Source organism: Lathyrus oleraceus, chromosome 6 (assembly GCF_024323335.1).
Source record: "Lathyrus oleraceus cultivar Zhongwan6 chromosome 6, CAAS_Psat_ZW6_1.0, whole genome shotgun sequence".
Classification (NCBI taxonomy): Eukaryota; Viridiplantae; Streptophyta; class Magnoliopsida; order Fabales; family Fabaceae; genus Lathyrus; species Lathyrus oleraceus.
The window spans coordinates 197557155-197701333 of NC_066584.1; the positions used below are offsets into that span (position 1 = coordinate 197557155).

A 144179-nucleotide genomic window follows, 5' to 3' on the forward strand; every position below is an offset into this window, starting at 1 on the left:
CCCTATTCAATCAACTGGAGACCCGAAAAGAAGATAGCAGCGGCTTTCGCACTTTCGAGGTATCAAGGGATTGAATACAATAAAAGCCCGAAAATTTGCACTGAAGTGAAGTGAAGTAACAATGCCTGTCAGAATCGGCAAAGAGGTGGTCTTGAAAGAAGAATCTGTCTGGTACGGTGAGAGTCAGTCTGAATACCGAAAAAGAATGTTAACCTGGATACCAAAATAAATGATAACACAAAAGTAACCATGGCCTGAATGCCGCTCATCAGTCTGAATACTGGAAATGACTTCGATCTGAACATCGGAATATATGAGATTATTAATATCGGTCTGAACACCGGGAGGCTGGCCTGAATGCCACAAGTTGCGTCGACCTGAATGTCGGAAACTTCTTCGATCTGAACATCGGAAAACTGGCCTGAACGCCACTTCGATCTGAATACCGGAAGCTGGCCTGAATGCCACTTCGGTCTGAATACCGGAAACTGGCCTGAATGCCACAAGTTGCATCGACCTGAATGTCAGAAACTTCTTCGATCTGAACATCGAAAAACTGACCTGAATGCCGCAAGTTGCATCGACTTGAACGTCGGAAACTTCTTCGATCTGAACATTGGAAAACTGGCCTGAACGCCACTTCGATTTGAATACTGGAAACTGGCCTGAATGCCACTTCGGTCTGAATACCGGAAACTGGCCTGAATGCCGCAAGTTGCATCGACCTGAACGTCGGAAACTTCTTCGATCTGAACATCGGAAAATTGGCCTGAATGCCACTTCGGTTTGAATACCAGAAAAACTTCATGCCTGTCAGCATCGGCAGAAATAGGGAAAGATAATAGAGGCGGCGCATGGGCCAATGACACTTGCTGGGGATAATAAAGGTAAGTCATGAACAATCTTCAGTCTGAGTACTGGAAATAACTTTTGGCTTATCACTTGGGATACCGAGAATGTTTTATGCTTACATGCGTATGTTTGAATTTTTCAATGGCGTAATGCTCCATGAAAATGAAAATGCTACGCGATTTGGGAGGATGCAATGCAATATGATTCTACATGCAGGGATGCGAAATGCTGGGTAGAATGCCAAGCCGAGGCAAGGGAATCTGCTGGGGAAATGATCACCATCTTCTGGACCCTGGCAAGGCTGTTGGAGATGCACAGCGTAAAGAACTCTGTGGGGAAATGACCCGCCACGCGGTGTTCTAGCAATGATAAAAAACGGAGACTCTGACTGGGGGGAGAACGACACTGAAAACCTGCTGTTGGGGAAAGCGATAGTGATTCTAGCAACCATAATCTGCGAGAGAGACGACTTAGCAGCCTTCAACAGCACTGTTCATCTTAGGGCGGTAAGGGGAAGAATTGTGATGCTGAATGTTAAAGTTCTGGCATAACTCCTTCATCATTTTGTTGTTGAGATTAGAACCATTATCAGTAATGATTCTTTCGGGAATCCCATAGTGACAAATGATTTCTTTCTTGATGAAACGGGCAACCACATGTCTGGTGACATTCGCGAATGATGCTGCTTCAACCCACTTGGTGAAATAGTCGATGGCAACAAGGATGAAGCGATGCCCATTGGAGGCGGTTGGCTCAATCTTTCCAATCATATCGATGCCCCACATAGCAAAAGGCCACGGCGAAGACATCACATTCAAAGGATTTGGTGGCACATGTACCTTATCAGCATAAATCTAGCATTTATGACACTTCTGAGCATATTTGAAACAATCAGATTCCATGGTCATCTAGTAATATCCCGCTCTCAACAATTTCTTAGCCATTGCATGTCCGCCGGCATGAGTACCGAAGGAGGCTTCATGAACTTCCTGCATTAACATGTCTGCTTCGTGTCTATCCACGCATCTGAGCAAAACCATGTCGAAGTTCCTCTTATACAACACATCGTCTTTGTTCAAGAAGAAACTGCCTGCCAATCTTCTCAAAGTCTTTCTATCATTGTTGGATGCCCCTGCAGGGTACTCTTGATTCTTCAGAAAGCGCTTGATGTCGTGATACCAGGGCTTGTCGTCAACTACCAGTTCAGCAACAAACACATACGCGGCCCTGTCGAGGCGCATCACATCGATCCTGGGAGCGTGGTTCCACCGAATCACGTTGATCATGGAGGATAGAGTGGCAAGAGCATCTGCCATCTGGTTCTCATCACGAGGTATGTGATACAGCTTTACTGTTGTGAAGAAAGTCAATAGTCTTCTCGTGTAATCTCTGTAAGGGACCAAATTGGGCTGGAGGGTGTTCCAATCACCATTCACTTGATTGATCACTAGGGCTGAATCTCCGAAGATGTCCAGAGTCTTGATTCTCAAATCAATGGCTTGCTCAATACCCAAGATACAGGCTTCATACTCAGCTTCATTATTTGTGCACTCAAAAGTCAGACGAGCGGTGAAAGGCATGTGGGCACCTTTCAGAGTAGTAATGACAGCGCTGTAACACCTCAAAATTTGCCTTCCTCTCTTGGGACTGGTTTAACATATTGCATTTCATATTTAGGGAACTAGGCATTTGCATATTGCATATCATGTGAAAATAAACAAGTCATCCTCTAAGGTCTTGTCAGAGATGGAGAAGTTGTATAGTTCAAGCCTGAGGGTCTTTTTGAATTGATCACCAACCATCTGAGGGTTTGTGCTTCAATTAGGGTTTTCTTGGTTCTTCAAGGAGGTTGAGCATTATCTTGTTTGCAAGGATACATCATCATCATCATGGTTATGTCATTCTCAAGGGGTTCATTGTTCATCATCCAGTTCCTTAGGATTAGGGTTTTGACCTCTGGTCAACCCTAATCAGTGCCATTCTTTCAACCAGGGATTTTCAAGAAGAAGAAGTATTCTATTGAGATGGAGATCCTATGGTTATGCGGAGAGCTTATTGGAGCTAGGGTTTCATTTTTTGAGCCAATTCCTCAGGTGGTGGAGGCTCAAAGTCCACAGTGCATTTTCAAGTCATCTAGGGCCCATAAAAGTCAACAGAAAGTCAACTGAGGGCTAGGAGGGGGAGAAATGAGTTTCAACATCTCATTCATGTCCCAAAGAGGTTCATTCATCATGTCAAACACATACCTTGAAGAATTTGAGGTCAGATCAAAAGTTTCCAAAAAAGGAAAGTGACCTGTAATTGAAAGTTTCCAAAAATAGCAAGTTTTTGGACCATCTTCAACTTGACTTTCCAACATCAAAGAAGCTTCAAATGAATTTTTGTCCAACATGAAAGTTGAATATCTTTCTCTCCCATTTCCAAAAAGTCCTAGATCATGAATTTATGATGAATGGTTGAGGAGATATGAGCAAATGATCCCCAAGTGTGCATGGAACTTCCAAGAGCCATAACTTTTGATCTAAAACTCCAAATTGAGTGCCTCTTTTTGCATTATGCTCCTCATGACATATATTTTCCAAATCATTCATTACATGGCATGAAATTTCATCATATGATAATTTGGCAATGCATGTGATTTTTGGTGGGAAAATCATGAATTCAAAATTGGTGCATCATATGAACAAAATACCATTGCCAACATGTGCATGAGATGATTTTGAGTGAATTTGAGCCTCCATTTGGTACTGTTCACGTGTACATTTGCATGGCACCTCCAATTTTCCAATTTTGGTCATACACCCCATTTTCACTAATCATAATTAAACCATGCTTAATTTTAATTTGGATGTGATTAGTAGAGCATATATAAACCAAATCATAACAGAATTTCAGTCTTCTTCATCAATTCTAGATCTAAATTTCTCTTCACTCCAAAATTTCTCCAAATTGAAACTGCAATTTTCTTCACATAAGCCTGTGATTTTATTGCATATTGTTGTTCTCTGAGCATCATTAGGTATAGATCAAGCTCTTGATTGAAACATTTGGCCAGGATTCGTGTTGTGCAAGCTCAAGAACAATGAACATGGAAGCTTCCATCTGAGCTAGATCCAAGCCTCAATTATTACATCAAGCTTCAAGTCATCATCTCAGGATTGGATCTGGATCAATTGAAGCTTTGAATCGCTCGTTTTCTCATACTGCTCTTCAAGAGGTAGGTTTTTCGAAGCTCTTAATTCTCTATTCTTTTGCCATGTTTATGTAGAGCTTCTCACGCTGAGCATGCTGATGTAAATTTCATGTGATTTGGTTGAGTATTGGCTGAGTTATGTGGATTTAAAATTTGCATGTTAGAAAATGACCTCCTTCGATTCTCATGATTTATGATGTTTTAGGCCAAAATAATGATGGATCTATGTTCCTCGTGTTATAACCTTTCCAATGGTGTAGTTTTTATAAAATTCTGCAAAAAATATTGATGAAGGTAATGTAGCTTGGCCGGTCTTCACGAGGAAAACGGTGGAAACCACCGTCAACCTCCGCGCATGAACAGTACCTAGGGTTACTGGTTCATCGCTTTGTTGGTACTGGTTCAATGCTTCGTTGGCACTGTTTGGACGCCCATAACCACGCGGTCCCGTGTTCGAATCTTGCCGTGCTGCTTTATTTTTCATTTGTTTTCTCGTTGCCAAACCAAAACGACGTCGTTTTGGCCAGCGCCCCTCCTCACTTCGATCCTCCGCTCCAACATTTTTCCAATTCTTCTCCAAATTCCATTTTCTCATGTGATTTCTTCATTTATTTCAAATATTTTCTCCAACTTCCAAAATTCATAACAATTTGAAGACTAATCCAATTAATTCCCAATTTTTTTCTACATGATCCTTGAGATGTCTAGTATTTTTGTGATGTGATTTCATGATTTTACCATTTCTGGATTTTGAATTGTGGACAGTTATTTGAGTATGATGTAAAATGTGACATGCTTCATTCATTCTATTGTGAAATGCTCATACATTGGCCAATTGACTTGAAATTTGGTACACTAATTCTTAACATGTTGATTGATTTTTGAGGCTTGGTTGTGAATTTTTATTATTTTTCATTTCTGTTTTAGGTACCTGATTGTATGGTGTGACAATGTGTGTCACACAATTTGATGTCATACTTGTGCATTTTCATTTCTAGGTCAATTGAGTTCTGTTGGTTCTGATTTTTGGCATGATGATTATATTTGACATGTTGTATGCACATAAAAATTTCCAGAATTGTTTGATTCATTTCTGTTTTAATTTGGAGTTTTGATTCTTCATGTCCAATTGTGATCACCTTGTGTACCTTTTGCCTTATCTTGTGCAATTAATGACTTTGCTTGATGCTTTTGATTTGGTCCTTTTTAGGACATGTTCTTGCTTGATTAAACATGCTTCATGTGAAATTTTGGTTGTTGTTTTAACTTTTTACTTTGCCTTTGACCCTAGCCTTGGTGCTAGTGGTTTGTACTCACATTTGAGCTTTGAATTTCAGGTTCAAGCATTCATCTCCATGATTGATGTTGCCTCATCATTTGAGCTTGGCTATTTGCTATGTTTGCTAACCTTTGGTTCTTTTGTAGGTCCTTTGGTGAATCACTTGAGTGTTTGCCTCTTATGGCTTACATGTTGTACATATTGGGATTGTCTGTCTGTTGTTATCTATTAACTATTGGTTATTTGTCTGAATAGAATACTGATGATTTAGCTTTTCTTACAGGTACTTTAGTAGCTTTAACTCATTATTTGAGTTGCTTTGCTTTGCTTGTGGTTGGCATACCACTTAGGTAATCTCTTGAACTCCATGTAGTCTGGAAGACCTGCTATCTTTGGCAGGCACCTGTCTGAAGCCCTCCTTAAGAGGTCATGTTCTTGATTGTTTATATTTGTGCCATGTACTTCAAAGACCTCCTAAGTGAAGAGGCATTGACAGATAGAAGGGATGTGCAATCCATTCCCTGCTATTCAGTTGAGTCTTTCATCTTGCTCGCACTACGTGCTGATGCATTTTGAATAAACACCCAAGATCTTGTATATAGAGTCAGTCATTGTGGAATAGAGTTCCTCATTTTGGACTCCCACACCTTCTTTGGTTCAAGCTCACCCAGGCCGGGTTAAGAGCTGTGAGATCTAACCCTCATCTCCCATTTCATCTGCTCACCCTGACGGTCAATGTCAGTGGTTAAGAGCCTCAGACACCCTTTCCAGTGTTGGCTTGTTTGTCGAGGTTGACATGACCCCTTGACTAAAGCCCAGCCTTGTATGAGCCGCTTGTTTGTATATAACGTGTGACGATTGCTTTTGATGTTTATTTGCTTTTGCTTCTCATCTCCTTTCTGTAGGAGTCGTATGATCAACTTTCGAGGAAGTTGAATGTACGTAGAGATAGACTTGAGTTGACTCACTGCCTGTGTGAGTCAAACTCTTGTTAGAGACCTCAACCTAGGGTTATAATTTGCATGATGACTATTAGGCTCGAGTCAGTCTCCCTTTTAGTCCGTTATTCCCTTGGTCTCTGGTTAGGAGAAAATTTCTCCCCTGTTAAGGGGAACTACGTCGCCCTGATCCTCATACCAGATGAGGTACGTAGGCAAGAGATCGTGTGAGATCTCTCTGGGCGCCCTTTTTCTTTTTTGTGTGTGTTTTGCTTGACAGCTATTAGGTCCGAGTTCCCGACTCCCTTTTAGTTTGTGTGTTCAACTTCTTTGTTTCTTCTGACGTCTCAGCGTATTCTTGGTGTTTGTGTGACAGTTATTAGGCTCGAGTTCCAGACTCCCTATTAATTTGTCTGTTTGATAACCTTTTTGTGTGTGTTAGGAGATGGATGTAAGACCAGCGATTGGCATTCCGTTTCTTTGTTTGTGTTTGTTGTTCGGAGTCGGACGTAAAACCAACCATTGGCAGTCTGTTTCCGTTTGCGTTTTCTTTTTGACGTCTCAGCGTCTTGGTGTTGTGTTTTGTTTCGGCGTGCGTTAGTTGAACTACGACAACTCTGATTCTCATTCCAGATGAGATACGTAGGCATAGGATGCGATATCCTAGCGAGCCCGTTTCCCAGTTCCCCGAACTACGTTGACTCTGATGTTTGTTTCTGACAAGCTACGTAGGCCCAGGATGCGATATCCTGCCGAGTCCGCTTCTTCCGTCTTCTCCCATCTGTGTTTTATTCCAGTGTGTGTGCATTCTTTTGAGCAGTTATTTAGCAACCTTATTCTATTCTCTTGAGCGTGGATCCCGTCGAGTACGACGGACGTGAGGGGTGCTAATACCTTCCCCTTGCGTAACCGACTCCCGTACCTTGAAATCTCCGGTCGTAAGACCATTTCTTTCCAGGTTTACTTCGAGCGTTTCCTTTCCCTCCTTTGGGATAAATAACGCACGGTGGCGGCTCTGTTTGTTTTGTCTTTTTCCGCCGGTTGTTTTTCGCGTTGCGACAGCTGGCGACTCTGCTGGGGACTACAAGAAGTTGACCTTCTGCTGGTCCATCTTCCCTAAGCGAGTCAATCCTAGCGCTCTCTAGGATAGTTTTGGTTGCTTTTACTACTTTATTTATTGCATTTATGATTATTATGCTGTGATTGTATATATTTGCATATATGTTTGCATGCATCATTATCATTGTGCTGGACTCTGTACAGGTTGGTTCCTCTGATTTGGGGTGGGTGTTCTGAGTGAGGCCCAATACCCAGGCCGAGTATACACCTAGGATTAGCGTGGTCTCACGTCTCTTCACATGTTGTACGACATGATGCGGAGATGTGACATACCACAACCGGACGAGGTTCAGTTGAGAGAATCCTTCCGTTTGGAGTATTCCACTCAGGTTGGATTATCTCTTTTGAGCTGTTGACTTCGGTGACCGTTCTTTCCCGGATCTTTGGTTTAGATGATCTTATGAGAGCTGCAACGGTACACCTGAAAGGGAAAACCCGTTGAGTATCTTGCCCGATTGTCGAGACCATTATCCGCCTTAGGATGACCTTGTTAGAATTCACCTGTGAGGGGAGGGTTTGATTCCTACAGATGCATGTTCTGATGGTGATGCTTTGATGGTGACTAATGGTTCAGTTCTTGATCTGGGTCTTATTTATAAGTCAGATTTATGGATTTATTTTTGAGACGCCGGAGTTCTGTCCGCGGTATTTATCAGTGGGGATCCGTTTATTTCAGGATTCCCTGGGTTGATTTAGATGATTTTGTTGTTATCAGATTGGTGATTTTCTGGTGATGATGGTGATATATCCTTCCGTTCCGTTTATTTCGGAACCCTAAGTCGGATTTATGGTTACTCAGTACCTCAGATGATTGTGATCAGTTCAGAGACCGGGGCTTCCGTACAGTTGATGATCGGATGACTTGGAGGATGGCCCAGTGCATTGCATTCATGCATCAGCATCATTCCCATTTTGCATTCATCTGCATCTAACCCATGTTTATCCATACTCAGGGTACATTCTCGATTGAGATTCTGGTTGAGAGACATCCTGATGTCAGAATGTTATTGTCGAATTTTTTATCCGTCTCGATGAAACCAGGATCGAAGGACAGAGTGTTCCTCATACGGATAGACATTGCATTCATGCGGGAGTCATAATAACCTGCCTTCTATTTTGCAGGTGTCAGTTTCTAACGTGTTTGAGTTTACTCAGGAATCGTTGCTCGCTCACGTAGAATCATTCCTTGCACGCACAGATACCCTACCAGACGCAACAAACCCAGACTGATGGATTCGTCCAACGCTGACATTCTCGAGCTGAAGGAGAAGATGGGTGAGTTGTTCAACATCATGCAAGGGTTCGCCTTGGAGCAGAAAGCAATTGCCGAAAAGGTGGGGAGGATTGAAAGCTGGCTGAAGAAGGGGAAAATACAAGGAAATGCTTCGTCGTCTGGATTGAAGAAACCCTTTGGTAATGGTCAGCGTAAGAAGGAGGATGATGCGAGTGCCGTGTATACCCAAAGGGGACACGGTGGGGATTGTTACTACCAGCATACTGCTGCGGTAACGACTCCTGCTGGTAATCAATCTGTACCAAGGCAACATCAATCCCCTCAACAGAGAACACAGAGAGCGGGGTACCAAGTGGGAGGAAGGATGGCAAATCGTCAGTTTGATAAGCCACCCATGACATATGCTCTTCTGTTGAAGAAGTTGAAAGATCTCGGGATGGTACAGTTGAGGACGTTAGCTCCGTTGAGACCAGATCAGAGGCCCGTAAACTATGATGAGAATGCCAAGTGTGAGTTCCATTCTGGTGCTCCTGGGCATAATGTGGAGGGTTGTAAAGCTTTTAAGCATGCCGTCCAAGACTTGGTGGATTCCAAAGCCCTCAATTTTACACTGTCACTGAATGTTGATGCTAATCCCATGCCGGCGCATGGTCAGGTGATGGTGGGTGTAATTGCTGAAGATTCAGATCACGTCTGTGCGGTGGGTGAAGAGACTGACAATGACTGCGAGCTCGATGGTTGGATAAAGCCGTGCGTACCAGGGATGGAGATCCAAAACTGGAAGGCCTAAAAGATCATCACTGTCAATTTACGTGAAGAGTAATATTTCTGTTTTTAATTCTGTATGCATGAAAGCCATACGTTTTGCCCGAAACGTAATGGTTCATTGTAAGGGCCACCTCATGTGCATCATTGTGCAACATTTTGTATCATTAATAAATGGATGTTTTTCACATTAAAAGTGGTGTTCCCTGTTTTTCATTTATTTTTGCAGTTTAAAACACAAATAAAAATGGCAATGTTTATTTTCGGTTTTCCTTCCTTTTGATTGGCTTCGTTTCGACTTTCGTATTCTCCGGATCTCATTGATAACAATCCTGTTACACCCTCATATGACCTCGACAATCCGATCTATCATGCCGAAGAAGAAGGCGAAGAAGATTGTGAACTGCCGGATGAATTAGCCAGGTTGTTGAAACAAGAGGAGAAGGTGATTCGACCGCATGAGGAATGAGTTGAGCTTGTTAGCCTGTGTACCGAGGAGGTCAAAAAGGAAGTTAAGGTTGGGGCCGCCTTGGAGGCGAGTGTCAAGAGCAGAGGTGATGCGATTCGGTCTCAAGAATGTCGGTGCAACCTATCAGAGGGCTATGATGACTTTGTTTCATGATATGATTCATCATGAAATTGAATGCTATGTTGATGACATGATAGCAAAGTCCCAAACTGAAGAGGGGCATCTGGAAGATCTGGCCAAGTTGTTTGACCGGTTGAGACAGTTCAAACGGAGGTTGAATTCAGATAAGTGCACTTTCAGGGTGCGGTCCGGTAAGTTGTTGGGGCTTATTGTGAGCGAAAGAGGAATCGAGGTTGATCCTACTAAAAAAAAAGAGAAGAAAAAAAAAAGGAGAAAGAGTAATACAAGAAATGCCTGAGCCGAGAACAGAAAAGGAGGTTCGTGGTTTCTTAGTGTAGCACCTCAAATTTGCACCCTCCTTGTGTACATACATTTTCATGATTAGGTCATTAACATAACATAGTTCATTGCATAACATTGCATAGCCATTTGCCCAAGTGCAGGCTCAACTGACAAATTAGGTCAAACTGGTTAGGAGAATCAGTCAAACAAGCAAGCATGTGCTATTTTCATTGGAACAAAGCCCTATGGTTGATTTATCAAGTGCATGTGGTCTAAGGATCATTGTGAAATGATTTGGCCAAAGATTGGATGCTCAGAAGTCATCAGTCAAGCTGAATTTCAGCTGGAACCATAGAAAGTCAACTGTGGTCAACTGTGCCTGATTTTATGGATTGGAAGGTGTGAGATGGTTTGAAAGGCCTCATTCATGTCCATATAAGTCTCATTTGACATACCAAAGACCAAGGTTGAAGAATTGGAGGTCAGACAAGAAGTTTCCTAAAATGGCAGGTGACCTGTAATTTCAGCTGCCCAAAATGGAAAGTTTTTCTCCCCAAAATTACTTCATCATACAAGCTTCAAATGAAATTTTGTCCAACATGAAAGTTGAATATCTTGATCTCACCATTCCAAAAAGTCCAAGAACTTGAAATTCCCATGTGTGGTTGGCAAGATATGGTCCATTCATTTTCCAAAAATGCCCAAAATCAAAGTGGCATAACTTTCACATGGAATGGCCAAATTGGATGGTTTTTCTTTGAGAAAACCAAATTTGATGTGTACTTTCATAATCCATCATCACATTTTGCCAAAAGCCTTCACATAAAAAGGTCAATTTTCAAGTGCAACAATTAAAAACCAAGGGCAAAATGGTCCAACTTTCAAATTACAAGGAATTTTGACATGGGACTTTTTTCAACACATCACATATGCCATTTAGAACTTGTGTGAACTGGTTTTTGCTGTTATAGTGGCTTAATTTGAAAAAGGGCATATTGGACCTAACACTTGAAAATGCACTTAACATTAATTCACTCCATTTTGCTAATCATGATTAATTTTGGATTAAGGCATTGGTATATATTGCTAATTATAACTGTTTTGCAAAACCACTAATCATTTTTTCAGATCAAAGCCAAAAATCTCACAAAATTCTCCAAATTTTCCACACTTTTCACATTCATTTTCTTCCAATTTCTCAAGAATCTTTGATTTTTGATGCCATTTCTTCATTGAATCTTCACTTGCTGGTGATGGTGGATTACTGTTTATAGGAATTGAAGCAAGAAACCGCGCCATTTCCAACTGTTGCATAGCTCACTCTCCAATGGCAGCTGCGAATTCTTCCATGATCGTGCGCCTTTGAGCTGGATTTCCACCATTAATTACCTTCATAATCAATCTACTTCTTCTGTTTTCGCGAATTGGATCAAAAGGAGCAAAGATTCATCAACTGCCATCGAACAAGGTTGGAATTCGAATCTAACCGTTTGCCAAATTGAGATAGGGCATTTGTAGATCTTTCATTGTGGAGTACTGAGATGCTTGTAGTTTTGATTTTAATCAATTATTGAGAGAGAAATCTAGGATTAAAGATTGTATGTCAAAACTTCCTTCAACCGATTCTTGCTGTATATGAACTTCTGGACAATTTCGTTTGCATATTTGAGACGTACGCATTCATACGGTTCCAACGGTATATCGCTTGTGCATTTTCGTGAAGAAAAGTTCGTCGCCGTTTCTGGTGTTGATGATGAACGATGAATGCTGAAGAACGTGACAAATTCTGGAAAGAAATCGCGTTTCAATCCGCTTCAAGGCATGGCGCATTCGAAATTGTGTTTCCCTCCAATATCGTCGAATCATGACGTGCCAGCACATTAATGCTGCGCTGCGTTTTAGGCCGGGCGTAGGAGAATTACGAAGTTGCCATCCAGACTTAATTCATTTAATAATTCACTTTAAATAATTATTTCACTATTTAACAAACTTTAAAAATCATATAAAATCCATTTTTAGTCCAAATTTAGTGGGAGTTTTTTTGTTAGATTCATAATTTTCTCTAGTTTTTTATAGGTATGATAACTCAAGTTGTGCTTGGAGAATTTTTGACTTTGCCTATGGATCTTTGACTTGTGTGCATTTTGTATATGTTTCACCATTTCTAACATGAAATACTCATACCTTATCCAAATTGAATGAAATTTCACATGATGATTTTTGACTCATTGCTGGTTATTTTGATGTATAGTTTGTGAATTTTGGATCTCTGGTTTGGTAGATATGATGTGTGCAAGTTGAGTGTGACAATTTGTGTCACACTAGGTTAGGTCAATTTCATGATTTTATTTGACATGCCTAGGCTTTTCCAATTGATCTCAAATTTTGCATGCTGTGTCTTGTATATGTCTAGTTTCACTATGAATTTTTGTATGAATTGTTGATTCATTTTCCATTTAATTGAGATTTTTGATTTGCTGTTTAGACATCTGAGGGTTTTGCTTGAGTGATTTACTTCCATGTCTTGTGAAATGCTCATACCATATCATATGAATGTGAAATTTGATGGAGTGATTCATAACATGTTCATTGTTAATTTGGCTTTGGTCCCATTCATTTCTTAATTGTTCTCACTGTTTTATGATTGATGAATGTTGATGCTCATTTTGCTACCATGTGTTGACTTGTTTGGATTGCTGCTGACTTTATGATTTTCATTGACCTACTTCCTGTTGTCCAAATGGCATGAAAATTGATATGTAGCTCATTGAATGTGTCCTGTTTAGGCTGGAATTTTTATGGAATTTATTGAGCTGTTTAGGGGTTTGTTTGAATGTGATCTTTCTGTTTGCTCCTATATGGTTCATAATTGCCTAGCTTGATCTAATTTGTGCATAAAATTAATTTGGTGCATAGTTTAGACATGAGACCAATTGGATTCTCTTTGTATTTGATTAATGTTGATTTTGATCATGTTTCACTTGCTGTTTTGACTTTTTTCCTTCCTTTTGACCCTAGGCTTGTCCTAGTGGTCTTGTATCTCATGTTTGAATGTGATTTTCAGGTTAAGAGGCAAAATACCTTAAGGAAGTGGATTCACTTGTGATTGAGATATCATTTGACATTGAACACTAACTTGTTTTGTTTTGTAGGATGTTTGAGCTTTAATGGTTTGCACTTTGGTGCATTGGCTTGTGTTTGTCTGTTTATAGCTAATTGTGAACCATTTGCTGTTTAATTCTGTGATTGGTATACTGATGATATTTGATTGATTTCAGGTACACTAGTTGCTAATATTGCTTTGCTTTGCTTGATAAGCAATTTGCACTGAGGTATAACATTCTTGTCTCCATGTAGTCTGGAAGACCTGGCCTGTTACTTGGCCAGGCACCTGTCTGAAGTCCTCCTTAAGAGGCAATGTTTGTGATTGTTTACTTTTGTCCCCAAGCAGGTAAAGACCTCAATGAGGCAATTGGTGGATCAAAGAGATATGCAATCTATCTCCCACTATTCTGTTGAGTCGTCCCTCTGCTCACACCACTGTGTTGATGCATTGGGACACAAACCCAAGATCTTGTACAATGTACAGTTGTGTCAGAGTCTTGAGTGTAGAAGGGTTCCTCCATTCTGAACCCACGCTCCTTTGTCTTAAGCTCTCCCTGACCAGGGATAAGAGCTGTGAAGTCTCATCTTCACTCTCCTTTCATCAGCTTCACCTTAGCCCCTCAATGGCAAGGTTAAGAGCTAACACCACCTCTGTACAGATGACTTGCTCTTGCAGTCTTACCCTTTGATTGAGCCCCATTGGTGTGCATATAGTGTGTGCTACTTGTGAATGCTTGATTTGCTGTTTACTTGTGTTGAATAGAATAGGCTTGCTTCCTGTGCAAGTTAGCTAGAAACCTTGACTTAGGGACAACTTTGCATGATAACAGCTAGGCTCGAGTTAGTCTCCCTAGTTGTGTTTCCCTCTGTCATCTGGTTAGGCTAGTCCTGTGTCCCTCCGTAGGGGAACTACGTCGCCCTGATCCTCATACCAGATGAGGTACGTAGGCAGGAGATGAGCAGATCTCTCCGGGCGCCTGTGTCTTTGTTTTGTGTTGTTGTGTGCTTGGAAGCTGATGTAAGTCCATCGAGTGGCATTCGGGTTCCAGTGTGCGTGTGTTTTGGTTTGGATGCTGATGTAAGTCCAGTGATTGGCATTCAGGCTCCACGTTTGCCTCCTTGTGTGTGTTTTTGGTTCGGATGCTGATGTAAGTCCAGTGATTGGCATTCAGGCTCCACGTTTGCCTTCTTGTGTGTGTTTTGGTTCGGATGCTGATGTAAGCCCAGTGATTGGCATTCAGGCTCCATGTTTGCCTTCGCCTGTGTTTGTTTGTGTGCGTGTTAGCCGAGCTACGAATGCTCTGATTCTTCTTCGTCCAAGAAGATACGTATGCATAGGATGCGACATCCTAGCGAGCATGTTTCCCCAGTCCGAACTACTTTGACTCTGATGTCTATGCTTGATAGACTAAGTAGGCCCAGGATGCGATATCCTGCCGAGTCAGTCTTGTTTGTTTTCTTTTGTCTCCTTCAGCCTGTATAGATGTTTATTTGAGCAGTGTTTTAGCAATCATTTTCCTTCCTATTATGCGTGGATCCCATCGAGTACGACGGATGCGTAGGGGTGCTAATACCTTCCCTTCGCATAACCGACTCCCGATCCCATTCTCTTTGGTCGCGAGACCATGCTTTTTCCAGGTTTACTCTGAGCGTTTCCTTTCCCTCTTTTGGGATAAATAACGCACGGTGGCGGCTCTGTTGTTCTTGTTTCCCGCCGGTTTTTCGCGTAATGCGACAACTGGCGACTCTGCTGGGGACATAAGAGAAGTTGACCTTCTGCTGGTCCATCTTCCCTAAGCGAGTCTCTCCTAGCGCTCTCTAGGTTAGGGCTTTGGTTGCTATCTGCTGTTGTTTATTGCATTCATTTCATTTACTGTTTGCATTTAATGTGTGCATTGATGTTTGCATTCATTCATTTCATTTGCTGTGCTGGCTGTGTTCTCTCTGATTGGGGGTGGGAGTTACTCGAGGTAAAAGGCCCAATACCCAGGCTATGAGTGCAATCTAGGAAACCTAGGAATAGAGTGATTCATGGGAAGCGGGTGGTGTACGCCACTTAGCGGAACATTGACATCACGAGCAGTTCAGACCCTGGTAGGATATCATCGTTACATACTTCAGGTGTGTATATGATGGTATTCTGCGAAAGGTTATTTATGCTGCGTTTCCTTCGACCTTACCCCGGCCTAGATGACACCCGTGAGTGGGGATGGAATGATCATTACAGGTACAGTTGCTGACTGGTTGGTGACTTGTTGGTGACTCTTGGTACTGATGGTGACTATGGATTATGGACATTTATTTCTGGGACGCCAGAGTTTTGTCCGTGGTTTATCAGCGGGTTCCGTTTATTTCGGATCCCCGGGTTGAATTTGAGAGTACCTGTTCAGAGGATCTGGCTATCATCCGTTCAGTGGATGTTCCTGTGATGATAGTGATGTAATCTCCGGTTCCGTTTATTTCGGAACTCCTCAAGTCAGATTTATGGTGACTCAGTTAACTGTGACTGGTTCAGAGAATGTGTCTTCAGATGACTTGGTGGCCCAGTGACCTGCATTCATGCATTTGCATCGGTCTCATTTCGCATTCATCTGCATTCAACTCATGTCCATCCGTACTCAGGGTCCATTATTTTTAACAGAGACTCAGGTTGAGAGACACCAGATGTCAGAATGTTGTTGATAAAATTTTATCTGTCTCGATGAAACCAGAATCAAAGGACAGAATATTCCTAGTACGGACAGACATTGCATGTGTGAGTCATACTAACCTGTTTACTGTTTTGTAGGTTTCAGTATTCAACCGGTGCACATAGCTCGTCTGCTCAGGCATCCTGCTAGGGGCAACAAATCCGAACTGATGGATCTTCCCAACGCCGACATCCTCGAACTGAAAGAGATGGTGAGAGATTTGTTCAGTGTTGTGCAAGGGCTTGCCTTGGGGCAGAAAGCCATGGCCGAGAGATTGGAAAGGATTGAGGGCTGGATGATCAAGGAGAAAGTTCAGGGAAAAGCTCCATCATCCGAAGTGACAAATCCCTCTGACTCTGAAGCAAAGAAAATCTCTGGTAGTGGTCCGCTCAAAAAAGAGGTTGACTCAAGTGGTGTGCCAGCAAAGAAAGAACGCAGTAAGGATCGTTATCATCCTTATGCTGCTGCTGTAACCGCTCCTGTTGGTAATCCACTTGTACCACCGCAACGACTACCACCTCAACAGAAGGCACCGAGAGCTAGGAGCCAGGTGAAGAAGAAAAAGGAGGAGCGTTAATTCGAGGAACCACCTGTGACCTATACCCTTTTGTTCAGGAGATTGAGGGATTTGGGGTTAGTCCGACCAAGGATTTTGATTCTCGTAGCACAACAGAAGAGGCCTGCACACTATGATGAGAATGCCAGGTGCGAGTTCCATTCTGAGGCACCCGGACACAGTGTCGAGGGTTGTAGGGCTTTCAAGCATGACGTCCAGGACATGGTAGACTCCAAGATCATCAGCTTGGCACAGATCATGGATGAGGATGTCAACCCTGCACCCAGGAAGGGTCCTGTAAAGATGAAGATGGTGAAAAAGGTCAAGAGAGGAATGGGGGTGACTGAGGAAGATCAGTTAAAGGTTCCAATGGTCGTGGTCCCAAAACCGTTGGTACAGGATGGAGCTTTCCCTGTTGTTGATGATTGTTGTGCTGCCGTCGCCACCGAGGGGTATGTATTGATGGGAGATCCGACCCAGAGGATGAAGGAAGTAGAAATGGACATTGGGAAAGTTGAAACACTCAGTCAAGCAATCGAAACCGTCAAGGTGGAGAAGGCTGTTGTTACTGAGAAAGAGAAGAAGCTGTCCATTTCTTCTTATAAACAAGCTCTAGAAGTGGTTAAAAACAAAGAGGCTCGAGGCTAGGGCAGGATCATTGACATAGTGGTAAAGGCAGACATGTTCGGGATTGGCTATCCAGATCAAGAGTCGTCTAGACCAGACAGAGGACATCGTCCGCCGTACATCTTCGTCAGTGCAGGAATGCTGAATTCTGATCATGCTTGTTCAGTGGGTGAAGAGACCGACCGTGACCGCGAGCTCGAGTTGTGGATAAAGTCGTGCGTACCAGAGAATTGGAAAGCCTCCGAAATCACCACTGTCACTCATCCGGAAGTGTAGGATTTCTGGTTTTATTTTGTTTGCATGAAAGCCATACGTTTTGCCCGAAACGTAATGGTCCATTGTAAGGGCCATCTCATGTGTTTCATTGTGCAACATTTTGCATCAGTAATAAATGGATGTTTTGTGATTAAAGCGGTGTTCCCTGTTTTTCACTTTTTTGCAGTTTTAAAAAATAAAAATAAAAATGGCAATGTTTTTATTCTCTTTCCTTTTGATTCATTTGGTTCCGACCACAAAAGTGATTATTCTCCTGATCTCATCGATAACAATTTGGTTACACCTCTATATGACTTCGACAAACCAAGCTATCATGCCGAAGAAGAAGGCGAAGAAGATTGTGATCCGCTGGAATTAGCCAGGTTGTTGAAACAAGAGGAGAAAATGATTCAACTGCATGAGGAACGAGTCAAAATGGTAATCCCCGCCGAGGTCAGAAGGGAAATGAAAATTGAGGCCGCTTCAGAGGCAAGTCAAGAACAGAATGGTAGCCCTGTTGAAAGAGCAGGTTGATATCTTCCCCTGGTTGCATCAAGATACACCAGGGTGGAATACCCATGTTGTGGGGCACGAGCTACCATCGAGAGGAGACTATTCTCTAGTGAAGAAGAAGGCCGGTGCCGCGGATCAAAGGGCTACAGTGACTTTGTTTCATGATATGACTCATCATGAAAGCAAATGCCATGTTGATGACATGATGGCAAAGTCCCAAGCAGAAGAGGGGCACCTGGTGGACTTGATCAAGTTGTTTGACCGGTTTGAGATAACTCATACTGTTGAGTTCGAATCAGTGCACTTATGGAGTGTTGTCCAGCAAGCTGCCGAGGCATGTTGTGAATGAAAGAGGAATCGAGGTTTTTCCTGCAAAAAAAAAAAAAAAAAAAACAGTGCAAGAAACGCCTGAACCAAAAACAAACAAAAAAGGGAAAGAAACCAAATGGTCAGGTGGAATGGTGACTGCCAAGGGGCATGGAAAGGAAAATGAGTGACAGGAACCTCTGATTCTGATACCTTCCTTGGAAGAAACAAATGTTGATTTGGTACTTGACAGCCCTCAAGGGGTCTAGGAGGTGTGTGGTGGGTCAGCATGACTAGTCTTGTCGAAAAGAGCATGCAATTTACCTAAGCAAAAAGTTTATCGACCGTGAAACAATACACTCACTGCTCGAGAAAACTTGATGTACTTTGGCATAGGCTGCTCGCCGACTGAGACAGTATGATGGTTCATACCACTTTGTGGATGTCCAAAATGGATCTGATCAAGTATGTGCTTGAGAAGTCAGCATGGACCGGACGAGTTGCGAGAGGGCAAATGGCGTCAACTGAATCCGATATTCAGTACATCTCCCAGAAAGCAATCAAGAGAGGAGTACTGTAGGATTATCCCAACAACCCATCGATGATTCTCAACCAAGGAAGTTTGAAGTCCCTGATGAAGACATCTCGAGGTACTCAAATCGAAAGATTGAGAGTGACCGATCCCGGAGGAGGGGCCTGACCCTGAATCCGAACGGATTCTGATGTCTGATGGGGAGAGTTTAAAGTGAATGAGCTAGTGCTTCCCCGATAACAGTTGAAAGCACCAACGATGGTGGCTGAGTACGAAGTTGGTATCCTGAGTGTCGTACTTCGATACGTGCATCTACTGGGGCAACACCTTCCTCATTCAGTACGGGATGGAAATGATATTGCCTGCTGGAGGCTAGATCTCATTGTGGAGAGTCCAGATGGATGAGAAGTTAGAAAAGGGCAGTGGATGAGGACTCGGTATGACGCGTTGAGCCTGATTGAGAAAAGAGTTCGACAGTTACTTGTCATGAGGCAGTTGTACCCAATAAATGAAGCGTGTTGTTAACCGAGAAGTGGGACCTCGTGGGTAGCATGGAAGAGATGTGGTGTTGAAAAGGATCCTTCCTCCTCAAGACGATCGTGGGGCAAGTGGATAAACAGTTATGAATGTCCATTCGGGGTCGAAAAGGTCTCCTCTGACAGAGCCTTGTGATCGATGACCACGAATGATGAAGATTTTCCATTCCCTGTGAATGCAGACGCAGTTGAAAGATACTTCGTGAAAAATTGACCCGCTGGACAAAAAAGAAAAGAGTTCAGGCAAAAAAGGGCATCCCGGCGAACCAAGGAAAAAAGAGAAAAGGTTCGGGCAAAAGTTAGGGATAATAAAAGAATTGTACACCCGGCAAGTCGAAAACCCCACAAGGGCGACTTGGGCAAAAAAGGGTATCCCGGTGGACTGAAACCCGAAAGGGAGGTCCAGGCAAAAGAGGGATTGAAACGAACAACTGCGTCCAGCATGATCGTTTGTGCTCGAGATGTGACTTGGATAATCTCCGACAGAGATCGATCGGAAGCGTCTGGTTCAGAAAGCCGAAAGTGCGGAAAGTCTTGAGGACATGTGAGGTGTAACCGAGTTGGAACCCGATGAGATCATGGTTTCACATTGCCATTAGGGTAGATTTTTCACTTTTATGCACAATCACCTCTTTCCAGGGTTTGCCTCCTGTGTATTGCTCAGTTTTGAGCCACCTTTTCTGTTTTAGTCAATAAATGCATTCAGTCAAATAGTTTTGTTTTTGTTTTCATTACCGCTTTGATTACGAAAACATCCGTTCATTTTTGATAAGAATATATGCATTTTGAAACATAGAGGTCCCTTCCGATGCATGCTTATAAGATTGAAATCTGGAAATCTTATTCGGAGGTTTGAGTGACCCAGATGTTGAAGTGTTGGCACGCCTGGGGCACGCTTTTATCTAACAATCTCTTGTGCAGGTGCTGTTAGATATCTTCATTCGCTGGCAAGTAGTGATATGAAGCCTTTTGACAAAAGATCCCCACAGAGCCCAACCAGGGGCAAGGGATATACGAACAATGAAAAGACGGCGAAAGAAGGACGACGATCCTGGAAGGAAAGTTAATCAAGAAGACTTTTCAAAGTCTAAGGACTGGAAAGTTTGTATGAATCCCAGGAATTCGATCTTCGTGGGATGAATCAGAAAAGTCCAGACGAGTCTGGGAGTTCTCAAAAGTGGAAAGTCAACACTGTGGTGGGATGGTGAACACCAGTGTTCGACGAATCGAAGGGCGGCCCGTGTCCGATAGGCCGTATTTCTCCAATGGGTTTGAGAGTGTCATCTCCCTAGCAGATTCGAGATCGGTGCCTCCTCAGCAAGCCTGAAGGTTACCATATCCCCAGCGGAGTTGTGATTCTGAAGCTGTCTTCCCAGCAGAGTTTGTGTTGATGGTTCTCCCCCAGCAAGGTCCCCAAGCGGACCGAGTCCGGTGGAATCATCCCCAGTAGAGGTAAGGATTGGTTGCCTCCCCTAGCAGGGTAATCGCCAAGCAGTATGGGTTCGATGGAGGTCATCCCCAGCAAGGTTTGTCTTTCCCCAGCGGGGTGGAAATTGACGTGGTAATAAGATCCTCAGCACAGCTCCTGGAGTTCCCCGGTGTTGTCTCTGGAAGGGGCGTGTGTTTATGCATCCATCATTTAGATAAGCATAGCATAGTGCATCATTAGTGCATAGCATTTCCATGATCATGGGGCATTGTGTAAAACAAAAAAAAACTCATGCATCAACATTGCAAACATGTCCATTAGCCCTAGGCCGTGGTGACCAGCCGAGATTGGGTTGTTGGAAGGAGTTTAGCATCGCGCCATTGAATCGGCTTCAGAGTTGGGTTCCCCAGCATGGTTGAGAGGTTGGTGTTTTCTCAGCAAGTGACTCCTTAGTTGAGTGGGTATCCCCAGCAGTGTTACTCCCCGAAGATGGCAGCATTTTGCAAGCTTGGGTCAATTCCCCTAGCAGATGTGGGTGTGTCTGATCTCTCCATGTAGAGTCTACCCCTTAAGCAGAAAGTGTCTACCATTTCCTTCTGCGCTCCCTACTGAGTTATACCCTCGTGGATGACGGTTGTTTCCGTTCCCCCCCTCACGGGACGGGTTTCCCTATTGAGTTCTTTCCTCATTAGGATGAGTCTTGTTTCAGTCTGCCTTTTGGGATTGATCCTAAATTGGCTCCCCGTTGACTGTTTGTTGGCCTCTACCTACAAACCGGTAGCTGTAAGTCCTATCGTCGTGGTTTTCTACCTACAAGCCGGTAGTTGTAAAATCCCACTTTCATCCCCTAGCAGAGGTAGCCTTTATGGTTCATTCTGTTTGTTGAGTTCTACCTACAAACCGGTAGCTGTAAGTCCTATCGTCGTGGTTTTCTACCTACAACCCGATAGTTGTAAAATCCCACGTTCTCCCCTTGGTGGAGTTAACCCTCTGTGCTCATCCTGATTGATGACGGTTACTTTTTCTGTGGTTTTCTACCTACTAACCGGTGGATGTAATCCCCTCTTTGTGGTTATCATTATCCAGTTTCGGTATTGATATTCTCATCCTTTCGGATAGTTGCTTTGAGTATTTTTACCCCCTTTTTTGATTGGTCATCTTTGCATACCTAGTCCTGGTACCCCGATGCCTTTCTTTTCGGTCGATTTATCCATTTAACAACCTCAACCCGGTTATGGATAATCTTCCATGCGAGTGTGTTATCTACGTTTTGACGGCTATAGATAATATGTCTCATGCGCTCTTGGGTCGAAGTTTTGTCCTCCCCAGCTGAGTAAGATTCGTATTCCCTATGGAATCGAATGTCCATCCTTTAACAAGGCTGCTTTTCTAGCCCTCTTCAGGATGTTGAGTGTTTTGGAACACAAACCAATTCACGTTTGGTCGGTCACCCGTTTCATACCTACAACCCGGTATCCTTGGTGTTCCTTCCTGTTTGCTCGCTGTAGTGACCTCAGTCCCCAGTGAGACCCCCTGCAAGTGTTTTGCCCTGTCATCTTGTAGATGTCAGTATCCCGTTAGCACCCGCGTGTGTTACTTCTTTGGTGTCGGTAAACACCATCTTTCGGTGATTTCCCAGTCATGCGTAAGTGTCTGGTCTTCTTTGGTGTCGGTAAACACCATCTTTCGGTGCTTTCCCAGTCATGCGTAGTGTCTGGTTTTCTTTGGTGTCTGTAAACATCATCTTTCGATGTTCGTAACGTCGTCCCTTCCCTAGTGAAGTTTACTCCTCTCTGTTGGTGTCGATAAACGTCGAGTTTTTCCCGATCATCTGTTGATGATTTGGTTGTGTTCACCCTCCCTAGAGTTTCCTCCTCTCCGTTGGTGTCGATAAACGTCGAGTTTTTCCTATGCGTCCGTTGGCGTATATTTGATATCTTTCCCCACAGGGTCGTCCTCCGAGTTTCCTCCTCTCCGTTGGTGTCGATAAACGTCGAGTTTTTCCCGATCATCCGTTGATGATTTGGTTGTGTTTGTTATCCCCAGTACTCCTCTCCGTTGGTGTCGATAAACGTCGAGTTTTTCCTATGCGTCCGATGACGTATGGTTGCTTATTCCCCGCAGATCATTCATTAATGACTGTTGATTCCCCTCAGAGTTGATCCTCCTCTCCGTTGGTGTCGATAAACGTCGAGTTTTTCCTAGTCATCCTATGATGTCTAGTTGTACCTTTCCCCATGCGGATTTACCTCCCCGTTGGTTTCGATAAACGTTGAGTTTTTCTCATTCGTCCGATGACGTCTGATTGTGTACCCTATTCCCAGTCATTCATTAATGTCTGGTTGATTTCCCAGCCAGAATCCCCAGTAGACGTCCTATTTGGTGTCCGGTTGTCGTCTCCCTTTCGTTCGATGACGTCTGGTTGAGTTTTCTCCTTCTCCGTTGGTGTCGATAAACGTCGAGCTTCTCCCTTTTGTCCTATGACGTCTGGTCGAGTCTTCCCATTCATCCGATGATGTCCGGTCTCCTTCTCCGTTGGTGTCGATAAACGTCGAGCGTCTCCCTTTCGTCCGATGACGTCTGGTTGAGTTTTCTCCTTCTCCGTTGGTGTCGATAAACGTCGAGCATCTCCCTTTCGTCCGATGACGTCTGGTTGAGTTTTCTCCTTCTCCGTTGGTGTCGATAAACGTTGAGTCTCCCTTTCGTCCTATGACGTCTGGTTGAGTTTCCTCCTTCTCCGTTGGTGTCGATAAACGTCGAGCGTCTCCCTTTCGTCCGATGACGTCTGGTCGAGTCTTCCCATTCATCCGATGATGTCTGGCTACCTCTCCGTTGGTCTTGGTAAACGTCGAGTTTTTCCTGGTCGTCCCAGCTGATTCACCTCTCCGTTGGTTTCGGTAAACGTCGAGTTTTTCCCATTACGTCCGCTGACGTATGGTTGTATCCTTTCCTGGTTATCCCCAGTAGAGTTGATTTACCTCTCTGTTGGTCTTGGTAAACGTTGAGTTTTTCCTAGTTGTCCGCTGGCATCTAGTTGAGATTTCTGTTCCCATTCATCGTGTGTTGATGTCTGGATGTGGTTGTGCTTTTGAAAGAAGAAAGACAGAAAAAAGAAAATTCCCAGCAGTGTGCAAATTCTACGGTTTCTTGGTATTCAATCCCTGTTTACCCTGAAAGTCTGACAGCCGTTGCTCTCATCCATTCGGGTTCCCAGTTGATTGAATAGGGGCAGCTGTAGAACCTCAAATTTGCACCCTCCTTGTGTACATACATTTTCATGATTAGGTCATTAACATAACATAGTTCATTGCATAACATTGCATAGCCATTTGCCCAAGTGCAGGCTCAACTGACAAATTAGGTCAAACTGGTTAGGAGAATCAGTCAAACAAGCAAGCATGTGCTATTTTCATTGGAACAAAGCCCTATGGTTGATTTATCAAGTGCATGTGGTCTAAGGATCATTGTGAAATGATTTGGCCAAAGATTGGATGCTCAGAAAAGTCATCAGTCAAGCTGAATTTCAGCTGGAACCATAGAAAGTCAACTGTGGTCAACTGTGCCTGATTTTATGGATTGGAAGGTGTGAGATGGTTTGAAAGGCCTCATTCATGTCCATATAAGTCTCATTTGACATACCAAAGACCAAGGTTGAAGAATTGGAGGTCAGACAAGAAGTTTCCTAAAATGGCAGGTGACCTGTAATTTCAGCTGCCCAAAATGGAAAGTTTTTCTCCCCAAAATTACTTCATCATACAAGCTTCAAATGAAATTTTGTCCAACATGAAAGTTGAATATCTTGATCTCACCATTCCAAAAAGTCCAAGAACTTGAAATTCCCATGTGTGGTTGGCAAGATATGGTCCATTCATTTTCCAAAAATGCCCAAAATCAAAGTGGCATAACTTTCACATGGAATGGCCAAATTGGATGGTTTTTCTTTGAGAAAACCAAATTTGATGTGTACTTTCATAATCCATCATCACATTTTGCCAAAAGCCTTCACATAAAAAGGTCAATTTTCAAGTGCAACAATTAAAAACCAAGGGCAAAATGGTCCAACTTTCAAATTACAAGGAATTTTGACATGAGACTTTTTTCAACACATCACATATGCCATTTAGAACTTGTGTGAACTGGTTTTTGCTATTATAGTGGCTTAATTTGAAAAAGGGCATATTGGACCTAACACTTGAAAATGCACTTAACATTAATTCACTCCATTTTGCTAATCATGATTAATTTTGGATTAAGGCATTGGTATATATTGCTAATTATAACTGTTTTGCAAAACCACTAATCATTTTTTCAGATCAAAGCCAAAAATCTCACAAAATTCTCCAAATTTTCCACACTTTTCACATTCATTTTCTTCCAATTTCTCAAGAATCTTTGATTTTTGATGCCATTTCTTCATTGAATCTTCACTTGCAGGTGATGGTGGATTACTGTTTATAGGAATTGAAGCAAGAAACCGCGCCATTTCCAACTGTTTCATAGCTCACTCTCCAATGGCAGCTGCGAATTCTTCCATGATCGTGCGCCTTTGAGCTGGATTTCCACCATTAATTACCTTCATAATCAATCTACTTCTTCTGTTTTCGCGAATTGGATCAAAAGGAGCAAAGATTCATCAACTGCCATCGAACAAGGTTGGAATTCGAATCTAACCGTTTGCCAAATTGAGATAGGGCATTTGTAGATCTTTCATTGTGGAGTACTGAGATGCTTGTAGTTTTGATTTTAATCAATTATTGAGAGAGAAATCTAGGATTAAAGATTGTATGTCAAAACTTCCTTCAACCGATTCTTGCTGTATATGAACTTCTGGACAATTTCGTTTGCATATTTGAGACGTACGCATTCATACGGTTCCAACGGTATATCGCTTGTGCATTTTCGTGAAGAAAAGTTCGTCGCCGTTTCTGGTGTTGATGATGAACGATGAATGCTGAAGAACGTGACAAATTCTGGAAAGAAATCGCGTTTCAATCCGCTTCAAGGCATGGCGCATTCGAAATTGTGTTTCCCTCACATATCGTCGAATCATGACGCGCCAGCACATTAATGTTGCGCTGCGTTTTAGGCCGGGCATAGGAGAATTACGAAGTTGCCATCCAGACTTAATTCATTTAATAATTCACTTTAAATAATTATTTCACTATTTAACAAACTTTAAAAATCATATAAAATCCATTTTTAGTCCAAATTTAGTGGGAGTTTTTTTGTTAGATTCATAATTTTCTCTAGTTTTTTATAGGTATGATAACTCAAGTTGTGCTTGGAGAATTTTTGACTTTGCCTATGGATCTTTGACTTGTGTGCATTTTGTATATGTTTCACCATTTCTAACATGAAATACTCATACCTTATCCAAATTGAATGAAATTTCACATGATGATTCTTGACTCATTGCTGGTTATTTTGATGTATAGTTTGTGAATTTTGGATCTCTGGTTTGGTAGATATGATGTGTGCAAGTTGAGTGTGACAATTTGTGTCACACTAGGTTTCTGGTGTTGATGATGAACGATGAATGCTGAAGAACGTGACAAATTCTGGAAAGAAATCGCGTTTCAATCCGCTTCAAGGCATGGCGCATTCGAAATTGTGTTTCCCTCCAATATCGTCGAATCATGACGCGCCAACACATTAATGTTGCGCTGCGTTTTAGGCCGGGCATAGGAGAATTACGAAGTTGCCATCCAGACTTAATTCATTTAATAATTCACTTTAAATAATTATTTCACTATTTAACAAACTTTAAAAATCATATAAAATCCATTTTTAGTCCAAATTTAGTGGGAGTTTTTTTGTTAGATTCATAATTTTCTCTAGTTTTTTATAGGTATGATAACTCAAGTTGTGCTTGGAGAATTTTTGACTTTGCTTATGGATCTTTGACTTGTGTGCATTTTGTATATGTTTCACCATTTCTAACATGAAATACTCATACCTTATCCAAATTGAATGAAATTTCACATGATGATTCTTGACTCATTGCTGGTTATTTTGATGTATAGTTTGTGAATTTTGGATCTCTGGTTTGGTAGATATGATGTGTGCAAGTTGAGTGTGACAATTTGTGTCACACTAGGTTTCTGGTGTTGATGATGAACGATGAATGTTGAAGAACGTGACAAATTCTGGAAAGAAATCGCGTTTCAATCCACTTCAAGGCATGGCGCATTCGAAATTGTGTTTCCCTCCAATATCGTCGAATCATGACGCGCCAGCACATTAATGCTGCGCTGCGTTTTAGGCCGGGCATAGGAGAATTACGAAGTTGCCATCCAGACTTAATTCATTTAATAATTCACTTTAAATAATTATTTCACTATTTAACAAACTTTAAAAATCATATAAAATCCATTTTTAGTCCAAATTTAGTGGGAGTTTTTTTGTTAGATTCATAATTTTCTCTAGTTTTTTATAGGTATGATAACTCAAGTTGTGCTTGGAGAATTTTTGACTTTGCCTATGGATCTTTGACTTGTGTGCATTTTGTATATGTTTCACCATTTCTAACATGAAATACTCATACCTTATCCAAATTGAATGAAATTTCACATGATGATTCTTGACTCATTGCTGGTTATTTTGATGTATAGTTTGTGAATTTTGGATCTCTGGTTTGGTAGATATGATGTGTGCAAGTTGAGTGTGACAATTTGTGTCACACTAGGTTAGGTCAATTTCATGATTTTATTTGACATGCCTAGGCTTTTCCAATTGATCTCAAATTTTGCATGCTGTGTCTTGTATATGTCTAGTTTCACTATGAATTTTTGTATGAATTGTTGATTCATTTTCCATTTAATTGAGATTTTTGATTTGCTGTTTAGACATTTGAGGGTTTTGCTTGAGTGATTTACTTCCATGTCTTGTGAAATGCTCATACCATATCATATGAATGTGAAATTTGATGGAGTGATTCATAACATGTTCATTGTTAATTTGGCTTTGGTCCCATTCATTTCTTAATTGTTCTCACTGTTTTATGATTGATGAATGTTGATGCTCATTTTGCTACCATGTGTTGACTTGTTTGGATTGCTGCTGACTTTATGATTTTCATTGACCTACTTCCTGTTGTCCAAATGGCATGAAAATTGATATGTAGCTCATTGAATGTGTCCTGTTTAGGCTGGAATTTTTGTGGAATTTATTGAGCTGTTTAGGGGTTTGTTTGAATGTGATCTTTCTGTTTGCTCCTATATGGTTCATAATTGCCTAGCTTGATCTAATTTGTGCATAAAATTAATTTGGTGCATAGTTTAGACATGAGACCAATTGGATTCTCTTTGTATTTGATTAATGTTGATTTTGATCATGTTTCACTTGCTGTTTTGACTTTTTTCCTTCCTTTTGACCCTAGGCTTGTCCTAGTGGTCTTGTATCTCATGTTTGAATGTGATTTTCAGGTTAAGAGGCAAAATACCTTAAGGAAGTGGATTCACTTGTGATTGAGATATCATTTGACATTGAACACTAACTTGTTTTGTTTTGTAGGATGTTTGAGCTTTAATGGTTTGCACTTTGGTGCATTGGCTTGTGTTTGTCTGTTTATAGCTAATTGTGAACCATTTGCTGTTTAATTCTGTGATTGGTATACTGATGATATTTGATTGATTTCAGGTACACTAGTTGCTAATATTGCTTTGCTTTGCTTGATAAGCAATTTGCACTGAGGTATAACATTCTTGTCTCCATGTAGTCTGGAAGACCTGGCCTGTTACTTGGCCAGGCACCTGTCTGAAGTCCTCCTTAAGAGGCAATGTTTGTGATTGTTTACTTTTGTCCCCAAGCAGGTAAAGATCTCAATGAGGCAATTGGTGGATCAAAGAGATATGCAATCTATCTCCCACTATTCTGTTGAGTCGTCCCTCTGCTCACACCACTGTGTTGATGCATTGGGACACAAACCCAAGATCTTGTACAATGTACAGTTGTGTCAGAGTCTTGAGTGTAGAAGGGTTCCTCCATTCTGAACCCACGCTCCTTTGTCTTAAGCTCTCCCTGACCAGGGATAAGAGCTGTGAAGTCTCATCTTCACTCTCCTTTCATCAGCTTCACCTTAGCCCCTCAATGGCAAGGTTAAGAGCTAACACCACCTCTGTACAGATGACTTGCTCTTGCAGTCTTACCCTTTGATTGAGCCCCATTGGTGTGCATATAGTGTGTGCTACTTGTGAATGCTTGATTTGCTGTTTACTTGTGTTGAATAGAATAGGCTTGCTTCCTGTGCAAGTTAGCTAGAAACCTTGACTTAGGGACAACTTTGCATGATAACAGCTAGGCTCGAGTTAGTCTCCCTAGTTGTGTTTCCCTCTGTCATCTGGTTAGGCTAGTCCTGTGTCCCTCCGTAGGGGAACTACGTCGCCCTGATCCTCATACCAGATGAGGTACGTAGGCAGGAGATGAGCAGATCTCTCCGGGCGCCTGTGTCTTTGTTTTGTGTTGTTGTGTGCTTGGAAGCTGATGTAAGTCCATCAAGTGGCATTCGGGTTCCAGTGTGCGTGTGTTTTGGTTTGGATGCTGATGTAAGTCCAGTGATTGGCATTCAGGCTCCACGTTTGCCTCCTTGTGTGTGTTTTTGGTTCGGATGCTGATGTAAGTCCAGTGATTGGCATTCAGGCTCCACGTTTGCCTTCTTGTGTGTGTTTTGGTTCGGATGCTGATGTAAGCCCAGTGATTGGCATTCAGGCTCCATGTTTGCCTTCGCCTGTGTTTGTTTGTGTGCGTGTTAGTCGAGCTACGAATGCTCTGATTCTTCTTCGTCCAAGAAGATACGTATGCATAGGATGCGACATCCTAGCGAGCATGTTTCCCCAGTCCGAACTACTTTGACTCTGATGTCTATGCTTGATAGACTAAGTAGGCCCAGGATGCGATATCCTGCCGAGTCAGTCTTGTTTGTTTTCTTTTGTCTCCTTCAGCCTGTATAGATGTTTATTTGAGCAGTGTTTTAGCAATCATTTTCCTTCCTATTATGCGTGGATCCCGTCGAGTACGACGGATGCGTAGGGGTGCTAATACCTTCCCTTCGCATAACCGACTCCCGATCCCATTCTCTTTGGTCGCGAGACCATGCTTTTTCCAGGTTTACTCTGAGCGTTTCCTTTCCCTCTTTTGGGATAAATAACGCACGGTGGCGGCTCTGTTGTTCTTGTTTCCCGCCGGTTTTTCGCGTAATGCGACACTTAGGTAGATTGAACTGCATCTCACGGTTCACATCTCATCTAACAGCCACGTGTGAGCCCATATTCAAGTTGATTGAGAAAAGATCAAACGGTCAGGTGAAATAATGATTGCCAAGCGGCATTGGAAAAGATAAAAGAATATTCGCATGAGCCTCCGATTCTGATGCCTCCTGTGGAGGGATGACCGTGAATCCTATACTTGACATTCCTCGAGGGGTCTATGGGGTGTGTACTGGGGCAGCATGACGAGTCTGGTCGAAAAGAGCATGCAATTTACCTTAGCAAAAAGTTTACCGACTGTGAAACAAAATATTCACTGCTCGAGAAAACTTGTTGTACTTTGGCATAGGCTGCTCGCCGACTAAGACCGTATATGCTGGTTCATACCACTTTATGGATTTCCAAGATGGATCCGATCAAGTATATGTTTGAGAAGCCAGCATTGACCGGACGGGTTGCGAGGTGGCAAATGATTTTGACAGAATACGATGTTCAATATACCTCTCAGAAAGCAATCAAGGGGAGTGTATTGTCTGATTACCTCGCCCAGCAACCCATTGAGGATTATCAACCGATGAAGTTTGAATTCCCTGATGAGGACATCATGGTTCTCAAATCGAAAGATTGTGAGGAACCAATCCCGGAGGAGGGGCCTGACCCTGAATACGAACGGATTCTGATGTTTGTTGGGGCCATTCACAAGGATGGTAGTGGAGTTGGAGCTGTTTTGGTTACGCCGAAAGGATCTCACATTCCTTGTGTTGCCCGGCTAACGTTTGAATGCACCAACAATGTGGCAAGTACGAAGCTTGTATCCTGGGTATCGAACCTCGGTGCGTCTACTGAGGCAACGCCATTCTCGCTTGTGTATGGGATGGAAGTTGTGCTACCGGTTGAGGTTCAGATTCCGTCAGTGAGAGTCCCGATGGATGTGAAATTGAAAGAGGCTGAATGGATAAGGACTCGGTACGAAGAGTTGAGCCTGATTGAGGAAAAGAGGCTGGCGGCCATTTGTCATGGGCAGTTGTACCAGCAGCGGATGAAGCGTGCTTTTGACCGAAAGGTACAACCTCGTGTGTACCACGTGGGAGATATGGTGTTGAAAAGGATCCTTCCTCCTCAAAACGATCGTCGGGGCAAGTGGACACCCAATTATGAAGGTTCATTCGTGGTCAAGAAGGTTTTTTCTGGCGGAGCCTTGTTGTTGACGACCATGGATGGCGAGGATTTTCCATCCCCTGTGAATGCGGACGCAGTTAAAAAATACTTCGTATAAGAGACCCGCTGGACGAAAAGAATAAAATAGTCTAGGCAAAAATGGGCATCCCGGCGCACCAGAAAAAATGAAAAGGTTCGGGCAAAAATTAGGGATAAAATGAAAAAACTGTACACCCGGCAAGTCGAAAACCCCACAAGGGCGGCTTGGGCAAAAAAGGGTATCCCGGTGGACTGAAAACCCGAAAGGGCGGTCCAGGCAAAAGAGGGATTGAAACGAACAACTGCGTCCAGCATGATCGTTTGTACTTTGGTTAAGACACCTAGATAATTCCCGGTAGAGATCGATCGAAAGCGTCTTGTTCAGAAGGCAGAAAGCACGGAGAGTCTTGAGGACATATGGGGTGTAACCGACTGGGAACTCGATGAGATCACGGTTTCACATTGCCATTAGGATAGATTTTCCTTTTGTGCGCAATTACCTCTTTTCAGGAATTGCTTCCTGTGTATTGCTCGGTTTTGAGCCACCTTTTTCAATCAATAAAATGCATATTCAGTCAAATAATTTTATTTTTGTTTTTCATTACCGCTTTGATTGCAAAAACATCCAGTTATTTTTTATAAAGAATATTTGCATTCTGAGACATACAAGTCCCTTCCAATGCATGTTTAAAAGATTGAAAACTTGAAATCTTATTTGGAAGGTGGAGTGACCCAAGTGTTGAAATTTTGGCACGCCTGGGGCACGTTTTTATCTAACGATCTCTTTTGCAGGTGCTGTTAGTCATTTTCACTCACTTGCAGGTTATGATGTGAAGCCTTTTGACAAAAGATCCCCGTGGAGTCTGTTATACGGTGAACTGACTTGGGGTATTTTGCTTTTTATCGCAATGTCGCGGATAGAAAGAGTCGCCACCGACTTTTCTTTTATCCAATAAGGAAAGGTGGAAAAGAACAGGAAAGACCTCAATAGATTTTGGGTTCGGGAGGTACATTATACAAAGGGAAGGTATTAGCATCCTTTGTATCCATGGTTATCCATGGGCTCTTAATTGCTGGATCACTTATATTTTTGTCTGAAAAGTGTTGGTGAATTGTTTAAAAATGTTTCGAAAAGAGAGTTTAACTTTGTAATGATTCTCGTATGAATGTATACAAAGTATTTATCTCGTTTGATTTTGAAAAACAGTTTAGAAAAATATAACTTGGTAATGATTCTAGTATGAATGTATACCAAGTGGTGATTTTCTAGGACTTGCAAAGTGTGAGGGGTGGAAAATGTTTTAGGTTATGATCCAGCAATTGAGAGTTATACCTTCCTAAGGTCGTTATGGGCATTTCCTATCCTTATGAGGGTAAAACCGTCCTTACTATTGAGAAGTAAGTAGTTTTATCCTTTGGATGTAAAAGGGTCATTGTAGGGTCATCGATAGGTCATTGAAGGCAACCGTTGTAAGGATACCTTAGCATTCGAAGGGACGATCATCATTTAACCGTAGGCTACACCGAAGGGTCATCGAGGGACAAAGGCAACATTCGAGGGACTATGATGATTTAATCGAAAGGTCTTTGCTAAGTGTATCCCCACATTCGCGGGACATGACCGTAATACCGTAATATCGTAAGGCACAAGAGAGGTCCAAGATCACATATTTAAAGGCCATATTTTAAAGTCAATTAGGTGATTAGGATGAATCTCCACATTAAAATCAATACATTAAAATTAATACATTAAAATTAATACATTAAAATTAATTAAGCAATTTAGGGTGGATCTTCATAAGGGTATCCCACAAATAAAGTGGAAGGCCTAAACAACACTCTTTTCCTGGGATATGTGAACCTTTACAAAATTCAGCAAACGGGTTAGAATACCAATCAGGGTGCAATCGAGGATTACACCGCAAAAGAAAACACAGCAGCATGAATGTCAGGCAAAACAGTGCATAATTAACATAGAATAGATCAGGTTACGCATAGGACATAACAAATATCAACGGCTGTCCCGTTCGCCTCTGCCTCGCCTAGCGAGGGCCTAGCGAATGCTCGCTACATGCTCGCTTAGCGATGTGCTAGCGAGCGGCTGCGGGTTTTGAATTTCAGAACAGTATGATCTCAGCATGCTGCATGCCTTATTGCATTCAATTACAGAAATAATATGGTCAAACACTCAGGATATCCAGGCGTACTGGAATTCACATGCAAAGTCTAATTACATATCCAAAAATTCAATCATGATGCATTATGTATTTAGAGATTTACAAATTGGAAGCATAAAACAATAATGATACACAAACCTGTTTGCAATGGAGTGGTAATGCTGAATTGGCAAGTCACTTTTGGTATCGGGTTGAGTTGGGCGGCGGTAACTTCGGTGCGGATGAGCGGCCGTCAGGGTTTCTTCACTCCGACTTCTCTGGGCTACTCTCCAGGGTTTCTATGCTAGGGTTTCCGTCCGTCTTCTTCTGTTTTCGTCCTCCCCTTTTCGTTCTGGAGTTGGGGTATTTATAATACTCCTTTGATGACCTAATGGGCTCAGAATGAAGCCCGAAATTTTCTGTTGTCTGTCAGCTTCGCTAGGCGAGTGTGTAGCGAACGTGTAGCGAACGTTCGCTAGGCGAGCGTGTAGCGAACGTGTAGCGAACGTTCGCTAGGCGAGCGTGTAGCGAACGTGTAGCGAACAGGCCAGTTTGGGCCATTTTCTGGATTGGGCCATTCGTGAGCTGGGTCTTTGTTCCTTTAAGATCAGTGTCATAAAAATGAGTCGGAATGCCCTGAAAAATGTCTTAAAATATTAATGGGCAAATTTTGGGGTATGACAGCTGCCCCTGTTCAATATTCTTGAACCGAGAGAGTCAGAATGGTATGTACGCCATTCGTGGTCTGGAGATGGAAGATTATTGAACACTTAGGATGCCCCAAAAATTTGCACTTGTTAATTAGTTAGTCTTGATGGAGATGGGTTTAAAGATGCCATCTAGGAAGTTTGATGATGAGAGCTTCAGAGTACGTCATATGTTAGAAGATATCTGAAGTCATGGGTGTCACTGGGTCATACGCTAGACCGTATAGTGAGTCATTCATTAGGCCGTCGACTTCACTGGGGAGTTAGAATGGGTCATACGCCGCTGGGGATAACAGATCAGAATGGATCATACGCTAGATCGTATCTGAGTTGCAGAATGGGCCGTCTGTTAGGCTGTATCTGACGAAAAGTAGTCGTACGCTAGAATACACCTCGGGATGTACCGTCCGCTAGGTAGTATCTGAGGAATGAAGATCCGAATGGGTCGTACGCTAGACCGTATTGTTGGAGGAGTAATATGTTGTGCCGAATCAAAACGAGATAAGAATCCGAATGAGTCATACACTGCTGGGGATAAAGGATCAGAATGGATCGTACGCTAGATCGTATCTGAGTTGCGGAACGAGCCGTCCGTTAGGCTGTATCGTTACTGGGGGTGAAGGATCAGAATGGATCGTATGCTAGATCGTATCTGAGTTGTAGACTGAGCCGTCCGTTAGGCTGTACCTGGTGATGAAGGGGGTAGTCATACGCCAAACTACACTTCAGAATGTACCGTACGCTAGGTAGCATTTGAGGGGATGAACATCCAAGCGGGTCGTAAGCTAGACCGTCTCTGAGTAGCAGAACGAGCCGTCCGTTAGGCTGCATCTGATGATAAAGGGGGTAGTCATACGCCAGACTACACTTCAGAATGTACCGTACGCTAGGTAGCATTTGAGGCCTTGAAGGTCCAACTGGGTCGTATGCTAGACCGTATTGGAGTTGTTGAAGGTCGGAATGGATCGTACGTTAGATCGCATCTGAGTTGAAAGAGTCATATGTAGAGCTGAATCAGAATGAACCGTATGCTAGGCTATATCTGATAGTATTTGTATATGTTGTATTTGCAATAAATGTCTGGGATGGGCTTATAGATGCCGTTAGGAGGATGTCAGAATGAATGTTGACATGGAGTATATCTGAAAGATGTAGTTGAATCCTGAACGTAATCGATGAAGATGTCCGTCTGAATGGCTCTCTATTTTGACTGTATCAGGAAGATAATTAACCTGAAAAATAAAGTTAGCTTCATGCCATGTCATGATGCATGAGATGTTTTATGCTTCTGAAAATAACTGCAAACGATGTATGCATGCGTATGCTGTGAAATGATGTAATGAATGAATTATGCATCTGAAAAGTTCTTCCAGAGGACTCTACTGGGGAAAACAACTCTCAATCTTCTGGTTGGGAGATACTGGTATCGATGACCCTTTCTTAGCCGGGGATGCTTGATTTCTGTCTGATGGTAGAAATGTTCAACAGAAGCCTGGCTGGGGGTGGAAGAGATGACCCATTTGTCTAGTAATGCCACTCTCTTCTGGGAATGACTGGCTTTGCTGGGGGATAGGATTAGCAGCGGATTCATTGGAAAGCATGATTAGACCTTCTCCTCGATCCTGAAGTCTAGTAGTAATCGCTATTTCTATTTTATGCACGCATTTTTGGTAAACATCGATCATATCCAAATGCATATATTAATTCGAATTAAATCAATGGACGTTTATGCAAACAAAACAGAGAAAGTAAAACAAGAGCATTTTTTTTTTTGAAACTAAAATTATATTGATTTCGAAAGAGGGCCTATAAACAGGAAATTTGTGTACAAGGAGACAAAAATCCTAGTAAGAGGAAATTGTCAAGAAAACAAAGAGAAAGCTATACCGAAAACGCCCTATTGACTTTTAATTCCACTACTGCCATTATGTCTTCAAGCCTCTCATCCCGTGCTGTCGGATAGAAGTGATTGGCTTGTTCAGTCCCTTGAACTTGGTTGGAGCTGACTGAGAACGGAACATAGTCGTACGCTTTAGTCCCTCATTTTTGCCTGGACCACCTTTTCAGGTTTTCAGTCCACCAGGATACCCTTTTTTGCCCAAGCCGCCTTTTCAGGTTTTCGACTTGCCGGGTGTACATCCTTATATGTTTATCCCTAATTTTTGCCCGAACCCTTTTGGTTCGCCGGGATGCCCTTACTTTTTCCTAGGCACGTCGACCTAGCAGGTCTCTTTTATGCGTAGTATTTTTTGACTATGTCTGCGTTCACGGGATGCGGGAAGTCTTCACCGTCCATTGTAGCTAGTATCATGGCTCCACCAGAGAATACCTTCTTAACTACAAACGGCCCTTCGTACGTGGGAATCCATTTGCCTCTGGGATCACCTTGTGGTAGAATGATACGCTTTATTACCAAGTCGCCAATTTGATACACCTGTCTCTTGACTCTTTTGTTAAATGCCTGGGTCATGCGCTTCTGATATATCTGTCCATGACACACAGCCGCAAGTCTCTTCTCATCGATCAAGTTTATCTGGTCGAGTCGAGTCTGAATCCATTCATCTTCATCTAAGCCCACCTCTTTTATGATTCTTAGAGAGGGAATCTGGACTTCCACTGGTAAAATGGCTTCCATTCCGTAGACTAAAGAGAAAGGAGTTGCTCCTGTCGAAGTGCGTACTGAAGTGCGATAACCGTGAAGAGCAAACGGTAACATCTCATGCCAGTCTTTGTACGTCACCGTCATCTTTTGTATGATCTTCTTGATATTTTTATTAGCAGCTTCTACAGCGCCATTCATCTTTGGTCGGTACGGAGAAGAGTTATGGTGCTTTACGTTGAACTGCGTGCAGAGTTCAGTAATCATCTTGTTGTTCAAATTAGTACCATTGTCAGTAATAATTCTTTCAGGGATGCCATATCGACAAATGAGATTATTCTTGATGAATCGTGCCACCACATTCTTGGTGACAGAAGCGAATGAGGCGGCCTCTACCCACTTTGTAAAGTAATCAATAGCAACAAGGATGAAGCGATGTCCATTAGAAGCAGTAGGTTTAATCTCCCCAATCATATCAATGCCCCACATTTCAAAGGGCCAAGGTGCGGTCAACACGTTCAATGGAGCAGGAGGTGCATGTACTTTATCCGCATATATCTGGCACTTGTGACAGGTTCTGGAGTGATGGTGGCAATCAGCTTCCATGGTAGACCAATAATACCCTGATCTTAGAATCTTCTTGGCCATCGTATGTCCACTAGAATGAGTCCCAAAAATACCGTCGTGCATATTTCCCATAATCTTTTTTGCTTCCTTTTTATCCACACAGCGAAGCAAAGTCGAATCATGGTTACGTTTGTATAATACTCCATTACTCAAAAAGAATTTAGCAGAGAACTTCCTCAGGAATTTTCTGTCATTGATAGATGCCCCCTCAGGGTACTCCTGAGTTTCTAAATATCTTTTTACTTCGTGGAACCAAGGTTTCTCTTCCACTTCATCAGTATTAAGCTCATAACAATGTGCTGGTTCATCCAATCGCTCAATGGTGATCATGGGAGCTTCATTGTCCCATCTGACTCTGAACATAGATGACATGGTAGCTAATGCGTCGGCCAACTGATTCTCTTCTCGTGGGATATGTTCGAATGTAATCTCTTCAAAGTATGGGATTAATGTCATCACCCGTTCTCGGTAAGGGATGAGATTCGGATGCTTAGTGTCCCATTCTCCTTTGACCTGACTGATTACTAATGCTGAGTCTCCGTACACACTCAAAAACTTGACCCGCCGGTCTATAGCAGCCTTGAGTCCCAAAATACATGCTTCATACTCAGCCATATTATTGGTACAATGAAAACATAGTCTAGCAGTGAAAGGCGTATGGTAACTCTCGGGAGAAATGATTACCACACCAACACCATTGCCCAATGCATTAGAAGACCCATCGAAAACCATAGTCCATCGGGATCCTAGTTCGGGTCCTTCATCCGGTCCAGGTTCTTCATAATCAGTAACAAGCATGACATCCTCATCTGGGAACTCAAAATTCATAGATTGGTAATCATCCACTGCTTGATGAGCCAAATGATCGGCTAGCACGCTCCCTTTGATTGCTTTCTGGGTAGTATACTGGATGTCGTACTCTGTTAGAATCATCTGCCATCTTGCTATTCTTCCGGAGAGAGCGGGTTTCTCAAATATGTATTTGATAGGATCCATCTTAGAAATCAATAAAGTGGTATGATTCAACATGTATTGTCTTAGTCAGCGAGCAGCCCAGGCCAAAGCACAACAAGTTCTCTCGAGCAGTGAGTATCTTGTTTCACAGTCGATAAACTTTTTGCTAAGGTAGTATATGGCATGCTCTTTTCGACCAGACTCGTCATGTTGCCCCAACACACACCCCATTGAATTTTCTAACACGGTCAAATACATGATTAGAGGTCTTCCTTCAACTGGTGGCATCAGAATTGGAGGTTCTTGAAGATACTTCTTGATTTTGTCAAAAGCTTCTTGACATTCATCATTCCATCTCATCTCTTGATTTTTCCTCAGTAGTTTGAAGAGGGGTTTGCAGGTGGCGGTCAAATGGGAGATAAATCGGGCAATGTAATTCAAGCGTCCCAAGAAACCTCTGACTTCTTTCTTGTCCATTTCAGTACTCAGATCTATAGTTTCAATTGATTCCTCATGCGGCTGTATGGTCTTTTCTTCTTGTAGTACCAGTCTGGCAAGTTCACCAGGGACTTCACAATCTTCCTCACCTCCATCCTCGGCTTGGTAGATCGGATTTTCAAAGTCATAATGAACAGTAGCAGAACTATTATCAACAGGATCCAGAGTGGATATGGATCGGAAAACTGTTACGTGCGTGTGTGCAAGAAAACATAGCTTGTTTTGAAAAAATGACAGGAAAGATAAAGAGCGCAATATTTGAATGCAAAAGTCCATTGATTTATTGAATGTAAATATGCTTATGAAAATGACAAACCCTTGAAAAATTAGCTATTATGCCCCAGGTATAGACACAATGCTTTGAACCACAAAAATAACAATAACAATTACTCCTGACTAAAGGAAATCGGGATAGTGTCTCCAGCCTTCCAATTACTGAGTCCGTCACCAATTGTTGGGAAAATCCAGCTATCCAGGTCGCAATCGCTATCAGTATCTTCCACAGCATTGACAGTCTTGTCATGATTAGGCAGAGGAGCAATGATGACATTAGGAGTCTCCGGAGGATCAGAGGTAGCCGCCTGTATCTTTCCACTTCGAATGCCGCTTTCAACATGTTCACCTGTTAATATAAGTTCAGTGAAACCCAATGAGGAACTCCTCAATAGATGGCTGTAGAATGGGCCAGTCAGTGTGCTCATGAACATGTCTACTAATTCTCGATCAGTCATAGGGGGTTTGACTCTGCCAGCCAAATCTCTCCATTTTTGAGCATATTCTTTGAAGCTTTCTTTAGATCCCATAGTCATATTCTGCAACTGTAGCTGAGTAGGCGCTAGTTCAGAGTTATACTGGTACTGTTTATAGAAAGCTGTTGCTAAATCAGTCCAGGTGCGGATGTCAGAGCTCTCGAGCTGATAATACCATTCCAACTGTGTGCCAGACAGGCTCTCTTGGAAGAAATGGATCCATAGCTTCTTGTCAGTGGTATGCGGCTGAATCTTTCTCACATAAGCTCTCAGATGCATCTGAGGACAGGACGCACCATCGTACTTAGTGAAAGTGGGGATTTTGAATTTGCGAGGAATGGTCACATCGGAGACCAGACCCAAACTTTCGAAATCCAGACCGGGCGCCTTCTGACCCTCCATAGCTAGCATACGTTCTTCCAGCAACTTGTACTTATCATCTCTTGGAGAGTACTGTTCATTTTCATAATCTTCATCGTCATCCTCAGGGTTGGAGAAATCAGCATTCTCTTCCTCTGAATCATTCTCCGCCCCCTCTTCTGGACCATTCGGGATTCCAAACTTGACTCCTGCGGCCTGTCCTTTACGCCTTCTTCCCGGGTTAATGAAACTCACAGCTTTCTTGTCTTTCTTCTTTTCGAGCAAAAGAGCCTTCAGTTCCTCCTGCCCCTTGGATAAGCTTAGCATCATCTCCTTGAATTGAGCATTCTGAGTCTGGAGATCTTTGACAGTTTGTTCGAGATCCATTTTTCTGTTTGTAATGAAGACCGTGAGAACATTGAACTTGTAGAATACCTGTTATGCAGTGTTATGTTATGTTATGCACTGCATGAAATGTTTTCAAGGACTTTTGGAATTTAACTTTGCGTAAATCACCAACAAGAGAGAAATGTTTATTGCTAATTTCTTTGATCAATGTTCATTACAAAAGGAATAATAATAAAAATACAATGAAAGCTCAAGTCTCCCAGGGGCGACTTCTTTTTGGGCGAAGATACGCATTGAATCTTCGTTCCTCATTAAGCTGACTGGTAAGTTCTAACACTTTCTTCCTTTCTGCGACGAACTGAGTCTCGAAAGTATCCCTTTCTTCTCTCAACTGGATCCAGGATCTCTTTAGTTCCTCAGGATCGGTAGGCATATCTGGATAAGGAATGATCTGAGGAGTACCTCCTTCAACTCCTGGTTCAACAATCAATGGTCCGATTGTAAGATATGGCATGACAAGTTCACGAGCTCTGGCGCGTACCCATCTGAGATAAGGTTCCATAAGAATAGAGTTTTTCTGTCTTAAAGTGCTTCTTTTCACCATGCCCCAAGCTCGTACAAACCTTTGACGGAGACCATGGGGATCGTTGTCATAGTCAAACACAATGCCTTGGATAATTATCTCATGTGGACCATCTCTTCGAGCATAACCAATTGACGGAGGGCTAAAGCTGGGTTGTAAGTAATGCCTCCTCTTATCCCCAAGAGCGGTACATTAGAGAATTCTCCACAACGGTCGATTAGGAGAACATCTTCTTTGAGATGAGGACACCAACGGATGTCTGAATGGGAGAGCGACATTATCCTTTGAGACCACTTCACATTTTGATCATTCTTCAAGACTGATTGAGGAAGGTGCGAAATAAACCACCTAGCCAATAAAGGTACGCAGCACATGAGGGTCCCTTGTCTCTTCATAGTACGAGTGTGAAGGGAATGCAAAATGTCTCCAAGCAAGGTAGGCACAGGGTTACGAGTGAGAAATATCTTAATAGCATTCATGTCTATGAATTGGTATGGATTAGGGAACAACACCAAGCCATAGATTAGTAATGCTAGGACATCTTCGAAAGCATGGACATCCATAACTTTTAAGAATTCTCGGGCTTTATTTATCAGAAATTTGGCAAGTAAACCCTTAACTCCACTTCTTGTTACCCAATTGGTCTCAATATCGGGCTTCGTCATGTGTAAAGCTGCGGCAACTTCTTCAGACTTCGGAACCTTTTCTAAATCACTGAAAGGTATTTGATCAAGGATAGGTATCCCAAGCAGTCTGGAGAATTCTTCTAACGTGGGTACCAACTGATAATCAGGGAATGTGAAGCAATGATGTTTAGGATCGAAGAACTGGAATAGAACTCTCATCATATCTTCTTTGGAACCAGTGGTAACCAGGCTGAGAAGAGAACCATGTTTCTTGATGAACTGAGCAGGATCAGGAAGTTCTGACACTAAATTCTTGAGTGGAGGAGAGATTGCTACAAGATTAATCCGGACGGTCTTCCTAGAAGCCATAACCTGTTTAACAGAGCAAAGCTAAATCCCTAAGTCCTTGAAATGGTTAGTACAATGTTATGATGTCATGATGTTATGATGTTATGATGTTATGATGTTATGATGTTATGATGTTATGATGTTAAGTAAATAACAAGCACAAGCAAGTCATACAACCATCATTCCTGAGTTTTAAGGCTTGCATGAGTTCCGTAGGTAAGTACCCTCCCCACTGAAGTTTAGTTGGTTCAACCTGTCCTAGAATAGTAACCGGGTTCTAGAAGGATCTCAAATCACCGACCTTCCTTTAAGTCCACTTCAGTGCAACACCAAGTGGTTGACCGAAGCTTCCCTAAAGTCCAATCTCAAAGAGTGTAGTATCGAGTCTCAACCAACCCCAGTCGGAACCGAAGTCAGTTATCTCACTACTTTCTAATGGCCAGGATGAGTCAATTAGGGTTCTAAAGGTCTGGTTAATGCTTGGATGACACCACGCGGAAGCCAAATTTTTCCTCAAGTAAACATGAGGAACATCAGGACATCCAAAGTGTCACATTAACCGTAGCCATCATTTTAACCATTCCAGTATACGCCGGATAGTCGCAATGATCTATTGCTACTTACCTAAGGTACACTAGATCCGGGTGTAGGATCTTTCACTCAAAAATACCCAAGCAATCCCTTAAAAGTAAATCAGGCAATTTGGAATAAGTGATCTTGTTTTTTAAGGTAACCTCTCTTTATTGTCCCCAGCAGAGTCGCCAGTTCTGTCATACGGTGAACTGACTTGGGGTATTTGGCTTTTTATCGCAATGTCGCGGATAGCAAGAGTCGCCACCGACTTTTCTTTTATCCAATAAGGAAAGGTGGAAAAGAACAGGAAAGACCTCAATAGATTTTGGGTTCGGGAGGTACATTATACAAAGGGAAGGTATTAGCACCCTTTGTATCCATGGTTATCCATGGGCTCTTAATTGCTGGATCACTTATATTTTTGTCTGAAAAGTGTTGGTGAATTGTTTAAAAATGTTTCGAAAAGAGAGTTTAACTTTGTAATGATTCTCGTATGAATGTATACAAAGTATTTATCTCGTTTGATTTTGAAAAAACAGTTTAGAAAAATATAACTTGGTAATGATTCTAGTATGAATGTATACCAAGTGGTGATTTTCTAGGACTTGCAAAGTGTGAGGGGTGGAAAATGTTTTAGGTTATGATCCAGCAATTGAGAGTTATACCTTCCTAAGGTCGTTATGGGCATTTCCTATCCTTATGAGGGTAAAACTATCCTTACTATTGAGAAGTAAGTAGTTTTATCCTTTGGATGTAAAAGGGTCATTGTAGGCTCATCGATAGGTCATTGAAGGCAACAGTTGTAAGGATACCTTAGCATTCGAAGGGACGATCATCATTTAACCGTAGGCTACACCGAAGGGTCATCGAGGGACAAAGGCAACATTCGAGGGACTATGATGATTTAATCGAAGGGTCTTTGCTAAGTGTATCCCCACATTCGCGGGACATGACCGTAATACCGTAATATCGTAAGGCACAAGAGAGGTCCAAGATCACATATTTAAAGGCCATATTTTAAAGTCAATTAGGTGATTAGAATGAATCTCCACATTAAAATCAATACATTAAAATTAATACATTAAAATTAATACATTAAAATTAATTAAGAAATTTAGGGTGGATCTTCATAAGGGTATCCCACAAATAAAGTGGAAGGCCTAAACAACACTCTTTTCCTGGGATATGTGAACCTTTACAAAATTCAGCAAACGGGTTAGAATACCAATCAGGGTGCAATCGAGGATTACACCGCAAAAGAAAACACAGCAGCATGAATGTCAGGCAAAACAGTGCATAATTAACATAGAATAGATCAGGTTACGCATAGGACATAACAAATATCAACGGTTGTCTCGTTCGCCTCTGCCTCGCCTAGCGAGGGCCTAGCGAATGCTCGCTACATGCTCGCTTAGCGATGTGCTAGCGAGCGGTTGCGGGTTTTGAATTTCAGAACAGTATGATCTCAGCATGCTGCATGCCTTATTGCATTCAATTACAGAAATAATATGGTCAAACACTCAGGATATCCAGGCGTACTGGAATTCACATGCAAAGTCTAATTACATATCCAAAAATTCAATCATGATGCATTATGTATTTAGAGATTTACAAATTGGAAGCATAAAACAATAATGATACACAAACCTGTTTGCAATGGAGTGGTAATGCTGAATTGGCAAGTCACTTTTGGTATCGGGTTGAGTTGGGCGGCGGTAACTTCGGTGCGGATGAGCGGCCGTCAGGGTTTCTTCACTCCGACTTCTCTGGGCTACTCTCCAGGGTTTCTATGCTAGGGTTTCCGTCCGTCTTCTTCTGTTTTCGTCCTCCCCTTTTCGTTCTGGAGTTGGGGTATTTATAATACTCCTTTGATGACCTAATGGGCTCAGAATGAAGCCCGAAATTTTCTGTTGTCTGTCAGCTTCGCTAGGCGAGCGTGTAGCGAACGTTCGCTAGGCGAGCGTGTAGCGAACGTGTAGCGAACGTTCGCTAGGCGAGCGTGTAGCGAACGTGTAGCGAACAGGCCAGTTTGGGCCATTTTCTGGATTGGGCCATTCGTGAGCTGGGCCTTTGTTCCTTTAAGATCAGTGTCATAAAAATGAGTCGGAATGCCCTGAAAAATGTCTTAAAATATTAATGGGCAAATTTTGGGGTATGACAGAGTCCAATCAGGGACAAGAGAAATAGAAGAATGGTGAAAAGACAGCGAGAAACGTGCGACGATCCTGGAGTATTAATCAAGAAGACTCTTCAAAGTTTGAAGACTGGAAAGTTCGTACGAATCCAAGAAGTTCGATCTCCGTAGAGTACGGAGAAGTCGAGAGTACAAGGTGATGAATCAGAAAAGTCTAGACGAGTCTGGTAGCCCTCAAAAGTGGAAAGCTGACACTGTGGTTAGATAGTGAATGCCAGTGTTCGACGAGTCGACAGGTGTTCCGTATCAGATATGCCGTATCTCCCCAGCAGATTCGAGATCAATGTTTCTTAGGCAGCAAGTCTTAAGTGTGTTGTTTCCCTAGCAGGGTGGAGGTTGTTATTTCCCCAGCAAGTCGAAGATTGCTGTTTTCCCCGCAGAGTGCGTTGGTAGCTGTTTCCCAGCGAAGTCCCCAAGCGGATCGGGTTCAGTGGAATTCATCCCTGTTGAGGGTTGTCCTTTCCCCAGCGGCAGTGCCATTCCCCAGCAGGGTGGAGATTGGAGCGATAGCGAGTTCCTCAGCAGAGTGCCTCGAGCTTCCCAGTAGAGTCCCTTGAGGGGGATACTTGTTTATGCATTCATCATTTAGATAAGCATAGCATGTTGCATAGCTAATTGCGTAGCATTTCCAGGGTTATGGAGCATTACGCTGTAAAAAAAATTCATGCATCAGCATTGCAAGCATAAGCTAGTCTCAAGCCGTGGTTGCCGTTTGAGAATCGGTTTATTTGGTTGGAAGATCAGCCTCAGCATTGCAAGCATAAGCTAGACTCGAGCCGTGGTTACCGTTTGAGATTTGGTTTCGCCGGTTGGTGAAGATGTTATTCTGAGGAGTTTAGCATCGTGACGTTGGGTTAACGGTATTCCCCAGTAGTGCGATGCTGGAGGAGAATTTCTATCGTGCGAGATAGAAATTGGAAGATGTTATTCTGAGGAGTTTAGCATCATGACGTTGGAGCAACAATGTTCCCCAGTTGTGCAATATTGGAGGAAAATTTTCTGTCGGGCGGAGATGGAAATGAAGATCAGAGAACGTTACGCGATCAGCGCGAAAGTCGGGGTTCAAGTACGGTGATCGGGGATCATCCGTGCAAATCAGAAAGTTTTGGGTCCAAGAAAAGCAAAAATTAATCATAATCCCCAGCTGAGCGCAAATTGTTCGTTCACAATGGATTAAATAGAGATGGCATGTCCATGACTTATTATCCCCAACATGGGTCGTTGGCCCACGTGCTGCCTCATTTATCAGTTTTTCCGATGTTCAGATCGAAGAAGTTTCCGACGATCAAGTCGAAGTACTTGTGGCACTCAGGCCAGGTTTCCGATGTTCAGATCGAAGAAGTTTCCGACGATCAGGTCGAAGTACTTGTGGCATTCAGGCCAGGTTTCCGATGTTCAGATCGAAGAAGTTTCCGACGATCAGGTCGACGCACTTGTGGCACTCAGGCCAAGTTTCCGATGTTCAGATCGAAGAAGTTTCCGACGATCAGGTCGAAGTACTTGTGGCACTCAGGCCAGTTTCCGATGTTCAGATCGAAGAAGTTTCCGACGATCAGGTTGAAGCACTTGTGGCACTCAGGCCAGTTTTTCCAATGTTCAGATCGAAGAAGTTTCCGACGATCAGGTCGAAGTACTTGTGGCACTCAGGCCAGTTTCCGATGTTCAGATCGAAGAAGCTTCTGAAGTTCAGATCGATGCAGCTTGCGGCATTCAGGCCAGGTTTCCGGTGTTCAGGCTGAGGTGGGTATTCATACCAGATTTTCCGATGTTCAGATCGAAGAAGCTTCCGAAGTTCAGATCGATGCAGCTTGCGGCATTCAGGCCAGGTTTTCGGTGTTCAGGCCGAGGTGGGTATTCAGACCAGATTTTCCGATGTTCAGATCGAAGAAGCTTCCGAAGTTCAGATCGATGCAGCTTGCGGCATTCAGGCCAGGTTTCCGGTGTTCAGGCCGAGGTGGGTATTCAGACCAGATTTTCCGATGTTCAGATCGAAGAAGCTTCCGAAGTTCAGATCGATGCAGCTTGCGACATTCAGGCCAGGTTTCCGGTGTTCAGGCCGAGGTGGGTATTCAGACCAGATTTTCCGATGTTCAGATCGAAGAAGCTTCCGAAGTTCAGATTGATGCAGCTTGCGGCATTCAGGCCAGGTTTCCGGTGTTCAGGCCGAGGTGGGTATTCAGACCAGATTTTCCGATGTTCAGATCGAAGAAGCTTCCGAAGTTCAGATCGATGCGGCTTTCGGCATTCAGGCCAGGTTTCCGGTGTTCAGGCCGAGGTGGGTATTCAGACCAGGTTTCCGGTGTTCAGGCCAAAGGGAGCATTCAGGCCAGGTTTCAGGTATTCAGACTGCTGAGCGGAATTCAGGCCATGGTGGTTCCTGTGTTACCATTTATTTTGGTATCCAGGTCAATATTCCTTTTCGGTATTCAGGCCGACTTTCACCGTACCAGACAGGTTCTTCTTTTGAGATCGCTTCTTTGCCGATTCTGACAAGCATTGTTAATTATCCCCCAGCGGAGCGCAAATTGTTCGTCTGTTCTTGGTATTCAATCACTCTTCACCCTGATCATCTGAAAGCCGAGGCTGTTCATATCGACAGGTTCACAGTGGATTGAATAGGGGCAGCTGTAACACCTCAAAATTTGCCCTCCTCTCTTGGGACTGGTTTAACATATTGCATTTCATATTTAGGGCACTAGGCATTTGCATATTGCATATCATGTGAAAATAAACAAGTCATCCTCTAAGGTCTTGTCAGAGATGGAGAAGTTGTATAGTTCAAGCCTGAGGGTCTTTTTGAATTGATCACCAACCATCTGAGGGTTTGTGCTTCAATTAGGGTTTTCTTGGTTCTTCAAGGAGGTTGAGCATTATCTTGTTTTCAAGGATACATCATCATCATCATCATGGTTATGTCATTCTCAAGGGGTTCATTGTTCATGATCCAGTTCCTTAGGATTAGGGTTTTGACCTCTGGTCAACCCTAATCAGTGCCATTCTTTCAACCAGGGATTTTCAAGAAGAAGAAGTATTCTATTGAGATGGAGATCCTATGGTTATGTGGAGAGATTATTGGAGCTAGGGTTTCATTTTTTGAGCCAATTCCTCAGGTGGTGGAGGCTCAAAGTCCACAGTGCATTTTCAAGTCATCTGGGCCCCACAAAAGTCAACAGAAAGTCAACTGAGGGCTAGGAGGGGGAGAAATGAGTTTCAACATCTCATTCATGTCCCAAAGAGGTTCATTCATCATGTCAAACACATACCTTGAAGAATTTGAGGTCAGATCAAAAGTTTCCAAAAAAGGAAAGTGACGTGTAATTGAAAGTTTCCAAAAATAGCAAGTTTTTGGACCATCTTCAACTTGACTTTCGAACATCAAAAAAGCTTCAAATGAATTTTTGTCCAACATGAAAGTTGAATATCTTTCTCTCTCATTTCCAAAAAGTCCTAGATCATGAATTTATGATGAATGGTTGAGGAGATATGAGCAAATGATCCCCAAGTGTGCATGGAACTTCCAAGAGCCATAACTTTTGATCTAAAACTCCAAATTGAGTGCCTCTTTTTGCATTATGCTCCTCATGACATATATTTTCCAAATCATTCATTACATGGCATGAAATTTTATCATATGATCATTTGGCAATGCATGTGATTTTTGGAGGGAAAATCATGAATTCAAAATTGGTGCATCATATGAACAAAATACCATTGCCAACATGTGCATGAGATGATTTTGAGTGAATTTGAGCCTCCATTTGGTACTGTTCACGTGTACATTTGCATGGCACCTCCAATTTTCCAATTTTGGTCATACACCCCATTTTCACTAATCATAATTAAACCATGCTTAATTTTAATTTGGATGTGATTAGTAGAGCATATATAAACCAAATCATAACAGAATTTCAGTCTTCTTCATCAATTCTAGATCTAAATTTCTCTTCCCTCCAAAATTTCTCCAAATTGAAACTGCAATTTTCTTCACATAAGCCTGTGATTTTATTGCATATTGTTGTTCTCTGAGCATCATTAGGTATAGATCAAGCTCTTGATTGAAGCATTTGGCCAGGATTCGTGTTGTGCAAGCTCAAGAACAATGAATATGGAAGCTTCCATCTGAGCTAGATCCAAGCAGTTCCAAGCCTCAATTATTGCATCAAGCTTCAAGTCATCATCTCAGGATTGGATCTGGATCAATTGAAGCTTTGAATCGCTCGTTTTCTCATACTGCTCTTCAAGAGGTAGGTTTTTTGAAGCTCTTAATTCTCTATTCTTTTGCCATGTTTATGTAGAGCTTCTCACGCTGAGCATGTTGATGTAAATTTCATGTGATTTGGTTGAGTATTGGCTGAGTTATGTGGATTTAAAGTTTGCATGTTAGAAAATGACCTCCTTCAATTCTCATGATTTATGATGTTTTAGGCCAAAATAATGATGGATCTATGTTCCTCGTGTTATAACCTTTCCAATGGTGTAGTTTTTATAAAATTCTGCAAAAAATATTGATGAAGGTACTGTAGCTTGGTCGGTCTTCACGAGGAAGACGGTGGAAACCACCGTCAACCTCCGCGCGTGAACAATACCTAGGGTTACTGGTTCATCGCTTTGTTGGTACTGGTTCAGTGCTTCGTTGGCACTGTTTGGACGCCTATAACCACGTAGTCCCGTGTTCGAATCTTGCTGTGCTGACGGTTAATGTCAGTGGTTAAGAGCCTCAGACACCCTTTCCAGTGTTGGCTTGTTTGTCGAGGTTGACATGACCCCTTGACTAAAGCCCAGCCTTGTATGAGCCGCTTGTTTGCATATAGCGTGTGACGATTGCTTTTGATGTTTATCTGCTTTTGCTTCTCATCTCATTTCTGTAGGAGTCGTATGATCAACTTTCGAGGAAGTTGAACGTACGTAGAGATAGACTTGAGTTGACTCACTGCCTGTGTGAGTCAAACTCTTGTTAGAGACCTCAACCTAGGGTTATAATTTGCATGATGACTATTAGGCTCGAGTCAGTCTCCCTTTTAGTCCGTTATTCCCTTGGTCTCTGGTTAGGAGAAAATTTCTCCCCTGTTAAGGGGAACTACGTCGCCCTGATCCTCATGCCAGATGAGGTATGTAGGCAGGAGATCGTGCGAGATCTCTCCGGGCGCCCTTTTTCTTTTTTGTGTGTGTTTTGCTTGACAGCTATTAGGTCCGAGTTCCCGACTCCCTTTTAGTCTGTGTGTTCAACTTCTTTGTTTCTTCTGACGTCTCAGCGTCTTCTTGGTGTTTGTGTGACAGTTATTAGGCTCGAGTGCCAGACTCCCTATTAATTTGTCTGTTTGATAACTTTTTTGTGTGTGTTAGGAGATGGATGTAAGACCAGCGATTGGCATTCCGTTTCTTTGTTTGTGTTTGTTGTTTGGGGTCGGACGTAAGACCAGCCATTGGCAGTCTGTTTCCGTTTGCGTTTTCTTTTTGACGTCTCAGCGTCTTGGTGTTGTGTTTTGTTTCGGCGTGCGTTAGCCGAACTACGACAGCTCTTATTCTCATTCCAGATGAGATACGTAGGCATAGGATGCGATATCCTAGCGAGCCCGTTTCCCAGTTCCCCGAACTACGTTGACTCTGATGTTTGTTTCTGATAAGCTACGTAGGCCCAGGGTGCGACATCCTGCCGAGTCCGCTTCTTCCGTCTTCTCCCATCTGTGTTTTATTCCAGTGTGTGTGTATTCTTTTGAGCAGTTATTTAGCAACCTTATTCTATTCTCTTGAGCGTGGATCCCGTCGAGTACGACGGACGTGAGGGGTGCTAATACCTTCCCCTTGCGTAACCGACTCCCGTACCTTGAAATCTCCGGTCGTAAGACCATTCCTTTCCAGGTTTACTTTGAGCGTTTCCTTTCCCTCCTTCGGGATAAATAATGCACGGTGGCGGCTCTGTTTGTTTTGTCTTTTTCCGCCGGTTATTTTTCGCATTGCGACAAGCGCCAATTCCACTTCCTCTGGCATTGATAACCCCATCAAACAACAAAGTCCACTTTTCGTCTGAATCAGGTCCCTCCTCAACAACTGGCTCTTCACAGTCTTTCATCTTGAGGAACATGATGTCTTCATCTGGAAAATCAAACTTCATCGACTCATAATCATCAATCGGCTGCTGAGCAAGATAGTCAGACAGAATACTCCCTTTGATGGCTTTCTGGGATGTATACTGGATATCGCACTCTGTCAGTACCATTTGCCAACGAGCAACCCTTCCGGTGAGAGTTGGCTTCTCGAATATGTATTTGACTGGATCCATCTTGGAGATCAATAAGGTTGTGTGTGACAACATGTATTGTCTCAATCGTTTAGCAGCCTATGCAAGTGCACAACACGTCTTTTCAAGCATCGAGTATCTCGACTCGCAATCTGTGAATTTCTTACTCAGGTAGTAGATGGCATGCTCTTTCCTACCTGTCTCGTCGTGTTGACCGAGAACACAACCCATGGAATTGTCTAGTACTGTCAAATACATAATCAGCGGTCTCCCTGGGACCGGAGGCATAAGGATAGGAGGATTCTGCAAATACTCTTTTATCTTTTCAAAAGCCCTTTGGCAATCATCGTTCCACCTGATAGCCTGATCTTTTCTCAGCAACTTGAAAATTGGCTCACACGTGATTGTTAGGTGAGAGATGAACCTTGCAATGTAGTTCAACCTCCCTAAGAAACCACGGACTTGTTTCTCTGTTCTTGTCTCAAGCATTTCCTGTATCACTTTCACTTTGGCTGGATCCATCTCAATCCCTTTTTCACTAACAATAAAACCCAGTAATTTCCCAGATCTCACCCCAAAAGTACACTTGTCCGGATTAAGCCTCAGCTTTAATTTTCTCAAACGCTCAAACAATTTCTGCAAATTCACCAAATGTTCTTCTTCCATCTGAGACTTGGCAATCATATCATCAACATAAACCTCGATTTCATGATGAATCATATCATGGAAAAGAGTCACCATTGCTCGTTGATATGTTGCTCCGACATTTTTCAAACCAAACGGCATCACCTTGTAGCAGAAGGTGTCCCATGGGGTTATGAATGTTGTCTTCTCCATGTCTTCTGGTGCCATCTTAATTTGATTATAGCCAGAAAAGTCATCCATGAAGGAGAATACCGAGAACTGAGCTGTGTTATCCACCAAAACGTCGATGTGAGGTAATGGGAAATCATCTTTAGGACTAGCTTTGTTCAGATCCCGGTAGTCAACACACATCCGTACCTTTCCATCCTTCTTAGGTACTGGAACGATATTTGCAACCCATGGCGGATAATTTGTGACTGCTAGAAACCCTGCATCCAACTATTTTTGCACTTCTTCCTTTATTTTGACAGCCATCTCTGGTCTTGTTCTTCTGAGCTTCTGCTTGACCGGAGGACAACCTTCTTTGAGAGGCAAACGGTGTACCACAATATTTGTGTCAAGCCCTGGCATGTCCTGATAAGACCAAGCGAAGATGTCAACATATTCTTGCAGCAATTCAATCATCCCTTTCTTCACATTATCTTCCAAAGCAACCCCTATCTTGATTTCTCTCTTGGCGTCCTCGGTGCCGAGATTAATCACTTCAACAGACTCTTGATGCGGTTGAATGACCCTTTCCTCCTGTTTTAATAATCTGGTAAGTTCTTCAGGGAGTTCACAGTCTTTATCACCCTCTTCTTCAGCTTGAAAGATTGGATTTTCAAAGTCGAAGCGAGCCATAGCAGAACCGTTATCAATAGGATCCGGTGACGTGCATCTGCATGAGTGATGGTATGTGCTTATGAGTGTGAACAAGGAATGAAAACTAAACAAAACATTGCCAAGTATTTTTTGATTTTTGAAAACTGCAAAAATAGAAAGACAGTGAACAAAATATTTGAATGCAAAAAGACGTCCTTTATTTATGATAAAAAATGCAGGTATCCACATAGATGAGCCCTACAATAAGTCATTACGCCTTGGGCGGAACGTAAGACTTGGATATGCATGAACAAACAAAGAAAATTACTCCTCCAGAAAAGTGACTTGGACAATCTCCTCAAAAGACCAATTGTTGATGACTTCACCTGGGATCCTCGGACGCACCCAGTTATCGATGTCGCAATCGCTATCCCCATCTTCATCGTTGACCGCAGAGACCTGGCCATACTGAATGATGCCAGCACTGGAGAAAGTAATCGGCCCCTGACGAGTCTGAGGCGTTGAAGTACACACATCCGAAACATCGGAATCAAGTTCAGCAAGTACATCAGAATCAAACGCCATGTTTGGAATATCAACGATAACATCATCATGGATCATAGAATCAGTAGGAACAACATCTGCGAATTCATCAGTAGCATCTTCAAACACTTCTTCCTCAACCCCTTCCGCATACTCTTGGACAGACAAATCTTCAACCTGGAGGATACCTTTGTTGAGCAAGACCTGGATACCCTGTTGTAGCTTCAAACAACCTCCACTCTGAGTAGCACAATCCAAACAACCCTTCCCACAACCGGGGAAAACATCGGCCTTCAACAAGTATCCCTTGATATCCGACAACGGAGTCTTCAGCTTCAACGTATCTTTGACGGATCTGGCCTCCCCTTCCATCATATTAACATTTTCACCACCATGCTGGGGCATGGGATTGTTGACGACATTCGGAGCCGGTGCAAGGTCGATGGCCTTTGAATCTATGAGGTCCTGAACTACGTGCTTAAAAGCTTTGCAGTTCTCAATATTGTGGCCAGGTGCCACAGAGTGGAAGCTACATCTAGCGTTGGCGTCGTAACCCATCGGAAGCCTACCAACAGGAGGAGCCAGAGTGCGTAACTGCACAAGTTGTAATTGTTGAAGACTAGAAAGTAGCTGAGCGTACGACATTGGAAGAGTGTCGAAACGCCGGTCCATCATCCTTTGCCTCTGTTGATAAGCGGGTTTGTTACCCTGTTGTTGTTGCTGGTACGGAGCTTGCTGATGCTGTGGTTGTTGTTGTAGTGGTGTTGCAGCTGGAATGGTCACAGCCGCAACATACGGTTGCTGATGATAGTTCTGAAAGTTATTCCTCCGGTTACCCCTGTTCTGATAAGAAGATAAGGCACTTGCATCCCCTTCTCTCCTCTTCTGTCCCTGAATGAACGACTTCTTCACCCCTGATGAAGATCCACCTCCACTCTGGGTCTCGTATGTCTTCAGGTAATTCTCCACCCTCTCTCCGGTAGAGACTACATCAGCAAAGTTGAAGGCATTGCAACCCACCAGGCGCTCCAAATAAGGTTTGGGCAGAGTGTTCATGAACATGTTAGCCATTTTCTTCTCCAACATAGGAGGTTGAACACGGGAAGCTGTCTCCCTCCAGCATTGAGCGTATTCCCTGAAGCACTCATTGCCTTTAAGAGACAGATTCTGAAGTTGAGTTCTGTCCGGAGCCATGTCTGCATTATACTGATACTGCTTCACGAAAGCCTCAGCCAAATCCCTCCAGCAGCGGATGTGGGCTCTGTCCAGCCTCATATACCATTCCAGGGATGCCCTAGCTAGGCTATCCTGGAAAAAGTACATAAGCAACTTTTCATCGCTAGAGTATGCAACCATTTTACGGAAGTAGGCTTGCACATGGGTCTTTGGGCAAGAGTTGCCACTATATTTGTCAAATATCGGGACCTTGAATTTCGATGGCACCCTCACTCCTGGGACCAATCCCAAGTCAGCAACGTCTACTCTTAGAGGACTTTGTCCTTCCACTGCCTTCAACCTCTCTTCCAGTCTTCGAAACATAGGGTCCATACCATGACCTATACCAAAGTCTTCCTGAAGCAAGGGGGACTGATCCTCCTGGTCATCATGGACGGGTTGTTGACCGGAGGTGACGTGTAGGATCGGGGTAGGCCCCAGTCCATTGGGTCCGTTAACCTCTCCAGCTGGAGGATCAGTCAACATATCTGGTTGAGTAGTGGCGGGATTCCTCTACATCATATGCCTGAGCTCTTGTTGTCCTTGAGCCACCCCTTGACACACATCCATGAACTGATTCATGCGAATCTTCATCTCGGCGAGTTCTGCTTGTAGGCTTTCCATTACTCTCTGGTGGTTTCTGCGTGTACCGTACCGGTGAATACCTGAGTCAGCTATCCTGCTAGTGGAACACCAAACAACTGAGAACACTGTGGTGGTACCTGTTATGCAAGAGATGCTGACGGATATTCCAATGCAATGACATGTTTATCAGTTCCAAAGGGTATTCTAACCCCTTGATTCTAGTCTCACATTTGATAAACGGTGTAAGAAGAAAACCCCGACTAGAATCAAGAAGAAGATATAAACCCCTGGGAATAGATAAACATGTGTTAAATGATATGAATGCAAAACGATGTGATGCAATGATGTGATGCAATGATGTGAATGCAAAACGATATGATGCAATGCAGTGACATGGGAATCAGGATTGCTGGATCCGCTTGAATATCTGTTGGGTTGCACTGTCTGAAGAGAAACCCACTGAAGAATGTAATACAAGATCAGAACTCTGCTCCAGAAAACCGGGTTAGTTGGAGGTTAAGGTTTCCTGAATTTAGCCCGCCCCACACTGGTAGGTTCTAAGAACAGAAGTTTGTCAGCTTCGTCCCTTCAGTCGAGAATAATACGTTTACCACTGAAGGTTTGGCATTATTACGGGATAAAAGACCTCCATTGACTCCCCCCAACAGGACATCCTAATAGCAAGTTCCCAGTCTCGGGGTCCTCGGATTGATCAGCGAGAATGCGCCCACCAGAGCTAACATAAACGCGTCTCGGACGAGAGGCCTCGACTGAGTTCTCGGGAAATGGTCACCAGAGTCGACGATTTCTAGAGGAACATCTGCCGTTATGGAACACCCATAGGACAGAATATATCCAAAAGAAACCTCGCCTGGATGTGGGTCTTCATAAACGACTTAACGTAGCAACACGCCACGCAAGCCTCATGACTATCCACTCTAAAACCTGTGTGTACACTCAAGCCTGGGTAATGGGCTTATCTCTCATAGAACACCCCATCCCAACAAACAAACAAACCAACAGCAGAGCCAACAGATACAACAATGATATGTACACAATGCAATGAAGCAGGTAAATGCTGAAAAATAAATAACTGTACAAAAGAATGAACACCCAATAAATAAACAACCTACAAAAGCTAGGAGGGACTCGCTCAGGGAAACCAGGTTCCCCAGCAGAGTCGCCAGCTGTCGCAACCTGAAAAAGGAGATGCGAAAAAAACAACCGGCGAGAAAGAAATGACAGAAGAGTCACCACCGCGCGTTATTTATCCCAAAGGAGGGAAAGGAAACGCTCGAAGTAAACCTGGAAAAAGGAAAGGAAAAGACAAGGTCTCGCAACCAAATCTTGGGTTCAGGAGTCGATTATGCGAAGGGAAGGTATTAGCACCCCTACGCATCCGTAGTACTCTACGGGATCCACTTTTGTTGTTCTTGTCTAAAGGGCGCGGGTTTATCTAATGTATTATTTGCTAAAAGAGGGGGTCAAAAGAAAATGACTCGCACGGATATCGCATCCACTGTATACATATCTCATCTGGATATGAGAATCAGAGTCTTCGTAGCTCGGCTGTCTATGGGCTAAAGAGGAGTGTGCTCGCTAAGACATCGCGTCTTATGCCTACGTATCTCATTTGGAATGAGAATCAGAGCAAACCGTAGTTCGGCTACCTACGGGTTTGTTTTGGATGAACGCCGTTACTACCCAATCTGCCGGATGCTCGACCTTTGGAGACTTACTCGCCTGTAGTAGAAGGAGTAAACGTGTTCTTAGGAGAAGAAAAATCAATGAGTTTGTTTGGGTTTTAGGAATGCTCATGCAAAAAAGGAAGTCCTAGACGAAGGAACAGTGCTACCTTAATTGACATGCAAACGAGAGACTATACGAAGCCTAGCAATCCTATGGGGAGACGATTACACCATACAAAACAAACATGCATAAAGTAAAATGCCACCAAGGGGGCTCAAACCTACATGGGTAGGGCTTTAGTCAAGAGGGATCATATCTGTAACACCCTTCTACCCAAACGACATATTTAAATAAATTATCAGAGTACAACATGTAGAAGAGTTTACATTTCTTACAACGTAACACTTATCGCATCGCAACATAAAACATATTATTTATTTTATTAAAACTTCGCAGCGGACAACAACACAAATATTATCATTCATCATATAACAATTCATAATAATGTTTCAACATTATCTCAACCAAAGCATCTCAACATATTAGTCATCATAAACAACGTAAATAATAACCAATTATCTATCGAATCCCATAACCCCGGTGTCACATGACCAGAGCATTTGACTCGACTCCGTAGAATAACTCTACACTTATTCTTCAAACCTCAACAATAGCTACTCCTCTTTATCTGCACATTGCTCATCATAGATGAACATAAACACATGCAGAAGGGGTGAGAATTACATTATTAAATAATAATATAACGACAGAAATATAAACATAAATATATTTCACATATGCCAACACAGCTCATCATAATCATCATAATCAACATACTCATAAACATCAACAAAACAACATATCAAATGCAATGCACACACCCATGCATGACTCAACACGACTCGGTATACCCATTTTGTGACCAACTACAGGATCACCACTCCCAGATTCATCACCATAGAATCCGAGTTCCCCGCAAGGAACCAAGCCTCTCCACAAGCCCGGAGTCAACAACATCATTGGAACTCAGTCCGTTCATCACTAGGCATCGGCCTTTCATGAATGCATGCACACCAAACATGCATCATAATCAACATAGCAACAACAGCATCATATAGTCATGTTATCATCATCATTAATAGCATGACATACAACTCAACAAAACAACAACAACATTACAACGATATTACATCTGGGAGTTTAAAACGCGAAAGCTGTCCGTCAAACTGATATGGCGAACGCCATTAGGCTAATGGCGAACGCCATTAGCGTTAAACGCTCTTATTCTGGAAAAACTGTCCGTCAAACTGATATGGCGAACGCCATTAGGCTAATGGCGAACGCCATTAGCGTTAAACGCTCTTATTCTGGAAAAACTGTCCGTCAAACTGATATGGCGAACGCCATTAGGCTAATGGCGAACGTCACTTGGCTGTTATGTGCATAAATAAGATTTTAAGTGCGGAAACAGTGGACGCGCGGGCTTCTAAGCATATAACTCAACAAAACTCACAGATCGGAGAATTTCCATCAAAACCCCAAACTTTCCCAATCTCCCTAAAATCCCCAAAATCCATCAACAATCCAACATATATCATGAATTTGCTCGCATATTATCGTTTAATAAGGTTCAAACCCCTTACCTCTTTGGATTGAAGGAAGTTCTGAGCAATCTTTGGCCTTTTCCTCTTCCTTCTCTTTCTCTTCAGCGTTTCTCCCTTTCTCTGACTCTGAGGCAAAAATACGTGAAAACACTCTGAGTTCTCACCTTGGCCTCTTTTATCCATTTCCACTTTTACCCTTCCACTCTTCATATTCCATTTATTTTATTTATTTAATTATTATTAAAATAAATAACATCTATAATAATAATAATAATTCCCAATATTATTTAATAATTCATTTTACCTTCAAATAATCATATTAAAATAATATTTAAATTAATCTAACAATATTCTGGGTGTTACAATATCAACCTCGACAAACAAGCCATGGAATATGTAATCAAATGGGCTCTTAACCACTGACATTGAACGTCAGGGTGAGCAGATCAAAAGGGTAATGAGGATAAGACTTCATAGCTCTTAACCCTGGACAGGGTGAGCTCATGACAAAAAATGGGGATTCAGAAAGGTGGAACCCTCTCCACTGACTGACCGAAAAAAAGATCTTGGGCTTTTGTTCTGAAGTATCAGCACGTAGAGCGAGCATAAAGAACGACACACTGAATAACGGGGGATTGATTATTAATCCCTTTTATCCGTCAATTGCCTCTTCAGGGAGGTCTTTAGCACTGATGCCTCCTTTTGGAGGTCTTTGGGCACAAAAGTAAACAAACAAAAGAAAACATTGCCTCCTATCGAGGTCTTCCAGCTAAGAAAGCGGTAAAATGCGGGAAAGATAAAGGGATCAAGAGATCTACCACACGGATAAAGATCCGAAGTAATAACAACTAAAGAAATAAGAAATCCAGAGATCTCTCGAGCTGGCACCATCAAAGAAAGCAAGTCAATACAGGTAATCAGAATAAATCTCCAAATGGTATCCCACAAATAAAGTGGAATACCAAGCAAGCTATCCTTTCAGGAGTCATGTGAGCCCTCATAAAAAACTCAACAAACAGGTTAGAGTGACAAGATGGGGTGCAATCAAGAGTTGCCCCAAATCAAAATGTAACCACATGAATCATGCCATTAAAATTCACAAAAAGAGCTCACAAAAAGCAACCAAGTGTAGGAGGCCTAAACCTCTTGTCAAACACATGCATCAAAAGGGTATCAAAATTCAAAGTCAGGGGGCAAAGATCCACACATCAAGACATGACATACATACTAAAACATGTGCCCACATGCAAAACCTAACGATACCCACTCTTCCAAATTCACCCATAATACCTCATACATTCAGAAATTTCAGGTTGAAAGTATAAAGTAGTGGAAATAGGGCATACCTGATTGGGGAGGATCGATTGAAATTGAATTGCACCGTTGGCTTTGCAGAACAATCTTAGGGTTTATATGAGAGGGAATTGGTTCTTTGCAGATGAGTTCCCTTCAGTCTCTGGAGGTTGCTCTGAATTAGTTAGAATCTCTATAGGGTTTTTTTCTCTTTTTTTTAAAGAATTTATAACCTGATTTTCGTGGCTTTGTGGGCTCAAATGAGAGAGGTCCAAGTCCAATATTTTTTCTGTTATATTTTATTTATTTATTTATTATTATTTTTATTTATTTTTTCGTTTTTTTCATTTTTTTTTATATTTTATATTTTATATTTTTTTTTTCTCGTTTTTTATTTATTTATGTTTTTTTTCGTTTTTTTTTTTTTTTTTTCAAAACGCGTGGGCTTCGCCTAGCGAGCATGACAGTTCAAGAAATTCCTCTGAGCGTAGGTGATTCTGGTGGCTTTTCTTGGGGCTCGCTAGGCGACCCATTCTGCTCGCCTAGTGAGCATGACAGCTCATGAACAAACTTTTGCTCCTTCAAGATTAACGTTTTGACTGATGAATAGACCCCATTTGAACATGTTGGAAGTATCTCAAGCCATTCCCTTGTGTTGACTGATCACCCAGATAGGACCCACAAAGTGTCTTGGATGATATTCAAGCTTCTTGGATCTAATTCCGATTGACATGATGAAATGCAATATGAAATGTTAAATGACCTAAAAATGAATGCATGAATGAGGGGGGCAAATTTTGAGGTATTACAATTATTTTCAAAATAAATTGGACTCTGGTACGTGATTTGTGACACAGGACCCATCAACCACAACCCGTTCCAACTTCACAATAGTCCAATAACACATGTCCCGTCTGGTGTATACGCGGGCAACGTTTCCAACTTCACAATAGTCCCTGCAGCATACTGTTTTAGAGCCAACATGTATTTTGAAAGTTGTTTATAAGGCTCCTCTCAATTGTCATACACTTTTTCAACAGCCTTTGTCCTAGCTACCCATGCCTTCCTATGTGATAAAGTGTAGTGATATTATGCTATAATATCCGAGATTATTGTACTCACCTTTAATGACGGATTATCGCCAATGACAAACAATATTTCATCGCATATTAGCTGAGAGCTTAGTTTCAGATGGTCTTTCATTGGATTTGTGAGCATGCATGTGTGAATTGGACCCATGGATCCAATCTCTCAAGAATCGCTCCTCTTCCAGTACGAAGCTGACAACTTGAAAAGGCAGTGCTCATTTGGACAATAAATTTTGTACCTCAATGCATTAGTTCTATCAACTCTAAAATCAACTGATAGTTCCATGTGAAACTTTTTAATGGCTTTTACACAACCTTCTTTTGTGCGGGATGTGTCTCCTTGTTTCAAAGATCCTTGCATTTGCACATAAGGATTGTACCATATATCTGATGAAGGTTCATCGGAACCCAAATTCAACCTTGTCATGTGTTGAGGTGGACAATATACATGACTAGCTGGTAATGGCTCATCTTCTTCATCGGCGTTCACCATTGAATCAACCAAAATTCCGACTTCTTCTTCTTCATCATCTACAACATTCACCTCAGTTTGTTCGTCGTCATCCGTTTCACAAAACACTTGCGACTGATCAATGAACTGAGACACTTGTTGTTATTGTGGTAATATATACAACTCTATATCGTTGTACCCAGATTGTTCGTGACTGACAAACATATGCTGAACATCGTCATCATCTTGAATCTTCTTCTGATAAAACTTCACCTGGTTTTCTGCAAACCTAATCGGATTTTTATAGATGATTTGACCCACAGGACTGCACTGCAATTTCTTTTCTATTCTCTGTTTCAGATGTGAAAATTTTGATCGTCGATTTATTGTAAACTGAGTTACCTCTGTGTTGCAAAAACAAAAACTGAATAATTGATGCTCAAATATTTCACATTCGATATGGGCACTGATCATGTAATGTTGTGAGGAAGATTTTTTTTTTAATATAACTTTAGTATTTCTTTTGATCTGTATGGGTACTGAAAGTGAATGGATTGATATGTTATTCACATGCACTTAAATAGGGTAAACGTTGAATGCATTGATCACACAATTTATCTGCACAGACAAGACAATGCGATGAAAAGAATCCATGCAGAGACAAGAACACACAATGCATGCGCCTGGTAGAATCTCTGCACACACAAAGCATGCGCTTGCACACAAGGAATCTCACAAGAATCTCTGCCCTAATAGCCCAACAGGTTCCCATTCCCTAGGCGCACAAAAGCAACCTAGGCACCATTATCATGAGCGCATCTTCATGCATAAAGAAACCTAGGCGCCATTAGCATGAGCATCTCTTCATTGCATGTGAATATTCACATGCATGCGCCACTTTCCTTGACACATGTGACCTTGCATGTGAATATTGCATGCGTGCGCCTAAGGCTATGGCATCTCCTACACTTTGTCATGCATGCATCCAATCACATGCTACGTAGGTTGCAAGCCTAGTAAAACTTCATCATCTATAAATAAGGCTTCAAATCACAACATCTAATCATCTGCAACACTAACACTCAATCTCTGCAATACTCTTTCTTTACCACACTCTTTCTCTGCCACACTCAAACTCTGCAACACTGAACCTCTGCAGCATTATGTCTTTGTTGTCTATAGGTGATGAACATAGAGGAACACTCGAGAATATCTCGACATTTGTATGTTATTACTTTATTTTTACTTATTTCATATTTATTTCGTATATCTTTCTTATCTATGTTTTTATTATATATTACTTCTTCTTATTGTATTTCTTTCTTATGTATTATTATGACCCAAAGCAATTTCGATGTCGTGTACATGAATATGTACCCCCACGATCCTTTGATAGAACCATATATTAGAGGATGTGGATTTGGAAATCTCCTCAACATAGTCTCTTACTCGGTGGACTACAAATTTATTCTTGCTTTGTTGGAGAGATGGAGACTCGAGACCCATATATTTCACCTTCCTTTCGGTGAGTGTACCGTCACACTTGAGGACGTATACATGTTGTTGGGTCTATGTATAGATGGTAAGGCCGTGAATGGTAGAGTTAACCAGGACAACTCTATCTACAATGAATTACTGGGTGCCCATTTGTGTGACGACCAAACTGAGGGAGAGTCATCCGGTCAAGCTAGGGGGCAAGGTATAAATTTAAAATATCTTAAACAATATTATGCGAGTATAATATTATCCGAAGAATCAACCGAGTACGAAAAAATAATTAAAGTTCGGTGTTATATTATGATTTTATTTGGTAATTTTTTATTTCTAGAAAGTACTGGTAATACAGTAAATATTATGTATTTACCGTTGTTATGCAACATTAATAAGGTAAGTACATATAGTTGGGGTTCAGCTGTGTTGGTCCATCTATATAGTGCAATGTGTAAAAATGCCAAAAAAAATATTTGTACTTTTTATTCATGTACGTATTTGCTACAAGCATGTGGTTGGTCAAGAATGTCGTCACTCGCCCCGGTAAACGAGAATCCACTAATGTCCCAGTTTGCAACAAAGTAAGTTTAACATTTTACCATTTAATTAATTATATTTTATATTACAATTAACTGTAAATAATATTTTTCAATTTTTTATGATCTAGGTGGTCAGTTAGAGGGATGAACTACAATAGGTGTCCGAAACACGCTATAGTAGTCTATCGCAATCTATTGGACCACATTGGACCAGACGATGTAATACTCCTACACAACTCTATTTTAATTTTAAAATACTTATCAAATTATTTATCATTTAATCGTGTCGTATTGTTGTACAGTTTATCTGGAGGCCATATTTGGGTCTTGATCATCAGGTTAACCATGACGATGTTGCAGTTTAGACAGCAAAGACACCAATTATCCGGTTCACTACTGTAGAGATGCACCAGAGTGACTGGGTAAAACTGCAGTTCGGCATGCAACAACAGATTTCAGAACCTCCGACGTGTTTGGGAGATTGGCATCAAAAAAGAGTTTATGCCCAATGGGATTATTTCGACTGGAGATACTTCGCAAAAGAGATGTGTCATTAATGGAGGAATCGACGACAACACATCTTAAATGAACCAGTCATCCATGGTGCAAGACCAACTCAACAATATATGGCATGGTTTAGGTCGGTAACAACGCAATAATTTGTGTCTGAGCCATGATATTTGATTGATCCACGCCAACTATCTTCGTCATCATACGCCTAACAACAAGTCCTCGTCCAACACCAACGTCAAACCACTCAAACCCAACAACCAACCTCACACCATCAACCTACCATATACACCCAACAACCAAATACCCAACTTCGCAACCCATTCATGACATCCAGCATCGCAATCCATTCATGTCACATACCCAACCATAAAACCAAGAATCAAACCCTATCCACCAACAACCATATGCATCAATCATAGCCGTATATAGCCCATATGGTTCATATGGGTCACTTAATTGTAGCCCCCCACCAATGACCACTCAAACATCCCATCACCAAAACATCCAACCATTGTTTAACTATAGTACACCCCAGGAACCATTGCTTCATTTCCAAAACGATTCAATGTCCCAATTCGGGTAACTATACCGTCCACAATCCACCCAACCGCATTGACCTAACTACGATAACATGGGCACCGAACTCCATTACGGAAACGCCGTTGGCCAGAGTCCCCTGGCTATTGGGAACAAATGATGACACATCTATCAAATACCGCTGGAACTTCCGCCATACCTTCACACCAGCCATCATTGGACCAGGTCTGCACGCAAAGACCCCAAATACCTCAGGAAAATCGTGGGAGACATCAAAGACAAACTAACGCACCTGGATGTGGAACAGGGGGACGTTTTGATCGGGCGGTCATTAATTTTTTGTAAATCCCATGTAACTTTTATTATATCATGAATAATGTTTTTTTAACATTATATTTCATTATTTATTAAAAAAAATAAAAATTAAAAAAAAATACAAAAGTGTATGCGCCAGATGAATTGGCGCATACACCAAAGCCAAAATGCATGCGTCAGCCCACTTGGCGCCAGCATTCAATGCTTCTTGCGCCAATGATGTTGGCGCCTCCTTCTAATGCAAAATGAATGCGTCATTTCATATGACGCATCTGTTTTGAAAGGTGGTTATTTTGGGGGAAAAATCGAAATATTGATTTTTTTGGATTTTTTTTTAAAATAGTGGTTATTTTAAAAAAAATTCAAAGGATGTTTTCGAGTTTCATCATGTGAATGAGCACCACTAAAAATATGTAAGTAATGTCCAAGAAAAAAAATACATAATGTTTTTTACTTTCGGAATTTATTTCTTAAGTCAGGAAGGTTTATCAAAAAAGATATTTTATGTAGTATATCTTGGTATAATGAGCATATAGAGAAATTTTTTTAAATAATCATATTTTTTAAGTTATATATCAAAATAAATATGTTTTTAATTTATTTACAAAACTATCCATGTTTCTATTGGACGACAAGAGGAGTCAACCCTTATGGCGCATGCTATGATTAATTACACATAAGTGTCATTCATTATGACGCATGCATGCAAATGTAGGAGCATGCGCCACTGCATGTGGCTACTTCTTTATTTTTATTACATGCATGCACTACTACATTCAACTACTCATTTACTTTGTTTACATGCATGCATCAATTACAGTGGTGCATGCTCCTACACTTGCATGCATGCGTCAATTGCAGTGACACCTGTGTATAAAAATATAATGCATGTGTCATAAGGATTGGCGCATCCTCTTAAAACATCATTAGTTTGGTAAATAAATTGAAAATGTAGTTATTTTAATATATAATTTTAAAATGTTAATTATTTATAAAAATAAGTCGCATGTAGATGTGAAATGAAAATCTCACAACAAATACTTTAAAAAATTAATATATTTTAATAAATAGATTAGATGAATATTTATGTAATGCAAATATATAATAAATAGATTACATAAATTGTATTTTATGGATGGATTGAATTTTATTATAAAAAAAGGTAGATTATTAATAGATAAATAAATTATTTTGCCAAGAGACACGTACCAACCTGATAAAAATCTAGTAAATTTGGTGTTATGTAAGATACTTGTAATATTATTTGTTTATGAAAGTAATATTTTTATTTTATAAAATGAAATTAATAATTATGTTGGATGAAAATATTTATTGTTTAATTTAGGTTTATTTAGTTCTCAAGTTCTTTAATTTAATTTAATATTTTATTTTAATCATTTAACTAAAAAAACGTTACAAGTTAGTTCTTTAACTTCACTTTTATTATTCTATTTGATCATTTCCATCAAATTCTGACAAAACACATTAAGTATAATGATGTAGATGTACAGTAAAACTCAAAGTCCAAATGTGACTCAATATTTATAGTATAAAATGGGATTTCCATTTAAGTTATTCTCAGTGTTGTTCACCTTCTTCACCTAAGGCTTGTTCTTCATATTCCTCAAAATTAATCAAACTTCCTTTTTTTGCATCATTTTCATCTTTGTTCTTCGTGTTTCCCAATGTCAAAGAGTTCAGGTGATGCTTCAATGTCAAACAACAAAAGTTATGGATCTATAATTCGCACAAATATGATGAGGGAGTGCTTTTGTGAAGATGAACATGTTCTTCGTACTGTGAGTGATATGAACAATGTTTATTATGGGAAAAAGTTTTGGGTTGTAGGATTTACAGAAATCATATGGAAAAGGATTGTAATATCTTCAAGTGGTTAGATGATGAAATTGTTGATGAACAAGATTTGAAGATTGAAAGACAAAAGAAGAAAATTTTGAAACTGAAGGATGGGGTTGTCTACACAAGAGAATGGTTGAAAATGTCAATGGTTTTTGATATTTTAAGTTTAGGGTTGAATTTTGTAATTTTGACACTGTATTTCAAATAGGCTTAGTTTTCATGTGATTTTTGTTCCTTTGGATATCTATCTATAAGTTAATTTGGTGTTATGAATATTTTAAGTTTTTTCTGTCACTTGAGTTTATCATGTGAATTGAGTTTTTTCTAGTATAAAAGAAGACCTAAAACGTTAAGTTTTGGTCCCTTTTGAAGTCCTTTTTTCTTATGAAGAGGTTGAGTTTGGGGTGCTTGTTATGGTGCTACCTAACTTGAACTTGTAGAACCAATTGGTGCTGCTTGTGGTGTCTGAGTTGAAGGTGCAGAGTTAGATGGTCTTAATAGATTTAGGGATGCTTCTACTACATGAGTTGATGGTGCAGAGTATGTTGGTCATGACTGAGTTGGGGCTTCTTGTGGCATTGGTAGCTTGCATGTAGCCTTATTGTGACCATCTTTATGTAACCTATTACATTTGATTCAAATTTTGCCCTCTTCGGTTGGGAATCATGTTTCACCATCTCTCCAATGTAACACCCTTCTAAAATACCTCAATAATTTAATTAAATATCAAAATATAACATCAGAGTAATTATGCCCATTAAGGGTGTCACACAATCTTCCACACTTTTCAACAATATAACGGTCATGCTCTTTTATTAATTTCAAACTTAAACAATTGCATAAAACACAACGGATATAATTTCATCAATCATGTAAAACATTACATGGAAAATGGTTCTCAACCAACAATAAAACATTCGAAACAAGTTAAGACAACCCATCCCGATGTTACATCTATCAGAGCACGACCCACTACGGAGACTACACTAGACTCCAATAATTAGCTTCTACTCAACTCATTTCTCGTTACCTGAAAAATAGTTGTAAGGGTGAGTTCCTCAATCAATATAATGAGTATTATAAAATATCATGTTATGTTAAGTGATTCAACACACTTCATCACCCTAATCAAAACACACATTCAGGAACAGCATATTAATTCAACATCATACTCAATAACAACACAACAATACCAACACAATTACACGTGTAATATTGGAATACATCCATTCATATTACACGCCATACATAATATATGCAATGAGACTCCACACATGCGGTACCGACTATTCTTGAACATATAGTTCAAGCTCACCGATCAATCCAGATACGGCTACTAAGCTCACTAGTCCCACTCATTTGAGACCTAGTGACTCACTCACTAATTCCTCACTATGGGAATTAGCTACAGCCCCAAAGGCTAGACTATGCACACTAATCACCTAGCATGCCAACATCAACAACAAATCCACAATGATTTACTCACTAATTCCTCACTATGGGAATTAGCTACAGCCCCACAGGCTATGCTATGCACGCTAATCATCTAGCAATGCAACATCAACAACAATCCACAATGGACACATGCTCACACTCTAAGCCATACAATAGCCCATTCACAAATACATGCATAATATATACATTCACAGCATTATGCATTTCACCATACATCATCAACACATGTATCAACACATCATATCATGTCAATAATTAAACACAGTATTAGCACACTCTACTAATACCTATACTGCTCAAAACAACGGGAAATGATCCCTACTACGTCATACATCAGCTAAGTTACATCACTCAGCCTAAACAACTAAAAACTACACGACAGCAGTTCAGAAAACCACAAGTCTGCCCATACGCGTATGGCGCATTTCCTCGCCCAACCCATACGCGTATCGCCCACGCCCATACGCGTATGCTACGCGTACCACATCCTCATACGCGTACCAACAGAGACGCTTTCACGTTCAAAACATCATCTCTTTCACTCATACGCGTATAGCATACACCATACGCGTACCACTCCAGGGATACGCGTATCACACGCGTATGACGCGTACCAGCGCCAAAACCCCCATTTTCAAGCCATCCCATACGCGTATTGCCTAGTGCCATACGCGTATGACCAGAATCCAGTTTTCCAGATCTGCTATGGGTTTTCTCTGCTACGAGATCCTTCAGATCAACCTCTCACAGTCCAGTTTTTCATACACGTTCGTTCGTTTTATCAATTACAACTCAGATACATTCAACTTCTCAAATCGCTAACCTTACTACATCTAATTCCTACAATTTCATCAATTATCATCCAAATTCGTTTATCAAATATTTCACAATTTCAGCATGCATCATTCAAATCAGAGTCAAAATCCATGGTTTCTTACTACCCATCACATATTATCCCATAATACCCATTAATCGATGATAAACCCCCCTTACCTGAGTAAATCCGGCAATTCCGTTAGCTTCAAGCTTTTCCTCTTCTCTTGCTCTGCCTCTTTGCCCTTTCTCTTTCAGCCGCTTCTCTTTTCCTTTTTCACGTGAAAAACCCTTTTTCCCAAAAAAATTAGGACTTTTTATTATTCCAACTTATATACTCCAATAATAAAACCCAATAATATTATCCCAATAATAATATTAATAATCCAATAATTTTCTAATTATTTAATTAAATTAATAGATAAAATATTAACTTAATTTAAACAATTATCTTAATTTCATCGGGGTGTTACAACTCTCCCCCACTAAAAGAGTTTTCGTCCTCGAAAACATACCTCAAGCGAACAACTCAGGATAAGACTCCTTCATCTGACTCTCAAGTTCCCAAGTCACATTGCCACCTGCTGGTCCTCCCCAAGCTACCTTCACCAAGGCGATCTCTTTACCCCGCAACTGCTTCAACTCTCGATCCTCGATCCTCATAGGTGATGTTTCAACAGTTAGGTTATCTCTCACCTGTACATCATCTACTTGGACTACATGCGACGGATCATGAATGTACCTCCTCAACTGAGACACATGAAAAACCTCATGCAAATTCGCAAGCGACGGCGGTAAAGCGACACGATAGGCTACCTCTCCTATCCTTGCTAAAATCTGATAGGGACCAATAAATCGAGGTGTCAACTTCTTCGACTTCAAAGCTCGACCAACTCCAGTTATCGGAGTAACACGAAGAAACACATGATCTCCCTCTTGGAACTCCAGTGACTTCCTCCTTTTGTCGTGATAACTCTTCTGACGACTCTGAGCAATTCTCATCTTCTCCTGAATCATCTTAATCTTTTCCGTAGTCTGTTGAACAATCTCCGGTCCAACCACAGCACTCTCACCGGACTCATACCAACATAACGGTGTCCGACATCTCCTACCATACAAAGCTTCAAAATTCTTACTTGTCCTCGGTAAACCCGAAACAAAATCCATACTGATACTATCCCACTTCCACTCTGGAATAGCCAACGGTTGCATTAGCCCCGACGGCTTCTGATGCTCAATCTTCGACTTCTGACAAGTCAAACAGGAATAAACAAAACTCGCAATTTCTCTTTTCATTCCCGGCCACCAAAATAGCTTTTTCAAATCATGATACATCTTTGTAGCTCCAGGATGAATACTCAAGCCACTACGATGTCCTTCCTCCAGAATACTCTTCTTAAGTTCGGTAACATCCGGAATACACACCCGATTACCAAATTTCAAAACACCATTCTCATCAACTCTGAATTCACCACCTTGGCCTTGATTCACTAGAGTCAACTTATCAACCAAAAGCATATCGGATTTCTGACCCTCTCTGATCTCATCCAAAATATTACTCGTCAACTTCAACATTCCCAATTTAACACTATTGTGAGTACTCTCACACACCAAACTCAAATCTCTAAACTGTTCAATTAGATCCAATTCTTAAACCATTAACATAGACATATGCAATGACTTCCGACTCAATGCATCAGCCACTACGTTTGCTTTACCCGGATGGTAATTCAAACCAAAGTCATAATCCTTCAGAAATTCTAACCATCTCCTCTGTCTCATATTCAGCTCTTTCTGATCAAACAAATACTTTAAACTCTTATGATCACTGAAAACCTCAAATGATTCCGACGGACTCGGTAATATCAGAATAGGAGCAGTAGTCAACCTTCTCTTTAACTCTTGGAAACCTTCTTCACATTTCGAATCCCAAACAAACGCTTGCCCATTTCTTGTCAACATCGTCAACGGTAACGCCAACTTAGAAAGTCCCTCAATGAACTTCCTATAATAACCAGCCAAACCAAGAAAACTTCGAATCTCAGCAACAGACTTCGGAGCTTCCCACTTAGATACCGCTTCTATCTTAGAAGGATCAACAGCAACACCACCTCTTGAAATCACATGACCAAGAAAACTAACCTCCTCTAACCAAAATTCGCACTTGGATAGTTTAGCAAATAACTTCTTTTCTCGTAGAACTTCTAAAACCACTCTCAATTGCTCAGCATGCTCTTCTTCAGATTTCGAATACATCAAAATGTCATCAATAAACACCACAACAAACTGGTCTAGATACGGATGGAAAATCCTATTCATATACTCCATGAATACTCCAGGCGCATTAGTCACTCCAAAAGGCATTACAGAATACTCATAATGTCCATACCTTGTTCTGAATGCAGTCTTCTGAATATCCTCAGTTTTCACACGTATCTGATGATACCCAGATCTCAAATCTATTTTACTGAACACACTCGCACCAACCAACTGATCCATCAAATCATCAATCCTCGGCAAAGGATACCGATTCTTGATCGTCACTTTATTCAGTTGCCTGTAGTCCACACACAACCTCATGGTACCTTCTTTCTTCTTAACCAACAACACTGGTGCACCCCACGGTGACACACTCGGACGAATAAATTTCTTATCCAACAGATCTTCCAACTGACTCTTCAATTCAGTTAACTCAACAGCAGACATACGGTACGGAGCCATCGATATCGGTCTAGTACCAGGTACCAAATCAATCGAGAACTCAACTTCACGCTCTGGTGGCAATTCATTCACCTCTTCCGGAAACACATCAGGAAAATCACACACCACGGCTAGATCACCAATCACCAGTTTATCTTTAGCTTCCATAGTCGCTAACAGCATAAACAACTCTGCCCCATCTACTACTGCCTCATTCACCTGCCTTGCAGATAGAAACAAATTCTTTCCTTCCTCAATCTCAGGAAAAATCACAGTCTTATCAAAACAGTTAATAGAAACTCGGTTAAACACCAACCAGTTCATTCCCAAGATAACATCAATCTGTACTAGTGGAAGACACACAAGGTCTATCCCAAAGTCTCTACCAAAAATACTCAAAGGACAATTCAAACAAACTGAAGTAGTAGTCACTGAACCCTTTGCAGGAGTATCAATCACCATACTACCACGCATCTCAGATATCTCTAACTTAAGTTTCACAGCACAATCCAAGGATATAAAGGAATGAGTAGCACCTGTGTCAATAATAGCTACAAGAGGAAAGCCATTAATATAACACGTACCTCGGATCAAACGATCATCTGCAGAAGTCTCAGAGCCCGATAAAGCAAAGACCTTGCCTCCTGACTGATTCTCTTTCTTCGGCTTAGGACACTGTGGACTGATATGACCCAACTCTCCACAGTTGAAACAAGTTACAGTCTTCAACCGACACTCTGCAGCCAAATGACCACCTTTTCCACACTTGAAACACTTCATCTCAGTACTGGTACACTCATGGACACGATGTCCAGCCCGACCGCATCTGAAACACTTAGCAGGAGCACTAGAGTCTCCCCCACTAGGTCTCTTCCTCCCACTCTGTCTCTGGAAACCTCTGCCAGTTGCATACGGTTTCCCACGATCATTCTGATTCTTGCCTTTCCTATCAACCCTCTGCTGATAGCTTTCCGCTCTAGCCTTGGTATCCTGTTCAAACCTTCTGCAACAGTCGACCAAATTAGAAAACACCCTAATCCGCTGATACTCAATAGCCCGCTTGATCTCGGGACGTAACCCGTTCTCAAACCTCACGCATTTTGAAAATTCTCCAGTAGCCTCATCATAGGGAATGTAATACTTCGACAGCTCTGTGAACTTAGCAGCATACTCAGTAACAGACCGATTGCCCTGCTTCAATTCTAAGAACTCTATCTCCCTCCTTCCCCTGACCTCCTCTGGAAGGTACTTCCTCAGAAATCTCTCTCTGAACATCGCCCAAGTGACCTCAGCACTCCCGGCAGCTTCCAACTCGGTGCGGGTAGCAACCCACCAATCATCTGCTTCCTCTGACAGCATATGCGTACCGAGCCTGACCTTCTGGTTATCGGCACACTCAGTCACTCGGAAGATCCTCTCGATCTCCTTCAACCACTTCTGAGCGCCATCTGGATCGTATGCTCCCTTGAACATTGGAGGATTGTTCTTCTGGAACTCACTCAGTTGACGAGCAGCTCCCATTCCCACAACATTCGGATTTCCTCCAAGTACTCCAGCTAGCATACCCAGAGCCTCAGCAATCACAGCATCGTCTCTACTTCTTCCAGCCATCTCTATTCTGAAAGTCCAAAAAGCTAAACAATAAGTACTGATAGGGTTACTCAACACCTATCCCGTACAGGGGAAACAGAATAATTACGACTCGACTCGACCGACTATGCTCTGATACCACTAATGTAACACCCTTCTAAAATACCCCAATAATTTAATTAAATATCAAAATATAACATCAGAGTAATTATGCCCATTAAGGGTGTCACACAATCTTCCACACTTTTCAACAATATAACGGTCATGCTCTTTTATTAATTTCAAACTTAAACAATTGCATAAAACACAGCGGATATAATTTCATCAATCATGTAAAACATTACATGGAAAATGGTTCTCAACCAACAATAAAACATTCGAAACAAGTTAAGACAACCCATCCCGATGTTACATCTATCAGAGCACGACCCACTACGGAGACTACACTAGACTCCAATAATTAGCTTCTACTCAACTCATTTCTCGTTACCTGAAAAATAGTTGTAAGGGTGAGTTCCTCAATCAATATAATGAGTATTATAAAATATCATGTTATGTTAAGTGATTCAACACACTTCATCACCCTAATCAAAACACACATTCAGGAACAGCATATTAATTCAACATCATACTCAATAACAACACAACAATACCAACACAATTACACGTGTAATATTGGAATACATCCATTCATATTACACGCCATACATAATATATGCAATGAGACTCCACACATGCGGTACCGACTATTCTTGAACATATAGTTCAAGCTCACCGATCAATCCAGATACGGCTACTAAGCTCACTAGTCCCACTCATTTGAGACCTAGTGACTCACTCACTAATTCCTCACTATGGGAATTAGCTACAGCCCCAAAGGCTAGACTATGCACACTAATCACCTAGCATGCCAACATCAACAACAAATCCACAATGATTTACTCACTAATTCCTCACTATGGGAATTAGCTACAGCCCCACAGGCTATGCTATGCACGCTAATCATCTAGCAATGCAACATCAACAACAATCCACAATGGACACATGCTCACACTCTAAGCCATACAATAGCCCATTCACAAATACATGCATAATATATACATTCACAGCATTATGCATTTCACCATACATCATCAACACATGTATCAACACATCATATCATGTCAATAATTAAACACAGTATTAGCACACTCTACTAATACCTATACTGCTCAAAACAATGGGAAATGATCCCTACTACGTCATACATCAGCTAAGTTACATCACTCAGCCTAAACAACTAAAAACTACACGACAGCAGTTCAGAAAACCACAAGTCTGCCCATACGCGTATTGCCTATGCCCATACGCGTATGGCGCATTTCCTCGCCCAACCCATACGCATATCGCCCACGCCCATACGCGTATGCTACGCGTACCACATCCTCATACGCGTACCAACAGAGACGCTTTCACGTTCAAAACATCATCTCTTTCACTCATACGCGTATAGCATACACCATACGCGTACCACTCCAGGGATACGCGTATCACACGCGTATGGCGCGTACCAGCGCCAAAACCCCCATTTTCAAGCCATCCCATACGCGTATTGCCTAGTGCCATACGCGTATGACCAGAATCCAGTTTTCCAGATCTGCTATGGGTTTTCTCTGCTACGAGATCCTTCAGATCAACCTCTCACAGTCCAGTTTTTCATACACGTTCGTTTGTTTTATCAATTACAACTCAGATACATTCAACTTCTCAAATCGCTAACCTTACTACATCTAATTCCTACAATTTCATCAATTATCATCCAAATTCGTTTATCAAATATTTCACAATTTCAGCATGCATCATTCAAATCAGAGTCAAAATCCATGGTTTCTTACTACCCATCACATATTATCCCATAATACCCATTAATCGATGATAAACCCCCCTTACCTGAGTAAATCCGGCAATTCCGTTAGCTTCAAGCTTTTCCTCTTCTCTTGCTCTGCCTCTTTGCCCTTTCTCTTTCAGCCGCTTCTCTTTTCCTTTTTCACGTGAAAAACCCTTTTTCCCAAAAAAATTAGGACTTTTTATTATTCCAACTTATATACTCCAATAATAAAACCCAATAATATTATCCCAATAATAATATTAATAATCCAATAATTTTCTAATTATTTAATTAAATTAATAAATAAAATATTAACTTAATTTAAACAATTATCTTAATTTCATCGGGGTGTTACATCCAACACCTCTATTCCTCTTTTCCCCGGGGTCTACCGGGTTTCCTTTTAATTGGTGGTGATTGCAGATCAATAAACTATATTTTAATCCACAGAGTTTGTCCATTGACTGGATACAATATTGATGCATAACAAGCCTTATAATACTCCTTTTTATAGCAGTCAGACACAACATAATCAATGTCTAATTGTTGATCCTTCATGCACGAAATAGCATGACAACAATGCAATCATGTCAGTATCCATCTCCTACAAGAGCATTCATTTCTTGACAGACTAACTATGTGCTTTTCTCCATTGTATGGTATATTCCTAACTTCATAGTCATGTTCACCTACAGACCTGTATAACATGTTAAAATCATAATCCAGTCACCTAAACTAGTACATAGACAAAACACATCTAAACAATAAAATTGACCTTATTATGATAAAAAACACCATAACATGTTAAAATCATAATCCAATCACCTAAACAAATAGAACATTTATCAAATAATCCAGTGTTTAGATGTGTTTTGTATGATGTTAAAACTAGTTGTGTATTTTAGCATTAAGAAACATGACGACATGATTGGAAATGGTTTAAGGAAGATTTATGCATCAAGAAATTGTTGTGTATCAAAAATTCATTTTTGGATGGAAAACTGCCTATAGGTCGACACATACGCTTTACAGGTCTACCTATAGAAGAAAAATCGTCTACAGGTCGACACATACGATTATAGGTCGACCTATAGAAGACTTTTTTCAACCACAGGTCGTCGACACATACAATGCATAGGTCGACATCCAGGATGCACTATCGAAGCCTGTAGGTTCTGACTCACGGGCCATCTCTTTAGGTCGATGCATAGTGTCATACCCTAAAATTTGCCTGTTAATTTTTATGATAAATTGATTCATGCATGACATTCATTTCACATTTGCATTCATTCATTAGCATACATTCTCATATAAATTATAAATTTTAATTTATTTATTATGTGATACAGATATAAAAAATAATAACGATTTTGGTTATATGTATGATATAAATAAATTTTATATATATAAATAAAATAGTTTTAATTTAATGATAAATAAAAATAGATTTGAATTTTAATTGTATAATTAAAATTTTAAATTAATTTTATTTGTTAAAGCTCATTAAATTATAATAACTATTTTTTATAATTTAGTGACTCATGTTCCATTTATTCATTATTTATAAATAGTATTTATTTAGTAATTCACGTTTTTTACTTAATAAAATTTATTTATAAGAGTAACATTTTTTTAAAAAAAAACCCATAAATTATAAAATAATTTTGGTTGATATAAGTAAGAATAATTTTGATTTTTTTAAATGATGAAAGTAAAAATAGAAATAGGTTTAAATTTTAATTCAATTATGTAACTAAAATTTAAATTTATTTTTATTTGTTAAGAGTCATTTAAATTATTCATTATTTATAATAATATTTGTATTTAATAAATGTTTATTTATAATAATAGATATTTAAGACCAAATCCAAACAAAAAATATATAAATAATCATAGTATTATTTATCATATGATGGTTTTGTTTTATAAAAATAATTTTGGCTCTAATTTAATAACAAAATTTTAATTTTAATTGTGCAATTAAAGATTTAAATTAATTTTATTTTTGGTTTATTATTAAATTGTATTTTATTATAATTTAGAAAAGTGAAGTTTGAATGAGTATTCCATGCCTCACGTGGAATTTGAACTTTTGAAATACCAGCCCATGCAAAATGTTAGAGCTAACTCTCCTAAATTATATGGTGAAATCCTAAAATATAGGAAGGGATCCAAATATTTAGCAAGGTTAAACCCTAATCCACACCATTATAAATACTTCATATGACTGCAGCGAGAGAAAAAAGAGAGGAAAAAGAGGAGAGATACAGGAGAAGAAGATACACAAGGCAAGGCAGAAGCAAGAAGATTCACGGGCAGGGAAAAGAGAAGCAACCATAAAGCACTCATAGCCTGAATAAGAACAACACACATATAGTGAGCAAGCTAGAAGAATCAAATCCCCAGTAAGTGTTCATTATGAAATTTGCATCCAGCATGATTACCTTGCAATACTCCTTAATTCATGCATGAATAATATTGGTTTAATATATATATATTGAGATGATGTATTCATGGTTTGGTGGATGTTGATATTGCTTTATTCAAGTATGCATCTGTTCTTGATATGTCATAGCATGTTGGAGAAATTTTGTTTGCATGATTAAAGAATTATATCTACCATTTAATTATTATTATATGAGTGTTGTTTCTAGCATGATTATGTTTATTTCACATGCTGTTATTACATAATAATGATGATGAGGATATAATGGTGATAATATAAATCCTTGGTTGTCTTTAACATGTATGTGTAAGGTTTGTTTTATCATTATCACTTGCAGTAAAGAGAACTAATACATGAGTAAAATAATATAAGCTTCTTGATTTGTGCATGGCTATTTTTATTATTGCATGATGATTACATATGATCTTATTTTATGTGTGTGGTTTGATATAAGATGAAGTTATAGGTTTGTTGTATTCACATGAAAGAAACAGCATGAGAAAAAATAAAGTAGTTTGCCGTAAGAGAGAAAGTTGTAACATGCATGGTGGTGTTGTGTCAAAATGGAAAAATCCATGTAGAATTAATATATATTTTAATGAAAGCGAATAAATAATGAATGGACTAACATGGCTTGTTGGTAGCTCACCCCTCACTGTAACGTAGAGGTCCTGGGTTCGAGCCCCTAAGACCTATTTTTTAGCTTTTCAGAGGATATAATTTAATCTAGTTTATTAATTAAATTTTCATATATCACTTAATTAATTAAAATGGGCTATTTTGAATAATAAAAATCTAATTATATATTTTTTTTCTTTCTTCTCTTTTCTTTTAAAATTTCTATCAATTTAGTCTAAGTTTTTCCATAAATTCATAAAAAAAAAAGTTTCTATTATTATAGACTAAAAATATTCTCAATTCATTCTTAAATTTAGTTTATTTATTTCATTCGTCATGAACTTTCTATGTAATAGATTTAATTAGGATTTTTTTTATTTCTTTCTTTTTAGTTTAATTAGGTTTTATTATTTTGTATGCCCTTTTAATTTTGTACTCGCTAATTAAGATTTAGATATTTTATATCCCCTTTTAAATTATGTACCCCCCATCCCGAAGTCATGTAATAGCGTAGTCTTATTTTCCGCACTTTAATTTTTCCATACTGTGAATATAACTGTCTAGATGTATGCTAATAGGATTGCATGGAAAGATAAATAATCGAACTTAGATAAATTAATTCAAGATAATATATCATTTCCACACTTGCACCTCTAGGGTAACCCTCTCTTTGTTGCCTTACGATATTACGGTCATGTCCTGCGAGTATGGGGATACCCTTAGCAAAGACCTTTTCGATTAAATCATCATCATCCCTAAACAGACAAGTCATAGTCCCTTCGATCAAAAGGTCAATGTCCCTACAAGATAAATCATAGTCCCTCGAACGTTGCCTTCGAATATATGACCTTGTCCCTCGAATGTTGCCTTCGAATATATGACTTTGTCCCTCGATGGCCCTTCGTTGTAGCCTACGATTAAATGATGATCGTCCCTTCGAATGCTAAGGTATCCTTAGAAATGTTGCCTTCAATGGCCAATCGACGACCCCACAATGTCCCTTTACATCCAAAGGATAAGACTACTTACTTCTCAATAGTAAGGACAGTTTTACCCTCCTAAGGATAGGAAATACCTATAAAGACCTTGGTTAGGTATAACTCTTAAATGCTTGCTCACAACTTAAAATACTTTTCACACCTCACACTTTTCAAAACATCTTTTAGAAAATCACCACTTGGTATACATTCGCACCAGAATCATCGCCGAGTTATATTTTTCTAAACATCTTTCAAAATCAAACGAGATAAACACTTTGTATACATTCGTACAAGAATCATTACAAAGTTAAACTCTCCTTTCAAAATATTTTCTAAACACACCACATTTCTCAAACACTTTCTCAAACAAGGAAAACATAAGTGAGTTAAGCAATTAAGAGCCCATGGATAACCATGGATACAAAGGGTGCTAACACCTTCCCTTTGTATAATGTACCTCCCGAACTCAAAATCTAATCAAGGTCTTTCCTGTTCTTTTCCGCCTTTCCTTATTGGATAAAAGAAAAGTCGGTGGCGACTCTTGCTATCCGCAACATTGCTTTTCAAAGCAAAAAACACTAAGTCAGTTCACCGTATCACAGAACTGGCGACTCTGCTGGGGAATCTTAAAAAGAGAGGTTACCTTAAAGATAAGATCACTTATGTTTTCGAATTGTTTCTTTGTCTGATTTACTTTTAAGGGATTGTTTGGGTATTCTATGCTTGAGTGAAAGATCCTACACCCGGATCTAGTGTACCTTAGGTAAGTAGCAAGAGATCATCGCGACTGTCCGGCGTATACTGGAATGGTTAAAATGATGGCTACGGTTAATGTGACACTTTGGATGTCCCGATGTTCCTCATGTTTACTTGAGGAAAAACTTGGCGTCTACGTGGTGTCATCAAAGCATTAACCAAACCTTTAGAACCCTAATTGACTCATCCTAGCCATTAGAAAGTAGTGAGATAACTGACTTCGGTTCCGACTGGGGTTGGTTGATACTCGATACTGCACTCTTTGAGATTGGACTTTAGGGAAATTTTGGTCAACCGCTTGGTGTTGCACTGAAGTGGACTTAAGGAAAGGTCAATGATTTGAGATCCTTCTAGAACCCGGTTACTATTCTAGGACAGGTTGAACCAACCAAACTTTAGTGGGGAGGGTACTTACCTATGGAACTCATGCAAGCCTTAAAACCTATGAATGATTATGGTGTGACTTGTTTGTGCTTGTTACTTACTTGACATCATAACATCATAACATCATGACATCATGGCATTGTACTAACCATTTCGAGGACTTAGGGATTTAACTTTGCTCTATTTTGTAGGGCTATGGCTTCCAGGAAGACCATCCGGATCAATTTTGTAACGACCTCTCCTCAACTCAAGGATTTAGTGTCGGAACTTCCCGATCATGCTCAGTTCATCAAGAAACATGGTTATCTCCTCAATTTAGTTACCACCGGTTTCAAGGAAGATATGATGAGAGTTCTATTCCAGTTCTTCGATCCTAAACATCATTGTTTCACCTTCCCAGATTATCAGTTGGTACCCACATTAGAAGAATTTTCCAGGTTGCTTGGGATATCTATCCTTGATCAAACACCTTTCAGTGGTTTAGAAAAGATTCTGAGGTCTGAAGAGGTTGTCGCGGCTTTACACATGACAAAGTCCGACATTGAAACTAATTGGGTAACAAGAAGTGAAGTTAAGGGTTTACTTGCCAAATTTCTGATAAATAAGGCCCGAGAATTCCTAAAAGCTATGAGTGTCCATGCTTTCGAAGATGTTCTAGCATTACTAATCTATGGTTTGGTGCTATTTCCTAATCCAGATCAATTCATAGACATGAATGCTGTTAAGATATTTCTCACTCATAACCTTATGCCCACCTTGCTTGGAGATATTTTGCATTCCCTTCACACTCGTACTATGAAAAGGCAAGGGACTCTCATGTGTTGCGTACCTTTATTATCTAGGTGGTTTATTTCGCACCTTCCTCAATCAGTCTTGAAAAATGAGCAAAATTTGAAATGGTCTCAAAGGATAATGTCGCTCTCCCATTCAGACATCCATTGGTGTCCCCAACCCAAAGAAAATGTTATCATCATTGACCGTTGTGGAGAATTCTCTAACGTACCACTCCTGGGGATAAAAGGAGGTATTACTTATAATCTTGCTTTAGCCCTACGTCAGTTTGGTTATGCTCGAAGAGATGGTCCACATGAAATAATTATCCAAGGCTCTGTGTTTGACTATGACAACGATTCTCAAGGTCTCAGTCAAAGGTTTGTACGAGCTTGGGGCATGGTGAAAAGAAGTACTTTAGGACAGAAAAACTCTATTCCTATGGAACCTTATCTCAGATGGGTACGCGCCAGAGCTCGTGAGCTTATCATGCCATATCTTGTAATCGGACCTCTGATTGTTGAACCAAAAGTTGAAGGAGGTACCCCTCAGATCATTCCTTATCCAGATATGCCTACCAATGTTGAAGAATTGAAGAAATCTTGGATCCAGTTGAGAGAGGAAAGGGATACTTTTGAAGCTCAGTTCTGTGCTGAAAGGAAGAAAGTATTAGAGCTCACCAGCCAGCTTAATGAGGAACGAAGTCTCAATGCATATCTCCGCCCAAAAAGAAGCCGTCCCTGGGAGACTTGAGCTTTCATTTTTTCTTGTAATGAACATTGATTAAAGAAATTATTAATAAAAGTTCCCCTTTTTGGTGGTTTACGCAAAGTTAAATTCCAAAAGTCCTTGAAAACATTTCATACATTGCATAGCATAATATAACATTGCATAACAGGTACTCTAAAAGATCAATGTTCTCACGGTCTTCCTCTCAAATAGAAAAATGGCCCTCCAACAAACCGTCAAGGATCTCCAGGCTCAGAATGCTCAATTCCAGGAGATGATCTTGAACTTATCCAAGGGGCAGGAGGAACTGAAGACTCTATTGCTCGAGAAGAAGAAAGACAAGAAATCTGTGAGTTACATTAACCCGGGAAGAAGGCTTAAAGGACAGGCTCCAGGAGTCAAGATTGGAATTCCAAAGGATAAAGAAGATGAGACAGAAAATGATTCGGAAGATGAGAATGTTGATCCCTTCAACCCTGAGGACGACTATGAAAATTAACAGTACTCTCCGAAAGATGATAAGTATAAGTTGCTGGAAGAACATATGCTAGCTATGGAGGGTCAGAAGGCGCCCGATCTGGATTTCGAAAGCTTAGGTCTGGTCTCTGATGTGGTCATTCCTCGCAAATTCAAGGTCCCCGCTTTCACTAAGTATGATGGTGCATCTTGTCCTCAGATGCATCTAAGAGCTTATGTGAGAAAGATCCAGCCGTATACCACTGATAGGAAGCTATGGATCCATTTCTTCCAAGAGAGTCTGTCTGGCACACAGTTAGAGTGGTATTATCAGCTCGAGAGCTCTAACATCCGCACCTGGACTGATTTAACGACAGCTTTCTACAAGCACTACCAGTATAATTCTGAATTAGCGCCTACTCGGCTACAACTGCAGAATATGACTATGAGCTCTAAAGAAAGCTTCAAAGAATATGCTCAAAAATGGAGAGACTTGGCTGGCAGAGTCAAACCCCCTATGACTGATCGAGAATTAGTGGACATGTTCATGGGTACACTGACTGGCCCATTCTACAACCATCTATTGGGAAGTTCCTCATCGAGTTTCACTGAACTTATATTAACGGGTGAACGTGTTGAAAGCGGCATTCGAAGTGGAAAGATACAGGCGGCTACCTCTGCAAGCACCAAAAAGTCCTATCAGGGGAAGAATCAATCAAATGCTGTGTACGGTCAAAGGGGTCATAACAAGAAAAATCGTGACCATACTGTTGGAGCAGTTACGATTGCAGCACCGCCATCTCAAAACTTCCAACACAGACAAGACAGGCCAAGAAGGCAGTTTACCAAGATCAATATGACTTTAGCACAAGCACTGCAGGGTATGCTAAAAGCAAATTTAATTACCCTCAGAGATCCTCCTGCAAATCCCAACACTACTTCTCCTCGTTATAATCCCAATGCCAGGTGTGCATATCACTCTGATAGCCCCGGGCATGATACAAACGATTGTTGGTTGTTGAAGAATAAGATTCAGGATATGATCGACGCTGGAGAAATTGAATTTGATCCTCCGGAGACTCCTAATGTCATCACTGCTCCTATGCCTAATCATGACAAGACTGTTAATGTTGTGGATGACAATTCTCACATTACTAATGTAGCTGACTTAGCATCTCCTCTCCTGATCATCAAGAAGAATTTATTGCAAGCTGGTTTATTTCCAGGTTGTGCTGAAAATTGCGATCTCTGTATACTCCGACCCAATGATTGCTTGAAGTTGAGGAATGGTATTTCAACGGCTGATGGATGATCGTACAATTCTCTTTGAAAAGATTCCTAAGGTGGAAAACCATATTGAAGAAATATATGTGATTGCTATGTCCAAAGTTCCAGTGAAGATTACCGCTACTAGAGTGCCTGTGAAGATTACTGCTGAGCCCAAGGTAGCTCCCCTAATTATTACTGCACCTGGCCCAGTACCGTATTCCTCAAGCAAAGCCATTCCGTGGAATTATGGAGGTGATGTTTACATCCACGACATAAAGCAAGATGATGATTCTGCTAATCCTAATGACGTTGACATTGTTGGGACTAGTAAAATTACTCGAAGTGGAAGGATCTTCTCTCCAGAAATCTCACCTCCCGCCCCTGAAACTCGAGGAAAGGGAGCAGTAATCAATCCTTCTCAGTCAAAGACACCAGTCGAAGTTACTACCGAAGATGTTGCCAAGCAGGAAATAGAAAAAATGTTGAAAATCATCCGTAAGAGTGATTTTGATGTGGTAGAACAGCTGGGGCATACTCCGTCTAAAATTTCAATGTTATCCATGTTGTTATCTTCTGAATCTCATGCCAATGCGTTGATAAAATTCTTGAAGACCGCTCATGTACCTCAGGAGACATCTGTCAATCAGTTAGAAAATTATGTTGCTAACTTGGCTGTTGATAACGGCATAGGCTTTTCTGATGCTGACCTGACACCAGCAGGAAAGAATCACAATAAAGCTCTGCATATCTCCATTGAGTGTAAGGGGATCACCTTGTCTCATGTGTTGATCGACAATGGCTCTTCTTTGAATGTGCTACTGAAAGCTGTGCTCGATAAGCTTGACTGTAAAAGCATTGAACTGAAACCTAGTGACGTTGTGGTGCGTGCTTACGATGGTGCGAAGAGTGTTGTCCATGGTGAAGTGGTTTTCCCTATCAAGATAGGACCTCAAGTCTTCAACACTACCTGTTACGTAATGAACATTCGTCCTGCCTATTCCTGCTTGCTGGGACGCCCTTGGGTCCATGGAGTAAGTGTTGTAGCTTCGTCTCTCCATCAAAAGCTGAGGTATCCAATAGAGGGCAAGATTGTCACTGTGTATGGAGAAGAAGAGCATATTGTCAGTAGTGTGCATACCTTCAGATACGTCGAGATGGATGGTGAATTCTTTGAGACTCCTTCTCAGTCATTTGAAGTAGTTCCTCCGACCAGTCCTGTCCTTAAGCCAACTTCCCGTGTGCCCAAGGTTATTCGTGCTCCTCCTGCTATGATTTCTCTGAAAGATGCTCAAGCCGTGGTTGAAGATGGTGGTCGTACTGGCTGGGGTCAACTGATCGATGTACCGTACAAGTCTGATAAATTTGGCCTGGGGTTTAGCTCTGAAAAGATAGTCGAGGATCAGATTAATGCTATAGAAGATGCTGATAGCGATTGCGACTTGAATAGCTGGATTTTCCCAATAATTGGTGACGAACTCAATAATTGGAAGGCTGAAGACACTATCCCGATTTCCTTTAGTCAGGAGTAATTGTTATTGCTTATTTTAGTGTTTCAAATTTTGTCATTTTTATTATGAACAATTGAACTTCTTAAAGCATTGCGTCTATGCCCGGGGCACAATAGCTAATTTGTTAAGGGTTTTGTCATTTTCATAAGCATATGCACATTCAATAAATCAATGGACTTTTTGCATTCAAATATTGCGCTCTTTATCTTTCCTGTCATCTTTCAAATAAGCTATGTTTTCTTACAGACACTCACGTAACAAATTGCAGATCCATATCCACTCTGGATCCTGTTGATAATAGTTCTGCTACTGTTAATTATGGCTTTAAAAATCCGATCTACCAAGCCGAGGATGGAAGTGAGAGAGATTGCGAAGTGCCTGGAGAGCTTGCCAGACTGTTACTCCAAGAAGAAAAGACTATACAGCCGCATGAGGAATCAATTGAAATTGTAAATCTGGCTACTGAATTAGACAAGAAAGAAGTCAAAATAGGAGCAGGCTTGGAAAACAATGTCAAAGAAAGATTGATTCAGATGTTACATGACTATGTAGAGATTTTTGCTTGGTCTTATGAAGACATGCCAGGACTGGATACTGATATAGTAGTACATCGTTTGCCGATGAAGGAAGATTGTCATCCTGTTAAGCAAAAGATTTGTCGCATGCGTCCTGAAATGTCTGAGAAAATCAAAGCCGAGGTTATGAAACAATTTAATGCAGGTTTTCTAGCTGTTACTTCTTATCCTCAATGGGTTGCTAATGTGGTACTGTTAGATACCCAAAAGTGCTAATTTGAGCTATCAAATATGGGTATCTTTCACTCCATTTCCTTGCTAAAATGTTCAAAACCACCCTTGTTTTAGATGAAATGCAATTCAATGATAAACGATCTTGGTACCTTTGATTTGTGTGTTATTGTGCAGGAAGTAGGCATGAAATAATAGAAAGTGAAGACACAAGAAATTTGGCAAAGGGATCAAATCAAACAAGCATTCATCAGCTTGCTCGCTAGGCGAGGGCTGTGGCGAAGCACTCGCTAGGCGAGCGTCCAACGAGCGTCCAGCGAAATGCTCCAGTAATTTACAGTGGCAAACATGACCAAACTCGCTAGGCGAGCTGCTAGCGAGGTGGGTAGTGAACACTTCCAGACTTGGTGAAAAGCGCAGCCAGCACTCACTCGCTAGGCAAGGCTCTAGCGAGTTCCCGGCGAGCATTCCAGTAGCAAAACCTCTCAACCTCGCTGGGGCGAAGGTTGAAGCGTGTCCTTCGCTAGGCGAAGGTTTTGTTCGCTAGGCGAACATGACAGTCTGGGAAAGGCTGTTTCTCTGGGCGCAGATGCCTCAGGTGCCTTATTTTGGGGCTCGCTAGGCGAAGCAGTCTGCTCGCCTAGCGAGCATGACAGCCCAGTAGCTGCTCTATAAGTAGCAAGTGCCACTTTTGAGAGCCATACTTCATCTTTCCATACTTTTGTACTTTTTCTAGATATTTTCCAGCTTTTGCTCTAGAGATCTTTTTGACCTAGATTTCATTTCTCTTCATCTCTTAACCATCTTTTACAAAAAGAAGGTGGATTCCTATCCAATCTTGATTATTCGACTTGGATGTTGATCAACCTTCTTCCGAAACTTGCCGACCAAGCTACCATGAAAATGAGTAGCTAAGTCCTCCATTTGTCAAGGTTAGATGTAGATGATCATTAGCTTTGTGTGTAAATGTAAGGATCTTCATTTGTAAACTCTTTAATGGTGAATATATGATGAAAACTTTGTTCTTATTCAAAACTCTTTGTGTTGGTTTATGATCGAGAGATGTTTACCAACTCTTAACCTAGGTTTTCATCCAATCTTGTTTGTTAGCTAGAGATAGTAATGAATGATTTTGTTCACCATAAGGTTGAACCAAAAAGTTGTCATTTTGATAGATTGTGTTAGAGATAAATAATGGATCAAAATGGGAAAACTCACAATGTGTGTTCGAGAGAAACACATTGGGAGGACTTTGTGAAATAATTTATCATCTAAAGGAGTTTATAAGATTGTTGACCGAACAAATACATGCAAAGTGATCGTTGAACCCTAACTTTGGCAATATTTCTCAAATATTCAAACCATAACTTTTACCGCATTTTATTACATTTTTATGCAAGATAACGTGACAACAACCAAAACCCTATTGTTACCTAAAGCTAGAATTAATACAACCATCGAATGGCGGTGATATCTTACAATCCCTGTGGATACGATAACAAAAACCCGACACTTAAAATTACAATTAACAGGTACCAGTGCCAAAGAAGGATGGTAAGGTGCGAATGTGTGTAGATTACAGAGATTTGAATAAAGCAAGTCCCAAAGATGACTTTCCACTTCCGCACATTGATGTTCTGGTAGATAACACCGCTCAACACAAGGTATTCTCATTCATGGATGGATTCTCAAGTTATAACCAGATTAAGATGGCACCTGAAGACATGGAGAAAACTACGTTTGTGACGCAATTTGGCACTTTCTATTACAAAGTAATGCCATTTGGTTTAAAGAATGCAGGGGCAACATACCAGCGTGCTATGGTGGTTTTGTTCCATGATATGATCCATCATGAAATAGAGGTATATGTGGATGACATGATAGCCAGATCTCATACTAAAGAAGAACATCTCGATCATTTATACAAACTGTTTGAGAGGTTGAAGAAATACAAGTTGAGATTGAACCCGAACAAATGCACCTTTGGAGTAAGATCCGGTAAACTCTTGGGCTTTATTGTCAGTGGTAAAGGAATTGAGGTTGACCCGGCTAAGGTGAGAGTTATTCAAGAAATGCCAGTTCCTCGTACAGGTAAAGAAGTCAGAGGTTTCTTGGGACGTTTGAATTACATTGCCCGATTTATCTCCCATTTAACTGCTACTTGCAAACCCATCTTCAAATTACTGAGGAAAAATCAAGAGATAATATGGAATGATGAATGTCAAGAAGCTTTTGACAAAATCAAGAAGTATCTCCAAGAACCTCAAATTCTGATGCCACCAGTTGAAGGAAGACCTCTAATCATGTATTTGACCGTGTTAGAAAATTCAATGGGGTGTGTGCTGGGGCAACATGACGAGTCTGGTTGAAAAGAGCATGCAATATACTACCTTAGCAAAAAGTTTACCGACTGTGAAACAAGATACTCACTGCTTGAGAAAACTTGTTGTGCTTTGGCTTGGGCTGCTCGCCGACTAAGACAATATATGTTGAATCATACCACTTTATTGATTTCTAAGATGGATCCTATCATATATATATTTGAGAAACCTGCTCTCTCCGGAAGAATAGCAAGATGGCAGATGATTTTAACAGAGTATGATATCCAGTATACTACCCAGAAAGCAATCAAAGGAAGCGTGTTAGCTGATCATTTGGCTCATCAAGCAGTTGATGATTACCAATCTATGAATTTTGAGTTCCCTGATGAGGATGTTATGCTTGTTACTGATTATGAAGAACCTAGACCGGAGGAAGGACCCGAACTGGGATCCCGATGGACTATGGTTTTTGATGGATCTTCTAATGCATTGGGAAATGGTGTTGGTGTTGTAATTATTTCTCCCAAGGGTTGCCATACGCCTTTCACTGCTAGACTATGTTTTGATTGTACCAATAATATGGCTGAGTATGAAGCATGTATTTTGGGACTCAGAGCTGCTATAGACCTGAGAATCAAGTTTTTGAGTGTGTACGGAGACTCAGCCTTAGTAATCAGTCAGATCAAAGGAGAATGGGACACTAAACATCCGAATCTCATCCCTTATCGAGAGCGGGTGTTGACATTAATCCCATACTTTGAAGAGATTACATTCGAACATATTCCAAGAGAAGAGAATCAGTTGGCAGACACATTGGCTACCATGTCATCTATGTTCAGAGTCAGATGGGACAATGAAGCTCCCATGATCACCATTGAACGATTAGATGAACCAGCATATTGTTATGAACTTAATGCTGATGAAGTAGAAGAGAAACCTTGGTTCCACGAAGTAAAACGATATTTAGAAACTCAGGAATACCCTGAAGGGGCATCCATCAATGACAGAAATTTTTTGAGGAAGTTCTCTGCTAAATTCTTTTTGAGTAATGGAGTATTATACAAACGTAATCATGATTCGACTTTGCTTCGCTGTGTGGATAAAAAGGAAGCAGAAAAGATTATGGAAGACATGCATGACGGTATTTTTGGAACTCATTCTAGTGGACATACGATGGCCAAGAAGATTCTGAGATCAGGGTATTATTGGTCTACCATGGAAGCTGATTGCCACCATCACTCCAGAACTTGTCACAAGTGCCAGATCTATGCGGACAAAGTACATATACCTCCTGCTCCATTAAACGTGTTGACAGCCCCTTGGCCCTTTGCAATGTGGGGCATTGATATGATTGGAGAGATTAAACCTACTGCTTCTAATGGACATCGTTTCATTCTTGTTGTTATTGATTACTTTACGAAGTGGGTAAAGGCAACCTCATTTGCTTCTGTCACCAAGAATGTGGCGGCACGGTTCATCAAGAATAGTCTTATTTGTCGGTATGGCATCCCTGAAAGAGTTATCACTGATAATGGTACTAATTTGAACAACAAGATGATTACTGAACTCTGCACGCAGTTCAAAATAAAACACCATAACTCTTCTCCGTACCGGCCAAAGATGAATGGCGTCGTAGAAGCTGCTAATAAGAATATTAAGAAGATTATACAAAAGATGACAGTAACATACAAAGACTGGCATGAGATGTTACCATTTGCTCTTCATGGTTATCGCACTTCAGTACGCACTTCGACAGGGGCAACTCCTTTCTCTTTAGTCTACGGAATGGAAGTCGTTTTACCAGTGGAAGTTCAGATTCCCTCTCTAAGAATTATGAAAGATGCAGGCTTAGATGAAGATGAATGGATTCAGACTCGACTCGATCAGATAAATTTGATTGATGAAAAGAGACTTGCAGTTGTTTGTCATGGACAGATATATCAGAAGCGCATGACCCGGGCATTTAATAAAAAAGTCAAGAGACAGGTGTATCAAATTGGCGACTTGGTGATAAAGCGTATCATTCTACCACAAGGTGATCCTAGAGGCAAATGGACTCCCATATACGAAGGGCCATTTGTAGTTAAGAAGGTGTTCTCTGGCGGAGCCATGATGCTTGCTACAATGGATGGCGAAGATTTCCCGCATCCCGTGAACGCGGACATAGTTAAAAAATACTACGCATAAAAGAGACCCGCTAGGTCGACATATCTAGGCAAAAGTAAAGGCATCCCGGCGAACCAAAAGGGTTCGGGCAAAAATTAGGGATAAACATATAAAAATGTACACCCGGCAAGTCGAAAACCTGAAAAGGCGGCTTGGGCAAAAAAGGGTATCCTGGTGGACTAAAAACCTGAAAAGGCGGTCCAGGCAAAAATTAGGTATTAAAGCGTATGACTATGTCCCGTTCTCGGTCAGCTTCACCAAAGTCAAAGAGACTGAACAAGCCAATCACTTCTATCCGACAGTAAGAGATGAGATGCTTGAAGACATAATAGCAGTAGTAGAATTAAAATCAATAGGACTTTTTTTTCATAGCTGTTTTTTCTTTGCTTTCTTGACAATTTCCTCTTACTAGGATTTCTGTCTCCTTGTATTAAAATGGCTTGTTTATAGGCCCTCTTTCAAAATCAATACAATTTTATTTCCAAAAAGATACTTTTGTTTTACTTTCTCCGTTTTGTTTGCATAAACGTCCATTGATTTAATTCGAATTAATATATGCATTTGAATATGATTGATGTTTACCGAAAATACATGCATAAAATAGAAATAGCAATTACTAAAAGACTTTAGGATCAAGGATAAGGTTTAACCATGCGTTCTAACAAATCCGGTTGCAAATCCTATTCCCCAGCAAAACCAGTTATTCCCAGAAGAAATTGGCACTACTAGACAGACTGGTCATCTCTTTTATCCCCAGTCAGGTTCTGTTGAATATTTCTACCATCAGACAGAAATCAAATATCCCCAGCTAAGAAAGGGTCATCAATACAAATATCTCCAACCAGAATATCGGGATTTATTTTCCCATGGCAAAAAATTTCAGACGCATAATTCATTCATGCATCATTTCACAGCATATACATGCATGCAATGTTCGCATTTATTTTCAAGCGCATAAAACATCTCATGCATCATGACATGGCATGAGGCTAACTCTTTTTTTTCCAGGTTAATTATCCTCCTGATACAGTCAAAATAAAGATTCATTCAGACGAATATCTTTATCGATTACATTCAAGATTCAGATACATCTTTCAGATATAATCCATATGAATATTCATTCTGACAAGCATTCTGATATCCTCCTAATGATGGCATCTTTAAGCCCATCCCAGAAATTTATTGCAAATACAACATATACAAATATTATCAGATATAGCCTAACGTACGACTCATTCTGATTCAGCCTAACGTATGGTTCCTTCAACTGTTCCAATACGGTCTAGCGTACGACCCATTTGGATATTCATCCCCTCAGATACTACCTAGCATACGGTACATTCTGAAATGTAGTCTAGCGTATGACTACCCCTTTTATCATCAGATACAACCTAATGGACGGCTCATTCTGCTACTCAGATACGATCTAGCGTATGATCCATTCTGATCTTTTATCCTCAGATACAGCCTAATGGACGGCTCATTCTGCAACTCAGATACGGTCTAGTGTACGACCCAGACTAGCTCTTCTCATCAGATACTACCTAGCATACGGTACATTCTGAAATGTAGTCTAGCGTACGACTACTTTTTATCGTCAGATACAGCCTAACGGACGGCTCATTCTACTACTCAGATACGATCTAGCGTACGATCCATTCTGATCTTTATTTCTCCCGATACAACCTAACGGACGACTCACTCTGCTACTCAGATACGGTCTAGCATATGACCCATTCTGATCCTTATCTCATCAGGTTCAGCTCACCCTAATATCACCTAATGGATGACTCATTATACGGTCTAGCGTACGACCCAGTGTGACATCCATGTCTTCAGATATGGTCTAATGTACGACGCACTTTGAAGCTCTCATCACCAAACTTTATGGATGGCATCTTTAAGCCCGTCTCCATCAAGACTATCTTTTAATTAACAAGTGCAAATTTTTGGGGCATTCTAAGTGTTCAATAATCTTCCACCTCCAGGTCACGAATGGCGTACATACCATTCTAATTCTCTCGGTTTAAGAATATTGAACAGGGGCAGCTGTCATACCCCAAAATTTGCCTGTTAATTGTTATGATAAATTGATTCATGCATGTCATTCATTTTACATTTGCATTCATTCATTAGCATACATTCTCATATAAATTATAAATTTTAATTTATTTATTATGTGATACAGATATAAAAAATAATAATGATTTTGGTTATCTGTATGATATAAATAAATTATATATATATATATATATATATATATATATATATATATATATATATATATATATATATATATATATATATATAAAAATAAAATAGTTTTAATTTAATGATAAATAAAAATAGATTTGAATTTGAATTGTATAATTAAAATTTTAAATTAATTTTATTTGTTAAAGCTCATTAAATTATAATAACTATTTTTTATAATTTAGTGACTCATGTTCCATTTATTCATTATTTATAAATAGTATTTATTTAGTAATTCATGTTTTTTACTTAATAAAATTTATTTATAAAAGTAACATTTTTTTTTAAAAAGCCCATAAATTATAAAATAATTTTGGTTGATATAAGTAAGAATAATTTTGATTTTTTTTAAATGATGAAAGTAAAAATAGAAATAGGTTTAAATTTTAATTCAATTATGTAACTAAAATTTAAATTAATTTTTATTTGTTAAGAGTCATTTAAATTATTCATTATTTATAATAAAATTTGTATTTAATAAATATTTATTTATAATAATAGATATTTAAGACCAAATCCAAACCAAAAATATATAAATAATCATAGTATTATTTATCATATGATGGTTTTGTTTTATAAAAATAATTTTGGCTCTAATTTAATAACAAAATTTTAATTTTAATTGTGCAATTAAAGCTTTAAATTAATTTTATTTTTGGTTTATTATTAAATTGCATTTTATTATAATTTAGAAAAGTGAAGTTTGAATGAGTATTCCATGCCTCACGTGGAATTTGAACTTTTGAAATACCAGCCCATGCAAAATGTTAGAGCTAACTCTCCTAAATTATATGGTGAGATCCTAAAATATAGGAAGGGATCCAAATATTTAGCAAGGTTAAACCCTAATCCACACCATTATAAATACTTCATATGGCTGCAGCGAGAGAAAAAAAAAGAGAAAAAAGAGGAGAGATACAGGAGAAGAAGATACACAAGGCAAGGCAGAAGCAAGAAGATTCACGGGCAGGGAAAAGAGAAGCAACCATAAAGCACTCATAGCCTGAATAAGAACAACACACATACAGTGAGCAAGCTAGAAGAATCAAATCCCCAGTAAGTGTTCATTATGGAATTTGCATCCAGCATGATTACCTTGCAATACTCCTTAATTTATGCATGAATAATATTGGTTTAATATATATATTGAGATGATGTATTCATGGTTTGGTGGATGTTGATATTGCTTTATTCAAGTATGCATCTGTTCTTGATATGTCATAGCATGTTGGAGAAATTTTGTTTGCATGATTAAAGAATTATATCTGCCATTTAATTATTATTATATGAGTGTTGTTTCTAGCATGATTATGTTTATTTTGTTAGAAAATTCGGTAAAATTAAATGGATCCAGGACTGAATCGTGATTGAGAATCATTTTCCTTAAAAGTATTTCAAGCACTCTTTTATTATGTCTTAGAGTTGGAAAATGCAAGAACACTCAGGATAATATCAGCCTTAATTTCGAGTCTGCACAAGACAAGTGAAGAACCCGAAATGCAAGGAAGGTTTTTCTGGAATTTGGAAGAGAAATACGTTTTTAGTTCTTATGTTATTTTTCTGAATAGAATCATATATTTATAGGAGATATGGATGTTGTTTCAAAAGTTTGCAACCTTTGATGAAACAACACCATTTCACCATAAAACACAATGTTTCATATATGACACTATTTCATAAGTGCTCAAGTGCTGCCTACAAGCCGCCACTAGCGCCTCTACGCCCACGCCCCCGGTCCCGGAGCTGGAGCCGGTGTCGCCGGTGGCAACACCGGCGAGGGTCCATTGATTGTGTCAAGTGGCATAATGCTTGGGACCACCACATGTCCATGTGGCACCTTATTCTCTTTGTTCCTTTGGTGAGTTAAAGTTCCAAAGCATTTATAAATGCTTTAAAGGATGTCTCCACTTTCTATGTGGGACTTAAAGCAAAGCATTAAATGCTATTTAACTCTTTTGTCATTTTGGAACTAATATTGCAAAACAATTTCCAACAATCCCCCACTAGTTCTAATAATGATAAAAATTATTCCAGATAGTGAAATATAAAAAAGTGTTAATACAGTTAGGTATCTTTCGATTTTAAACTTAACCTTAGTGAGGATAACGCAAAGTTTAATCGGAATGTTTGGTAGCAAAGCTTTTAAACCATTAATCCATGGGATCAGACCGGCGTTACCTTACACACACTCTTTAAAGGTTCTTCCTTTACATATCTCGCTTAGCACTTATTTATGGCCATATGCTATCCTTTTCATGAATTTTTCATGAGAGAAACTCCAACTCTCACTTTGAGACGGCACCATCTCAAAATTCACATAGGTGAGGTTCATATAGCATCCTTTCCAATAGATACTCTTCTTCGTTAATGAACTTCATTAAGAGGTTTTGGAAACCTCAACCCTCAATTCAACACAGTCAACCTTATTTCCCAAATTCTTGACTTACATCCAATTCAACGACTTGTTGTTACCCATTGAATCTTGAATTTAATGTTTTGTTAACATAAGATTGGGTTGATGCCGCTGTCGGAACTTTTATTTAAGGAGTTTCAACCCCATTCCTCTCGAGGTTGTTCGTACTAAGTCTCTGGCCAGTGGCTTAATAAACGGATCTGCTAAGTTATAGCATGTTCGTATGTAGGTGAGTGAAATGATTCCATCCTTAATCAATTTTCTTACGAACGAATGTCTAAGTCCTATATGTCTAGACTTTCCATTATACACTTCGCTGAATGCTCTTGCTAATGTGGCTTGGCTATCGCAATGTATCATCACTTTGTAGACATTGTCTTTAGCCAATGGAACTTCCAACAGAAGATCCCTCAACCATTCCGCTTCTTGACCGGCGGAAGCGAGAGCCACGAACTCTGATTCCATGGTCGAAAGTGTAATGCATGTTTGTTTCTTGCTCTTCCAAGAAATTGCTCCACCAGCAAGTGTAAATATCCATCCAGTTGTAGATTTATGGTCTCCAATATTAGATATCCAACTCGCATCAGTGTATCCTTCTAATATGGCAGGGAACCTTCCATAGTGAAGACCAAGGTCCTTGGTTTTCAGTAGATAGCCAAAAATCCTTGTAATTGCCTTCCAATGTTCATTACTTGGATTACTAGTAAATCGACTCATTTTACTGACTGCAAATGATATGTCGGGTCTGGTACATTGCATTAGGTACATTAGACACCCTATTGCACTTGCATATTCCAATTGAGCCATTGATCTTCCATTATTCTTTTGAAGTCTGTTGGCATGATCAAATGGAGTGGTTACTTCCTTAAAGTTTAGATGTTTAAACTTATCAAGCATTTTCTCAATATAGTGGGTTTGACTAAGTTCATAACCCCCACTATTTCGCTTGACCTTGATCCCTAAAATTGTGTCAACAAGTCCAAGATCTTTCATCTTGAAAGTGGATGTTAGAAACTTCTTTGTTTCTAAGATTCCTTTTAAATCATTACTAATGATCAACATATCGTCGACATAGAGACAAAGGAATATTACAGTGGTTTTGCACGTCTTTGTGTATAAACACTTGTCACAAGAATTAGGAATAAATCCATTTGAGAGTATTACAGAGTCAAATTTTTGATGCCACTGTTTTGGTGCTTGTTTTAGTCCGTATAAGGATTTGACAAGTTTACACACCTTTTGTTCATTTCCAGGAAGCAGGTAGCCTTCCGGTTGTTCCGTGTAGATTTCCTCATCAAGATCTCCATTTAGGAACGCTGTTTTAACATCCATCTGATGGATTATAAGATCATTCAAAAATGCTAAGGCAAACAACAATCTAATAGTAGTTGTTCTTGCTACTGGTGCGTATGTGTCGAAGTAATTTATGCCTTCTTTCTGTCTAAATCCTTTTGCCACTAATCTGACTTTATAAGTGTTTAGAGTACCATCGCTATGGTATTTCTTCTTAAACACCCACTTGCATCCAATGGGCCTTGATCCCTTAGGTAAGTCAACAAGTTCCCAAGTGTGGTTTGATACAATTGATTCCATTTCATCTTGGATAGCATCTTTCCAAAAAGTGGAGTCCCTTGAAGTTATTGCTTCCTTATAAGTTTTTGGATCATCTTCCACTTGAAGAATAATCGGAATGCGTTGAACAAAGTTCTTACAATTTCCCTCAACAAGATAAAAGGAAATAGATTGAGAATCAATCTCATCTGGTCCTAGATTCTTTGTTTTCCGAATTCTCTTGCTTATCCTAGGCTCGGGTTGTGGTTCAATGATTATAGGAGTGCCTTCAGTTTGTATTTCTACAATCCGAGAAGAGTTATCTTCATGAGATTCTTTATTAGTGGCCGACTCCGATCCTTTATCCTTTATGATAAGGTTTTCAAAGAATTCTACATCCCGGGATTCAACAATTACATTAGATTCTAGATTTAAGAGTCTATATGCTTTACTGTGTTGTGCATATCCTACAAAAGCACATCTTATTCCTCGAGGACCCAACTTGGTTCTTTTAGGGTCCATGTTTTTGTAGTATGCCACACACCCCCACACTTTAAAGTAACCGATATTTGGCGTTCTGCCTTTCCATGACTCATATGGAGATATACCAGTTTTCTTTAACGGAATTCTATTGATTATATGACAGGCGGACAATAATGCCTCACCCCACAAGTTAAGGGGTAATTTAGAATGCATCAACATGGCATTCATCATCTCTTGATATGTTCGATTCTTTCTTTCTGCCATGCCATTTTGTTGCGGTGTTCGTGGTGCCGAACATTCATGTATTATACCGTGCTCTTCACAGAATGCATCAAATTCAATTGAAAAGTATTCGCCGCCCCTATCACTTCTAAGGACCTTTATACTTTTATTTAATTGATTTTCGACTTCTGCTTTATAAGTCTTAAAGGCATTAAATGCATCATCTTTATGCTTTAAGAGATATACATGAGTGTATATAGAGGAATCGTCTATGAATGTAATAAAGTATCTATTCCCTCCACGTGTCAACATGCCATTAAATTCGCACAAATCTGAGTGCACAAGATCAAGTAATTTCGTTTTCCTTTCAACACTTTTGAAAGGCTTCTTAATCATTTTTGATTCAACACATAATTCACATTTTTTGAAATCCTTTATATTACATGAAATTAGTCCAGATTTAATTAGTCTCTTCATAGAACTAATACCACAATGTGCTAATCTATTATGCCATAAAGAAACGGAATCAAGCATGTAAGCGGAATTAGAAATTTCATTAATAATATTATCATTAGTACATAGTTTGATCATTCCCTCTGCGGAATATCCTTTTCCAATGAATACACCATTACGGGTCAAAATAAGTTTGCCCGATTCATATACAGATTTAATACCCGGTTTTCCTAATAAATCTCCACTAACAAGATTCCTATTCATGTCTGGAACATGAAGCACATTTACAAGTGTAACTTTCTTTCCAGAAGTGAAGTTAAGTTCGACCGAACCGGTTCCAACAACTTTAGAGCGGACTTCATTTCCCATTTGTACCTCTTGTCCATCAATTGCTTCAGAATAGGTTTTGAATGCAGCCTTGTCATAAGTAACATGCACCGTAGCACAAGTGTCATACCACCAACCTTGAACTTTTCCTTTGATTGCCATAATTTCGCTCACTGTAGCAATTATGTCATCATCTGATCGAATTGCATTGATCTCATTTTTTGCTTTATTTTGTCTGCAATCTCGAGCATAGTGTCCAGGTTTACCGCATACGAAACATCCGTTCTTTGGACCTTTATGACCGCCATAGTTCTTGAACTTGTTATGTTCTTTCTTTGGTCCAAGATGACTCTTCATGCCATCATGTCTCTTCTTTCCCTTGTTGGTCACAGCGTTTGTTTTGAAATGAGTAGGGGTTCTGATTTCTCCCTCTCCTTCTATTCCTCCTCGATTCGAAGATGTTTCTGAATTTTCTCCAAGGAGAAGTCCTCGGAACTGTGCAACAATTTCTTTCGGTAGCCTTTCCATGAAGGTGGTAATTTTGCAATAATTGCACCGACTTGGAAGGTCTCAGGGATGTTTATTTTTACTGCCTTTATTTATTGACCAGAACTTGCAATTCATGCACTTGGGGAAGAATGGGCTTAGAATCTAAGAATTTAAAATCGAAATATTTAGATATTAAGAACTTCTTCGTACCTTCCTCTTCAGCCTTGAACTTGAATTCTAGTGCCTTCCATATTTCTGTTGCCGATGGATTGTCTGTGTAGAGGTCGTAGAGACGATCAGATAAAGTATTCAGAATGTGTCCTCGGCAAAGCAGTTCTTCCTCCTTGCGTTTCTTGCGCTCCTTCTTGAGTTCTTCCGAATCATTTTCTGTTGGTTCAGGTATTGGTTGTAGGTCGGGATCAAGAACATAGTGAACCTTCAGGGCAGTCAATAAGAATGTCATCTTGTCTTGCCATCTTGTGTAATTTGTTCCATCAAATCGATCTAACTTGACAAGATCCTGGTTCATCACTTTGATGCTTGAAACAGCAGCGTCTGAAGCCATTATGTTACTAATACTTTTAAGATTGTTAGAAAATTCGGTAAAATTAAATGGATCCAGGACTGAATCGTGATTGAGAATCACTTTCCTTTAAAGTATTTCAAGCACTCTTTTATTATGTCTTAGAGTTGGAAAATGCAAGAACACTCAGGATAATATCAGCCTTAATTTCGAGTCTGCACAAGACAAGTGAAGAACCCGAAATGCAAGGAAGGTTTTTCTGGAATTTGGAAGAGAAATACGTTTTTAGTTCTTATGTTGTTTTTCTGAATAGAATCATATATTTATAGGAGATATGGATGTTGTTTCAAAAGTTTGCAACCTTTGATGAAACAACACCATTTCACCATAAAACACAATGTTTCATATATGACACTATTTCATGAAAAGATATGAAAATTGAATTCAAGTGCTCAAGTGCCGCCTACAAGCCGCCACTAGCGCCTCTACGCCCCCGGTCCCGGTCCCGGTCCCGGAGCCGGAGCCGGTGTCGCCGGTGGCAACACCGGCGAGGGTCCATTGGTTGTGTCAAGTGGCATAATGCTTGGGACCACCACATGTCCATGTGGCACCTTATTCTCTTTGTTCCTTTGGTGAGTTAAAGTTCCAAAGCATTTATAAATGCTTTAAAGGATGTCTCCACTTTCTATGTGGGACTTAAAGCAAAGCATTAAATGCTATTTAACTCTTTTGTCATTTTGGAACTAATATTGCAAAACAATTTCCAACATATTTCACATGCTGTTATTACATAATAATGATGATGATGATGATATAATGGTGATAATATAAATTATTGGTTGTCTTTAACATGTATGTGTAAGGTTTGTTTTATCATTATCACTTGTAGTAAAGAGAACTAATACATGAGTAAAATAATATAAGCTTCTTGATTTGTGCATGGCTATTTTTATTATTGCATGATGATTACATATGATCTTATTTTATGTGTGTGGTTTGATATAAGATGAAGTTATAGGTTTGTTATATTCACATGAAAGAAACAGCATGAGAAAAAATAAAGTAGCTTGCCGTAAGAGAGAAAGTTGTAACATGCATGGTGGTGTTGTGTCAAAATGGAAAAATCCATGTAGAATTAATATATATTTTAATGAAGGAGAATAAATAACGAATGGACCAACATGGCTCGTTGGTAGCTCCCCCCTCACTGCAACGTAGTTTCAGAGAATATATAATTTAATCTAGTTTATTAATTAAATTTTCATATATCACTTAATTAATTAAAATGGGCTATTTTGAATAATAAAAATCTAATTATATTTTTTTTTCTTTCTTCTCTTTTCTTTTAAAATTTCTTTAAATTTAGTCTAAGTTTTTCCATAAATTCATTAAAAAAAAAGTTTCTATTATTATAGACTAAAAATATTCTTAATTCATTCTTAAATTTAGTTTATTTATTTCATTCGTCATGAACTTTCTATGTAATAGATTTAATTAGGATTTTTTTTATTTCTTTCTTTTTAGTTTAATTAGGTTTTATTATTTTGTATGCCCTTTTAATTTTATACTCGTTAATTAAGATTTAGATATTTTATATCCCCTTTTAAATTATGTACCCCCCATCCCGAAGCCATGTAATAGCGTAGTCTTATTTTCCGCACTTTAATTTTTCCATACTGTGAATATAAATGTCTAGATGTATGCTAATAGGATTGCATGGAAAGATAAATAATCGAACTTAGATAAATTAATTCAAGATAATATATCATTTCCACACTTGTACCTCTAGGGTAACCCTCTCTTTGTTGCCTTACGATATTACGGTCATGTCCCGCGAATGTGGGGATACCTTTAGCAAAGACCCTTTCGATTAAATCATCATCATCCCTAAACAGATAAGTCATAGTCCCTTCGATCAAAAGGTCAATGTCCCTACAAGATAAATCATAGTCTCTCGAACGTTGCCTTCGAATATATGACCTTGTCCCTCGAACGTTGCCTTCAAATATATGACTTTGTCCCTCGATGGCCCTTCGTTGTAGCCTACGATTAAATGATGATCGTCCCTTCGAATGCTAAGGTATCCTTACAAATGTTGCCTTCAATGGCCAATCGACGACCCCACGATGTCCCTTTACATCCAAAGGATAAGACTACTTACTTCTCAATAGTAAGGACAGTTTTACCCTCCTAAGGATAGGAAATACCTATAAAGACCTTGGTTAGGTATAACTCTTAAATGCTTGCTCACAACTTAAAATACTTTTCACACCTCACACTTTTCAAAACATCTTTTAGAAAATCACCACTTGGTATACATTCGCACCAGAATCATCGCCGAGTTATATTTTTCTAAACATCTTTCAAAATCAAACGAGATAAACACTTTGTATACATTCGTACAAGAATCATTACAAAGTTAAACTCTCCTATCAAAATATTTTCTAAACACACCATATTTCTCAAACACTTTCTCAAACAAGGAAAACATAAGTGAGTTAAGCAATTAAGAGCCCATGGATAACCATGGATACAAAGGGTGCTAACACCTTCCCTTTGTATAATGTACCTCCCGAACTCAAAATCTAATCAAGGTCTTTCCTGTTCTTTTCCGCCTTTCCTTATTGGATAAAAGAAAAGTCGGTGGCGACTCTTGCTATCCGCAACATTATTTTTCAAAGCAAAAAACACAAAGTCAGTTCACCGTATCACACATAGGCAGCACGTACCATGCACATGTTGACACATGACTTGTATAGGTCGACCTATAGATCAAAAATCTTGAAAAATTGATCTTTATTTCTATTCCTTTTACATTCCTTTTGCTTCTAACATGTTTACATATATATACTTGGTACATGCATTATTATCTAGCAGGGTTTCTAGTGAATAAAACTTATACAAAATCGTAATTTCAAAGCATTCTCATCATCTTCAACCTTTCTTCTATGCATATGAAGCTAGCGGAAATATACCTGAACGCATCGCACGCTCGAACATACAATAGAGTCGCCATCGAACTTTATTTATTCCTAAAGGAAAGGAAAAACATCGAAAAAACCCGCGCAAATAAATATGTTGGATAAGGAAGTGGGTTATGCAAGGGTAAGGTATTAGCACCCCTAACATTCATGGTACTCCACGGGAACCGTTTTGATTGTTCTAGCTCGAATAGGTGTTATAACTAAAGATTACTCGCAAAAGAATAAGGGAAAAGGAAAAGAAATAGATAAAGTGCTCGGTGAGGATTGGGACCCTCATGCCTACGTATCCTCATAATGCAATGAGGAATTCAGAGCTCCATAGTTCATAGAACTAATGATGGAAGGTGAAAAGAAGTTATGATATCAAGGTATGGTCTAAACCAAAGGATTGCCTGATTTGAACTCCAACAAGGGGTGAAATATGAACCCAAGAGTAAAACTGGTATAAACCAACAAGTGAGGGGCCTAAGGCATGGTGTCACTGTATTGGAATAACCGAAAATAAAGGAATTAAGTGTTTGGTTTTACAGCACAAACAACTCTTGGTTCACAAAGAGATACAAGATGGAGTTCGAAGAGATAGTGTATTTGGCTCAAAGAATAAGGTATATCACGTGAAGTGAATGAAGGTAGAATATGAATGCATCGTGGAGATGAATGACCAAAGTCACAGAATTGGGGATTTGGTAACAAGTGACTGAAAAGGTATAGTTTGAAACCAAAGGTAATGGTGTATTAGAAGCCATAAGAGGAATGAAATTTGTACCATAGAGGGAAACAAGCTCATTGGCCGAAAAAGAAGGAATAAAATGTTTGGTTTGACGGCACAAATAACTCTTGGTACAAACGCAGACTTCTCATTAGGCATCCTAAAAGGCTATATATGGAATTCCAAAGAAAATTGTATTTCGGTTTCAAAGAAATAGTATGTCACTAGGGGTGAACGGTTTATGATTGAAGATAGATCATGGATCATGAAAGATATGGATGGTTCCCTAAGGCAAAAGGAATAATTAGGATTATGCTCGACAAGGATTCGCATCCTTGTGCCTACGTATTCTCATCGTGCAGTGAGAAAATTAGAGCAATCGTAGTTCGTGGAACCACGAAAACAAAGGAAAGATAAGGAAGTGTTTGCCTAAGCAACTAGGACTAACAAGACAAACAACTTCAAGGGTATGATTGCAGTGATTAAAAGTATAACTTGTACCAACAACATGGTAACATGGGAGCCCATAATGGAAAACTGGCTTTGAATCAAAGAGTAAACAAACTAACTAACAAGTGAGGAGCCTAAGGCATGGTATCACTGTATTGGAATGATCGAAAGCAAGGAGAATTAAATGTATGACAATAAGCCAAACAACTCTTGATACAAAGGTGGGCTATTGTCCTAAAAGGGTGAGTATGGAACCCAAAAGGAAGAATTGATTGGCACAAGGAAAAATATATCACTTGCCGAGGAACAAACAGTTTAAAATCAAAGGAGAATGATATCTTGGATCCATGAAGGAATAAACTCTGAACCGAAGAGTAAAGGTAAACCAACAAGTGAGGGGCCGAAGTCATGGTATCACTGTATTGGAGTAACGAAAAACAAAGAATTAAGTGTCTGACAATAATCCAAACAACTCTTGGTTCACAAGGTAGACCTTGATTAGGTCATCCTAAAAGAATATGAATGGAATCTAAGGAAAAATATATTTGATCTCAAGAGATGGTATTGATTAATGAATGAAGAATGAAGAATTAATAAATAGGGTAGATCGTGGAGAATCTGAATTCTCATGCCTATGTATTCTCACCATGCAATGAGAAAGTCAAAACTTTCGTAGTTCAACCTACTACATCTAAAACAAAGGAAGAGATTGATTGTCAGAGTACACAACCCTTCGAGGCAAGAAAAAAGAGTTTCAAGGTTCACAACCTTCTACGCAAGGTATCACTACTAGAGTTTATAATTCTGAAGTCAAAGAACTGAATTGTCAAGGTCTATAACCCAAAAGGCAAAGAGAACGGATGCCAGAGTCCATACCTCTCAAGGTAAAGGAAAGCACTGCCAAGGTCAACAACCTGGTAGGCAATGGGATTTTCCAGAGTCCATAACTCTACAAGGCTACTCAAAGGGATTGTCAAGGTTCAAAACCAAGTGCCAAAGTCTATAACTCCATATGCAAAGAAAGAGTTTGCCAAGGTACACACCACCACATGGGGCAAAGAAAGATTTCCAAGGTCTATTACCTTATAGGCAAGAAAGATTGAATTGCCTAGGTCCACAACCCTACAAGGCAAAAGGAATGCCCAGGTATATTACCTTATAGGTAAGAAAGATTGCCAAGGTCTACCACCTTATAGGAAAGAAAAGATTTCCAAGGTCTACCACCTTATAGGCAAGAAAAGATTGCTAAGGTCTACCACCTTATAGGCAAGAAAATATTTCCAAGGTCTACCACCTTATAGACAAGAAAAGATTGACAAGGTCTACCACCTTATAGGTAAGAAAATATTGCCAAGGTCTGCCACCTTATAGGCAAGAAAAGATTGCCAAGGTCTACCACCTTATAGGCAAGAATGAATTGATTGAAAGAGGGTGTACAACCATAAGGTGCTGATAGCAAAAGTGCTTCATTATTGAAGTGTGAATGATTGATGCTTTCCTGAAGAAGACTTGTCAATTGCATGATTCCAAATGCACTAAAGTCTATGCACAAGGGTGAATGTTTTGAATAGCTATGGCTTATGCCCCGTACGCAAAGTCATTTTAGACAAGGGTAGGAGATACTCTGTCTCATCATTCCTCATTACTTAAGGCTCATAGCGTGTAACCCTTATCATGATTGACAAGTGTTGTTAGGGGATTATGATTATTGATCATGATGATGTCATGTGGTTTATTATGTTGAGAAGACTTGATAATTGTTTGATTCAAATTGTGCTAAAGTCTTATGAACAAGGACAAATGCTTTGAATAGTTAGGGCTTATGCTCTGTACGCAAAGTCACTCTAGACAAGGGTAGGAGAAACTTTGTCTCATCATTCCTCATTACTTAAGGCTCATAGCATACAATTTGAATCGTAGTTATCAAATGTTGACCTTTGATGTATCTTGTATAATCCGCTGCTTGATTTGACTGGGATGCCTTGCATGAAAGACTGAACTTGAAGCTTCGAGATCCACAATATTGAAATTAGTCCCATCAAGCGATCAAGGGACTTTTGATCAATTGAATGGACTGTGGGATTATACATGATCAAAAGATTTAGTTGGTCAAAATTACTTTTGATCAACTTAAATCAGAGGGTTTGAATTAACTTGAAAGTTTGATTAGCCTAATCTAAGGTCTAGAATTATTCACAAGCTATTCCTAAGGGAGCATGTCACGTTAATCAAAAACTTGATTAAAACTATCTAATATTCTAAGTCAAATATTAGTCCTAAAGGAGCATGCGTTTATATGGCTAAAATAACAAAATAAAACCCTAAGGGCAAAATGGTCATTTCACAGGGATATCCAATATAAGGACAAAATTAAATCCTAATCAATATCCTAACTAAAACCTAAAAAATAATCAAGTTCTAAAAAAACTATTTTAATCAAATCAAAGAAACCTAATTTTTTTAAAAATCTAACTAAACTAAAAAAAACAATTAATATTCTAGTTAATCCTAATTTTTATTCTAATTAAAATTCCATACTAATTAATCCTAAATTATAATTTAATCCTAAAAGTTTTGATTTACCTAAGTAAACATGATTAACAAAAATAATCCTAATTAGATCTAAAAAAATAGAATTAAAATATAATTGAATTAAAGAAATATGGGGGTGTTCCGAAAAGAAAGGGTGCAAAAAGCACCCAAACCAAGGCCCAAAGTACAGGCCCATGCTGCCCCCAAAAAAGGAAAGTCAACAAAAAAAGGGAAAGTCAATGAAGGGAAAAATCTGGACCGTTAGATGCAACCACGACAAATCTGATGGTTGGAAGCATTCTTGCGCGCTACACCCTCATGCATGGGATCCCTCTATTTTGTCCTTATTCCATTTTGTCTTATATGTTGATGGGAAGCCAATAGGTATGTGCCACGTGGCGCAGGGAGATGGAAAGAATAATTTGGCAATGCCATATGTCATTAAACTGTGCAGTCTGGATATTTTCCAAAATGTTCATTAGTTTTGCACACATTCTTAAATTTTGATCTACTAAAAATTATTAAATCAAAAGTTAATATGCATATTATATATCACCGGACTCGATTTTTTACAAGGAATTTTGAAGAATCAGGCGAAAAGGGAAAAAACAAAGTATGTAAAGAATCGATCGATTCACATTCGTTATAATGATTCGCGAAAAAACAATCGCATATACAGGATCGTGACAAAAAAATCGCTTCTAATGATATATTCATACATAATTAACGGTTAAGAAATGAAAAAATCACTTATTTTGAAGTTTATGTGTTTTATGCAAAATAAGTGCTTATTTAATAAGCAACAATCAAAACAGCAGTTAAAATTGATCAGCAAACAAAAATCCTATAATTCATGGCAAAGGTGTGGAGGAGATAAAAGATTACCGACGGAGCGGAGATTTGCTTCGGTTAGTGTTGAAAATCGAAGCGTCGAAAAGAAACCCGGAAAACTTCAAGAATAAACTCCATTAATCCAATTAACTCTCAAGCTTTAGTAATTATGCTTGACGATGAGTGAATATAGAAGATGAATCATGAATATTAATGAACAAGTTTGAATTGATGAATCTTGGATGATGATTGCTGATAAATCTTGATAAACCTTAGATGATGATTGTTGATAAATCTTGATAAACCTTAGATGATGATTGTTGATGATAATGTAGGATTGTTGATTGATGATTTGTTGAAATTAGCTTGTGCGTAAGTTCCACCATTTTAGAACTTCAATGTGAAGTTCTAAATGGTGATGAAGATGAACTTTAGTGAGGGTGAGGGAGAAGATGAATATTGAGAGAGAAATTGAGAAGAAAAAGTGGTAGAAAAATAATGATTAATTGTGAATTTTCCAAGTTAGGTTAGTTAACCCCCCAAAATGTGAAAAATAACATGTTTATATAGAATTTATAGGTGAATGATCACCCTTGGATTGTGATCCAAGTAATGGATTTATCAACAGTTAGAAAATAATTTAATCCTAAGTTGCGGATCATCAATTTCAACCATAGGATTAATAATTAAGAGTGGCTAGGATTGAGTGGAAAAAATGGAAGTTGAGATTTATGTTTGTTTGAAATTTTTGTGTTAGTTTAGAAGTTATGGTAGTTAAAGGTAATTAGGTAAATGGATGACTTGTGGATGTAAGGCAAATAGTCACTAGTAACTAACTTGAATTTTCATGCATTTGCCTTGATTTTTCTACCACTTTTGACTTGAACTTTGAGTGGCTTAACCCATCATTTTTAGTACTTTTAAGAAGTGATATTTTCCAATAAATGAATGAAATCTTCCTCTTATTCCAACTTTTCCATTTTCTTTGAATCCAAGCAAACCTTCGAAATAATCATGAATCTAAAATAAAGAGAAGATCTCCACCACAAGTAATACGGGAAATAAAATCGAATAATTACCAAATAATATCCACCTTGAAAATCCACTTAAATCGATTAAATCTATTATCATCAAGCATTTGGCATAAATTTATTAACATATGCAAATGTCGATGAATGCATGATTAAATAAAAACAAATATGCAAATGAACAAAATCATAAGCCAAGCGAATTGAATAAAAAAGTAGGACAAATTTTGGGGTACAACAACATACACACAATCAAACTACACGTAATCATTTTTTGATTGGGTGCCATCTATATTAGGGTTGATAACATCCAATTAGGTTGTCTGTAGCATTGATATTGGGTTGAGAACTTTGAGGAATTCAAATAAAAAAACCAAGGTGGGGGTTTTCTTCAAAATTGTTAGAGTTTGAAGGTTTTGGACAAGATTACGCAATCTGAATACTACCGAGTGAAGTCTTTGAAGAACAAGAGATTCTTGGGAAAATGAGTAGCGTTGGACGATGGATTACATTCGTAAATATTGGGTTTCAACAAGTGTGCGCATGGAATTAATTCTCGACTGAGTGAAAGCTTTGAAGAACAAGGGGTTTCGTTCAAAGAAGTAGCATGAGACGGTGAATTGAAGCGGTATTGTTGGTTACTTGATCAATATTTGATCAAGGGTTTTGGAGGTGGTAGAATAAACATCAAGCCTAGGGTTTGTAGGGTTAGATTTATACATCTCTTGTATTCGCACATTTACAAAATAAGATATAATATGATATCTCAATTTGAATTCGAATTGAGGGCAGATGTACCCATAGCAAGGTCAATTGGCGAACTGCCTAAACAAAAATCCGTGTGTATTGTCTCTCTCTCTCTCTCTCTATTTTATTTTCAGTTTGCAAATTGTCGATTTCATTGATTATTTGATCAATTTTGTTTGAATCATAATTTTGAACACATTTTTAAATTGGTGTTGTTGTGTAGATCACAAACCATTTGGTTGTGATTGGATTTCTAGAACAACAATACCACATAGGATTCCAAACATTATTGATCTCACACTAAGTGTTCGAAAAATTATCTCACTTATATTTTTGTGTGAATTATCAATGGAGATAGACTTTTCCGTATTACTTTGCATTCAACTAGTTGTGATTAGTTATTGTAGATCGATTTGTGAATCATTATCATATTGTTTCCTTTAATACACATATCTGAGTTTTTTGATAGCAGGTTCGGTTAGACGATTTTCGATCCGAGATATTTGTAACTTGCTTTCGCGCCATAAAATTTTCAAACTATTTTTTGTCAAATTTTTAACTCGGGATCTATTCACCAACCTCTAGATCTAGGCTTATCATCTAACATGCATTGTATTACAAATATGCTTAATTTTTATGTGATTTTTGTTCCTTTGGAAATCTATGTATAAGTTATTTTGGTGTTATGAATATTTCGAGTTTTTTCTGTCACTTGAATTTATTCTATGAATTTAGTTTTTTTGGTATCAAAGAAGACCTAAAACGTTAAGTTTTGGTCCCTTTTGAAGTCTTTTTTATTATGAAGAGGTTGAGTTTAGGGTGCTTGTTATGGTGTTGCCTGACTTTAAATTGTAAAGCCAATTGGTGATGATTGTGGTGCCTGAGTTGAAGGTTCAGAGTTAAATGGTTTTGATAGATTTGGGGATGCTTCTACTGCATGAGTTGATGGTGCAGAGTTTGTTGGTCCTGACTGAGTTGGGGCTGCTTGTGGCATTAGTAGCTTGCATGTAGCCTTATTATGACCATCTTTATGGAACCTACTACATTTGATTCCAAATCTTGCCCTCTTCGGTTAGGAATCATGTTTCACCATCTCTCCAGTACCCATGTTCCTCTTTTCCCTGGGTCTACCAGGTTGCCTTTTAATTGGTGGTGGTTGCATATCAACAAACTCTATTTTGGTTAACAAAGTTTACCCATTGACTGGATACAATACTGGTGCATAGCAAGCCTAATAACACTCATTTTTATAGCATTCAGGCATAAAATAATCAATGTCTAATTGTTAGTCCTTCATGCACGAAATACCATGACAACAAGGCAATCATGTCAGCATTTGTGTCCTACAAGAGCATTCATTTTTTGACAGATTAACGGTGTACTTTTATCAATTGTATGATATATGCCTAACCTCATAGTCATGTTCACCTGCACGCATGCATAACATGTTGAAATCACAATCCAGTCACCTAAACTAGTACATAAGTTAAATAAATAACATTTACCAACAATCCAATGGTTTGTTTTTTAGACTCCTTTACTAACCTCTTCTTGATATTTGGTAAAATGTCACCTTCATACTTGGCAATCTTTTGCCTATTTGACTCCCACCTAAGTAGAAGATAAACTCTTATTTCTTCAAGCATAGTGATAATAGGTTTGGCTTTTGCACTCACAAACACTGAATTGAATGCCTCTGACATGTTGTTCACTTAAGTTTCACATCTTGGATTTATGTTGAACCTTGATTTGCTCCAATACCTTGTGGAATCTTTAACAAGTGCTTGAAATCCTCCTCAATAACATTCATAATTTCAAGCATAGCCTTTTCTTAAGCATTTACATAACTAGCAGTTGCAACTTTCCACATTAGTTCCTTTAATTTGAGGCCTAGAAACTTCTTCCTGAAATTGGATTTTCTCTTACATTAGTCTGTATCTTCTTGCCTAATCACTTGGAATTGAGGAACCTCACCTTATAGTCTCTACTACATGTATTATTTTCAACTATTTTTCTCAACTTCCAAGTCTCTTCATGTGGTATATTTGCATAATAAGCCTCTCATGGACAACCCGCCTTGCATATCAGTCCCATCCTCCTGTTATCATTTTTCTTAAATTTTAGATTTCTGCCATAATGAATTGCATATGTTCTCATCCCCCCTTAAAATCGTCCTTTGTAGTAAAATATGTGCCTACTTCAGACTTATAATCTTCCATTCTTCTTGGAATCTTGAAGGTTTGAAATTCAACCTTTCTAATATTTTCATCATCACTGTCATACTCATTAGGTACCTCATCATTGTTATATTCTTTAATGTCACTCAATCCTTTCAAATTCTCATATGGCACATCTTTTATATTCTCATCATCAAGCAAATCACTACTCTTCAACTTTAGTACTTTGTTTTCTTTGTCTCCCTACTTTCCCCTTTCATTTCCCCTTACCCTTACCTTTACCATTTTGTTTACCTTGCTCCTCCACTATTTCCTCTTCTAACACTTCATCAATTCCAACTGAAATTTCTTCATTAATTCCAATATCATCCTCTGAATCCTCAAAGTTGACTCCTAAAACACTATCTTCACTACTAGTTTCTTGGTTACAATCCAGTCACGCATCTTCTTGCTAGTTACATTCAAGTCCCTCATGCACTTCCTGACTGAAGTCAAAACTACCATTTTCATCTTGGTTACAATCCAGTCCTTCCGCTTCTTCCTGATTGCATTCAAGTCCCTCATCTAGTTCTAAGTTCAAGTCAACTCCCTCATCCACTCCTTGGTTCAACTTAGTGGTCCCGTCAACACCAGAATATTGTTCTGCATCAGTGGTCTCTCCCTCAATGGTGACATTCTCAGTGATCCCTCCCTCATTACTTTTTTTAGCCAATTCAGTGATCTCATCTAACTTGTATTTTACTTTATTATGCAATTTCTCTAATATGTCTTATATTACATTACTCACTTCACCCATATTTCCTTTTTGCACACCATTCCCTACCTTTCCATTGGGTCATACAACATTATTCTGAAGTGAAAGTATTGACTTTTTAATGATATCAGGTTGTAGAATTGGGTGGAGGACGTATAAGTGCACATTCCCATTAACCACTACAATGGTTTACATCCTCTTTGCACCCATGTCATCTTTCAATGGAACAATTTCATTAATCTCAGTTGCATCATGATACCACAAGTCCTCCATTGTTGGATACTTTGACACTTTCAAACCACTCAACACTTCAAAATAGCTCCAATAATTAGGGTCACATTTCCAAACCTCATATAATCCTTGATAACCTAATTTCGTAAACTCACTCGCATGATGCACAACAACCTCAAAATTATCATTCATTCCATATTCAAGTAAAATAATGTCTACGAAATAAGTTATGAATAGGAAGCCATCATAAAGTTACGATTTTTAGCATGCAATAATAATGTTAAACTGTAGATATCATAAAGTATATTTTCTTTAAACGTACCTTTTGAAAAATGGAAATGAATAATGTCTCCCTCTGAACGTCTTTTTCTTCTGCGATTTCTAGGGTTTATGACTCCTCTTCGTATTCACACTTTAGCGAACGAATTTTCGTCGACATACACACTTCACACCACATATACACAAACTTTGAACCACAAATTTTCTTCTTCCTCAATTGGAGTTAGGGTTTCTTCACCTCTCTTACTTCGTACTCTCTTGGTACTCTCTTCGTTTGCCTTCATTAATGAACTAGGGTTAATTCATTTTGAAACTAACTTAATCGGATAAACATATTCAAAATTGTATATTGCAAATAACAAATAATGCCATGTCAAATAAATATATCCAGTTAGATGGTCACATCACCATAACTTATCTTTTTTTTCTTTCTAGAAATTGACGAAAGAGACCAAATAGGATAACAAAAGTGAAGTTAAGAGATTAATTTGTAACGATTTTTAATTAAGGGACTAAAGCAAAACATTAAATTACGTTAAGTGACTAAAACATATATTAAGCCTTTAATTTATTATCTTAAATATGTTTTGATATATTGTGCACTATTCTTAAAAAAGAAACATCATACTAAACATGTTGTCATATATATGAGTATAATGTATTACCTTCAACTCTTTCACTATAAATTTGCATTTTGTTTATCTTCTATACGGGTAAAATGTACATGCACATAGCATTTTGTTTATCTTCTATACGGGTATAATGTACATGCACATTAGGCACATTCACAGCATTCTCTCATGGTTCAGATCCCTCTGACTCTACAGTCACTAGAGATGATCCATGCCCGACTTTGTGAGTTCCAATTCCATCAATTTTGGGGAGTGTTTCAGAAAATAGAGAATAGGACTACACAAATGTCTTACAATTTCTAGAGTTTTTTTTGTTAATGAAATAGAGTACGTTAGAAAAGAGTTTTCCTATCATTGTTGTTTATATATGAGGAGAAATAATGTGCTGGCCATGTGTCTTATGGTGTGAGATATGTTGCCTTAACCATTGAGTACAAGAAATTTTCCTTAGACGTTTAAATTTCTTCTGTATGATCTCTTTGGGAAAATGATCATAGTATGTTGTACAAGGATAGCAGAAATTTCCAAGATGAAGCAAACAAGACACAAAAGCAAAAATCCCTTGTTGAGGTGAATAGGCTTCCTCATAAATCAACATTCTACAAGCTCAAGCTCAGGGTGATCAGTACTTCAATTGCAGATTCAAAGCTTCATAACGAGACCGGTTGGACAATGATCGCTGCCAATGACATCAGGGAGAATGTAGGAATCGTGAACTTTGTCCACTAGTGATTCTGAGACAAGGAAATAATCAAGTCGCCATCCTATTTAAAATTTGAAACAAATTAATGAGAGAACAAAGAAGAGTTTATTTGAAAGGAATTCAAAGTTCATTCAGATGATTGATAATAATTAAGATAATTATTTGCAAATTACAATTAGACATTTTATTTAAGCTAAGTAAGGGTAAGGGTCAAAGCTAGTGGATAGCTACAATATGTGCTTGACTTCATACATGTAAACATTCAATTGTGAAAAAGAGGATTTATTAAATGAAGTCAGTTGAAACTTGTGTTTACATTGCACAAATCCAATATTGTATGCAGACGAATTTTTGAACTTAAAGTTACAAGTTCCTTGGCCAAAATAGACCGGTTTGGTAACATTTTTTCTAAAGCTTATAGCATTCTTTATCTAAATTTTATCCTCGTTATCTTACAAGGACAACAACCAACAACAACTAAACCTTATTCAACAGAGTGGGACCGGATCCTTGTTATCTTAATTGAAAAATTAATAAATAGTATAATTAAAAAGATTTCTTTATGTCATTTCAAATTTATCAGCTAGTTCAACCGCTAATTTAAAGAAATACTACAAATTCAATCTCCTAACTTATCTTCTATCTGATAACAGCTATCTGTTTTCCGTTAATTTTTAACAAATAGAATCTACTATGAAATGAAACAGTATGCTATAAATACCTCTGTTAAACTTGCGGCCACCATGCCGATAACCCCAATAAGTGTATCCAACAACACCAGGATGCTGCCTTCTAAAGGTATCTACAAATCCTTTTGACAACAAGTTTGTTTCAAATGATTTCCTCTCTTCATCTGTGAACCCAGCACTCCTTTTGTTACCCTGTGGATACATGTAACTATCAGAATAGCTTAAAATACTATGCTCTCGCCAACTTATACTAACTATTGATTATTCATGATGTCATAAATTTAAACTTTATCTTGTCTTTGAATTTGCCAAAAATGTTATGACCATGTGACTTAATTGGTTGTTAGCCTACTTACGACTTGTAACTCTCATAACACTAGCAGAAATTCAGCTATTACATACTCCCCTAACAAGCTAGGTGTCCTCATCAAGTATCTGGTATCCCCAAGATACTGCGAGGTAAAGTGGTTTCTCAGGAACCAGCGTTACGAGCGAGACACCGAATGGTGCTATTACTATATACACCAGATCAAGAATTTACCAAAAGTGACATATAGTTGTGCTTTCATGCATATTTGTAATTATAATATTAACCGGAGTGCTAACTTGCAATCACTTACAGCAGGGTTGTATATGTCTATCTCTTCGTGAGCACAATTCAGATCACCTGTCAAAACTACAGGTTTTGACTTTTCCAGCTCCTGTACCCACCAGAAAATGAATTGTGAATCTTATAGAAAATCGTTTATCTAAAATAAATAATATAATATAAAATCATATGGAAAAAGGATGTAAAACATAAGGAACAAATCTGCACCTCAACTTTTGTTGGAATAAATTGATGCAACATCTAGTAAAACTAAACACACCTCACTAAAAATTGGAGTGAGAAGTGATCATGTTTCAAAAGTAAACTGTCAAACCAGTCCTTGACTGTGTAATGTAGAACACTCTCAAACTGTGTATAATTATTTTAAAAAGGTCCCTGACTCTATTAAAGTGTGAAGTAGGTCTCTGTATTTTAGCCACTTAATAACAATTAAGTCCATATGTTATGTATCAATTTGGTCTTTGTATTTGATCATTTACTACCAATTTAGTCGCTAACTTTGACATCGAAGGATTAATAAAAACAACATTGGACAGGGTCAGGGACCATTTTGAAATATGTACATACTCGGGGACCAACTTGAGAGCATCATTCAGAGTCGGGGACTAATTTGACAGTTTGTTCAAATTTCACCAAAATAACCAATCGGAGACCTAAAAAGGATGAAAACTTTTATAAGGACTAAACAGTAAATATCATAGGAGGATATTCAAGATGAGCTTAAATATCTAACCACCCATAATTTTTTTCTAACTCTACAGGGTTTCACTAGCATGCAAACATGGCTAAAATAAATCATCTCTATCTTGGCTATCGTTATGAGTTTGGATCTCACTCCCAGAAGCTAACTCATAAGATCAGGGTGTCCAATCCAAACACATATATACATACAACCCGGGAACCTTGACAGTGTGAAACTCCAATACAACTTCAATAGCTATATCATAAACCACATTTCTTATAAATGACAAAACAAAAAGGTTAACAAAAGATGAATGTGTATTCTTCTGACAAGACGAGGAAATGCAATAGTCTTAAATGAGTGATATATAAGTATAACAAAAATAGTTAAGTTGTAGTGCATTCGATGGGGGAAAGGAGTAATACATACTTTCAAATAATTGCTGAGAGCTGGATCCCATTCGGTCACTCTGTAAGACTAGATTCAAATATGGAAAGATGAGTTGGATGAGGATATACATTTGCTAGATTCAAATATAGGAGGAACAAAAAGAGTTAGAAATATAAGAGTAAAGTAATTTAGTAAGTACCAGTCTTTTCAAGCCATCTCCAGAATTAGGCACATATCCAGTTATCAGATAAAATGTATCAAACTCTACAGTCACAAGTCTACCCTCACTATCATGATCAGATATACCTAGGCCATATCTAACTGAAAGAGGCTTTATCTGCCAGAATTTCAATTAAAAGAAAATAATATTAGAAAAATAATCATAAACTGAACACATTCTTGCATTTTATGAATGAAGATGCAAATGGTTGGTCTGTCCTGATAGAATGGAAATTGTGTCACCTTCAAGCATCAAACTTGTTTCTTGAAGCTAAATGATTAAGCAGCAGAGCAGAGTATCAACAATCATGATATAAGAACAGATGTAATTAGGGTTACGCTTTGTTGAAGAAAGAATATGACTAAAGTAGGCGGTGAGAAAAGCTTCAACCCAAGTAGTTACAAAATGATTTTATGTTATCATAAATCTCTTTGACAAAATCTTCACTTAGAAAAAAAATGTGTACAACAAATGGCACTATAACAATCATGCACCAATACATCGTCAAGCAAGTAAAATTTGTCAGGAGCCACTTGAGCAAGGAATAGTCACTACTCACTACTATAAAGCCTTTTCTTTTAAATGTAAAAAAAAAACAATTTAACACTATGTAGCAAAAGTTTCAATTACGTATTAAGGAGTATGAACATAGTGAACACACCCTTGAGATTATTGCTGTTCCAGAATAACCAAGCTTAGAAACACTACATGTCCAAAAGCTGTTCTCATAGCCATCTAGCAGTCGCTGTTTTATTTCCTTAATATCTTTCTCCTGTTAGCAAAACCAGAGCACTCATAAATTGGAGAGGAAATGGCTTCTAAATATTTTTCAAATGAACACATACGTCATGGTTGATAGATTTTATCAGGCAGCAAGACTGTCAGAAGTAGCTTCTCCCAATTTACATATTTCACAATTTGCAAATCAACATTCTTTTCCTATCACGGTAAAGAAGCTTTTCATATTACATTGCTCAATTTTACCTTCTATTAATAACCCATAGGTTTTGTTTGTGAGTTGAGTTTGGGAGGAAAAAGGAGAGGAGGACTTTTTTAAAAAAAAAATTTAAGGACACTAAAAAATGTTTTTGAAAATAAATTAAGTGTGATTGAAGTATTCTATGATCATTTATCAAGTTGTTCTTTCAAAAAATTTAAAACATCAAAATATAGACTTAGCCTCCCCCCCTCCAAAACCCAGCTCCCAAACAAACCCTTAAGGTTCTGCTGTAGCATACAGCTATTAGAGAATTTTCATGACCAAGAACCGCCTCAAAACATAAGTCGTTATGCAAGTGATTTATGTTCCAACGACTCGTTCTTACAATCACCCCAAACTTAGAGGTCCTTCGGTAAACTTTCACCAAATTTCTATAGAGATCAGTCTAGTTGAAGGTGCAGAAGCCATTGGCAGAAAAGATTGAGTAGAAAGAAAAAACATGTAACGCGTGCCACAAAATGTGTTGAATACCTATATGTTGCATGCCACTCTCTTACATGATAGCAGAAAGTTCTACCTTCCTTATAATAAAAGAACTTCAAAACTATTAAATTTACATTACCTTCTTGAAGAACCAAAATAACTGGAATACGAAGATGTTCAGCAATGAAAGTGAAATAGTTTCATATTTTGAAAAATGAAATGACTAAATTCAGCTCTCTCACCACCCTTCTTTCTTTTTACTGATGATATCTCTTATTGTTATTCACTTGAGGAAAGTATCTTTCTAAACCCGCAAAAGCAAAATTAACTTGATTAATATGAGAGAGTTCTTAAAATCAGTTAGTTCTTAGTTTAGTTTTACAGCAACCGTCAGAATGTACATAATTCAACTACAGCATAACACAAGATGTACTTATGAAATAGGCGTTAGCACCAATATTCTTTCTACCTGCAGTTTAGTCTCTTGCAAGCACAATACATCGAAGTCTTCCCTTTGAGCAAGTTGAAGTGCTGAGAATCCCTCTAATTTTAGCAATGCTCTCAATCCATTGACATTCCAAGACAAAAGCTTGACAAATTTTGTATCCCGAGAAAGAGGCGGGGGTCTCATAGTTCTAGGATTGTATGCAATCCAATCCTTTTGAGGTTTCTTGTGAGCAAGAACAGCCCATGTTTCAGTTTGAATAGTGGTTGTTGTACTGATTTCATCTGATTGTGCTACAATGGTAAAAACACCTGAAGATACTTTTCTCTTCACCCTAGAAGACTTAAAATCTGACAAAAACACCCATAGATGATTAATTTAATCACTTTAACAAAAATTGACAAGCCATGATACAAATAGAGGAACGTAGAGAGACAAAGAATTATGCTAAATATTTCAGAATAGAAAGTTCATAATTCTACATAATCTAGAGTTTAGAACACAACCTGAAACCTCATCTGATTTAACCAACAGCTTCTTTTTAGTTGTCGCTTTGACAATTTTGTTTGCGGGTTCTGATTGTTTCAACCTTCTCTTACCCTGGTTAAGTTCAACTGTGTCTAGAGTATGATTAACATCATCCACAGGCTCTTCACCCGATACATTTTTAGCTTTCATTTGTGAAGATGTATTTTCCGAAGAAACAAACAGCCCTTGTTTGTCTCTAATTTGAGAATCTTGTTCTGCAGAACACAAAAAGACAGCTTGAACTAGTTTTTTAAAGAGCAACGAGGAGTTTAAGGACTAAAAGAAGAGATTGTTTGAACTTTGCAGACAACAACTAAAGTTGAACAAAATAAAAACAAAACAAAAATCCATTTCCTCCCCTCCTCAAGAAACAGTATAACTCAGTGAATGCTATACCACACATATTATTGTCCATGAAATTCTTCAAAGCCGACAAAAGATCCTCTTTACGACCTTTGGCAGGAACCCCTATACTCCTGAGAATTGAAAACCATTCCCAATATATAAATAACTTGAGAATTTTTCTTGAAACTAGAATTAAAACAGTAGCTACATTTTAAGGACAAAGCATATGTACTTACTTTAATGTCTTGCGGAGTTCGGGAACAGTCATGGTTTCTACTATAGCTGGATCATTTCTTAATCTTTCAATCTCAATGGAATAGCTATCAACATCATGTTCCTACATTATCAAATAATAGGTAAATAATAAAAAAGAAATAGAGACAGAAATGAGCATTAAAATATTACTGAAAGTAGCATAAAAATGAGAGTATGAATGAAACATGAACCAGACCTTAACAACATGATGGTTAGAGATGGGGCTTGGGCTTGCTTGTAACACTTTGAGGTTCATATCGTTGTTGTTAACCTCAAGAGAAGATGAAATGGGTTGTGATGAATTTGAAAAGGGTGTTTTCAGTCTTTTAGACCCCATTGATTTCACAGTTAGAGAACAAAGCAAGCTCTTGGAATTGAAATGCTTCTGAATACTGCAAAACTACAACATTATTACTCAGTTATAGCTTTGAGACGCGATTAACATACTCCAAGGAGTGAGTGTATGACACACCGTTTTGAATATATTTTAAAATTTTAAAATAAAAATCAAACAGAATAAAAAAAAAAGAAATGAATGTATTTGGAAAATAAAGAAGAAGGAGAAAAGAGAAGAAACCTGGAGAGATTGATAGAGGTTGAAGAGACGGAGCTGTTTCATGTCAGGTAAACACCGAACAGGGAAAGAACCGGCAAAGCAACACACGCTCAAGGTTTATTAGAATGGGTACTAAGTAAATCAATTTACCAATTAATTCTTTTTTTTTTCTTTCTATAAAATGCAAATGTTACAAAATTTTCTTATCATTTAAATCAATTTATAAATTAGCATACAAGAGGAAAATAAATTATGTTCCTAAATTATTTGCACTTTTATTTTTGTTTATTTTTTATTTATAAAATATAATTAGAAAATAGTGTATTCGCACCAGACTATGATTAATATTATTTTTAATATTAATTAGGGTGTTTGCAGTCCGATTTCAATCGGTTTTGAGGCAAAATCTTATATGATCTAAAAATAAATTTATTTGGGATTCAATTTTGAATAATATTTTTAAAAAAATTGATTTGATTCAAACTCTATTTAATAAAATTAGTTGGTAGTTTACGGCGGATAGTTGATAAGTTAATTTGATATTTTATAAATTAATTGTTATATTAGTTTCATACATACAAAATGATATAAAATAATATTCTTAATTAAAAATTAATGGTTCATTATCTTATTATATTATATTATTAAATTAATTTTTATTAATAATTTTTTTAATATATATGAAAAATTAAAGATAGCATCAAAATATATTAAGTTTGTATATAAATTTTATAATAAAATTTTAACTAGATAAATTAAAATTATAATTTTGAATTCAGTAATATTAATCCAAAATAATAACGAAACTTATTTTATTATTTAATATTCTACAATAAAAATATCTTGAATTTTTTTGTCTCGGTTGATTTTATCGATTCTTCTATGATATTACACTAACTTGAAATTCATTATATAATTTAGATGTTACTTAAATACATTAAAAATTACATTATTTTTTATCTTGTAAATTGACGTGAATATATATATATATATATATATATATATATATATATATATATATATATATATATATATATATATATATATATATATATATATATATATTGAACAGTACGAATAAGCTTTTGTTAAAATAATAAGGATATAAATAAAAGAAAAAGTCACAAATTAAAAGCTAAAAGCTCAAAAGCTAATTGGAATAGCTTTTGAAAAAAAGAGTTAAAAGCTAATAATAAAAACTATAAGATAAAAGATAAAAGACAATTATCAAACCGATTTTTTTTTATTAATGTGGGTTGAAAAGCTAAAAGCTAAAACCTTGGATCTTCCCAAACAGACTCTTAATATGGTTTAGGATCGATTTTTAGATATTCAAATTACAAATTATATTTTTTTATTAATATTATAAAAGGTACTAATAAAGAATAGATTTGATATAATGTATAGCGTATAATATTTTAAAAGTTAATATTATAAAATATTTGTTTAGTAAGCATTAGAGGGGAAAATGATTGTTGCATTACCTTGTATGGGCAGTCCTTTTCATGATCATAAACACAAAAAATCTCAAACCATTCCAAAATCTCCTTACATTCTTAATCAAGATTTTTACTTCCAAACAACATCCTACTATATTTTGACATCAAAAGACGCAAAATCATCTGAAATTACATGTAATGTATATTATATCATTGATCATATAGATAATCTAATTTTTCTTTCCGTACTATGAACGAACGTATAATTCAAAGATTGAAATTTGAATTTTAAGATTGGTCCAAAAATTGAAATTCGGATTTATTCAATGTTGATTGAAATTGTCTTTTTTTTTATTTGATGTAGTTATGGTGCACTCTAATGTTGTGATCGAACATATTAATGATGTGATCAAAGACCTTAATATTGTGATTATACCTAATGCAGATAGGGATCATGATCCATAATTATCCCAACAAGTTATTATCCATGTTAATACTTGAAAACAACTTACCAAATAAACATGAGTTTACTTTACGTGAGCATATACTTGAATGGGTCCGTACAAAGGTTGTCAAATTATTGTTTGACATTTGTTATGGGTCGGCCAAAGGTCCAAAGAGTTAAGGCCCAAATTGATTTCAATCCATTCCAAATGACCCAAGGTATAAAAGTCACGTCATACGAAATGCAAGGTACACTTTCTGATATCCATTTTTTCACTACACTAATCTTGAATTTTGAATTGACTCGCACCTCCGTATCTGGAAACAACACTACTGTAAGGATTCCACATCACCAACTTCAATTATTTATGGTTCCAAAAACAGAACAACGGTGCCGTCTGTGGGAAATAAATTATAATTCTTGTGAAAATTCACCGAATGGATCATTATATATCCAAATTTAGATCCATATCAGAGTCACAAAATAATGGAGGTAGTTACCTCCAAGATCGTACATGAGTTCCTTGATCTATCTTCTAATCTAGTTTGACCTTAATTATCTATCATTAATGTGATCTGTACCGTATTGATATCCAACGAAGTCTCACTGCCTTAACACCTCTTCCATATAATGAAAAATCTTCAAATGGAAAGCAAATATTGTATCGCACCATTATTCATGGACCGCGACAATGTAAACGGAATCGTAAGAGAAGAACTATCAATAATTGAAGTAGTTACCGCCAAAAATCATACAATACTTCGTTGCGACATATAGCGATAGATATTATGATTTTACTCTACCGCATTTTATTATCATCCCGGTGATCCACAATATCATCTAAACCAACAAAGACCATTTGTTATAACACCTCTTCCAATGGGTAATTTAGCATTGAGTCAAGAAACAAAAATCTAAGTGTACGAAGACGTCCAAAGAACGACGAATCCTAAGAGCCTCAAATATGACCTACTAGTGAGTGTAGCAATGTCCACGACGAATAAAAGCACTTACAAGGTCTCATAAAATACAATCGAACTACCAGACGTCCGTTGAGCGAAGCTGGACACACACACGCACAGACACATACACGAGAAAAGAGATCCTTTGACCTTCAATAAATTTGTCCTCACTCTAATGTAACAACAAATATTTCACCCTCAATAGGGAAGGATACACGAGGGAAAGAAACCTGAACCCCTAACAACGTTGAAACGTATCATAATCCAAGACGCTTTCGGTCGACATTCTTACCTCACTTAATGTTTGTTCTAACAAGAATGCATGGAGCCAATATCCCAAATAAGGAAACTACGTTCGGTCGACACGACTGAGAAAGAACTCGGTGATGTAAGGAACTTTATCTCCATGCAACGACGCTCTCAGCGTAAACAAAATCCAATCAGACGCCATGGGGAAAGCTCTTATGTCTCTTGCCAGCATGACGACAATTAAGCTCTGGGGGATTATGGGGAGCGATGTCCACCTTAAAATAAAGGGAAGCAAGCATGTTTCTTGCATGACTATTCAGAAGTTCAACCTCGAGCTACTCCTAAAGATGGTCGAGCACATACGGTTGTTAGCAAACAACTGTTGAAGTAAGCACTAATAGTCAAAAGTAAATGCAACCAATACTAATTGACTATTAGTGCTTACTTGAACAGTCATTTGCTAACAACCATATGTGCTCGACCATTTTTAGGAGTAGCTCGAGGTTGAACTTCCGAATAGTCATGCAAGCAACATGTTTGCTTCCCTTTATTTTAAGGTGGGCATTGCTCCCCATAATCCCCCGGAGCTTAATTTTTGTCATGCTGGCAAGAGACATAAGAGCTTTCCCCATGGTGTCTGATTGGATTTTGTTTACGCTGAGAGCGTTGTTGCATAGAGATAAAGTTCCTTACGTCACCGAGTTCTTTCTCAGTCGTGTCGACCGAACGTAGTTTCCTTATTTAGGATATTGGCTCCATCTATACTTGTTAGGACAAACATTGAGTGAGGTAAGAATGTCAACCGAAAGTGTCTTGGATTATGATATGTTTCAACGTTGTTAGGGGCTCAGGTGTCTTTCCCTCGTGTATCATTCCCTACTGAGGGTGAAATATTTGTTGTTACATTAGAGTGAGGACAAAGTTATTGAAGTTCAAATGATCTCTTTTCTCGTGTGTGTGTGTGTGTGTGTGTGTGTTCAGCTTCGCTCAATGGACGTCTGGTAGTTCGATTGTATTTTACAAGACCTCGTAAGCGCTTTTATTCGTCGTGGACATTGCTACACTCACTGGTAGGTCCGTATTTGAGGCTCTTAGGATTCCTCGTTCTTTGGACGTCTTCGTACACTTAGATTTTTGTTTCTTGACTCAATGCTAAATTACTCGTTGGAAGAGGTGTTATAACATATGGTCTTTGTTGGTTTAGATGATATTGTGGATCACTCGGAGACTAATAAATATATTAATGGGGTATACATGTGTGACACATTCTATGTCATGTGTTTAATATAGATATGAGAGTAAAATGATAATTGCACACATGATCACTATCTTATAAAAGTTATGTCACATCACAATACATTCTCGTCACTTGAGTAGCAGTGATGTGTTGCTAGATATCACTCACTGTTTATAATATTAAATAGGTGATGTAATGTTATTGTCAATGTTACGAGAATCAACAGAGACACATGCATAGAATACTAATAGTGGAATGAATTATTAAATGAAATATAATTTAATTTAATTATTTATTAATACTAATTTAATTATTTAATATATTAACACATATATAATTTATTTGATTAAAAATATTTAATAAAATAAATGAAAATTGATTGTTAATTAAATTGAATATGATTTAATTTAATTAATATTTTATTCTAATTTAATTAAAAGATTTTATTTAAATATAAATAATATTTATTTAATTAAAATAATTTAATTAAATATGATTGAATTTATTTTGAAAAAAAATAAGAGAATAAGATTTTAGTAATTCTCTATAAATAGAGAAGTTATTCCTCTTACGATCTTAATTATCAAATTTTTCAGAAAACTTCTAGTACTGCATTCTTATTTATATTCGTGTGGACTACATAGAGATGTTGATAATTTTTTTTATAAAAAGAAAAGCAATTGGTGTTTTCAAATACGTTAGCCATGCATTTCACAATTCTAAATCATACTTATTATTATGCCCGTTTATGCTGGTATATACTGTTGAATTGTAATTCCTTGTATCAAAGCAGGTTGCTCGACAGAAGTAAGGAAGTGTCGAACCACCTAGTGTGTTGAGTAATGTTAGTTATTTCGGGCTTTTATAATTTTGGACTTTTATAGTTTTGGGCTTTGACTTGAGGTCCAAGTTAACCTAAATCTATAAATAGAGGGAGTAACCCTTATTTTGTAATAGAGGTGAATAGAGTATTCACAACACTTGTAATTCACAGTATTTTGCAGTTGCAAAGTGAATAAGAAGTTTTCCACAGTTTGTGGGCAGAGAGAAACTCTGCAGAATTTTATTACTCTTCTCCTTCATCGTTATTTACTTTCTTTCTCCATTGTTCTTTTTTTTTTGTTATTGTGTGGGTAATTACAATCTTATTCATCAAGATTGATTGAAATTCTCCATAGGTTTTGGGGGATTTCCAACATCTGGTATCAGAGCTCCGGTTAATCGATTCATGGGAAGAAAATCACCATGGCAACGAATCATCCAAACGGGCATTTTCCAACAAATCTTCCGATTCTCAAGAACAAGAATTATGAGAATTGGTGCAAGCAAATAAGTGTTGTGTTCTGTTATCAAGATCTTTGGGATCTTGTAAAGGAAAGAGTAACAACGCTTGTAGAAGCCGCGACAGATCAAGAAAGGGATGTACATAAAGAATTGAAGAAGAAAGATTATAAAGTTCTCTTTATAATCCATCAATGTGTTGATGCAGATAACTTTGAAAAGGTTAGTAATGCAGAGTCAGCGAAAGAAGCATGGGAAATTCTGGAGAAATCGTTTGGAGGCGCGGAGAAGGTGAAAAGGGTGAGGTTAAAAACTCACAAAAGAACGTATGAATTGCTTCAGATGGAAGACAATGAAAGCATAACTGATTTTTTCACCAAGGTTACGAAACTGTTGAATCAAATCAAGGTATGTGGAGAAGTGTTGACATCAAGATCTGTTGTTGGAAAGATCTTGAGGTCGTTGGCTCCAAAGTTCGACCACATGGTAGTAGCCATAGAAGAGTCGAAAGATTTGTAAAAATTGACAAAGGAAGAGCTTCAAGGGACACTTGAATCTCATGAACATAGAATGGCTGAAAGAGCTACAGGAAAGTCGAAGAGTGATATGGCTTTGCAGGCTCAATCAGTAAAAGAAAGAAAAGGCAAAGGTAGCTAGAATGGAAACAAAGGCAGAGGAGGTCACAACAATTCGACTGGTCGAAATCAACAAAGAGGAAACTGGTTGAATCAGAGAAAACCCTGGAAATAAGGCAACCAAAGAGGTGGTGTTACAGGTAGAGGAAGAGGTGGTGGTAAAAAGCCAGACAAGAGTCACATTCAGTGTTGCAATTGTCAAAGGTATGGTCACTATTCTAGTGATTGTCCAGAAAAGCAGAAGAATCAAGAAACTTATGCAAAGCTGGCGAAACACGAAGAAGAAGATACGTTACTGATGGTTACAACAAGAGAAGAAGAGAGATTCAAGGACCAATGGTACTTGGACTCAGGATGCTCATCATACATGTCTGGAAGGAAAGATTGGTTTGTCAATATAAAGCCCTCAATGAAGAACATAGTGAAATTTGCAAATGACAACACTCTAGCAGCTAAAGATGTTGGTGATGTTCTGATTATGAGGAAAGATGGCAAGAGGTCAATAATTTCAAATGTGTTGTACATACCAGGCATGAAGAGTAATTTGCTCAGCATAGGGCAGTTAGTCGAAAAGAACTACAAGGTGTCGATCAAAGACAAGATGATGAGAGTTCTCGACTCAAATGGAAGGTTGATCTTGAAGGCTCCAATGTCTCAGAATAGAACCTTAAAGATTGAGTTTAATGTGATGGAGCATAAGTGCCTTGCAACAACAGCCAGCAGAGATGAATGGATATGGCATTATAGGCTTGGCCATTTCAATTTCAAAGACATCAGAGATTTGAAGAAAAGAAATATGGTTTCAGGATTACCAGAAATCGACATTCCAAATGAAGTGTGTGAAGAATGTGTGCAGGCAAAGCATCATAAGAACAACTTCAGTAAGGATGCAGGAAGTAGGTCGAAGGCAATTCTTGAAGTCATATACTTTGATGTATGTGGTCCTCTCCATGTGGATTCGATTGGAGGTAACAAATACTTTGTTACAATCATAGATGATTTTAGTCAAAAACTGTGGTCTTACCTAATCTAGAAAAAAGTGAAGTGATCGAGGTATTTGCCAAGTTTAAATCTATGGTCGAAAGACAGAGCGATCGAAAGATCAAGATTTTGAGGACTGATGGTGGTGGAGAATATGTGTCGAAAGAAGGGATTGTGCATGAGGTGGTGTCACCCTACACTCCATAGTAGAATGGAGTCGCAGAAAGGAAGAATAGAACCATTATGAATATGGTTAGAAGTATGTTGAAAGGCAAGCATTTATCCAAAGAATTATGGGGGAGAAGCTGTGTCGACTGTGACATATATCCTGAGCAGATGTCCGACGAAGAAGCTAGAGGGAATCACGCCAGAAGAATTGATGGGAAAATAGCAAGTGTACTATTTTTCTCACTGTAGTAATAAAAGGGAAATTCCCTGTTTGTCGATCTCAAGGACTGCTTGATGATACAGAGTTTACAGATTGTTTCAATTAGACAAAAGCCTTTGGTTTTTGTGTTGTGAGTAATTATCCTACCAATTGCAAATAAGTAAATAAAGTGAAAAGGTTGAACGAGATACAAATGAGAGACGATTGCTAGGGTCGGTGAATGAAACTTCCTGTAACAGATATAATTTATGAAGGCTAAGACAATATTCCTGTCAAATTAATTCCGGTCCTCAAGGGTATCTATTCTTAAGTCCTTAGTAAACAGACCTTTGATTCTGTAACCTAATTACTATGTCCATAAATAATTAAGTTCATACTCAAGCATTCAATTATCAAGAATTACCGGTCAGATAGAAAATCCCTAGTCCTAGGTTATTTTTACTATCCAAAGTTCTTATCCAGGTCAATGAATAATCGCGGTCCAGCTTAAACTATTCATAATAATCATCATTCGTTGGTCCGACGAATAAAGCATAAAGAACGGTAATAAGAACAAATCAATGGAAAAGAAGAAATAATCAATGCATTCATAAACATCAAATCTGTCACATTCAGAATCAGGGTCACCCCCCTAGCAATGGGGGGTTTAGCTACTCATACTAGAAATAAAAACAAAGATTAATATTGTTGTCATTACAGAATTTCGTGAGGAATCAATCTTCAATAGTCAGAAAACTCTTGAACATATGAATCCTTTGATATTCGTAGAGTCTCCAGCCCTCAAAACACGTCTTTTTTCTCTCCAAAATGTCCAACCCCCGGAAAATCGTGGTCTGGCCTCTTAATAGCTCTTCAGTTGGATTTTTCCTGATTTTATGCTCCATACGCGTATTGAGCTGTCCCATACGCGTATTGGCTGGTCTCAAACGCGTACTGCACGTAACACAGCCTCTGATACGCGTATTGCCCAGTCTGGTACGCGTATTGCCCAGACTGGTACGCGTATTGCCCAGACTGGTACGCGTATCACTAGAAGCTTGTCTTTTGGCTGAATTTTTCATCCCTCTGGTCATTTACGTATGCTACGCGTACTGGGAAGGTCCATACGCGTATCATGTAAGGCCATACGCGTATGGACAGCAGGTTCTCCAAAAATTGATTTTTTCTTCCGTTTTCTTGCTCGGGCTCAATTTCTCATCTGACGTTTGATTCCCTGAGCTTCCAAACTAGTTTTTTACCTGCTAAAATACCAAAAAGTGTAAAATATCCTCAAGAAACTCATAATTAACAACACACTTAATATTATAGAATTGAGCTTATATCTAACTAAAAATGCTTCAGTTTACACAGTTTACCTGACTTATTTACGGTTAAATAGTGGAATGTCTAGCATAAATGGTGACTGATCACAACCCCAAACTTAGCTTGTTGCTTGTCCTCAAGTAACATTTTGTTACCAGCAAAGATCATGTCACCCCAAACTTACTGTAAAACAGTTCTTACCACAATACTGCTGAAATCTTTCGCACTGGACCTCTTGATGTTTTTCAGGTTTTCTGATTCTTCCACATAGCCAACGAGCTAGAAACTCTCTCCCTCAGAGATATGACTTTACCTGTCAGCTTATATCACACTCTCACCAAGTCTCTCGGGGTTAAAGTGTTATTACTCTCAAATCACAATATGCAATATCAAATCAGAAGTTTGAATAAATTCTCTCATCCTATTAACATGTACAATCACACACACTTTTTGAGGTCTTTTAGGGTTGTAACGGGGTCTTGGTTTAGGTAGGGTATGAAATTGGAACAAGGGTTTTTGGTTCAGAGTACATGAAATCATTCTCTCACTACGTTTCTTTTCTATTATTCCTGTAGGGTTATGCAATCCTCTTTTCCTTTTATCTATAGTGAATGTAGCATCTTTCAAAAGCTGTTCTTTTATTGTTTTTTGCTTTTCTCTTTCTTTCTTTTCATGTTGTTGTTGTTTTTTTTTTTGTTTTTTTTTTATACGACATTCACTTACTATTCATGTACTGCAAAGCTATCCCAAACTTAAAGGTTGCTATTCCAACAGCAACCCCAAACTTAGATAGAACCGTAAAGCTGAAATCAATCCTCACATACTCTGAACCAGGTAGGATAGGTACAATTGGTAGGATAGGTACAAGGTCATGGCTTTAGAAAAAAAACGGGTATATCAAAAATAAATGATTAACAGGCTCAACAGGGTAAAACAATGGATAATAATAATAATGGGATGGCTAGAAAGGCTCTAGGTGATAAACAAAAAACATGCCTCAGTGTGTGTATTCGTACAGCTAATAATAACAAAAGAACGTACGCAAACCAAGATTGATAAAGACATACCTGATATCTCTCATATGATGATAAGTGTTTGGCTTTTTATGAACTCACCAGGACGGGTTAAGCTGACTTGTTCTATCATACCTCTGAGTTCAAAGCTCATGCTCGTGGTTCTGATGTTAATCTTAACCAGTGCGTCCAATCATAAACAACAATATCTACAGTCAGGGGACTGAAAGAGAGGACGCCCCAAGTAGTTGGTGTAAATGATCAAGAAAACCAATAGCCAGACATAGTCACGTATCTAATGAAATAAACAGGAAACTGGAGGTAAACCAAATCAAATTCATTAGAATAAGCCAACCTATAATAGGTGGTTACATCAAAGCAACAGAAATTAACAACTGAATAAATAAAAAAACAAAAGTTACACAAAGAAAACCAAAAGTACAACAAACATAATCAAACTCAATCACTCCGTCCACCGTCCTGCATATGGGTATCAAAGTTAATCATATCTGTCGGGTCCAACATAGTCTGCCCTCGTGCGAAGGCAGAGATAGGCGTCAACGTCTCTGTGTGGCCCGACGGAGACTGCTGCTGCTGAGGTGGTGTCTGGTGCGGTGGCTGCTGCAGTGGCTGCTGCGGAATCTCTCCCCCTATCTGAACTGGCTGGTTCCACCAAGGAAAGGTGAACTGGCCAAAGTGAGGTGCTGGAGGCGGTCCGGAGAATCTATCTCTAAAGCGCTGTGTCTCCTCCCACAGATCTGTCTGATGAGTAAGAACTCTCCCTGACAGTCCATACTGAAAGCAGAAGTCCTGCATAACACAAAACTGTGACATCTGCATCCGGTACTCTCTGGAGTTCTCATCAATTGGAGGAGGCTGAGGTGGCTGTGTCTCTGCTACATTCGGCTGAGCCTCCTGGTGCAGAGCACTGGTGCTTCCCTCCCTGTCTCGTGGTCGCCTCAGAGGTCGGGGCGGATCATCTGTGACCATCCTCTCCTTCATCCAATGGGCGTTCAGCGGTGCAGCCGGTCGCAACATCAGCGAATCAGAGAAATCCGGAACACCCGCTTTCTTGCACAGCAGGTAAATCACAGTCGCATGGCCTAAGAATTTCTTTGGCGACTGAGCGATGTCATCCATATCAGCAGCGATGATCTGGCTAATATTCACTTGTTTCTGATGCAGGATCTGATGGAGCAGTAGGGCACGCTCTGATATCAATTCCGACCCGCTCCGATTAGTGCTCAAATTATGATGAATGAAATATGCCAATGCCTTAGGAATCGGAGCTAGATCAACTACCATAATCTTCGCCGGAGAGATTTTTGAAGTGGGAGCCCAATCATGACCTGGCCTAATCAGTGAGTTTTTCATATCAGTGTATGGCCAGTAGTTCTTGTCAGACCGTTTCATTTCGGCAAACGGGCAAACGGAATCATAGAATTTGCATTTCAGCACATTGTTAATCGTCTTCCCATCATATTTGATAACTTTGCCCCTTACCCATGAAACGAACGATGCATTCCCTGTGGGATCGTCTTCATCGGATGTTACCCGTAGTGCATTAGCGTAAAACTCCCAGATCAGATCCAGTGAAACCGGTTGGATTTTGTCATTGAAGTAGATCAACTTCTGCCTTTTTAGAATATTAGTGACCTCTGGATACGTGTCATTCTGATACATCCAATGTTTTTCTTCGACCATGCTTCGACTCTTGATTTGCTCATATCTATCTTCATGGTAGGTGGTACGGAATGTGTTGACTTCGTTTGGTGATTGAGACATGATATGGATCTGTAAACTGAATGAAAGAGAAGAAAACAGAGAACAATCACAGCAATACGCACAAAACACGTAACGAAAAAGTGAGAAAATGAAGTCCGTACGGACAAAAACTATATAAGCATGCCCATAAAACTGATACGCGTATCATACGCTGCCAATACGCGTATCTGGCTCCCATACGCGTATCAATGTGCCATACGCGTATCATACGCTGCTGAAACAAGTGCAAAAAGTGATCTGCGTAACAGATCACGTATCATAATGTGATACGCGTATGGCCTGGTCCCTTACGCGTATCATACGCGTATTCTTCTTCTTTACGCGTATCATACGCGTTTCACCAGAGGGGTGCATTTTTTTGTCCAATACGCGTATCATGAGGTCCATACGCGTATTGGCAGATTCATTTTCACAATTTTTTTTTTATATTTTTAAAAAATTTGTTCTTAAAAGAAACTGACTCGGGAAAAATAAAATGACAAAATCAATCAAACCTCCCTTGGGTTGCCTCCCAAGCAGCGCTTCGTTTAACGTCGCATGGCTCGACGGGACACCTCATACTCAGATGAGTTTAACAGTTTCAATTGGTCCCCCTTCACCGGGATTGTATGGTTTCAACCTCTGACCATTGACTTTGAAGGTGTCGCCATTCTTCTCATTTTTAAGCTCTATTGCTCCATAAGGAAGTACTTTGTTAATGACGAACGGTCCTAACCATCTTGACCTCAATTTCCCTTGGAACAGCTTCAACCTGGAATTAAACAGCAGTACAAGTTGTCCCTCCCGAAATTCCCTCTTCTGGATCTTTTGATCGTGCCATTTTTTTGTTTGTTCTTTGTAAATTTTGGCATTTTCATAAGCTTGATTCCTGAATTCTTCCAACTCATGAAGTTGAAGAATTCGGGATTCACCAGCTTTAAAAAGATCACAGTTTAGGAATTTGGAGGCCCAGAAGGCTCTGTGCTCGAGTTCGAGTGGTAAATGACAAGCCTTACCGTAAACTAATTGATAGGGGGACATACCTATTGGTGTTTTAAATGCAGTCCTGTATGCCCACAATGCATCATCCAGCTTTACTGACCAATCTTTCCGAGAAGCACTTACCGTTTTTTCTAAGATCTGCTTTATTTGACGGTTGGATACTTCCACTTGCCCACTCGTCTGGGGGTGATATGGTGTGGCTATCTTATGTTTGACATTATACTTCTTCAACAGATTCTCCAAGAGTTTATTTATAAAATGCGTACCTTGGTCAATAATTAAAGCCCGTGGTACCCCAAACCTAGAGAAGATGTTATGCCTCAAGAACTTCACCACCACTTTAGCATCATTTGTTGGTAATGCCACAGCCTCTACCCACTTTGACACATAATCGACCGCAACCAATATGTAATTCTTACCCGATGATGGCGGAAACGGTCCCATAAAATCAATGCCCCAAACATCAAACAACTCCACTTCTAGCATGGAGTTTTGCGGCATCTGATTCCGCTTTGTAATGTTACCTATTCGTTGGCACCTATCACATTCTCGGACTATAGAATTTGCATCCTTGAAGAGCGACGGCCAATACAAACCCGATTGGAGGACTTTTGCTGCAGTTCTATCTCCACTGAAATGTCCACCATACTCCGAATTATGACAAGCTTTCAGAATATCGGCTTGCTCTCTTTTTGGAACACATCTTCTGATCAAACCATCCACTCCCTTTTTATAGAGAAATGGATCATCCCATAGGTATAACCTGCAATCATAAAGAAACTTTTTCTTTTGGTGAGAATTAAAGTCATCAGGTATAACCCCACCTACCACATAGTTGGCATAGTCAGCAAACCATGGTATCTCCTGAACAACAAGTATTTTCTCATCAGCGAATGTGTCCTGAATAGGATGTTCCTCCTCCGTTTCTTTGATTGGGGACATGCGAGATAAGTGGTCCGCGACCGTGTTCTCGCACCCCTTTTTGTCTTTGATTTCCAAATCAAACTCCTGAAGGAGGAGGATCCATCTCAAAAGTCTTGGTTTTGATTCCTGTTTAGCAAACAAATACTTTAAAGCAGCATGATCAGTATACACAATGACTTTTGAACCAAGCAAATACGATCTAAATTTGTCAAAAGCATAAACCACGGCCAACAACTCCTTTTCGGTAGTTGCATAATTCATTTGGGCCGGGTTAAGGACATGACTAGCATAATAAATCACATGCAATAATTTGTCCTTTCTCTGTCCTAGGACATCCCCCACAGCAAGGTCACTTGCATCACACATTATTTCGAAAGGCAAGGACCAATCGGGGGCGATTACAACAGGTGCACTGATCAACTTACTCTTTAACGTTTCGAAAGCTACCATGCAGTTTTTATCAAAATTAAATTGCTTGTCCTTGACTAGCAAATCAGTCAATGGTTTGGCTACTTTTGAAAAGTCCCTGATAAACCTGCGATAAAAACCTGCATGACCCAAAAAACTCCTTATCCCTTTTTCATTCACCGGAGGTGGGAGGTTAGCTATAACCTCCACTTTGGCTTTGTCCACTTCAATTCCTTTGTGGGAAATTTTGTGTCCTAGCACAATTCCTTCCTGCACCATGAAATGACATTTCTCCCAATTGAGAATAAGGTTAGTTTCCTGACATCTTTGCAAAACAAGAGACAAGTTAGCTAAACAATTATCAAAAGAAGAACTAAACACAGAGAAATCATCCATAAACACCTCCATATACTTTTCAAGCATGTCGGAGAATATAGATGTCATACACCTCTGAAAAGTAGCTGGGGCATTGCATAGCCCAAATGGCATCCGTCTGTAAGCGAAAATACCATAAGGACATGTAAATGCAGTTTTTTCCTGATCTTCCGGGGCTACAGCAATTTGATTGTATCCCGAATATCCGTCCAGAAAGCAATAATACTCATGACCTGCAAGTCTTTCAAACATTTGATCAATAAAAGGGAGAGGAAAATGATCCTTTCTTGTTGCTGTGTTCAGTCTTCTGTAATCAATGCATACTCGCCACCCGGTCACTGTGCGAGTTGGGATCAGTTCATTCTTTTCATTTAAAATTACTGTGGTTCCTCCTTTCTTTGGTACCACGTGCACTGGACTTACCCACAAGCTGTCAGAAATGGGGTAAATCATTCCCGAATCTAACAACTTTACAACCTCTTTCCTTACCACTTCTTTCATTGCTGGATTTAACCTCCTTTGTGGTTGTACTACTGGTTTCTGATTATCCTCCATCAGTATCTTATGCATGCATACTGTGGGGCTAATACCTTTTAAATCCTCAATAGTCCACCCAATAGCACTTTTATGTTTCTTTAGTACCTGTATCAACTTTTCCTCATCTGTTGCATTTAGCTCAACACTGATAATAGCAGGATAATTTGTTCCAGATCCTAGAAAGACATATTTAAGATTTACAGGTAATTATTTTAATTCAAAATTTATACCTGGTTTACCTACCTTTTCATTTTCTGATTCTGGTGCAGATCTCAGATCCTCCCACCGGCGTGGTTTGGATTTCATCCAAAGAGGTTGTGTATCCAGCATGGCAATCACTTCTTTTTCTGTTTCATCATCATTCTCTTCATCCTCTCTGACCGACAGACTAAGAACTCTTTCCAACGGTAATTCAGGAAACTTTCTTTGCATTGTGCTAGTTACTATTTGATCAATGACTTCCACAGAGTGATTTGTACACCTATTCTCTTTATGTTTCATAGTATCTCGGACATCAATTCTGAGCTCTTCATCATATACCTTTAGGGTCAAGGTACCTCCCTCAATGTCTATCATGCATCTACCTGTTTCTAAGAAAGGTCTGCCCAGAATCAGAGGTATCTCTTCATCTTCTGGCATTTCCAAAATTACAAAATCAACAGGAAAAACAAATTTATCAACTTTGACCAGAACATCCTCAACTACCCCAAAAGGTCTCTTCACTGAGTGGTCAGCAAATTGAAGTGTCATTCTGGTATCTTGAACATTTCCAATTCCTAGCTTCCTGTAAATAGACAAAGGCATAAGGCTAACACTAGCCCCCAAATCAATCAGCGCCCTTTTAAAAGACCTATCTCCAATGGTACACGGGATGGTCACAGAACCTCTATCTGGCTTCTTTACTGGAATCTTCATACCCTGCAAAATAGCACTACAAGTTTCAGTTAATATAACAGGGTCAGTGTCAGTGGTGCGCTTCTTGGAGATGATGTCTTTCATGAACTTCGCATAGATAGGCATCTGCTCGAGTGCCTCAGAGAATGGAATATTGATTTCTAGTTTCCTGAACAACTCCATGAATTTCTGAAAAATTTTCTCATCTTGCTTCTTCTTTTTGTTTCTTTGTGGGAATGGAAGCTTAATGATGGGTTTTGGTTCAGGTAGCTTTTCTTGCACCACCGACAGTGTCACACTTTCTTCCTGAGTTGGTGTCTTGTTTTCTAAGATTTTGTAACACCTCAAAATTTGCCCTCCTCTCTTGGGACTAGCATTAACATATTTGCATCTCATTTTAGGACATTAGGCATTTCATGTTGCATATCATGTGGTTACATTGTGCCAGCCATCTTCCCAAGTCTTGATCAGAAGATGAGGAAGTCAGAGGGTGCAAGCCTAGGGTTTACTGACTGATCATGGCCATCTGAGGATTGGGCCGTGAATTAGGGTTTCAGGATTCTCAAGGATATTGGTATTCATCTTGTTTGAAATGATACATCATCATCATCATGGTTGGATGTCATCAGAAGATTGAAGAAGATTCCTTGAGATTAGGGTTTTGACCACTGGTCAACCTTAATCATCTGCATTGGGCCAATCAGGGCATAATCAGGAGATGGGGGCTATGATGTATATGAGGATCATAATGTGATTATATTGAGCTCATGGATGCTAGGGTTTCATGGTTGAGCCATTTCATCAGGAGTTTGGGGCTCAATTTGATCAGTGCGTAGCCAAATTCATCTATCTGTTAGAAAAGTCAATTGTGGTCAACTGTGCCTGGATTGATGGATTTGGAGGAGGGAGAGGGCAAGAGATACTCCATTCATGTTCAAACAAGTCTCATTTGACATTTCAAATACTCACATTGAAGGATTTGAGGTCATAGCAAAGGTTTCCAAAAGGTAAAATGACCTATGGTTTCAAGTTTCCAAAAGGATGGCAAGTTTTTGGAACGACTTCAACCCAATTTTCCCCCATCAAAAAAGCTTCAAATGGAATTTTGTTGAACATGAAAGTTGTAGATCTTTCTCTCCCATTTTCAAAAAGTCCAAGATCGTGAGAATCGGATGAACGGTTGAGGAGATATGGTCAAATTACCACCGGGCGTGCATGGCAAAATTTTCCATGTATCGATGCACACGAATTTCGTATCGATGCGTGCAAGGCAAAAAAGGGCCATGTATCGATGCACACGAGTTATGTGTCGATGCACACTGTTAAAAAGTGCCTTGTATCGATGCAAACAAGTTATGTATCGATGCATACTGTTAAAAAGTGCCTTGTATTGATACAAACAAGTTATGTATCGATGCACACTGTTAAAAAGTGCCATGTATCGATGCAAACAAGTTATGTATCGATGCATACTGTTAAAAAGTGTTATGTATCAATACATAACTCTATTTTGAGCTCTCATACAGCACTGTTCATGTCCATATTACTTCATGCACCATCTTCATGCACAAGGGTGAAAATCTCATTTGAGCCAACACACTCCAAATATCAATTGAGAATGTATGAGCTGTCAATGAGCTGTCACAGGGCTTGAGTGAAAAGGCCATTTTGCCCTTGCTTAAGTTAAACCATATTATGCTAATTACATTTGGTTTGGTTAATTAAGGTGATTAAGTGTGGATTAAGTTGAAGTATATATTCATAATCATCATCTAATCATAACAGAAAATCACATTCTCCAAAGCTAGATCTAGAACTCTTCCAATTCTCTCAAACCTTCAAGAACACACCAATCTTCAATCTCACTTTTCTTCCTCATTCTTCAACCAAAATTGGAGATTCTTGTTGCATTCGATCACAAACCTCATCCTCACCATCTGTTTTGCAAAATTAAGAGGAATTAGGTGCTGCATCGTGACTGTTGCTATTGCCTTCATCCATGGTGATTTCGGATTGCGAGCTGTAGGAGCGAAATTGAAGGGACCTGAGCATCACATCACCTTGCCTGGAGCTTCTTCTACTGCTGTTTGAAGAAAAGAAGCGCAAAAGACCTCTCAATCACGACTGCCATTACAGGTTTGAGCAATTTTCGAGTTTCATGTTTTGCTCGATGTGCATATGCGTTTTATAGAGCTTGCTATGTAGATCGTCGTGATAGTTTTGGAATTGCGAATGGAGGACTGTGTAGGGAGATATTCGGATTCGAATTTTAGATGTGAAACCCTAGATCGAGTGATTCGTTTGATTTAGGAAGAGTTGAGAGAAATAGAGTTCATAGTTGTAATCCTCTTGTTGAGACGGTTCGAATGGTACCGGCCATGTCCATTTTCGTTAGCATTTGATGTTCTTCATGATTTTGAAAATTCTGGAAAATCTCTTACTGAAAACGATGAAGAAGATGATGTTTGATCCAAATTGTCATTTGAATTTTCAAATTTGCTGTTTCCCGCCGCGCAAAAAAAAAATTACCATAATGCCACTGAAATTTCATTTTTGTTAATTTAAGTTAATTCATTTTAATTCTTAAAAAATTCACTAACACCTTAAAAAATTCATAAAAAATAGTAAAAAAATCCAAAAAATATGGAAATTTTTTCTATAGCTTCCTTGGTGAGTGTAGGTTTTTTTTGACCTATTGGTCAAAGTTGTGCTTGGGGAATATTTTATTTGACCTAGGGTTTTCCGATGTATGTCCATTTTTGATACATTTTTGCAATTTGATCATGAAATACTCATATCATAAAATAAATTCTTGAAAATTTTTGTGGTGGTTCTTGACTCATTGAGGATTATTTATATGTAAATTTCGTGAATTTTGGATACCTGGTTAGAGAGCAGCAAATTCTGGAACTTAGGTGTGACAATTTGTGTCACACCTCATTATGTCAACTTGCAGGATTTTTTTGAGTGACCTATACATGTTGAAATAAAATGAAATTTTGCATGATGATTGGTTGGCATGTTGTGATGTTGTATGAATATTTGTAGAATTTTTCACTGCATTTTCTATTTGATCTTGATTTTTCATTTCTGGTTGTTGAAATTGCAAGCTCATGTGATACATGTTGGTAGATTGATTGGGAAATCCTCATATTGTATTGTATGGCCATGAAATTTGATATGCATGAACTAGACACATTGTGTGACCTCCCTGTTTTGGTCTCATCCATTTCTTTTTTGTTTTCAATGAGATATGAATTTTTGAATTGGATGTATGCATTGATGGTGTGAATTGAAGCATGTAATTGTGTCTGTTTTTGTGGATTTTCATTGACATGGTTTCATTTGCCCAATTAAGCTCAAATTTGACATGGTGGACCGTGATTGACCCCTGTTTAGGTGTATTTAATTTGAGAATTTTTGGATTTATTTTGGTATAGATTTGAATGCAATAATTCTGTTTGTATGCTTGGTGGTTCATTTGACCTCATATGGATTGTTTTGTGCATGAATTGAACATGATGGATGATATAAACATGAGACCAAGGATGTTTGCTCTTGTTTGATGATAATTTGATGTTGGATGGTGGATACCTTGCTGTTTTAAGTTTTTTCTTGCTTTTGGACCCTAGGCTTGGCCTAGTGGTCTAGTTGCTAATATTTGCTTGATTTTTCAGGATCAAAAAAAGCAATGTACATGGAGAATGATACAAGTTGATTTTAATTGATGTTGTGGATGTTTGTACACTAACATAGCATTGTTTTGTAGGTGTTGGAGCTTGGGCTTAAGCCTTGAGCTTGCTTTGTGTTGTATTGTTTAAACTGTTTGATTGTTTGCTGTATAGTTTGTCTGATTGAGTACTAACTGTGTTTGACTGTTTCCAGGTACTTTAGTTGCTCAGTTCCTTGTGAACTATTGCTTTGCTTTGCTTAAGCAATTGGCATTGAGGTAAGTCTTTTTGACTTCATGTAGTCTGGAGACCCGGCTGTTACCGGGCCGGGCAAATTGTCTGAAGTCCTCCTTAAGAGGCAATGCTTGTGTATGTTTATTTTTAAGCCCAAGCAGGTGAAAGTCCTTCAAGTAAGGCAATTGGTGGAAGGTAGGGGCAAGCAACCTGTCCCCCACTATTCAGTGAGTCTTCTCCTTGCTCCCATTACATGGTTGTAGCATTGAGATCAAAAGCCCAAGATCCTGTGCAGTGCACATTGAGTCAGAGTCATCGAGTATAGAAGGGTTCCCCTATTCTGGACCCATGCTCATTTGTCAGCTCTCCCTGGTTAGGGATAAGAGCTGTGAGGTCTGATCCTCACTTCATCCTATCATCTGCTTCACCTTAGCCTCGTAATGGCAAGGTTAAGAGCAAACACAGCCCGTACAGACGACTTGCTGAGGCAGTCAAACCTGATTGATTGAGCCCCTTGTTTGGCTATAGTGCGTGTTATGTGGATATCTGATTGACATGCTTGTTTGAGATACCTGTTCTCATTTGATGATATATGATTGTATGCTTGTGTGCTAGCTTCTTTCCTGGTTAGATTAGTTGCTTATGCAAGTAGGATAGAAAACTGAACTTAGGGTTAACGATGCATGACAACATTAGGCTCGAGTCTCAGCTCCCTAGTGTCGTGTTTTTCCCTCTGTTTCTGGTTAGGAGAGAGTTTCTCCCCTGTTTAGGGGAACTACATCGCCCTGATCCTCGTTCCAGACGAGGTATGTAGGCAGGTGGTCGTGCGAGACCACTCCGGGCAACCTTTTTCTTTTTGCGTGCGTTTACTTGTTATCTGATTATGTGTGTTTGGCTCGGATGCCGACGTAAGCCCAGTGATTGGCAGTCGGGCTCCACGTTTGCCCTTTTGAGTGTGTTTTGGTTCGGATGCCGACGTAATTCCATCCAGTGGTTGTCGGGCTCCATGTTTGCCACCCTTGTGTGTTTGATTGTTTTGTGTTGTTTGGCGTGCGTAAGCCGAACTACAGAGGCTCTGATTCTTGTTCCAGACAAGATATGTAGGCATAAGGTGCGATACCTTATCGAGCTCCCTTCTCTTAACCCCACCTGCGTTCCCTTGTGTGTGTGTGATGTTTAGCAACCTTTTCTTTATTCTAAGACGTGGATCCCGTCGAGTACGACGGACGTGAGGGGTGCTAATACCTTCCCCTCGCGTAACCGACTCCCGAACCTTTTCTCTCTGGTCGCGAGACCATGTCTTTCCAGGTTTCTCTGAGCGTTTCCTTTCCCTATCTTGGGATAAATAACGTTTAGTGGCGGCTCTGTGTGTTTTTATTTTTGAGTCTCGCCGGTTGATTTTTCGCAGGATGCGACAGCTGGCGACTCCACTGGGGAATTCACGATGTAGACCTATGCTGGTCCATCGTCCCTAAGCGAGTCCTTCCTAGCGTTCTAGGATTAGTTTAGGTTGCTTGTTTGTGTTATTTATTGCATTTATTATTCTAACCAGTGTGTATATATTTGCATTAAATGTTTGCATGCATCATACCATCATGTTGTTGCCGTCCTCTATGCAGGTGGTTCCTCTGTGTGGGGTGGGTGTTCTGAGTGGGGTTAAAACCCAGGCCCGAGTATACACCTAGGACTAGTGTGGTCTCACGTTGCCTCTTTCATGTTAAGTCAACATGTGCCTGGCGGCGTGATGTGCCACAAGCCGGACGAGGCTCACTTGATAGTGCTCATCTCTGTGGATATTCCGCTTTGTTTGAGTCACTCCATTTGAGTTGTTGACTCTGGTGACCGATCATTCCCGGATCTTTGGTTTAGACGATTTTAAGGGAGCTACAATGGCACACCCGAAAGGGCAAACCCATTGAGTATCTCCGCCCGATTGTCGAGACCATTATCCGCCTTAGGATGACTTGATTAGAACTTACCTGTGAGGGGAGGGTTGTTCTGTCAGATGTTTGTTCAGATAGCCTCCAGATGGTGACTTTTGATCTGTGATTCAGAGACATAATTATAAGTCGGATTTATGGTCATTTATTGCCGTGACGCCGGAGTGTTGTCCGTGATTTATCAGTGGGGATCCGTTTATTTCAGGATTCCCCGGGCCGAGGTATTTATCAGTGGGGATCCGTTTATTTCGGGTTCCCCGGGCCGATTCAGATAAGGGTGATGTGTCTACTCGGATATGGTTTGGTGATGATGGTGATGATGATGTATCTGTCTTCCGTTTATTTCGGAACCCGTGGGTCAGAATTGGGATTGTACATTCCTCAGATGGTTATGATCAGTTCAGAGCCCAGATTCAGTGCAAATGATCAGATGGCTTGGAGGATGGCAACGCATTGCATACATTCATCAGCATCATTACATTTTGCATTAATTGCATCTAACACATGTTTACCCATATGCAGGGACATTTTTGATCGACATCCTGGTTGAGAGATTTTCTGCTCCAATATGAGGACCGGTTTGAAGAACAACATTGCTTACAGTTTCTTTGATCCAGAGATTGGTGTGCTCAAGGATATGATAGCATTGATTACTCCCGACCATGTGGGGACGTTTAGAGAGGCATATGGCGGTATCCTGAAGATGGTTTTCAGGCTCACTGACAGTGACAGAAGCGCCATCCATACCCTTCTCCAGTTTTATGACCCTGGGTTGAGGTGTTTCGTTTTTCCAGACTATCTGTTGGGACCTCTGATGGAGGATTATGTCAGCATCCTGGGTATTCAGATCCGTGATCAGATTCCGTTCCATGTCACCAGAGCAGAGCCAGATGTCCTTGGGATTTCACGCGCTCTTTATTTGAGTCCGGAAATGGTCAAGGAAGGATTGAAGGAAAAGGGGAAGTTACCCGGTTTTCATTTGAGTTTCTTGGAGGCCAATGCCAAGGAACATGCTGCTGTGGGTAACTGGAAGACGGTCTGTGCTCTGATTGCTGTGAGCATTTATGGGATTGTGTTGTTTCCTAACCAGAAGAATTTTGTGGACCATAATGCTATCAGATTGTTTATGCAGAGAAACCCTATTCCTACCCTGATTGGAGATGTCTACTATTCAGTGCATAACAGGAATGAGAAGAGGCGTGGGGGTCTGGTCAGATGCTGCTCTCAGTTGCTCTTTAGATGGTTCATGGGGTATTTGCCTTCCCGAGGTGCTTTTGTTCAGATTGACCCTAGTGTCAAGTGGTCCTTCCGATTGATGGGTCTGCGGGCTGATGACATTGCTTGGACTCATAATGGTTTAGCTGGTCAGGACTTCATATGCAATTGTGGGAGTTTACCTAATGTGCCTTTGGTGGGAGTTCAGGGTTGCATTAATTACAACCCGATGCTTCTCCGGAGACAGATGGGGTTTGCTATAGAGGGTCCTCCTCTCGGGCGAGAGATTCAGGAGTCCTTCTATTTCCCGATTGATGGTAACCAGACCAAGCTGAGGCAGGTATTGGACGAATGGCGAGATATCCAGAGGAGGGGTAAGGTTCCTTATGGCAAAGTCAACTGCCGGTATTTTCCACTATTTGAGGATTGGTTGCGGAAGAGGATTGAGTCTACATTTCTACCGTTCCCTGGAGGTGACTCAGTGTGTCCTAGGATTGAGGGTCCAAGTTCATCTGTCAGCATGGAGGAGTTCCTTGAGATGAAGAGGGCCAGAGATCAGTTACTTGCAGAGAAAGCGGAGTTGGAAAGAAGTGTTGCTCATTTTCAGGCAGCTAATCAGGAAATCAAAGTGAAGATGGAAGATCAAGACAAGCGACATGCTTTGGAGGCCAAACGCTTCGAGATGGATACAGCCTACTATGGGAAGATCAGCCAGGCTTTAGCATCGTCTAACCGGGAGCACGACATCACTAAAGATAAGCTGTTCAGAGCATCAAAGGTGATTGAAGATGAAAAGAGGAGGCAGATCATTGTCCGGGATCAGAGAGATGACAGAGTCAGGGGTCTCATTGCTGAGTGGGAGGCAAAGCTGCAAGTCAAGGAGTCAGAGAAGCTAAAGATCATTGCAGAGAGAGATCACTATATGGCTGAGAGAGACCACTACTTCAGGCAGATGAAGATTCATCAGAAGGAAGTGGGGAGACTACAACAGGAGAACACAGAGCTCAGGTTCGCCGCAGAGTTCGTGAGGATGGAAGACGAGATAGGGCCACCTGCGGGACCCTCATCCAGTTAGATCTTGCATTTGTGTTGGATTACCGTCAGGCTTGTTGACGGAATTCACTTGTCTGTATTTCTTTCATATTCTGGAGAATTGTATTTGATATCTGACTTGATGTATGACTATGGCACTGTTTGTGCACTTTTGGTTATGTGATGGTGATTTTCTATTCAGTGATGGTTTTCAAGCTTTATTTGCTTTGCTGTATGCACTCTCACAAGCACACACATGGTTGGGGGTATTCATGCCAAATCACATATCTCCGATCTGCACGATGAGATTGAATGCTGAATATAAGAAGTTTGCCGCCGGATTGTTATATGTCTCGATGATGCCAGGATCGAGAGACAAAGTGTCCCCCATATGGACAGACATTGCATTCATGCATAATGACTTGTTTTTTGTTTTGCAGGTGTCAGTTTCTAACCTGTTTGATTGACACAGGAATGATGAATTCGTCCAACGCTGATATTCTCGAGTTGAAAGAGAAGATGGGAGAGCTGATTAATGTCATGCAAGAGTTCGCCCTGGGGCAGAAAGTAATTGTCGAAAGGGTGGGAAGGATTGAAGATTGGCTGAAGATGGGGAACATGCAAGGAAACGCTTCGTCATCTGGACCGAAGAAATCCTTTGGTAACGACCAGCGCAAGGATGAGGGTGGATCGAGTGCTGTGTACGCCCAGAGAGGACACGGTAGGGGTCGTTACTACCAGCACACTGCTGCAGTAACCATCCCTGCTGGTAATCGGGCAGTCCGACAGCAACCTCAGACTAATCCCCAGAAGGTACAGGGAGCTGGGAGTCAAGTGAAAGGAAAGGGGGTTGATCGTCATTTTGACAAGCCACCCATGCCATATGCTGCTCTGTTTAAAAAGTTGATGGATCTGGGGATGGTTCAGCCAAGGACGTTAGCTCCATTGAGAGCAGATCAGTGGCCACCAAACTATAATGAGAACGCCAGGTGTGAATTTCATTCTGGTACGCAGGGGCATGACATTGAGGGTTGTAGAGCCTTTAAGCATACTGTTCAAGACCTGCTGGAGTCCAAGGCCCTCCATTTTTCACTATTGACAGATGTTAATGCTAATCCCATACCGGCGCATGGTCAGGCGATGGGGAATGCAATTACTGAAGATTCAGATTACACTCGGGCAGTGGGTAAAGAAACTAACAGTGACTGGGGAATTGATCAGTGGATAAAATCGTGCGTGCCAGGAAGCTGGAAGGCTTAAAAAGATCAACACTGTTACTCGTCTGGAAGAGTATTATTTCTTGTTTTCAGTTTATTTGCATGAAAGCCATACGTGTTGCCCGACACGTAATGGTCCATTGTAAGGGCCACCTCATGTTTAAATTTGCATTTCTGCATCATTAATAAATGGATGTTTTTCAGTCAAAAAGCGGTGTTCCCTGTTTTTCATTTATTTTTGCAGTTTAAAAACAAATAAAAATGGCAATGTTTATTTTCATTTTTCACCTTTTTGTTTTGTCTTGTTCCGAATTCAAAAATAATTCTCCGGATCTTGTTGATAACGATTTGGTTACACCTCGTATGACTTCGACAATCCAAACTGTCATGCCAAAGAAAAAGGCGAAGAAGATTGTGATTTGCTGGGAGATTAGCCAGGTTGTTGAAACAAGAGGAGAAGGTGATTCAGCCGCACGAGAAGCGGATTGAGATTGTTATTCCAAGCACCGCCAAGGTCAGGAAGGAAATAGGAAAATGAGGCCGCTTCAGAGGCAAGTCGAGAGTAGAATGGTAGTCCTGTTGAAGGTGCATGTGGATGCCTTCACCTGGTCATGTC

General features: G+C 39.4%; 2 protein-coding genes across 4 annotated transcripts; both read right to left on the reverse strand.

The window, feature by feature from the left end:
* Nucleotides 1-25100: 25100 nt before the first annotated feature.
* On the reverse strand, nucleotides 25101-97734 carry LOC127094740 (uncharacterized). Its single transcript, XM_051033530.1, has 5 exons — nucleotides 96915-97734; nucleotides 96516-96758; nucleotides 95752-96302; nucleotides 95407-95502; nucleotides 25101-25289 (listed from the first exon to the last, which is right to left on the reverse strand). Exons 1-5 carry the CDS (start codon nucleotides 97732-97734, stop codon nucleotides 25101-25103), a joined length of 1899 nt encoding a protein of 632 aa, XP_050889487.1.
* Nucleotides 97735-111999: 14265 nt separating this feature from the next.
* On the reverse strand, nucleotides 112000-118582 carry LOC127093523 (DNA-(apurinic or apyrimidinic site) endonuclease, chloroplastic). 3 transcript variants are annotated; one of them, XM_051032466.1, is made up of 12 exons: nucleotides 118440-118582; nucleotides 118059-118262; nucleotides 117844-117944; nucleotides 117659-117738; nucleotides 117241-117477; nucleotides 116759-117084; nucleotides 115528-115638; nucleotides 114846-114983; nucleotides 114686-114733; nucleotides 113585-113665; nucleotides 112997-113156; nucleotides 112000-112336 (listed from the first exon to the last, which is right to left on the reverse strand). In XM_051032466.1, exons 1-12 carry the CDS (start codon nucleotides 118479-118481, stop codon nucleotides 112215-112217), a joined length of 1650 nt encoding a protein of 549 aa, XP_050888423.1. In that variant the 5' UTR covers nucleotides 118482-118582; the 3' UTR covers nucleotides 112000-112214. The 3 variants fall into 3 exon arrangements, with proteins under 3 accessions (XP_050888423.1, XP_050888426.1, XP_050888425.1); XM_051032469.1 differs by having other exon boundaries at nucleotides 118059-118254; nucleotides 118440-118577; XM_051032468.1 differs by having other exon boundaries at nucleotides 112000-112306; nucleotides 118440-118496.
* Between the last annotated feature and the right edge of the window lie 25597 nt (nucleotides 118583-144179).

Bases quoted from the DNA above. Each gene is read 5' to 3' on its own strand.
- LOC127093523 (XM_051032466.1), bottom strand. From the start codon at position 118,481: ATGAAACAGCTCCGTCTCTTCAACCTCTATCAATCTCTCCAG. The intron at 118,263-118,439 runs GTTTCTTCTCTT...ATAATGTTGTAG, and splicing joins ACCTCTATCAATCTCTCCAG to TTTTGCAGTATTCAGAAGCA. The intron at 113,666-114,685 runs GTATGTATTACT...TGGTGGGTACAG, and splicing joins CTCTCAGCAATTATTTGAAA to GAGCTGGAAAAGTCAAAACC.
- LOC127094740 (XM_051033530.1), bottom strand. From the start codon at position 97,734: ATGGAAAGGCTACCGAAAGAAATTGTTGCACAGTTCCGAGGACTTCTC. The intron at 96,303-96,515 runs GTATAATACATG...AGTCATGGAAAG, and splicing joins TGCATTCTGTGAAGAGCACG to GCAGAACGCCAAATATCGGT. The intron at 25,290-95,406 runs GTGTGTAAACTT...GCTATGAAACAG, and splicing joins TTCCTGGAAATGAACAAAAG to TTGGAAATGGCGCGGTTTCT.